Source organism: Triticum urartu, chromosome 5A, assembly GCF_056163025.1.
Source record: "Triticum urartu cultivar PI428250 chromosome 5A, HENAU_Tu73, whole genome shotgun sequence".
Taxonomy (NCBI): Eukaryota; Viridiplantae; Streptophyta; class Magnoliopsida; order Poales; family Poaceae; genus Triticum; species Triticum urartu.
The window spans coordinates 682,733,625-682,877,803 of record NC_141877.1 but is presented as its reverse complement, the minus strand read 5'-3'; the positions used below and the strand labels follow the sequence as shown (position 1 = coordinate 682,877,803).

At 46.5% G+C, this 144,179-nt stretch overlaps 8 protein-coding genes and 5 pseudogenes across 8 annotated transcripts in view; 7 read left to right on the top strand and 6 right to left on the bottom strand.

The window, feature by feature from the left end:
• LOC125511674 (small nuclear ribonucleoprotein SmD3b) overlaps window positions 1-653 on the top strand; it is a 4,558-nt gene extending 3,905 nt beyond the window's left edge. Inside the window, exon 4 of the mRNA XM_048677097.2 lies at window positions 287-653. Within this exon, the coding sequence (XP_048533054.1) occupies window positions 287-358 (72 nt within the window). The 3' untranslated portion in view covers window positions 359-653. The remainder of the gene's footprint in view (window positions 1-286) is intronic.
• Window positions 654-31,320: 30,667 nt separating this feature from the next.
• On the top strand, window positions 31,321-36,501 carry LOC125511675 (folylpolyglutamate synthase). Its single transcript, XM_048677098.2, has 16 exons — window positions 31,321-31,564; window positions 31,688-31,812; window positions 31,896-31,961; window positions 32,297-32,406; window positions 32,786-32,846; window positions 32,996-33,079; window positions 33,357-33,413; window positions 33,714-33,774; window positions 33,863-33,909; window positions 34,130-34,207; window positions 34,330-34,494; window positions 34,573-34,797; window positions 34,907-34,985; window positions 35,185-35,343; window positions 35,615-35,724; window positions 35,985-36,501. The coding sequence occupies exons 1-16, from the start codon at window positions 31,333-31,335 to the stop codon at window positions 36,042-36,044; spliced, it is 1,719 nt and encodes a 572-aa protein (XP_048533055.2). The 5' UTR covers window positions 31,321-31,332; the 3' UTR covers window positions 36,045-36,501.
• A 1,478-nt stretch (window positions 36,502-37,979) lies between these two features.
• LOC147974137 (uncharacterized) lies at window positions 37,980-40,430 on the bottom strand. The gene is made up of 3 exons (XM_087524927.1): window positions 38,325-40,430; window positions 38,112-38,164; window positions 37,980-37,986 (listed from the first exon to the last, which is right to left on the bottom strand). Exons 1-3 carry the CDS (start codon window positions 40,428-40,430, stop codon window positions 37,980-37,982), a joined length of 2,166 nt encoding a protein of 721 aa, XP_087381053.1.
• A 254-nt stretch (window positions 40,431-40,684) lies between these two features.
• Window positions 40,685-63,064, top strand: LOC147974136 (uncharacterized). The gene is made up of 2 exons (XM_087524926.1): window positions 40,685-41,368; window positions 62,901-63,064. Exons 1-2 carry the CDS (start codon window positions 40,685-40,687, stop codon window positions 63,057-63,059), a joined length of 843 nt encoding a protein of 280 aa, XP_087381052.1. The 3' UTR covers window positions 63,060-63,064.
• Window positions 63,065-65,271: 2,207 nt separating this feature from the next.
• LOC147974133 (uncharacterized) lies at window positions 65,272-70,307 on the bottom strand. The gene is made up of 4 exons (XM_087524925.1): window positions 69,986-70,307; window positions 69,690-69,904; window positions 68,159-68,534; window positions 65,272-65,444 (listed from the first exon to the last, which is right to left on the bottom strand). The coding sequence occupies exons 1-4, from the start codon at window positions 70,305-70,307 to the stop codon at window positions 65,272-65,274; spliced, it is 1,086 nt and encodes a 361-aa protein (XP_087381051.1).
• On the top strand, window positions 66,887-67,300 carry LOC147974135 (uncharacterized). Its single transcript, XM_087525185.1, has one exon. It carries the CDS (start codon window positions 66,887-66,889, stop codon window positions 67,298-67,300), a length of 414 nt encoding a protein of 137 aa, XP_087381311.1.
• On the bottom strand, window positions 68,566-69,597 carry LOC147974134 (uncharacterized; annotated as a pseudogene).
• A 13,870-nt stretch (window positions 70,308-84,177) lies between the features above and the next one.
• Window positions 84,178-85,593, bottom strand: LOC125506569 (cytosolic sulfotransferase 7 pseudogene; annotated as a pseudogene).
• A 6,725-nt stretch (window positions 85,594-92,318) lies between these two features.
• LOC125521032 (BTB/POZ and MATH domain-containing protein 2 pseudogene) lies at window positions 92,319-93,401 on the top strand (annotated as a pseudogene).
• A 598-nt stretch (window positions 93,402-93,999) lies between these two features.
• Window positions 94,000-95,342, bottom strand: LOC147974132 (pentatricopeptide repeat-containing protein At5g27110-like; annotated as a pseudogene).
• A 24,142-nt stretch (window positions 95,343-119,484) lies between these two features.
• Window positions 119,485-123,981, top strand: LOC125511676 (L-gulonolactone oxidase 2). Its single transcript, XM_048677099.2, has 2 exons — window positions 119,485-120,172; window positions 122,640-123,981. The coding sequence occupies exons 1-2, from the start codon at window positions 119,519-119,521 to the stop codon at window positions 123,711-123,713; spliced, it is 1,728 nt and encodes a 575-aa protein (XP_048533056.2). The 5' UTR covers window positions 119,485-119,518; the 3' UTR covers window positions 123,714-123,981.
• A 3,169-nt stretch (window positions 123,982-127,150) lies between these two features.
• Window positions 127,151-127,600, bottom strand: LOC147974131 (uncharacterized). Its single transcript, XM_087524924.1, has one exon. It carries the CDS (start codon window positions 127,598-127,600, stop codon window positions 127,151-127,153), a length of 450 nt encoding a protein of 149 aa, XP_087381050.1.
• A 7,386-nt stretch (window positions 127,601-134,986) lies between these two features.
• Window positions 134,987-135,794, top strand: LOC147974130 (uncharacterized; annotated as a pseudogene).
• The last annotated feature ends 8,385 nt before the right edge of the window (window positions 135,795-144,179 follow it).

The following is a 144,179-nucleotide window of genomic DNA, read 5'->3' as shown; positions in this document are numbered from 1 at the left end:
AACTGGGGAACTCGGAATTCTTATCTCTGAAAAACGCCAGCAGTTTAACCAAGATTTGATTTAGGGAATTGGAAATATTAGTGATTCAAACTATTTCACTGATTCTAAACTTACAATCATTATCTATCTAGCATCAATTATTTTATGCGGTAAAATATGAGAATGAACAAATTGTTTGGCTTGTTATTAATCCTTGGATGAACTTTCTGTTTGGCAAACACGCATTATTCAACAGCTGTATGTATAGTCACTAATGTTTGAACTTGCGGAAAATTTTTTGATGCAGGCTGCTGGTGGACGTGGTGGTGGCCCCCCAGTTGGAGGAGGACGAGGTGGTGCGCCTCCCGTGAGGAGGTAGATGATGTGAGCTGAGCCGCTGTCTGAGTCGAGGAAGGAACTCGCTGCTGTCTTTGCTGGCGAAACAAACTGCTGCGGCAGCCATGCTTGTGAGCTTATGATGTGCCTCTAGTTTAGTTTGTCGGTTTCTGCGAACCGATTTTCTCTATGTATGATGATGATGTATTGCTGTTGTTAGCTGTAAACATGAGACTTGATGGTTCGTTTGAGGCTGTCATTGGAATGGATTATCTCTTGTGAAGCTTACTGCTACTAGTTTATATGAGTAAAACTATGAACATTATCTTCCTGATCAATCAGTCAGGGTGTCTCGAGAGCATTTCTGCTACGCCCCCCTCTACCCTAAAGCTTCACTAAAGCTTTGCCCTAATGCTGTTGTAGATGGCAAGAAGTTGCCCTAAAACTTTGTTGCACTAAGTTACGACGGCCTGCCCTCCTCATCTGCTTCGCTGCAACCCAACCGCCATGACAAGCGCAGCCCCCACCAACATGATGGCCGTCGTCCTCCTCCTCCTCCTTTGCTTCGCCGTCGGGACGTCGGCCATCACCTGGCCAGGTGCGTCGTCGGTCATTTTTACCCATCCATCCAGGTTATGCTGAGTGGCATCTTTAGTTACCTCTATCTACTTGTTTTTCATCTACCCAGCTGGTTTTCAACAGATTTTACAACCTCTGTTTTTCATCAAGGTTCCAACTAAAGATCCCAAACTTGCCTGCAACCAGTTTTAATAACGTCTCTAAAATGTGATGATAACCTAACCGAGTTAATTTTTGCACTTGTCCTGCAAGTATGTACGTACTAGTGAATGCCTTTTTTTCTTTCTTTTGGTTCTTGTCTGATCTGTTGCGCGCGTTTATTTATTCTACTCTAAAATAATTGTATATTTCTTATCACAGGCCGAATTGCGTCTGACAAGATCAATTTACCAAATGGGTTGTGCATTCTTGTAGATCAGAAGCAATGCAGCTCCCACGGAGACTGCTTTTGCTGCGTTCCAAAAGATTACTGCTACCCGACCATGAACAGGTGCAAGACGGAGTGTACAAAGTCCTAAATTACCCTATCGACGTTGCTGCCATGCTTGTGAGCTTATGATGTGCCTCTAGTTTAGTTTGTCGATTTCTGCGAATTGGTTTTTCTCTGTGATGTACTCCCTCCGTCCCGTAATATAAGAGCGTTTTTTTTACACTAACGCTCTTATATTATAGGACGGAGGGAGTATGATGTATTGCTGCTGTTTGTTAGCTATAAACATGAGTTGACTTGATGGTTCATTTGAGGCTGTCATTGGAATGGATTATCTCTTGTCAAGCCTACTGCTAGTTAATAGTATGAGGTAAACTACTATGGCCATTATCCTCCTGATCAATCAGTTAGGGTGTCTGGAGAGCAGTTTGTACTCCCTTCGTTCTGATTTACTCGTCGTGGTTTCAGTAAGAAGGCAAGAAGTTGCCGTAAAGCTGCAGGAAGGAGAGCAACTGGGTGAATGCATAACTACCATTTACCCATGTCTGGCCGCCACTTCAATTTATTGGTTAGAAAGTTGGGTTCTGATTTTCGGCCGCTGGTGCTAATTTTTTTTAAATTTTCATAAGGATCTTTGGCGCGCATAAGCAACATGTTGCACCAATATGAAATTTGCTGCTCTTTACAGGTTCAGGATTATAGCTTCTCCACCAGCGACTCTCTGGGTGTCTTTTCCATGCCTTGCACCTGTGCGGCCGCCGATCTGCCTACTCCGTTTTTAGGTCTTCTTTTGAGTTATTATCCTGCCCACTAATGACGGGTCAAGATACTCCCTGTGGCTATATGACGAGCAGAGGTGGTTGGGAGATTGGTGAAGCTACTTGGTAGAGATCGCATGCGCCGTTCCGTTCCGTTCCGTCCGCACCAAGCTCACAAGAGCAGAGCGCAACGCGAACACAACGGCCTGGCCTGGGCAACCTCCTCATCCTCTGCTTCACTATGCACTGATCCTGCCTTCTCTGACCATTACTGTATAAAATCGTAGGATCTACTCCCTCCGTCTCATAATATAAGAGCGTTTTTTACGCTAGTGTACTGCTTGGGGTGTTCTTGGACGTTAGATGGATGAACAACTTTGTTGACCACGTAACGCTCTATGTTACTGAGCTGCTACTCCAGTAACAAAACCGGACATCCGCCGCAAAAATTTGGCCCAAATGGGCTTAAGTCCGTTGTAGCTGACCAGACTATGTGTCCATTTGCACCTGAGGTGTGAGGCCGGATGCGGGAGTGGGGCTTGGAGGTGTCGTGTCGTGACCGTCCATTCGGCATCGGGTGTCAACCCGCATCAATGACCAAGAGGCCTCCAATTTTGTTCTCAGAATGTCAACCCCACAGGAGCAAGACCAGCAATGACCAGGGAGTGCGATCAAACGATCGAAATCAATGGAGGTGTGAGAGGGCTGAAAGTATGCGCATTTTTTTTCTGTTTTTTTTATTTTAGTATGTGCAATTTTAATATTGTTTCAAGCTCACAAAAGGTTTATGTCGCAAAGCAACGGCTATTATGTCCAAAAGTATTGGTGGGTGGGATCACCTGATAAGGGAGGATTACACTCGCAGTCTTGGGAGGGTATGTCAGTTTCCAAATCTAGAGCAGGCACGGGTTTTAGAGACCTACAATTGTTCACTGATGCCATGTTGGCATAACATGCTTGGAGATTGTTAAACAAGCCGGTGAGGCTTTGTGCTAGGGTCCTAAGAGGACGACATTTGCCAACAAGTTAAGAGTGGTAGAGGGGATCCGAGGAAAAATTGCTTGTTGTCACCTCATACACTAGAGTTATTTATTTCACACCAAACAAGGTAGCTCTATACTCTAGAAACCTCTCAGAATCATTTGTAATATTCATAAATCTAACACTTTGAACCAAGTTGTATAGATATTTAAGAACACTATATGCGAGTCACATATAAGTGCACTATAAATACTAGAATCATCAACTAATTTGTGGGGTTAACTTGATCATTTTGACATGCTTAAATATTAATGTGGTGCTAAAACATGTAGGCTATATATGTCAAACTAAATTAATACGATAAAATAATATTTGCTTAATAATTTATGAAAATATGCACTATAATATAACCAGCTTGTAGTGTTGTTCTCATTGAATACACTTCAAAATATTATTTAAAATATTATGTTGAACGTTGTATTACTATGAAGTGGATATATGTTTGGTGAGAATATAAATTATGACGAAGTAAAAATGTTTAGTATAAGAAACGAGAAATGATCCATCCAAGTTCAACAATTTCATCATTGGTGTGGACGACGTAGTGATGAACTAGCATCACGTGGAGATAGAGAGCGGGCTCGGTAGTGAGGAGGAAAGTATTTGACCTCGATTAAAAAGTAAACAGGTGGTTGTGATCGTACATCTCCAAATAGTATAAAGCCTAGTGACGTGAAATAAAACTGAAAAAGTCCAACTTAAAAACAAATTAGATGCTAATCATCTCATGTGTTGCAAATCCAAGTTTATGGTTTCAATCTAGTTTTTATTTTTGAGACTTTAATATGCGCACTCACCCTATCTAACGAACAGAATTCCAATCAAACATCAGACAGATAATACTTAATAATTTGCATTAATGTAGGCCACAGAAAGTTGATCTAATTGGTGACAGCCCGAGACCGCTTCTCTAGATTCTTTTGCATAGTATAATTATTATAGTCATGGTAATTAGTTATTTGTTGCATTCATCATCATCGGCAGTCCGTTCCTGTCGTACCAAAGTTATCCGGGTGTTTTTCTAAAACTTATAGCCGTTCATAGTTGCCGCTTCTCCCATTTCACTACTAGGGAAAAGCCTAGCAGCAGCACGGGTTTTAGGTATATTAGTAGCGCGGGGACAGGCGCTACTAGTAAGGCGCTACAGCTAACCCTTAGCAGCAGCGTGTGCATGCCCGCGCTACTGCTATATAAGTGTAGCAGCAGCGTGCTTCATGCAAGCTCGCTACTGCTATACAAGTGTAGCAGCAGCGTGCTTCGTGCAAGCTCGCTACTGCTATACAAGTGTAGCAGCAGCGTGCTTCGTGCAAGCTCGCTACTGCTATACAAGTGTAGCAGCAGCGTGCTTCATGCAAGCTCGCTACTGCTAATAGCTCTAGCGCGCTTTGGCTGGACGCGCTACTTCTACTGTCACGCTGCTGCTAACTTTTCTCCACTCACTACTGCTAATTTTAGTAGTTTTTGTTTTTTTTCTGTATATTTGTTTTGTATTTGAACATGCTTTATACAAGAATCTTTAGCAGATACAAATGTCATCACGATACACATACAAATGGCTGCAAGGCCACAAATGTAATCATAGCATATACATACAAATAGTCTCATCATAATCATCATCCAACACAAAGTGGTATCTCGTCATCATCTGAAAATAGCGATACATGCAAGTCTCGAATACTTGCAACTACAACATCATCCATCTAAACAATGATATACGCGAGAAGTGGTATCACTATGAGTGATAGTGGAACTATGCAGTACATGAGGCGGCGGTCATGAGTCCTCTCTCGCGCTCGCCTGAACCTCAAGTAACTAGCTTGTGCTTCTTGTCTGCTTTTGAAGCCTTTATGGCTGGCGCCTGAGACCCCCTGCACTTGCACCTGACACTCATGCCACTCGTCATACACTCCCGGAACCTTCCCTTCGTACACGACATAGAACTTCGCCATCAAGAAACTAGGTACCTGTTAGAGATGCATCTTCATCAAGAGGATGTACAATCATATGCAACAAAATATACTAGAGCAACACGAAAAAGAAAGGGTTAGCAACTAGATGCAATATACAGTACGCAAACTAATTAACTAGAGATACGCGGGTCATCGTACCCAAACTAACAAAGTAGCGTTACGCAAGATCGGCAGGGACCGTGGACATCACAAAGTTTCATCGCTACAGAAAGTATACAAGTTCAAGCGACACATATCACCATCGACATCGTAAATCACTAGAAGTTCCATCCTTCCATATCATCGAGGATGGACCCTAGCTTCTTGAACGGCATGAGGTCATGACGTTGCATGCCTATGCGAGTTCGGACGTCAGCTCGCGATATAGGGCCGTGGTGGAACATCCCCTTCTAATCGACGACTTCTTTCATGATGATCGTCGCAATGTCCCTTTGGATGCGAAAGAAGTCATCTCTAAGTTTATAATCCGCTTCTCCATGAGATTCTACCCACTTATGGATATGATCATCATTTCTGCTTGTCATGCGAAGCTTTTGGTGATCCGTGCTGAACTCAATCATAAGATGGAGGATGTAGAATCCATCCTTCTTGCTTGGTTTTGGGACATGGATGCAACAGAAGTTAGTTTTATGCGTGAAACCCATCTTCTTGTTCCTTTGTTTCCTGATCTGCATGTGGCCACCTCTAATGCTGAAGCCTTGGAGAGCATCATCTAGAATATTCATTATGTGGGTGTAGTCCTTTTTCTCGTAGTCTCTGGAAGGGTCGAAATACACGGTGTGGGAGACTCGCGGGTAAAGAACGATAAGGACGGCATGCCCGTTGCTGCGAGGAAAAGACATCTCAAATTATTCTCCATATGAGCGAGAAGGAATCATTGAAATGTACGAAAGGGTTGTCCGGAACTGACTTATTTTGGATGATAAGGCAGGAGGACAATTTCCTGGTCCTTATTCTGTACCATGAAGTTTTGGAGGTAGTCCCTAGCAGTTTCACGCTCAAAGTCGCCGAGACTCAAGAAAGACTCATGCATGTAGTACGGATCCGCCACACAGATTTGCGAGACTTCTTCTCTCTTCATGACGGAGCTCATATGTAGCGCAAAAAGGCGGACGATTGTAAAATCGACCCACCTTGTCAGAAACATCTCAAAGATATGGTCAAACCGCAGGAAGAAAAACTCCGCGGGCCGTGTGTCGACGTAGCACTTCCCCTGAGGCACACGAGCCGCGTGTGTCGGATATCCTGGATCCTTCGAGGCTAGTAGGCTTTTCTCAGTCGACAGCACATGGTCGTGCAGTCTCCTGAGATCCCCTGATAGTGCCTCTAGCGGTTTCGGCGGTAGCATCGGCTCGCCCGTGAGATGGAACATGGCCGCACCTTTCACGGGTACACGCTCTTCAGAATCCATCGTCTGGCTGCTATGTGCTCTGGCTTGTTTGGAGGCAGCTATCTTCCCCGATCTCTTCCTCTCCTTTTTCTTGGGCACACCTTCCAGACCCTTCCTTAACCCCTGCCCCAGTGTTCCCGGGCTAAGCACTGTACGACCTCCGGCTAGTTGAGCCTGTGTTGAGGCAGCTATCTTTTTCATCTTCAGATCATCCCACGGTTGTTCTATGTTATCATCCCGGTCGGGGAACTTGAATCTCTTGTGCAACTTCGTCAGGAGAAACTGCGTCAAATGTTCTTTACTCCTTAAGCCATCGTCGTTGATGCTCGCGCATTCCCGTAGGATGCATCCTACTTGGTTCCCATAGCACTTGCGAGGTTCTTCCGGTTCTAATGGCTCAAACTTGCCAGGTGCCATCTTTGTGATCACTAGTCGTCCAATCCCTAGTTTGTTAGGTTTTCGTATCCTCTGCTTCTTCTGCTTCTTCTTTTCGGTAGCGGCATCGGCGCCGGTACCTTCCCCGCCGGTCTCGGCGCCGCCATCGGTCTTGGCGCCGTCGGTGTCGATGTCGGCGTCAGTACCATCATCGAGGCCGACTTGCAAACCTTGACTTTGAAATTGCTTAGCAGTCAAATAGTCGACGTACTCTTGTTCACCCTCATAATCCATCTCGTCTGCATCTTGGTCAGAAGGCCCAGTTTCTTCGTTGTTCGACATGTTTCCTACGATTAAGTCTCCTCGTTTAATTCTAAAAGTATGAAAAAAATGAGAAATGACATAAAAAAGAAATCTATGTTTGCCGGAATGTAGTTTCCCAGCAACTCCCAGCACTCGATATGCCTACTATCCAGCACAAATCATGCCAAAATTCACGGAAAATTTCGGCATGACCTTTGCTAAAAAAAATGAAGATATCGAGCACCTGAAATTCACCGGAACGGAAATGAATCAACATTCTGGCGTAACATAGGCCACTAGGATCATTTACCCTGAACATAATCATCATTTTCCAAATATGACATGTCCAAATTCCAAATGGCATGTCCAAAACATCACATGTCCACATATCACATGTCCAGTTTAAATTTGCATATAAATTCAGCCTACCTAAATTTGCTTTAACAAGGGATGTTGATTTGGACAATTGCTTAAATGCTGCCTTTTTCTTTTAACTACAATTGCTTAACCCTAAATTTCTGTCCTATTTTAAAACCTACGGTTCATAAAAACCTAGCTAATACGTCTCCAACGTATCTATAATTTTTGATTGCTCCATGCTATATTATCTACTGTTTTGGACTATATTGGGCTTTATTTTCCATTTTTATATTACTTTTGGGACTAACCTATTAACCGGAGGCCCAGCCCAGAATTGCTATTTTTTGTCTATTTCAATGTTTCGAAGAAACGGAATATCAAACGAAGTCCAAACGGAATGAAACCTTCGGAAACGTGATTTTCTCATCAGATAAGATCCGGGAGACTTGAACCCTCCGTCAAGAAAGCTACGAAGCGGTCACGAGGGTTGCATGTTGCACCAATATGAAATTTGCTGCTCTTTACAGGTTCAGGATTATAGCTTCTCCACCAGCGACTCTCTGGGTGTCTTTTCCATGCCTTGCGCCTGTGCGGCCGCCGATCTGCCTACTCCGTTTTTAGGTCTTCTTTTGAGTTATTATCCTGCCCACTAATGACGGGTCAAGATACTCCCTGTGGCTATATGACGAGCAGAGGTGGTTGGGAGATTGGTGAAGCTACTTGGTAGAGATCGCATGCGCCGTTCCGTTCCGTTCCGTCCGCACCAAGCTCACAAGAGCAGAGCGCGACGCGAACACAACGGCCTGGCCTGGGCAACCTCCTCATCCTCTGCTTCACCATGACAAGCGCCCCCACCCAGGCTGGAGCTGCGTGGCATGGTCGAAATTGTTGAGTATGTATTGTATATTGCACGTGTCTTGGATTTATAGCCCACCTCCTAGTATTGTATAATTGAAATAGAGATCTTCCCTTGTATTATATATACGTGCATCAGCATCCCATTAATACACCTCTATTGTATTGCAAATTTTTCCATCTACATGGTATCATTTTTTTCAGTCTAATCCTAGGGTAGACGCCGCCGCCGCCGTGCCTCCCCGCGCCGCTGCCGCCCCCGCACCCCATCACCGCACTCGCCGCCGCCGCGCCTCTCTTCCTACCGTCCCGCGCCGCCGCCGCTAGTGCTGCTTCCGCCCGCGCGTCCCGCGCTGCAGCAGCCCGCGTGCGGTCCGAGCCGCCGCACGGCGCTCCGCGTCCCGCGTACAACTGCGTTGCGCGTCTTGCGTACCGCCACCCCATCCCGCGCATAGCTGCGCCGTGCCCTGCGTACCGCCGCCCCGTACGTCCCGCACCTAGCCAGCTCTGCGTGTCTTCATAGCCAGCAAATCCATCAAATCAAGGCTAGCTAGCTTTGCTAGTCAACTACATCTTGCCTGATCGTTTTTTTTGTGTGCCTCGTTAGCTCTGGCCGACGCCGCTGCCACCTCCTCCACAATACCCCTTGCTCGGCCGCCCGCGCCAAGTCGTCGCCGCACAGCGCCTCCCCGCGTGCGCCGCCACCGCCGCTGCTCCCCACCGCTGCCGCCGTCGCCGCGCAGCGCCTTCTCGCGCGCGCCGCCTCCGCCGCCGCGCAGCGCCTCCTCGCGCGCGCCGCCGCTCCCCACCGCCACCGCGCGCTCTCACGTGCCGCCGCCGCCGCCCCCTTCCTCTTCCTGCCGCTTCTGACGCCTTTCATGGACTCTCGGAGCTACTTCACCATCTGCGGTGGAACCGCTCCACCGGCCATGCCGATCCAGTCGCGTCCTCCCGCACCCGCCGGGTGTTACCCGTTGTCGCCACCACCGCCCCCCTCCCCCCCCACAGCACCCGCAAGGGGGAGGGGGCTGACGCAAACCGGCGTGGCGGCAGTCGCCGCCGCCTGCAGCAGCAGCAGGCCCAGGACACCGGGGGCGCCGCACTATCAGCAGGCTTTCCCCGCTGGCCACCAGACGTTCATCGGCACGCCCTTCCAGCTGACTTGTGCCGGCTACGGCTCCCTCCTTGCTCCGCCGCCTCTCGGTGGTTATGGCCCGCCCGTCCCGGTGCCGCCTTACGAGGGCCTTCCGCTGCCGCCGGTACCTGTGCCATGGGACCCCACCCTCCTCGCCGCCCAGCACTATGCGCCGTCGCCGAGTAGCTCTATCGGTGGAGGCGACTGGTACATGGACTCAGGTGCTACTGCGCACATGGCAGCTCATCCCGGTAACCTAACCTCCTCCACTCCCGTTCACACACCCACTCGTATCACCGTCGGCAACGGCTCCTCTTTACCTATTACTCGTATCGGTAGCACTTTCTTTCCCTCCACTTCCACACCCATCACTATGTCTAATGTTCTTGTTTCACCCGATTTAGTCACGAACCTAGTTTCCGTTCGTCGTCTTACTCGTGAAAACCCACTTACTGTTGAATTTGACAGTGTTGGCTTTTCTGTGAAAGACGCCCGTACCCGGATGGTCCTTCACCGATGTGACAGTCCCGATGAGCTCTACCCCGTGCACGCTGGAGCCTCCACATCCACACCCGTTGCCCTTGCCGCCGGCGTTGACCTTTGGCACGCTCGCTTGGGTCACTTCAACCACACTGTCTTACGTCAAATTCTTAGGAGTTTCTCTTTCTCATGTGATAAGCTCGACGAGCACTCTTGTGAGGCTTGTCTCTTAGGCAAGCACGTTCGTCTTCCTTTTAGTGCGTCTTCTTCAGTTTCCACTTTTTCGTTTCAATTACTTCATAGTGATGTTTGGACATCTCCTGTTGCGAGTAACACGGGCTATCTATACTACTTGGTGATTTTAGATGATTATTCTCATTATGTGTGGACTTTTCCCCTTCGTCGCAAATCTGATGCCTTAGCCACACTCACCGCCTTTTATTCCTATGTCACCACCCAGTTCGGTCGCCCCATACTCGCACTCTAAACTGATAACGGAAAAGAGTTTGACAACGTCGCTTTTCGCACACTTCTCGCCTCTCACGGCACCACCTTCCGTCTGACTTGCCCCTACACTTCCCAGCAGAACGGCCGCGCTGAGCGCATTCTCCGCACTCTTAATGACTGCGTTCGCACGTTACTCTTTCACTCTAACGTGCCCGCTCAGTTTTGGCCCGATGCCCTCGCTACCGCCACTCTCTTAGTTAACATTCGTCCGTGTCGCCCTCGGTGGAACTACGCCCCTCACCACCTTCTCTTCGGCACACCACCGTCCTATGATGGTCTCCACATCTTCGGGTGTCTCTGTTATCCTAGCACCGCGTCCACCATGCCACACAAGCTCGCACCACGATCCGTCCCATGCATCTTACTTGGCTACCCTCCTAACACCAAAGGTTACCGGTGCTATGATCCTGTCACTCATCGTGTGTACACCTCGGGGCATGTGTACTTTGTCGAGACGGTGTTCCCTTTCTTTCAGGTTCCTCCGGCTTCGGCCCCTTCTGCGCTGGCCCCCACGCCCCCTTCATGGAGCGATGCGCGGCGGCAGCCCCCCCGGCACGGCGCCCTCTGCCGCCGCCACCTGGCTTCGTGACTCCCTCCCCCGAGGTCGAGTCTGAGCGGGCCCCCGGGTCCCCGTCTCCCTCATACGAGGTTGAGCCCGGCACCCCGCCCGCCCACCCTGCGACGGGCTCGACGTCACCCTCGCCCGTCGCCTCTTCCGCCGCCGGCTCGACCGACGGTGCTGCCGCCGCGGCCGCCGCCGCCACCGCGGCCTCCACCGCCGCCGCATCGGGTGCCCCTGCCGCCGCGGCACCCGCCGGCCCTGCTGCCCCGTCACTTGGCGTGACTACCCGTGCCCGAGCAGGAGTGCTTCGGCCCAGCACGCGCTACTCCGCCGACGAGTATGTGTGCGCCGCCTCGACGTCGACGCCATCACCCGTCCCCACCTCCGCTCGCGCTGCCCTTCGGGATCCCCACAGGCTAGCTGCGATGCAGGAGGAGTTCGACGCCTTACAGCGCAACCGCACGTGGCAGCTTGTTCCGCGACCCCCTCGTGCCAACATCATCTCTGGCAAGTGGGTGTTTCGCCACAAGACTCGCCCGGATGGTTCTCTCGAGCGCTACAAGGCTCGGTGGGTGGTTCGTGGTTGGTTTTCGGCAGCGCGCGGGCGTGGACTTCACCGACACCTTCGCCCCGGTTGTGAAACCGGGCACGATTCGCGCAGTGCTTCAGTTGGCGGTCTCGCGCGCCTGGCCTGTGCACCAGTTGGATGTCTCCAATGCCTTCTTGCATGGCCATCTCGCCGAGCAGGTGTTCTGTGAGCAGCCCACTGGTTTCGTCGACGCTGAGCACCCCGACTTCGTGTGCTTGCTCTCCCGTTCTCTTTACGGATTGAAGCAGGCACCTCGGGCTTGGTACCAGCGTATCACAGCCTTCCTGCAGTCTCTCGGATTTCGGTCCACTCACTCCGATGCTTCACTCTGCGTGTATCATCAGGGAGTTGACACTGGCATATCTGCTGCTCTATGTCGATGACATCATCCTCACGGCGTCCGCCACCGACCTCCTTCAGCGGCTGACTGCTCGTCTTCGTGATGAGTTTGCCCTCAAGGACTTGGGGGCCCTGCACTACTTCCTCGGCATTGAGGTGATCCGACGGACTGACGGTTTCTTTCTGCATCAGCAGAAGTACGCCCACGAGCTCCTGGAGCGTGCCGGTATGCTTAACTGCAAGTCGGCGCCCACCCCCGTCGACACAAAGGCGAAGGTCTCTGCTCTCGAGGGGTCTCTTGCGTCCGATGGAGCGTTTTATCGCTCTATTGTCGGTGCTTTATAGTACCTGACGCTGAGTCGCCCCGACCTGCAGTACGCTGTCCAGCAGGTGTGCCTCCATATGCACACCCCGCGTGACTCTCACTGGACTCTGGTGAAGCGTATTCTCTGTTACATATGCGGCACCATGTCCTTGGGACTCACCCTGACGGCCTCCGCTTCCACCGACCTCGTGGCCTACTCGGATGCCGAATGGGCTGGCTGCCCCGACACGCGACGCTCTACGTCAGGCTACTGCGTCTACCTTGGGCCCTCGTTGATCTCATGGTCATCGAAGCGGCAGCCCATGGTCTCCCGCTCCAGCGCCGAGGCAGAGTATCCTGCCGTGGCTAATGCCATGGCCGAGTGCTCTTGGATACGTCAGCTACTCCAGGAGTTGCTTTGTGATGTTCACAAGGCCACTCTTGTCTACTGCGATAACGTCAACGCGGTCTACCTCTCTGCCAACCCGGTGCACTATCGACGGACGAAGCATATTGAGCTCGATATTCACTTCGTGCGCGAGCAGGTTGCCCTTGGCCGTGTTCGGGTTCTCCACGTGCCGATGACGCAAAAGTTTGCTGCTGTGATGACTAAGGGATTTCCTACTCCCGTCTTCGAGGAGTTTCGATCCAGTCTCTGTGTCTCCAGCGACGCTTCGACCGCCGGGGGGGGGGGGTTGAGTATGTATTGTGTATTGCACGTGTCTTGGATTTGTGGCCCACCTCCTAGTATTGTATAATTGAGGTAGAGGCCTTCCCTTGTATTATATATACGTGCACCGGCACCCCATCAATACAACGTCTATTGTATTGCAAACTTTCCCGTCTACAGAAATCATTGTAGGTATGAGATGGCCGGAAGTATGCACTGATCCCGCCTTCTCTGACCATTAGTGTATAAAATCGTAGGATCTACTCTCTCCGTCCCATAATATAAGAGCGTTTTTGACGCTAGTGTACTGCTTTGGGTGTTCTTGAACGTTAGATGGATGAACAACTTTGTTGACCACGTAACGCTCTATGTTACTGAGCTGCTACTCCAGTAACAAAACCGGACATCCGCCGCAAAAATTTGGCCCAAATGGGCTAAGTCCGTTGTAGCTGACCAGACTATGTGTCCATTTGCACCTGAGGTGTGAGGCCGGATGCGGGAGTGGGGCTTGGAGGTGTCGTATCGTGACCGTCCGTTCAACATCGGGCGTCAACCCACACCAATGACCAAGAGGCCTCCAATTTTGTTATCAGAATGTCAACCCCACAGGAGCAAGACCAGCAATGACCAGGGAGTGCGATCAAACGATCGAAATCAATGAAGGTGTGAGAGGGCAGAAAGTATGCGCAATTTTTTCTTTTGTTTCTTTTTATTTTAGTATGCACAATTTTAATATTGTTTCAAGCTCACAAAACGTTTATGTCGCAAAGCAACGGCTATTATGTCCAAAAGTATTGGTGGGTGGGATCACCTGATAAGAGAGGATTACATTCGCAGTCTTGGGAGGGTATGTCAGTTTCCAAATCTAGAGGAGGCATGGGTTTTAGAGACCTAGAATTGTTCACTGATGCCATGTTTGCAAAACATGCTTGGAGATTGTTAAACAAGCCGACGAGGCTTTGTGCTAGGGTCCTAAGAGGATGACATCTGCCAACAAGTGAGAGTGGCAGAGGGGGTTCGAGGAAAAATTGCCAACTCATACACTAGAGAGTTATTTATTTCACACCGAAACAAGGTAGTTCTATACTCTAGAAACCTCTCAGAATCATTTGTAATATTCATAAATCTAACACTTTCAACCAAGTTGTATAGATATTTAAGAACACTATGTGCGAGTCACATATAAGTGCACTATAAATACTAGAAGCATCAACTAATTTGTGGGGTTAACTTGATCATTTTGACATGCTTAAATATTAATGTGGTGCTAAAACATGTAGGCTATATATGTCAAACTAAATTAATACGATAAAATAATATTTGCTTAATAATTTATGAAAATATGCACTATAATATAACCAGCCTGTAGTGTTGTTCTCATTGAATACACTTCAAAATATTATTTAAAATATTATGTTGAACGTTATATTACTATGAAGTGGATATATGTTTGGTGACAATATAAATTATGACGAAGTAAAAATGTTTAGTATAAGAAATGAGAAATGATCCATCCAAGTTCAACAATTTCATCATGGGTGTGGAAGAAGTAGGGACGAACTACCATCGCGTGAAGAAGCCGTTGTGTTGTGTGTGCTGCTGCTGCAGCAGGTACTGTGAGGAGCAGGAGAAGAAGCGCATTGCTGTCCTGGCCGCTGCCCGTGCCAAGGCGCACAAGGCCGCAGGTCCGTCCCGTCGCTGTCGCAAGTGAAAGGCGAAGGACATGCCCCCTCAGCAGAGGGGCCATGGCAAGTGTGAGGGCCAGGCTGAGAAGGGCAACAAGAGCAACACCGGCGGCCGCGGGAAGCACGGTGGCGGCGGGGTGAACCAGGGAGGTGGCCGCAGGGCTCGCGGCTGAAGGAACCTAGGTATAATCCCCATTGTATTTCCCTGGCACTCTCGTATTCTAGTTTGAATCCCTTCGCCGTTGCATTAATTCGCCCCCACTCTTCGATTTCTTGTGTTTGCAGCATGGAGCTGCTCATGGAACCAGAAGGAGTCAATGGACCACTGAGCCGTCGTCTACTGCATTTTCATTCTATCGTCGTAGTGTAGCATAGGGATCTTGACCTGGAGCCGATTGGAATGGGTGTGCCAAAGAATCGTTGTCTTCTCAGTTGTTACTGTCGTCCTAGTAGCCGTAGTGTCGGACTTACCTGGAGTAGTTGTTTCTCGTTTCTGCAAGTATGTGGAGCCAGTCAGAGTGGGCGGTGCCCGGGTCATGTTCATGTTTTTTCTGGGTGCAAAGGTTGTATCGCTGCTGGCGGCTAAATTTCGTGTTTTGACCCTTTTGACAAACAAAATCAAGATCTGACCCTGGTTTGAAATTTTTTCGGGATTTGACCCTTTTTCCTACCGCCAGGGGCTCTGGCGGTAGGGTTAGACAGCCTACCGCCAGGGGGGTACTTATACATGTCAGCGTGCGGAGACGGCCGCCGTCCCCCTCCATCGCACCCTACCGCCAGGGCACCTGGCGGTAGGGTCCGGGCAGTTATTTCCCCCGAAACCCCCGCGCCCCTGCCCATCTCCCCACCCCTCCCCCCCCCATCGACAGTTCTTCTTTCACTAGTAGAAAAAAGGGCTATGGTCCAGGCCAGGTCAGCCCATCAGTCCCGGTTCAGTCTAGAACCGGGACCAATGTGGGCATTGGTCCCGGTTCGTGAGCCCAGGGGGCCGGCCGGGCCACGTGGGCCATTGGTCCCGGTTCATCCGGACCTTTTGGTCCCGGTTTGTGGGATGAACCGGGACCAATGGGCCTCGCTCCTGGCCCACCACCATTGGTCCCGGTTGGTGGCTTGAACCGGGACCAAAGGCTACCCTTTAGTCCGGGCTCATGTCACCAACCGGGACCAATGAGGTGCCTATATATACCCCCTCGCGCAAGAGCAGAGCACAGTGCTTTGTTTTTTCTGGCCGAGGGGGAGAGGGCTTTGTGGTGCTCTAGCTCACCTCCTATGCACATGAGGTGTTCGATGGAATGCCCGAGCCACACTACTTAAGCTTTCTCCTCTCGAAGCTCGACCTCCAAGCTCCATTTTCCTCGAGATTTGTCTAGATTTAGCGGTCCATCACGCCCTGTCCCCGTCTTCACCGCCGTCGATCACCCGCGCCGATCTCATCACCGACACCACCGTGGTGAGCCTCTTGTTCTTATCTTCTTTCTGAAAAGAAAAATATTCTTACTTGTATGTTTAGATAGATACTTGTATCATTTTCTTACATTTATTATTGCATCTTATATAGTGCGATGGTTTTGGTATTCGCCCCCGTCGGCCCTCGTCCTGTCTATGATTCGGATGTGGTATGTATATTATCTTTATAACTATTGGTTCATTTATTGTTTATGAAAATTATGCCGACCAACGTGACATAGATTTTATTTATCTAGGATGTATGTGAATCGGAAATGCCAACCGACCCTATTGTCGAGAGGTTAAATTTAGTTGAAGAAGAAAACAATTTGTTGAAGGAAAAAATAAAAAAAAATTGAGGAGGAGAAGATGATATTGGAGTTGCATGTTGCGGATGTCGTCGATGATCACAAGATCAAGATGGATGCAATGCACTTGAAGATTAGAAAGATTAGAAAATATGCCATTCATACCGAGGCTTGGTATCATTATGCCGTTGGATCAATTGTTACCTTGGTTGCGATTATGATCGCATTTGTTTTCGCATTGAAATGTTTTACATAGTTTCAATGTATGGTTTAATTAATTAGATGCTCTGGAGAGCTATATGTTGTTAGATGAGAACTATGTATGCACTTTGGTTTTAATGTGATGATGAACTTCTATTAATTTGGACACTTAATTATATATAATGCACACAGATGAACCGGCAATGGATGTACGGTGACAGACACACCCGCGAGTACATTAAGGGCGTGCATGAGTTTCTCGATGCGGCTGAGGCAAACAAGCAGAATGGTTTTATGTGTTGTCCATGCACTGAATGTGGGAATACGAGGTCTTACTCTAACCGGAAAATCCTTCACTCCCACCTGCTTTACAAGGGTTTCATGCCACACTATAATGTTTGGACGAGGCATGGAGAAATATGGGTTATGATGGAAGACGGCGAAGAAGAAGAGTACGATGACAACTATGTGCCCCCTGAATACGGTGATGCTGCAACGGGGGGAGCTGGTGAAGATCAAGAGGAACCAGACGATGTGCCCAATGATGCTGCAACGGGTGAAGCTGCTGAAGATCAAGAGGAACCAGACGATGTGCCCGATGATGATGATCTCCGCCGGGTCATTGTCGATGCAAGGACGCAATGCATTAGTCAAAAGGAGAAGCTGAAGTTCGATCGCATGTTAGAGGATCACAAAAAAGGGTTATACCCCAATTGCGAAGATGGCAACACAAAGCTCGGTACCGTACTGGAATTGCTGCAGTGGAAGGCAGAGAATGCTGTGGCTGACAAAGGATTTGAGAAGCTACTGAAAATATTGAAGAAGAAGCTTCCAAAGGATAACGAATTGCCCGACAGTACATACGCAGCAAAGAAGGTCGTATGCCCTCTAGGATTGGAGGTGGAGAAGATACATGCATGCCCTAATGACTGCATCCTCTACCGCGGTGCATACAAGGATCTGAACGCATGCCCGGTATGCGGTGCATTGCGGTATAAGATCAGACGAGATGACCCTGGTGATGTTGACGGCGAGCCCCCCAGGAAGAGGGTTCCTGCGAAGGTGATGTGGTATGCTCCTATAATACCACGGTTGAAACGTCTGTTCAAAAACAAAGAGCATGCCAAGTTGATGCGATGGCACAGTGAGAACCGAAAGAAAGATGGGAAGTTGAGAGCACCCGCTGACGGGTCGCAGTGGAGAAAAATCGAGAGAAAGTACTGGGATGATTTTGCAAAGGACCTAAGGAATGTATGGTTTGCTTTAAGCGCGAATGGCATTAATCCTTTCGGGGAGCAGAGCAGCAATCACAGCACCTGGCTTGTGACTCTATGTATGTATAACCTTCCTCCTTGGATGTGCATGAAGCGGAAGTTCATTATGATGCCAGTTCTCATCCAAGGCCCTAAGCAACCCGGCAACGACATTGATGTGTACCTAAGGCCATTAGTTGAAGAACTTTTACAGCTGTGGAATGAAAACGGTGTACGTACATGGGATGAGCACAGACAGGAGGAATTTAACCTTAAGGCGTTGCTGTTCGTGACCATCAACGATTGGCCCGCTCTCAGTAACCTTTCAGGACAGACAAACAAAGGATACCACGCATGCACGCACTGTTTAGATGACACTGAAAGTATATACCTGGACAAATGCAGGAATAATGTGTACCTGGGCCATCATCGATTTCTTCCGACCAACCATCAATGTCGAAAGAAAGGCAAGCATTTCAAAGGCGAGGCAGATCACCGGAAGAAGCCCGCCATGTGCACCGGTGATCACGTGCTTGCTATGGTCAATGATTTACACTATGTAATCTTTGGAAAGGGTCCCGGTGGACTAGCTGTTCCGAATGACGCTGAGGGACACGCACCCATGTGGAAGAAGAAATCTATATTTTGGGACCTACCCTACTGGAAAGACCTAGAGGTCCGCTCCTCAATCGACGTGATGCACATGACGAAGAACCTTTGCGTGAACCTGCTAGGCTTCTTGGGCGTGTATGGGAAGACAAAAGATACACCTGAGGCACGGGAGGACCTGCAACGTTTGCACAAAAAAGACGGCATGCCTCCGAAGCAGTATAAAGGTCCTGCCTGCTACGCTCTTACGAAAGAAGAGAAAGAAATCTTCTTTGAATGCCTGCTCAGTATGAAGGTCACGACTGGCTTCTCGTCGAATATAAAGGGAATAATAAATATGCCAGAGAAAAAGTTTCAGAACCTAAAGTCTCATGACTGCCACGTGATTATGACGCAACTGCTTCCGGTTGCATTGAGGGGGCTTCTACCGGAAAACGTCTGATTAGCCATTGTGAAGCTATGTGCATTCCTCAATGCAATCTCTCAGAAGGTGATCGATCCAGAAATCGTACCAAGGCTAATGTGGCGCAATGTCTTGTCAGTTTCGAGCTGGTGTTCCCACCATCCTTCTTCAATATCATGACGCACGTCCTAATTCATCTAGTCGACGAGATTGTCATCCTGGGGCCCGTATTTCTACACAATATGTTCCCCTTTGAGAGGTTCATGGGAGTCCTAAAGAAATATGTCCGTAATCGCGCTATGCCAGAAGGAAGCATCTCCATGGGCCATCAAACAGAGGATGTTATCGGGTTTTGTGTTGACCTCATTCCTGGCCTTAACAAGATAGGTCTCCCTAAATCGCGGTATGAGGGGAGACTGACTGGAAAAGGCACTCTTGGAAGAGACTCAATAATATGCAGGGACGGATATTCTTGGTCTCAAGCACACTACACAGTTCTACAGAACTCCACCTTGGTGACCCCGTATGTCGATGAACACAAGAACAGTCTGCGCTCCAAACACCCGGAGCAGTGCGACGACTGGATTACATGTGAACACATCAGGACTTTCAGCAGTTGGTTGGAAACACGTCTCAGAGGTGACAACACTGTTTGTGATGAGTTGTACTTGTTGTCCAGGGGACCATCTTTGACTGTATTGACTTACAAAGGATACGAGATAAATGGAAATACATTTTACACGATCGCCCAAGATCAAAAGAGCACCAACCAAAACAGCGGTGTCCGCTTTGATGCAGCAACCGAGAGCGGAAAGGATACATATTGTGGTTACATAGTGGACATATGGAAACTTGACTACGGACCTGATTTTAAGGTCCCTTTGTTTAAGTGCAAATGGGTCAATCTGTTAGGCGGGGGGGTACAGGTAGACCCACAGTACGGAATGACAACAGTGGATCTGAAAAATCTTGGGTACACTGACGAACCGTTCGTCCTAGCCAATGATGTGGCACAGGTTATCTATGTGAAGGACATGTCTACCAAACCGAGAAAAAGAAAAGATAAGGAAGCGAATACATCATACGATGATCCAAAGCGCCACATAGTTCTTTTAGTAAAAAGGGACATCCTGGGAATGGACGGCAAGACAGACATGTCTGAAGATTATGAAAAGTTTCATGAAATTCCTCCCTTCAATGTCAAGGCTGAACCAAGCATCCTGATAAACAATGAAGATTATCCATGGTTACGGCGCAATAAGCAAATGACACAAGCGAAGAAGAAGTGAAGACTTTCTCCCGCAACTATTATGATGATACCATGCCAACTTTGTAACACACGAACATGCTACCATTGTCCATTTTGTACATGCACATGCTATGTGGGTGAAATTATGATACCATCCCAACTTTCAACTTTTTCAGAGTTCATTTTAAATGCTTTCCAATTTCAGGGTCATTTAGCTCAAAGAATGAATTAATAGCAAACAGAATGAACTACAAAACTTTTATGAAAATAAAAACAATCAATTAAAATATTATGTTATGATCAACTCAAATAAAACTATAATATTCTTCAATAGCAAAAAGAATATAATTTTTGTGACCTAAAATCAAACTATAAGTATTTAATTGTAAGTATAAATAAAAAATAAATAGCAAAAAAGAAAAAAAATTATATTTTTATAGTAAAGTTATTCATAAACTAGTGATTCACACAAATTTTAAAAAATACAAATTTAAACTATTCAAAATTTTAAAACTAATGGCACTAACAGAAAGTTTATAATTTTTGTGACCTAAAATCAAAAAGAAATCACTAAAAAACTATAAGTATTTAGTTGTAAGTATAAATAAAAAATAAATAGAAAAAAAATTCTATTTTTATAGTAAAGTTATTCATAAACTAGTGATTAACACAAATTTTTAAAAACTCAAATTTAAACTATTCAAAATTTAAAACTAATGGCACTAACAGAAAGTTTATAATTTTTGTGACCTAAAAGCAAAAAGAAATCACTAAAAAACTGTAAGTATTTAGTTTTAAGTAGAAATAAAAAATAAAAAACCAAAAAATGTAGAAATAAAAAAGAAAAAACAAAAAAAATGCCACCTACTGGGCCTGAATACGACTAGAAACCCTACATGGGCCAGGATTCAAGCCCGCAGAAGGCCCAATAGGCCCACAGGCAATAGCAAGTTTAGGCCCGAAAGCCTGCATAAGAGAGGAGCTCGAATGGGGAGGCACACCAGCGCTTATAAACAAGTGCCCGCGCCCTTCAGCTAGCGAGGTGGGACTAAATTTTTGGGCGCGGGGCAGCATAAGGCCATTGGTCCCGGTTGGTGGCACCAACCGGGACTAAAGGGGGCATTGGTCCCAGTTCGTGGCACCAACCGTGACCAATGCCCCCCTTTAGTCCCGGTTGGTGCCACCAACCGGGACCAAAGGCCGCCGCTTCCCGCCCTTTGGGCTGCTGAAAATTGGCCTTTGGTCCCGGTTGGTGGCACCAACCGGGACTAAAGGGGGCATTGGTCCCGGTTTGTGCCACGAACCGAGACCAATGCTCTTGCTATATATACAACACTTGTCAAAAATTTCATTCAGTTCCTCATCGTCGTCGCCCGCGCACGTCGCCGCAGCCCCCGTCGTCGCCCGCGTCCCGCGCCACCCCGTCGTCGCCCGCACCGCCCCGACGTCGTCGCCGTCCCCGCCGTCGCCCGCGACCCGCGCTGCCCCGAGCCCGCCGTCCTCGTCACCCCTGCCCCGTCGCCGCCAGGCGCTGCCCCGCGCCGCCCCGACGTCGTCGCCGCCCGCGCCGTCGCCCGCGCCCCGCGCCGCCCCGAGCCCGCCGCCGCCGTCGCCCTCACCGGCCGCCCCCGTTGTGAGCCGCCGCCGTCGAGGTTTTTTTATATATATGTTTTTTCATATATGTATTAATTTTTTTGTTTATAGCTATATGATGAATGGGTGTGGCTATATATGTATGTATGAATATAATGTTCATAGAATTTTTTGTTTATATATGTTTTTTCATATATTTATTAATTTTTTATTTAGTTTGTTAGTAGATATCGATTTTAGGTTAGTGCATTTTAATTAGGTTAGTGTAGAGGAAAAAGTAAAATAAGGAAAAGGAAGAAAAGAGGAAGAAGGAAGAAGGAAGAAGAAGAAGAAGAAAAGGAAGGAGTGGAAAAGGGAAAATAAGAAGAGGAAGACTTCTTTTTTTTCTTCGATCTTCTCCTCTATTTTGTTCATGGATATATGCTAAAGAAAGCGAGGGGGTGATAGATGAGGATGAGGGATCGAGAGTGGGACGAGAGGTCGAGAGGTGTCGAGGGGAGAAAAAAAATGTTATCAGGGACGAGGGTCGTCGAGGGGTCGAGAGAGGGACGAGGGATCGAGGGAACTAAATAAAAAGAAGAAGAGGAGAGGAAGAAGAGGAGAAATAAATAAGAAGAAGAAGAAAAAAGAAGAAAAAGAAGAGGAGAAGAAGAAAGGAATAGTGGAGAAGAAGAAAAAATAGAATATTATTCCTTTCTTCTTCTCCTATTTTTTTCTTCTTTTTTTTCTTCGATCTTCTCCTCTAGCTATTCCTTTCTTCTTCTCCTCTTTTCTTCTTCTTCTTCTTCTTCTTCTTCTTCTTCTTCTTCTTCTTCTTCTTCTTCTTCTTCTTCTTCTTCTTCTTCTTCTTCTTCTTCTTCTTCTTCTTCTTAATTTTTATCGGGAACGAGGGTGTCGAGGATCGCCGAGGGGTCGAGGGTCGGGAACTAGGGTAGAGGGTCGAGGGTCGTTAAGGGGTCAAGGGTCGAGGGTTTCAGGGTCGAGGGTTCGAGGGTTCTATAGGGTCGAGGGTCGAGGGTTCCAGGGTCGTCTAGGGGTCGAGGGTTCCAGGGTCGTCGAGGGTTCGAGGGGTCGAGGATCGCCGAGGGGTCGAGAGAGGTTTCCTAGTGTCAAGGTATTGAAGAAATCCATGCCTTCATCATTAGCCGGAAGTAACCAGGGCATGTTGGTACGAAGTTCTGCAAAGTTGTTCTGGAATGGAGTCCTGGATAGAATAATCCGCCTTTTGGTACGAATTCAGCAAAGGCCTTCCAAATAGCGATATTCGGAAGGCTCTTGCTGAACTTTGTACCAAAAAGCGAATTACCCTATCTGGGACTCCGTTCGAGAACAACTTTGAAGAGCTTCGTACCATCATGCACATGTTACTTTCGCCTAATGATGAAGACATGGTTTTGTTGAATCCTTTGACACTACGCAACCTCCCGACCCCTCGGCGATCCTCTCGAACATGAGAGGAAGAAGAGGATCGCCGAGGGGTCGAGGGTTCCAGGGTTGTCGAGGGTTCGAGGGGTCGAGGATCGCCGAGGGGTCAAGAGAGGTTTCCTAGTGTCAAAGTATTGAAGAAATCCATGCCTTCATCATTAGCCGGAAGTAACCAGGGCATGTTGGTACGAAGTTCTGCAAAGTTGTTCTGGAATGGAGTCCCAGATAGAATAATCCACCTTTTGGTACGAATTCAGCAAAGGCCTTCCAAATAGCGATATTCGGAAGGCTCTTGCTGAACTTTGTACCAAAAAGCGAATTATCCTATCTGGGACTCCGTTCCAGAACAACTTTGAAGAGCTTCGTACCATCATGCACATGTTACTTTCGCCTAATGATGAAGACATGGTTTTGTTGAATCCTTTGACACTACGCAACCTCCCGACCCCTCGGCGATCCTCTCGAACATGAGAGGAAGAAGAGGATCGCCGAGGGGTCGAGGGTTCTAGGGTCGTCAAGGGTTCGAGGGGTCGAGGATCGCCGAGGGGTCGAGAGAGGTTCCCTAGTGTCAAAGTATTGAAGAAATCCATGCCTTCATCATTAGCCGGAAGTAACCAGGGCATGTTGGTACAAAGTTCTGCAAAGTTGTTCTAGAATGGAGTCCCGGATAGAATAATCCGCCTTTTGGTACGAATTCAACAAAGGCCTTCCAAATAGCGATATTCGGAAGGCTCTTGCTGAACTTTGTACCAAAAAGCGAATTATCCTATCTGGGACTCTGTTCCAGAACAACTTTGAAGAGCATCGTACCATCATGCACATGTTACTTTTGCCTAATGATGAAGACATGGTTTTGTTGAATCCTTTGACACTACACAACCTCCCGACCCCTCGGCGATCCTCTCGAACATGAGAGGAAGAAGAGGATAAGAAAAGAAGAGGAAGAAGAAAAAAAGAGGAGAAGAAAGAATAGAGGAGTTCTTCTCCTCTATTCTTTCTTCTCCTCTTTTTTTTCTTCTTCTTCCTCTTTTTTTTATCGGGAACGAGGGTCGTCGAGGGACATAGATGTAGTGTCGTCGTTGTCGATATATACCCCCTCCCGATAGCTTACTATGATTAGGTAGCTAGTTCTACGTTTGGCACTAATATATCCATCTGTCATGTTTGAATAATAATTGCCATGTTGTAAATATTTGTAGAAACTATGGACACCGCCCTAGACGAAGCAAAAGAAGTGTTGTTGAGGGACATAATCGCAGAAGGAAGTGATGCCATCTCGTTGTTTCTCAACGAAACCGATGGTCTGGAAGGAGAGGGTGAACAAGCTGGCTACAGTAACCTAATGCCGGTGCAAGAAGAAGAACATGAGGACGGCTCCGGTGACCCAATGCCGGTGCAAGAAGGAGACCGTGATGACGGCTCCGGTGATCGAACCGAGTCCGGCCAGGTATATATATTAGTTAAGCCTGTGCTGACTAGCTGATTGATGCATTCATTGTTTTGGTATGTACACATATTAATTAAGTCTTTGTTCTTTTTTCTACCCCTCCGGATCGAGCACAACTTCGGTAAAGAGACGAGGCCCGAAGAAAAAGTTGAGCTCGGATGAAAAGTTTGAGATCATAGCAATCGCGCCCGACAGCCAACCGATTGAACCCCTCCGGACAAAGAGCGCATTTGTTGGTCAGTGCGGGGTTCTGGTTAGGGACAAGATCCCGATAAGCATCCAGCAATGGTTTAAGCCGGCTACAAAAGACCCTGAGGTGTCTTATGTCAATGATATGCAGAAAAATGATCTTTGGACTGAGCTGAAGTCAAATTTCACCCTACCGCCAGAGGATAATCCAGAGAACCCAGTTAAAGAGAAATTAATCAAGTCTTTTGCTCTTAAGAGGATGGCAGAACTATTCAGGAGGTGGAAGAAAGAGCTGAATAAGTTTGTCGAAAATAATGAGACACCAGAATTCAAGGGCAGATATGAGAAGATCAGAGATCACTGGCCCGCATTTGTGGCCCACAAGACATCGGAAAAGAGTAAGAAGATGTCGGCGACAAACAAGCAAAATGCTGCGAAGAAGAAGCTTCACCATCACACGGGGTCAGGTGGCTACCTCGTAGCCCGGCCTAAGTGGTCCAAGACTGAGAATGATCTGGTTGATAAAGGGATCGAACCAGAGACAATTAACTGGCCAGACCATTGCCGGACTTGGTTCTTCGGGGCTGGCGGAACCTTGGACCCTGTAACAGGGAAGTGCATTTGGACGAACGATCAAATGGACATACCAGTCAGGAAGCTTAAGCAGTATATCGAAGCAGCGTAGGAAGGGACGTTCTTTCCAGACAGAGAGAACGACGAGCTCACAATGGCCCTTGGGAATCCTGAGCACCCTGGACGGACACGAGGCACGCCAGGCTCCATTCCGTGGAAGGTTGGGTTTCCGGACCCAGGCGGTTATAAATCCCATGAGAGGAGGAAAAAAGTGCAGCAGACCCAAATGCAGGCGCTGCAAGCAAGGGTAGACGTGATAGAGGAACGAGAAGCAAATCGCAGCAAACGTACTGCCGAAGCCTCCCCCGAAGCTACCCCGCCATCTCAGCGCAGAAGCAGCGTGGCTTCCACCGAGCTGCTTCAGCCGGAGCATGCCTTGACGGCTCCTGCCAGCTATCCCGTGGATGCTATCACGGAGTCTCAAAATTGCCACCTTATGACACAATGGATGAATTTGAAGGTCAAGGCAGCTGTTGGCTCTGTTTATCCTACTGAACCCGGCGCAACTTTTCACTGCCGGCCGATTCCAGAAGGATATGCTAGGGTGATGGTGGATGAAATAATAGAGGGATTTGAGGACCTCCAGCTTGACCACCCTACCGGTGAAGGGGAGACTCGGCTGGGGTCTGCTCTGAAGACTCCATGCCTATGGCGGAAGGAGCTCATCAACCTTCCGAACTGGACACCTCCGCCTCCTCCTCCTCCTCCGGCGAGTCAGGGCACTCCGCCTCCTCCACCGCCTCCTCCTCCGGCGAGTGACGATCAGGGCCCTCGGCCGACTCCTTCTCCGGCGCGTGGCGGCACTCCGCCTCCTTCTCCGCCTGCGCCGACGCGCCCGAGCAGCCAGTCTCCTCCTTCTCCGCCTCATCAGCAAGGGCGGAAGAGACCTGCCGCTGCTCCGGCGCGTCGTAGTCCTTCTCCTCCGCCTCATAAGCAAGTAAAGAAGACAACCGCTCCGTCTACTCGGTCGGCGTCTAGCAGTACAACCAGAGGCGGGAGTACATACAGATTCGGTCCTTCTCTGAAGACTCCAGAGAAGTTACCATACGAGAGGACCCCGGAGGAGAACGCGAAGATCGCGCGAACCGAAGTGGATGACTGGTTTCAAGGGTTGAAAGCAAAGAGACATCCACCTCCGGAGGAGAAGGTAGATCCGGTGAAAGTGAAGCGCACTCTGGTTGCCCTGGCAAAACCACCCAAGTCTCCGCCGAAAGGCAACTATGAGCGCATTATTGCAAAGACATGGGCCGAAGTGGAGCGGTCGGAAAGTACAGTCAGTGATCAAAGGCTGAAAGAACGACGAGCAGCTGGGAAACAAATTGCCCAGCTCGGCGAACAAGCGAAGCAATCGTGCCCCCCCCTCAAGGTGCCTAGCGACATCGTCGATCCGAGGATGGTGCCCGGTTATGGCAATGTTGACGATTACCTGCCCGACGATGTACATTATGATCCCATGGAGGTGCAGATACACAGATACGAGTATGGGAAGCCTCTCGTCAAAGATGGAAAATCTTTAACAACGATGATGCGAAAATTACATGATTGGTACTTGAAAATCTGCAGAGAGTCTGGGGGGAGGAGTACTTTGTATGCGAGAGTTAAACCGGAGCATGACCTCGTTGGAATTGAACTGTTGCCTATTCCATTTGAGGAGTTCTATCAGTTTTTCAATCAATTGGCCCTCGATAAAACAACGATCACCTGCTACTGTCTGTAAGTACTACTACTTCTGTCATTAAGTCTCTCTATATAGCTCATCTCTTTCATTGCATGTATTTATAATTATCCTCACTATATTATGCAGAATGAAGATCGCCGAATTGAAGAAAAGACAAATCGGTGATATTGGGTTCGTTAACACATATCTCATAGATGCAACTCAGGTTGAACATCGTCCCGGAGATACCGAGGCCAACTTGCTACGATCATTCAAAAAAAATGAAAACAAAGATATAATACTCTTTCCTTACAACTTCAAGTGAGTGTTACTGTCTTGTGCATATTCGGTTTCCCTTATATATTAGTCCAGGTTATAGTAATGTAATTGATGAGTTATGCATGCGTGTGCAGTTTCCACTATATTCTCCTAGAGATTAGGCTTGAGCAGGGAGTAGTAACCGTCTTGGACTCTAAATGAAAATATCCCCAAGAGTATGCGGACATGACTGAAATTCTCAAGAAGTAAGTTAAATCGATCATTATCCACCATATCAACAACTTTGTTCATTTCCTGATATCAAGTAATTGTTTTCTTTGTCCGGCAGGGTTTGGAGAAAATTCACCAGAAAAGTTCCGGGACTGCCGAAGGAGCTGGAATTTAGACACCCGAAAGTAAGTACTATAGTAGCATGTTCCGCGCATCTCCTAGTGATTCAAGCGCTAGTTTCATCAATACCATTTAGCATTCTTGCTTATCAGTTTGATTGACCTCTATTTCTTGTAAAGTGGTTGTGGCAGGAACAAGGGATTGATTTCTGTGGATACTACGTCTGCGAGTCCATCCGCCACACGACCTGTGAGCGGGGCGGGTACTCTGACGAACAATATGAAGTACGTAAATAACAACATTCACAATTTTATTTTATTACTATCATTTGTATTGAGTTTCATTCATTCATATATATATGTATTGACCCCCTTCTTCAAATTAGATGTTTCGGAAGTGGGATGAACTCCTAGCACCAGCTCGCATGCGAGCAATTCAAGAGGAATTGGCGGCATTCTTTCTTGACCAAGTGATCGCTGAAGACGGAGAATACTATGTGGACCATGAGTCCGTATGATTATATTTGTAAGAGATAATTATTGTATATATATAGCCGGTAGTGTCGGATAGATATATGAGAACTTGTTGTTCGACCAATCTCTCGGAGAGAAGGAGAGGTGGTCGATATCACTTCTCTCTGTATGCATATATGTTCATGACAATCTTCTGTTTCCTTCGTTTGCTTACTAGCTAACTAGCGTGTCTAGTCCTCTCTATACGTATGTATAGTACGTAGCGTCGACCAAGCACGAACGTAAGAGAGGAAACTTCTCTCTATTAATTATAGCTAGCTAACACAATATATGAAACACCTAAATTAACCCCCCAAAACCCCCAAACCCCCCCCTTCAAAAAAAACAAAAACTCCAGCCACAGAAATGTTGACGCGTGGATGCCTATTGGTCCCGGTTGGTGCCACCAACCGGGACCAAAGGGTCTCCTTCCTGGGCTCTGCGCACTGCCCACGTGGAGGCCCATCAGTCCCGGTTCTGGATTGAACCGGGACTAAAGGGTCGGGGCATTAGTACCGACACTTTAGACCCGGTTCAGGAACCGGGACTAAAGGCCCTTACGAACCGGGACTATAGGCCCTTTTTCTACCAGTGTTTTTCTCCCCCAAGTCGCCCCTCTCTCCCTCTCTCATCTCCTCCACTCCCCCCCTCAGATCTTCACCGTTTGTTGACCGTTTTTGCGGATCGAGATGGCCCCGAAGAGAGAAACGTAAGCTCCTTCAATCCCTCCAATTAGTTTTTGCAAACTTGCTTCCGATTCGACGCATTATTTGCTTGAAATCCCTTATGTTTTTGAATTTAGATTGGATTTTTTTCACCTAAGATTGTTTTAGCTTGATTGTAGTTGTAGTTCTTAGTTCTTTAGTAAAATAGTGGTATTGAATATGAACTCTAATCAATAGTTCATATGTTAGTGTGAAGATGAACCCTAGTTCATATTATTTTTTTGTTAAAAAATTATGATGTAATGCATGTGGGAGGACTTGATAGTAGTTTTATGATGCATGTTGATATGATGATATGAAGATGTTGTTTGGAGATAATACATTCAAGATGAATGTTGGAGGATTTTTTTATGATATGATGCATATTGTAGTAAACAAAATATATATGATGCAAGTAGTGGAGTTGGTTGGTATGATATGGTATGATTTTGCATTTGACACATCTTGATATATGTATTTTATTTATTTGATCCATATGTTTAGGTCTGCAACAGTGGCGCAACCATCGCCCATTCATCTCCAACACGACCCGTCCGGCTTGCCACTTCCGTACGTGTATGAGCCCTTCCCCGAGCTTCTGCAGCCGGTGACCGCTTTTTCAGACGAGTTCCTACAGGAGACGAGGGCAGTGCGGTGGCACGAGAGGGTAGAACGGATCGCCGACGATGTGAAGTGTTGGTCGCTAAGTGTGAAGGAGTGGAATAGAGTAAAGGCAGAGAGGGAGGGAGATCCAACTATCTCCCGTGAACGCCGGGAAGCGACCATTGAAGTTGCCAAGCAGCACTTCAACTGGGAGCTGCGCAATTTGGGCCGGAGGATCTACTTCGAGAGCAATGCAGAGGAGAGAGCCAGGATGCCGCCCCCAAGTGCATCGGCGTTCGATATCATCAGCTGGGGAAGGGCGGAGGTGAAAACTCCAGCTGGCAAGGCAAGGTGGGAGTGCTTGAACGGTCGGATACCGACCAACGTTCCGCCTCCACCTGAACCGGTGGATCCGCTGCCGTATCTGTCTCCACGGCCAGGCCTAACATACGAGGGGGGGAGGTTTATCCAACCTATAAACATGTCTATTGGATATGCATCTATGTTTTAGTAGGGGTTGTCAAACTATGTGGACAAGTTTGCTATTTGCTATTTCCTACTTATGAATCTATGTGTAAACTGTTTGATATTTGCTATGTGAAACCTTTATTAATATGTGAGCTCATATATTGCTGTTATATTTGTGAAACTTGCTGTGATATTGATGTTATTGAATTTGAAAATAAGCAACCAAATGAATTTGAAAAAACAAAACAGAGGACCCTACCGCCAGGCACCCTGGTGGTAGGGTTAGACATCCTACCGCCAGCCCCTATGGCGGTAGGGTGAACCTACCGCCAGGGTCCTTACATATTTCGTTACATAAAGTTTGTACGGCAAAACCCTGCCACACCTTACTGCCAGTGGCTCTGACGGTAGGTTTAGACCGCCTACCGCCAAGGCCCCTGGCGGTAAGGTACTATCCACGTCAGCACAGGCAAACGGCCGCCGTCCCCCTCCGTCACACGATACCGCCAGGGGCTCAGGCGGTATGTTGTGTAACCCTACCGCCAATGGCCCTGGCAGTAGTAAAAGGGTCAAATCCCGAAAATATTCCAAACCGGGGTCAGATCCTGATTTTATATCGCAAAAGGGTCAAAACACGAAATTTTGCCGCTGCTGACTAGCTGTGATGTGAAAGCCGAAAGTCTTGAGAAGTTGCCATAATTTGTCCCCTCTATTAATTACTCTTCAAAAATGCATGTTCCGTGTTTTTACTTGTGTTGTTCTTTTACCTGCGCTGTGCTGTTCAATTCTTGCCGGTTAAGCCGGTTTCAATTCTTGCCCCTATATTTTTTAGAACCCTGCATATGGTTTCAAGTAGATATACACAAACTCATGCAGATGACCAAAAAGTGCATCATCTCCGAGCGAAGGCGTCGTCTCACGTAAAATGCTCTGGAGTACGCCTTCCTAAGAGCAAGTATAATAGATCCTACTCAGCAGGCTATAAGCTGCGCCACATCAGCAAAATCATAGCTGGAGGAGAGAGGAAGCAGGAGAGAGACGAGAGCTGGCGCTCCATCTAGCGCCCGGCTGCAGCACAATATACGAGCAGATGTAGCCTGCATGCAAGCCTGTGTGAAGGCTAAAAGCCAGGGTTTCTTCCCACCAACGAATCATGTGAGTGTTTTTTCCTCAGTCCACATGTAAGGATTGAGTGCTATAGCCAGCCTAGCAATTAATATACTAAGTCGAAAGCCCCGCAAAAAAAAAAGCTCTAAGTCGAAAGCGGTATCAAAGGTGCGGTAGATCGTCGCGCGGAATCGGGCCCGCTCGTCAGCGAGGCAGGCAGAGTCCACGGGGTCAAAGCGAACTCTGTCTGTCTGTCTGACGACCAGCGAATGATGCGGGGCCCAGCACGGTGGCACCACCACCACCACCACCTACCCACCCACCCCCACATCGGCCGCGCGCCGCCCATGCCTCACCCCCCTCTCGCCGCCGCCGCCACCCTCCGCCGCCGCCTCCTCCTCTCCTCGCCGCTCGCCTGCTTCTCCTCCCCCCGCACCCGCCGCATCTTCTCTCGCGCCATGGAGTCCTCCTCCACCACCGCCGCCGCCGCGCAGCACGCAGGTGAGCAGCCCTGCCCTTCGATCGCGTAGTCGTGGGGTGCTTGCTTGCTGGGTGGGATGCACCTGTCAACTGTACTCTACTGATGGCTGCTACGTGGGGGTGTGGTGGGGATTGGGGCTGCAGGTGGCGTGGCGGAGCGGGAGTACGAGGAGGTGCTGGGCCGCCTCTCGTCGCTCATCACGCAGAAGGTGCGCGCGGACACCGGCAACCGCGGCAACCAGTGGGACCTCATGGGCCGCTACCTCCAGGTACTCCCTCCTCCTGCTCCTCCTGAATCGCGATGTGGGTGGGGATGTCTTGTCTGATCTATAGGGCGGATTTGGTTCTTCAGATTCTGGAGCTGGAGGAGCCCATCGCGCGGATGAAGGTCATCCATGTCGCCGGCACCAAAGGAAAGGTAAATCACCTGATAAGAGCAACTCCCCAGCTCCATTTAGAGTGTCAGGTTCTGTAGTATGTGCTTTCATTTCCATTGTGATTCAGAAACTTCATAAGTAATGATCGGGGCATTCCAATTTGGTGCTGAAATTTGAGCAACTAATGTGCAACATTCAAGTTTTACCCAACCAATAGTTTACTGCTAATTATTTGGTACCGTGGTGCGGTGTGTAACCAGTTACAGACCTCTCCTGGTTGGTTGAAAATTGCTGAATGCCACATGACGCGATTAATCAAGTCCTTGGCTTCCCTGTGATGGTAGTATGTGACGACACAATGGAACGTTTTCTGTAGGGTTCAACATGCACATTCACGGAGTCAATCCTGCGATCCTGTGGCTTCCGTACCGGGCTCTTCACCTCACCGCATTTGATGGATGTCCGGGAGCGGTTCCGGCTAGATGGGTAATTTCTTCGTCAATTGTTCTTGCTCTTATTTTTTCTTAATATGGTGCTGATAAGTGATAATGACAGCTCCTTGTTATTATTCGCAATAATTTCTTACATGCGAATGTGCTGCACAGCCCTTTTACTTTTGTCTTTTTTTAATGAGAACTGTAGTGGAACACCCGACAGTGAACTTTGTTTAAATTTAGCTTGTCCTATGCTTAGGTACCATGCATGTGCTAACCTGGTGTTGATAAGTGATAACGATAGCTCCTCGTAATTATTCACAATATCTTTTTGTATGCAAATGTGCTGCACCACTCTTTACATTTAGCTTATCACTATGCCTAGGTATTATGCGTGCACTAACCTGGACCCTAACTTGTGATGCAACCAGGGTGGATATTTCTGAAGAGAAGTTTCTGAAGTACTTCTGGTGCTGCTGGAATAAACTGAAGGTACATGTCCAAATTTGTTGTCTTTCATGTGATGGAACTCTGTGCCAGGTGCATAGGAGTGATGAAACATAGATGTCTTGTCTTTTCGTGCTGCTTTAATTATGTAACTGGTGGATAATGAGACAAATGTGCGTATCTTCACTCTCCAGGAGAAGACTGATGATGATATTCCCATGCCAGCCTATTTTAGGTTCATGGCCTTGCTCGCATTCAAGATATTTTCTGCTGAGCAGGTAGAATAGACAGAAAATACTCCATACTCTGTCCCTACTGGTTTGTTTTCAGTCATTACATAAATCTAGCCTGAATAAGATTACTCCATGCAATGTTCCCTTTTCTTCACTATTTTATTTGCATAGCATTGTGCTACAATCTATGATTTTAAGGTACAAAACCTATGTGATGATCAGCTATCACATATTCATTTTGAGATTTCTAAATCAGGCTCCGCGTATGCATTTTTAGAAGAACATTATTGATCTACTCACACCTTTTTCTTGCCTCAAACAGGTAGATGTAGCTCTTCTCGAGGTTGGTCTTGGAGGGAAGTTCGATGCAACTAATGTGGTATGTGACTCTTCTCCAGTAATGTGCTCATTTTGTCTAGAAAACAAAAGAAGAATCTTGAACTATGCCATTTAAGTCTCTTGCCGGTCTTGTTCACCTTAATCTGCACCCTGAGTTCCAAACTATAATAGGAGTGTGGGATATATTCATTTAGGTCCATCTAAGTTCTTGATTCTTGTTAGTATTCAAGCATTCAAGTTTAGCTTCTATTTCTTCTGAACCCTTCTCAGCTCGGCAGAATTATACACTAAAAACAGTCAAATTAGAGCATGACCGTTGTCTGAATTTGGATCTCTGCAGGTTAAATCTCCTGTAGTCTGTGGAATATCCTCTCTTGGATATGATCATATGGAAATTCTTGGTTAGTCATGAAACTGACAATTGAAGTAACCCTTTTATTAGGAAAATTAGTCCCATGCTAACATGTTTGTTGTTTTGCGGATGAGCAGGAAATACGCTTGGTGAAATTGCTGGGGAGAAGGCTGGAATTTTCAAGGTTTTCTTATGACTACTTTCCCAAGAAGTTGTTCTACAACATGTTACATATATTGCCCCCTTTTTTTGTAACTGATGGTGTTTGTAGTTCAGAAAATACAATATATTACTTTCCCAAGAAGTTGTTCTATACCATGTTAACATTGTTATTCACAGAAATTTCCTATTATGTTTGGTATCTTGGTGGCGTCTTTTGTTAACATTAACATTGTTGTTTACAGAAAGGAGTTCCAGCTTATACTGCTCCACAGCCAGAAGAGGCAATGGTTGTTCTCAAACGAAGAGCTTCAGAATTGGGCGTATGTTTTTTCTATCCGTTTTCATTTCCTTTTTGGTTGCTGCCCTGCTTGTTGTTTGTAACCACAATACTAGAAACAATGGAATACAGTTTTTGAAATACTATACTCTGTGCTTTTTGAAGATTTCACTCCAAGTCGTTGATCCTTTGAAGCCACATCAGTTGAAAGATCAACATCTTGGACTGCAAGGTGAACACCAATATGAAAATGCTGGCCTTGCAGTCGCACTCGCTAGTACATGGCTTGAGAAGCAGGGACATGTGGACAGAATGCCACTCAACCACACTGTAAGTCTTGTCAATTCATGTTGCTTCTCCGAAAAACAAAGACGGTATCATAATTAGTTCATCTATGGTGGAGTTCAGGATCCCTTACCAGATCAGTTCATTAGAGGGCTGTCAAGTGCTTCTTTGCAAGGCCGAGCGCAAATTGTTCCAGATTCACAAGTAAATTCAGAAGAGAAGGATCGGGATAGTTCTTTGGTATTCTATTTGGATGGGGCACACAGCCCTGAAAGTATGGAAATATGTGCGAGGTGGTTTTCCCATGCTACCAAGGAGCAGTCTCAGACTTGCAGCAAATCTCGGAAGGTATTTCTCACAGCCTGTCTAGTATTATCATGTTTGAGTGGACTTGCTTTTGCATGTATCATTTCAGTCTTCTCCCTCATACCGGTATCTTCTTTGGGACACATTGCAGATTCTTCTATTCAACTGCATGTCTGTGAGAGATCCTATGAGATTGCTTCCACATCTCGTTGATACTGCAACTCAAAATGGTAAGTTGAAACACTTTCTGTTGAAAATGCTCATGTGCGCTCATTTATGATTTTTTTTGCATGATATTGTACTTCTCTTGGCAACTTCAGTTCAAACCAAACTTACTGCATTGCTTACTGCTTAGCCCTCTTTCAAGTTTGCTGTTTGTTCCAGTTTTCAGCTAACTGAACATATGTATTGCTATCTCATTTTGTTCAGGGGTGCACTTTGATCTGGCCCTATTTGTGCCAAATCAGTCACAACACAATAAGCTTGGTTCTAAGGCATCAGCACCTGCTGGGCCTGAGCAAATTGATTTGTCATGGCAGCTATCTCTCCAAGCAGTGTGGGAGAAATTACTTAATGATGATAATAAAGGTTCGCCTGAACTTGGTTGCTTATACATTATGTTACAAGCTTTAGTCACTTGTGTTATGAAATGAGCTTCTATTCCACGGGGCCAGCAGTACATATACATGCGAGGGAAATATGCAAAGAAGCCCCTATACATTATGAGAACTACAAAAAGCACAACCCTGTTTTAACAATTTGTACCACTTCTACTACTGCGTTGTGGTTTTCTAATTGTAACAATGCATGGTCAGGCTGAAGATGATGCCCTATATTAAATTGTGAGTAAATGATGCAGGTTCAAACAGCACGGATTCTGGCGAGACTAGCCTAGTGTTTGAATCACTGCCACTAGCAATTGAGTGGCTAAGGAAAAATGCTGTAGAGGATCCATCCACTTCTTATCAGGTGAAAGCTTCTCTCAGACTAACTTTTCTAAAATTTATAGTACAAAACATCCATAACTAGCTAGCATTTTTGCATTGCTTTGTGCTTCTAGAGCACGATTAATGCCTCATAATATGTTTAATTTTCTATCCTTTCGACATGGCACCACACATATTTATAGCTCTATCTCTTGTACGTAATCAGGAAGACATGTATCTTGCCCTTGTTATGTTTGCAAGCTAATATGTCACACATGACGCTGATGATATGCTTGTGTGTAGGTCCTTGTTACTGGCTCCCTGCATCTCATCGGCGATGTACTGAGGTTGCTCAAGAAGTGACATTTTTTGGGAACATTATACAGTTGGAAGCTGACACTGAAGTAGCTATACCGATAGTGTGACCCCAAGCCGGGGCTCTTGATTGGTTTCGAGATCTTCCCAGGGCAAGCACATGGTTTACAGAAATGCTGCAAGCAGTTTGGAAGTGCTTCGCCTGCGATGCGAATCGGGCAGCAAGGTGAAATGTGTTGTATTTCTTTTTGCGAGAGGAGGGGAGCTTGTTTGTATTTCTCGTTTAATGCTTTTCTGGCCATTGTTGCCACTGTATTCCTCCTCATGTATCCCGGAAAGACGAGACGCCGAAAACTCAGACGGACGTCAGGGCGCAAGCAAAGCATGAATAAGCCAACAAGATGGCAGTTGTTATTATCTAAAAAAGTTGTTATGGCATTGATCTCATTTTGACCATGTAATGCGTACTTTAGAGCTTCTGGTGAAGATGGATGTGATCAGTTAACGCTTGCTGTCTGACCATGGGACTGACGTCTGATGATGATACTACAGTGACAGGTGACACTTCATGCATGTAAATAGTGTGTTGCTTGCTTGCATTTATAATAATCGGTGCGTTGTCATCCTACATGCTACTTATTTTTATCATATATTCTATATGTAACTAAAAAGATGATCTTCATTAGCCTATTTCTCTTAAGATGCAAATATACCATTTTAGCATGGCAACCAACTGCGTGAAAATGACTCATCTGAACGTACAATCATGCATGTAAATTTTCATTGTATTATGCTACTTATATTCAGTAAATATATTACAACTACAAAATAATTAAATACAATTCGGAAAGGAGGTTGAACCCCCGGCCTTTGCATCATTGTGATGCACATAACCAATTTTAATAAAGTTTATGCAAGACAAGAGGCCGAAGACCTCAATAAGCAAAGTACTAACTTTGTTCCTACATATGAGATGTTTTGGCATTTTGATTTGAATTTAGAAACATAGTATGTACATAACAGGCGCAACTACGATAGGCCCATAACAAGCACAATTATGTTAAAGTTGTACTGCCAAAACGTATTATATTTAGGAACATAAGATGTATGTATATGACAAGCACAATTACGATAGACCCATTATAAGATACGAAGCACGATTACATTAAAGTTGAACTGCCAAAACGTCTTATATTTAGAAATATAAGGTGTACATGACAAGCAAGCACAATTACGATAGACCCATTACAAGATATGAATTTAATACCTATGACTAAGTTGACTTCTTCAACAACACCACTTTCAAGAAAGGATATACGCCGGATACGACAAAAACAAGGATTTATCCTAGTTGCCGAGACTACCAATTATGGTTAACACATCAGCAAGGGGACAGCACCTTCAACAAGGTAACGACTCAATTTTGTCGTTGATGAGCCCAACCAATGAAGGCGAGAACATGAGTTTTCACCACATAAATGAAGTGGTGCTCTAAACGCCATCTTGAAAAATGATAATGGATCTTCCGAAAGTCATGCCAACTAGTACTCCATGCTACGCCGAATGGCGCTCCCTGCCTTGGAATGGCGGATACTACCACCCCACCAATGGAGGGGAGCGGCGACGCGCCTCACCTTGTGTGACTTGTGCCGGTTCACTCACAGATAGCAATCGGCAACTGCCATAGTTGTCTACATCGTCGGAACTATGGTCTGACTACCTAGATCGGAATTGAAGTAAGCGGGATAGGGAAATCGTTCTCCACCGCTCCCCCCACCACAATCACATCATCGTCCATAACACGGCATCACTAGCTATAGTAGAAAATGTCACGCTCCATCATGGTGGCGAGATTTGCGTGCTTCCGGTCTCACTCTCGCTCATGCTCTCGGTCGCTTACCAGTCACCATTCAATGCTAATGAAAATAACTAGAACCACACATTTATTTTGTAGGTTGGCGAAGAAATGAATTACTAACATTGTTACTCCCTGGCCAAAAAAAGAAGCTTATAACTTATTAATAAAGGAACTACCCTATGCAATTTGTCCGTCACTCCAGCAACAGGCAAAGCTCTAAATTCATGTAGAACATTGATATTATTATTTTTGCTTACAATCCTGAATGTAGCCTCCTGACATGGAGGAGCAGAAGACTTACACTGACAACCTGGCGAAGAACAGCTAATTCCAAACAAAACAGTGAACAAAAATACAAATACGTGAGATCATAACACATGAGTAGCCAATTCAAAAAGGTAAAGAGAAGGGAGATAGGGACACAAGGCAAATGATTGGAACATACCAACGAGCTTTACTAATTAACATACCCCGTTATTTTCCTCTTGGATGCCAAATATGTTGGCATGTATTGTCATGATCCACACGATGGTTACGAGGTCACCGCCACAGCCGAGCTGCTTGGCATGGGAATACCTGCTAGACCATTTGGATGCATTCATGAGCAAAAGCACCCATGCATCAAAGATGAGATTCAACAGTTCTTGATCGGTGACCAACTCAGAGTAAGAACACAATCTCGGCATCAACTTCTGAAATCTTCGGCGGGACTTTTCCCCCATCTTCTCAACTAGGTCGATATACCCCCCTTTGGCAAAACATCTTCGTAGCACACGGGCATATTGATAACCATCCGACAGGACAATGCTACTAGTACTATTTCTGCCATCTCCATTGCCGTTCAAAACTAGCTTCTCCATTTGTTCCAGGATAAAGGCAAGCTTCTGCTTTCTTGTTTTGCAACTAGCAGGCCTGTTTTCAAGACTCAACAATTCCTTCAACTCTTTGCTGGTTTCTTTGTACTTGCTTGGCAGCTTACGGACCGGTAGCATGCTGGGGTGTAAAACCACGAGGAACACCAGGTAATCAGACAGCTTGCTGATCAACTTCACATATTTTTGAGATTCTTCATCTGCAAAGGTGGCCTTTTGAAGGAAAATGTCCGTGGCCATGTGCCAGATAAGAATGACCTCTTGCAACTCATCGGAATCGAACTGCACAACTTCTTCTCCCTCTTCTTCCTCCTCCTCAACATTGCGGGGCCGTGTGTATGATAATTTCAACTTTTCCCATATGCGTTCAAACAACAGACCCTTCAAATCTTGTGGAATCTTAAAGCCATGGATGTCATGGTATTCGTGCTGCATCATGCTCTCCTCTTGTTGGAGGAGCAACAGGCCCATCACACTACTTACACTTATTGGATAGTCCTTGTGACGAGTGCACTCATGCAACAAGTTGTACTGGCCCATGATTCCTCGCCACAACCTGTAGTTACTTGGCGGTTTCATGTTGAACAAGGTGCTCAGTGGCTCACGGTAGTAACCAGAAAACAAGGGCAGTCGGGACAAATCCATAAACACTACAATGGTACGGATCCAGTGCCATTTTCCATCACAGACAACTGCATGCTTTAGCCGCTGCCATCTCGAGTCTTTGAAGACTGTATATGCCCAGGTCGACCCTAGTGCTCCCAGCAGCCATCTTACATCCAGTAGTAAGGTGAAGACCACCAACAAGTAAGTGATAACAATATCTTCTACTGATTGGAATTCACTGTTATAAGCATTTAACAGAAATAGCACGGTGCAGATGATTAGCGGGGAGACGATGCGGGTGATGTAGCCAGTCCAGGTGTGGATGACGACTGCCTTGGTGTATATGAGGTCGTACATGAGGGAGAGCTCCATCTCCACCACCTTGCACATACTCTCCCATCCACAAGATATTATCTTTCTGCCGGTTTCACGATCGAGAGGATCCATATCCACTGAGCAGTCACAAAACGCACATTTGGTGATATGAAGCATGCTGTGAGCAACAAGCAGGGCTTGATCATTATCCAGGGGCCCATGGACACCAGTGTGATGGAAACTGAATCTCTTTGGCTGGTTATTCTTGATTAAGCTCTTGATGCTGCTCAAGTTGCCTCTCCCTTGTGCAACTGCCCTCTCCAGGTACTTGAAAATAGCCAATGCGAACATGAGGAAGGACGCCAGCACCAAGGTCCCGACATTGGGACGGGAGAGAGTTACATTGACGTACAGGACATTAGTGGCTCCCAAGATCACAGCATAAGCACTCAACACCTTGCCATGCGAAAACACGTTCTCCTCAATGGAAAAACCGCTGATGTTGTTCGGCCGACTGATGTGAATTAGGAGGAACGGCAACCAGAATGCAGAGAGTTGCTGCTCCCGCGACGTTTTGTCGCCAGTAAACAATAGGGCGATCACGAATTTGTCGATAATGTCCGCCAACACGGTAGCCCACCACGGTACCATGGCGAAGGCCTGATGCCGGCGTCTCTCGGCCGTCAGGACGAGGGCAAGGTGGCCGTATAAGCTGTAAAGGACCCCCCCCACGGATGATCCAGTGTGCACAGACGGCGGAAACTCTTTGATCCATCCATCCATTGCTCCTGCATGGCAATCAAGATTACATTGATATCACTTGTAGGTTAATGCGTGTTGCCTGTGTATACTACAAACAATTTCTTTTTTGCGGGGAAGTATGCTACGTACTGACAATTAACCAATGTTCAAAAAAGCTGAAAGCGTAAGCAAAGGTGAAGGCCAAAGCTTAGAGCAAGCTGCGCTCGCATAAGCGTTTTTTAAATTGGCTAGAATTGACAGATTTTTGTATTATATACACAGGAAAGATAAGAAACATGGCACAGGGGAAATTCACGCAATGGCGTGTTCATTTCTGCGCCGAGACGGTTCCTGGGATCTGGATTGAAGGCCGCATCCGTTTTACTCCTCATTCGCGTTGGCTGGTTCTCTTCGATTTGGAGAATGACATCCTTGCCGGCGACTTCTGGCCGGACGGCGACTCGATCGAGGTAGGGCATCGTTTCAAGATTGATGGATTTAACGTGCTGGTTGGTGATTATATGCAGGTGGATCTTCGTCCGAAGAGACCGGAGCTGATTGACCTGACGGATACGAGGCTTCATGGAACACCGAGAGGGATGGATGGCGACAAGGCGGGATACCCCGCGGGATGCGGTGCGGCGATCACCGGAACTCGGTCCTTGGGGCCGGTGGCTCATCAACGGGTTGGTGGCCGGTTCTGGGCGCTGGCCGTATCGGAAGACGACGAGGCGGACGAGGATGGGGATGAGCCGGCGTCCTCTCCGCCAACGCCGACGCCATCTGATCTATTCTGTGAGTTATTTCATTCAGGCTATGATGAGGATGAGGTTGCCTCTACGGTGGACAGGATCCTGCCGGTGGACGATCCGGCGAGGGTTGGGCTACACGCGGACGATAGAAAGGAGATGGTGCGTCGCGTCGTACATCGGAGAACGGCGGCGACGGCTGTCCGGCCATGGAAAGGACCCCTTCCGAAGGTTAGCCTTCCAAACCTCACCGTTTTTGACTTGATTCGGCCGGATTCATGGATAAAAGTTGAGAGGAAGAAGAGATCGAGTCATTCTGGTGCTGCATCCCGGAGATCGGCGACGGCCACGGTGCAGCCGCCGGCGGGGCGGCCGGTTGGGATCACAAGCATGCGGGAGGCGTGTTTGAACGCGCTCTTGGGCCGCGATTTCGGTTTGCATGGGGGTGGGCCGGTTCTGAGTGAACCGGGCCCGACCGTTGCTGGGCCTATGGTAGTCGGGTATGAGGCCCGGTGTGACCAGGCGCATACGTCTACACCCCCATGCATCGACGTTTCTCCTGTGTGGATTCGATCGGAAAGACCTAGGGTTTGCAGTGCTGGGCGTCGACCGAGTTTCTCTGATCGTGGTGCGGGGCGTGCCAGGCGCATCCCCCCTCTCCGCGGCATGGCCGGTCGAGGAGTCCCCCTTGCCATGCCTGCCGCTCCGGGCGCTAACAGTCGTGGAGGGCCAACGTTGCCGGCCGGAGGTGGCCGCGGCGGCGGTGGTATGCCTGCGGGGACGGGTCGCGGCGGCGCGGGTTGGCCACTCGGGGCTGGCCGGGGCGGTGCGCCATCGCTTCCGGGCGCTGGAACCGGTCGTGCGGCGCCGGACGTAGGCGGCCCAAGACCGCCTCTAGTTGGTGCCGCGCGTGGGGCTGGCTCTGCTGGCCGCGGGTTTGGTGCTGCCGGTGCACGGCCAACCACGCCGGTGTTGCCACAGCCTGCTGTGGGTCGGGGTGGACCTCGGCCGCCGGTGCCGAACCCTGTGGCTGTCGCGGGCCGCGGTGTGCCGACCCCAAGGCCGCCCCCTCCGGCCTCTAATGGCCAGCGATCGTTGGCGATTTAGGCCGGGGCTAGACCGCCGCACTTCGTGGCGAAGCAGGCGCACAACTCGACAGGGCCGGTTTTGCAGCAGGCACAGGCGCCACAGGTTTCTGCTAGTGGAGATGTTCAATCGACGCCTCGTGGACAGTGGGGTGATGATGGGTATAATGCGTATGGAGAGGGACAACACCGGGGATCCTCGCCTACGGGTGGTGGACGGGGGTATGCCGGGCAGAGCGATGGCTCGGTTGAGAGGCCCTTCCTGGGACCAACGGGCGGCTTCGTCGAAGGGGCGTCTGGACCGGCTCATCGTAACCGCGGTGGTTTCCGTGGTAACCGTGGCGGCCGAGGTGGCCGTGGTGGCCGCTACCGTCCACGACAACATCCTGTTACTGTGGACCAGCCACCTGTTGGCGAGGTTACTGCGGAACCTGAGTTGTCTTGCCAGGCTATGGAGGTGGTGACGGCACTGGCTGACGTGGTGGTCCCTGCTAATGGAGATATTGGGTCTATGTCCGTAGAAGACAGAGCGGCCAAGTATGCGCGCAAGAAAGAAAGGATGTTATGTTACCGTTGTGGAGATAAGGGCCATTTCATTGCTGAGTGTGTGGCTGTTTTATGCGATACGTGTGGCAAGCCAGCCCATCAGTCGGGGGTTTGTCCGCTTATGAGGGAGCAGGTACCGAACCTTATGATGTATGGAGTGTACTGTGCTGAGCTCACATTCTTTGAGTCTCCGACCGAGAGGGAGGTTACTGATGAGGTTCAGTGCGTGACAACTGGGATTGTTAAAGTAACTAAAGGAGAAGTATCTGAGACCCAGATTGTGCAGCGGCTCCGGGAGCTAGCCCTAGGGGATTTCCACTGGGAGCTTGCCAGTCTAGAGGCGAACTTGTTCAGGGTTGAGTTCCCGACAGTGGAGGATTTACAGAGGCTCTTGAGTTTCGGGATGTGCAAAGTGCCAGGTACTGAGGGCATTCTTGAGTTCCATGAGTGGAAGTTGATTGAACCTTAGGGTACACCTCTTACCCAGGCTTGGTTACAGTTTTCGGGAGCTCCTTCCAAACCTATGCAGGATGCTAGGGTAGTTGCGAGTTTGGGCATCATGGTGGGAAAGCCTGACCGTGTGGATATGGCCTTTACTAGAGCTCATGGGGTTGCTCGCTTACTGGTCAGTATTTTAGACATTGAGTTTGTGCCTGATGTGGTCAAGTGGGCTTATCGAGGCCAGGTTTACAACCTTAAGATTGAGTTTGAGGATGACAACTTGTTTGCTGAGGCACCTACTGCCACTGATGTTGATATGCACGAGGATGATGAGAGTGCAGGAGCTAAGGAGACTCCGGCCGCTGATCCTGGACGAGAGTTGTCCAAGGGACCGGGGTCTGTTGCTCAGACGACCGTAAATGGGACGGTGCCTTCTGCTTCAGTGCCGTCAACCACTCTGAGGTTTGGATCTATTGAGCCTGCTACTGCACCTCCCAGGCTTTGGAGCGAGCGAGTGGAGTCTTTTGATGATTTTGAGCACTCTCTACCCGCTTTGGACTTTGAGGGCCCGGGCGTGGAGGAGTCTAGCGCGGAGGAGATTCCAGAGATAGAGATTTCGCCGGATTGTGTTCAAACAGCGGAACTTCAGGTGGTGGTTCCGAGCTATGCAGGGGGGTCGAGGCGGGTGGTCTCGGCGCCCCCTTCTCCTCTCGCCCAGGTCGGTGAGACCGTGAGGGTGGAGATACCTTCGGGAGGGGGGTCAGGGCGGGTGGCCTCGGCGCCCTCTTCACCGGTCGTTGGGCCGATTCTGCAGGTGGCCGGACCGGCCTATGGAGGGAGCTTGGGGCGGGTGGCCTCGGGATCCTCTTTACCCTCACCTTCCGCGCCCAGGGGGACCGCCCCACCGTTGGCGCCGGCGATTACTCCTGACCGAAGGTCTGGGGTGGATGGGGAGCGGGGGCAGGTGGCCTCTGGTTCCCCATCAGCTCACTCGGCGCCCTCCCACAACCGTGGGGAACAGCTGCTTGTTCGGGGGGTGACAGGCGGTCAATCCCCGGGCAACTTCACTCGGGAGGAGGTTATACAGTTCGGCGGGATTCCGGACCAGGCATCCGAGGGCCAACGGGTGAGCTGCCGTCTTCAGGGCCGTCCGGAGGTGGACGACATGCAGCAACGGTGCGCCGTGAGGGCGGCCAAGCTTCGTGACGTCCAGGTCACTACTGGTATGTCGGTCAATACTTCTAATTCCATATTGCATTTTTCGAATGATGAGATTGTTGATAATGCGAACCAACTAGGGATTTCACTAGGTAATAATGAGGGTGAAATTTCTAACTCCATCAATGATTTGCTAGATCTAGAAGCCGAGAGGGCTTTAGATATGATTCGAAACTTAGCTGCCGTCAAACCCATGGATGATTCCGAGATTGATGCCTTGGGAGTTCGGGTGCTCGATGATTTTTGTGCCGATCTCGCACCTCCCCTCCCGGAGCAGGAGGAGGAGAATGAGAGTGTAGAGATGGATGTTGGTGGTCCCCCCGAAGCGGGGAGTGAGGACCGGGTAGATGCGAGGACCGGCCCTAAGCGCACATGGAAGCGCAAGATTTACCCAACGTCCGCTGTGCGTAGGAGTGCTAGGATCCGCACCGCTAAAAAAATTCCATGACGAGATATGAGAGGAATCTTTTGGAATAGCAGAGGTCTTAAGGACTTGGCTAAAAGACGATTTCTTGCAGATGCATCCGTCGAGCATCGATTGGATTTTATTGCGTTGTCGGAAACTGGTAGAGCAAATTTCTCACCACACTTTCTTAACACTCTATCGGGGGGTATTGAGTTTGACTGGCATTGTCTGCCGCCGCGAGGGAGATCGGGAGGGATCTTACTTGGTGTTCGATGCGAGTCTCTCGAAGTTTGAAGTGTGGTCATGGGAGATTTTGCTGTAAAATTCAGGGTGCGATCCAAGGTCGACGGTTTTGACTGGGCTCTGGTGGCGGTGTATGGCGCCGCGCAGGCAGAATTCAAACCGGACTTCCTGGCCGACCTAGTTAGAGTTTGTGGTTCTGAGCAGCTCCCCATTCTCGTTGGGGGTGATTTCAACATTATTAGGAGGCGTGATGAGAAGAACAATGATAATTTTGACGGGAGATGGTCGTTTATGTTCAACACTATCATTGAAAGCTTGGACCTGAGAGAGATTGAGCTTTCAGGTAGGAAGTTTACTTGGGCCAATGCCATGCCAAATCCAACGTTTGAGAAGCTGGATAGGGTACTCGCAAGTGTCGCATGGGAACAGAAGTTTCCCTTAGTAACTGTTCAGGCTCTCTCTCGCGGGATTTCTGATCACACGCCTCTTTTTCTTGACTCTGGTGGGGCTACCTACTCGGGCAACAAGAATTTGTTCTCATTCGAGCTTGCCTGATTTGAAAGAGAAGGCTTCCTGGATCTCGTAGCCAGAGAGTGGGCTAAGGAAGCAGGCGGTAGGAATGCGCTTGAGCGCTGGCAGAATAAGATTAGGCATCTGAGAAGTTTCCTACGTGGATGGGCTAAACATTTAAGTGGGATATATAGGGTTGAAAAGGAACGGCTCCTTGCCCTCATTCAGTCCTTAGATGTAAAAGCAGAAACCACGGTGTTGCCAGCCACCGAGCTTCATACTAAGCTTGACGCTGAGAAGAGGTTGAAAGAACTACTTCGGGAAGAAGAGCTAAAGTGGGCTCTGCGGGCCAAGGTTTGAAGAGTGGTCGAGGGGGACGCGAACACTCAATTCTTCCATACGATTGCAAATGGCAAACATAGGAAGAAGAGAATCTTCCAGCTAGAACAAGATGAGGGTACGATTATCGGGCAGGATAATTTGAAGCTTTACATTACCGAATACTACAAACGATTGTTCGGACCACCAGAGGAGAACTATGTGTCTCTGGATGAGTCTAGAATCGAAGATGTACCTCAACTCACGGCGGTGGAGAACGATATATTAACCGACCCTTTTTCGGAAAAGGAGGTTTTTGAGGCCGTTTCCCAGATGAAAAATAATAAGGCACCCGGTCCGGATGGTTTCCCGGCTGAGTTTTATAAGAAATGCTGGCATATTATTAAAGGGGACCTGTTGCCGATGTTCCATGATTTGTTCTCGGGACATTTGCAGCTTTTCCAGCTTCATTTTGGAACAATAACCCTGCTTCCTAAGAAAACAGAGGCCGTGAGAATTGTAAGTGCATCTAGTGCCACCCCTAGTTGGTTTTGGAGTATTGACGACAAACCTAGTTGAGGGACTAATGTGTTTGTGAGAATTGCAGAATAACACAGGTGGAAGTCCCTCATTGATTTGGTTTTACTACCAGAGATGACCCCTAAAAATGTATGAAGACATTGAAGACAAAGGTGGTATATGAAGATATTCATATTGAAGACTATGACAAAAGAAGACACGTTATGAAGCCTATGGAGCTCGAAGACTTAGATCTTTCGTAGTTCCTTTTCTTTTGTGTTGAGTCATAGGAACCACCGTACTGTTAAGTGGGGTCCAGGAGAACCAGTCAGAATGACTGAAGTGATGCCTAAATCAAAAACCCATGTCTTCGAGTGAAGACAATGAGAGCGAATCTTGTCCAGAGCCGGACAAGTCAGCTTTGCTTGTAGCCCAAGTAAAGTTGCCATGAGAGTTTGAAATCTGACCGTTGAGACACGTGTCAGTTCCTTAGTGACCCAGGGTCATTTCGGACAAATCAGGTTGGGTTGCCAAGTGGCTATAAATAGCCCACCCCCTACAACCATAAATGGTTGGTTGCTCAGATTTCAGTGCACGGCTTTTGTCGTTTGAGAGCAACCCACCTCGAAGCCTTTGAGAGAAAATTCCTAGCGAGGAGAAAAGCCCTAACCACCCAGAGCCAGAGTAAATTGGACATCACTTAAGCCTTCTTGTCTGTGTGATCTGAAGACTTATTACACTTGAGGACTGTGAATCCTCCAGACGGTTAGGCGTCGTGTTCAGAGCATCCAAGAGACATTGTGGATTGCCAGTGAACGAAGTTTGTGAAGGTTTGGGAGTCTACCTTGAAGACTTACCAGAGTGAATGGGCGAGGACTAAGTGACCTTAGCTCAAGGAGAATACGGTGAGGACTTGGTGTCCTGAACTATGTGTTCATGACTGGGTGTCCGGGACTGTGTGTCCTAAGGTTTAAATACCTAGCCGCTCCAACCAGACATACAGTTGTCACAGCAACTGGAACTGGTCCAACATATCATTGTCTTCAACGAGTCACTGGTTTCATCTTCACTTCCTTTTCTTACCGTTACTCATTGTGAAGACGCATGCTTGCTTTATCTTTTGTCTTCACAACATGAATGTATGATCTGTTTGGCTTCATAACTTCTTCCTACCTGATCCTTATTACACTGCAGCTGTTTGTCGTTGTGCTTTCACTCTATTGAATACTTGACCATGGCTGGCCTAGTGTAATCTAACTTCCGCTGCATAGTAATAGGCATAATCTTCGCTGTTTGTCTTCATAACTCCCATGTTTTGAAGACTTTCATAAAAATCACCTATTCACCCCCCTCTAGTCGATATAACGCACTTTCAATTGGTATCAGAGCTAGCTGCTCCCTTGTTCTGTGTGATTCGGTTTAACTACCTGGAGTTTTAGCTATGTCGACTGCAGGGATAATCAAAGTCTCCGCTGCGTGCCCCGTCTTCGATGGAACTGAATATCCCTATTGGAAGAATAAGATGCACATGCATCTTGAAGCCATTGACGTCGACCTATGGTATGTCATCGAGAACGGCGTTCCCAAGGCTGGAGAAGGTGTCACTGCTGCTGATGTCAAGAAGTTCACTCAACTGGACTCTATTGCCAAAAATATCATCTGTGGTCATCTGACAAAAGGACAGTATGGCCGTGTGAGTGCCTTGAAGACATCCAAGCTGGTCTGGGACTGGCTCTCCAAGGTCAATGAAGGCATATCAACCCAGAGGGATCAGAGAATCAGTGTTCTTCGCAACCTCTTCAACCGCTTCAAGCGAAATGACAATGAGAATGTCCAGCACACATTTGACCGGCTCACTGACATCACAAATGAGCTTCAAGCCCTCGGCGCCACTGAGATCACCAAACATGAAATCGTCAAGACGCTGCTGAGATCACTTGATAGTTCGTTTGACATCCTAGCTCTGATGATTCAAGAACGTCCTGATTTCAAGACACTCGATCCGTCTGACATACTTGAGAGGCTCAACACACATGAGTTTCAGCTTTCTGAGAAAAGAGATATCTACGGTCCAAACTATGGGCGAACTCGTGCTTTGAAGGCAAAAGCTGTTTCCTCATCTGAAGAAGAATCTGACAGCAGTTCTGATGATCCTGAAGACATTGGAAGGGAACTTGCAATGCTAGTGAAGAAGTTCCAAAAATTCACCAAGAAGAAAGGCTTCAGAAAATCTTCACGATCAAGCTCAAGGAATGATGAAGCTTCTGCTCATGACTACAAGAAGAAAACATGTCACAAGTGCAAGAAAACTGGACACTTCATCTCTGAGTGTCCACAGTGGGACAATGAGAACAGAAGGAAGAAGAAGAGCAAGGAATATGATTCTGACGACAAAAAGAAGAAGAAATACTCAAAGTCTTCTTCCAAGTCTTCCTCAAAGTCTTCATCACACAAGAAGAGCTCATCTGGCAAGGCACGTGCGTTTGTTGGCAAGGAAATGGATTCAGAGGAGGAGTCCGCTTCTGAGGAGGCAGAGGTGGAGTCTGAGGAGGAGTCTGATTCTGGCATTGCGAGTCTGGCTACAGCATACGTTGCCAAGTCCATCTTCAACACTGAAGACAATGACTTCATCACCGACACCGATGCAAATGACAAGAACGACTCCACTCCTACCTACTGCTTCATGGCACGCGGTGCCAAGGTAAACACACGCACTACTCGCTATCAAACATCTAGTGACGATGACTCTGACTGTGATTCAAAACCCAGCTACAAAACACTTGCTAAAATTGCAACTGAACAACAGAAAGCTATGGAACATATTCAAAAACTGTTAGACAGAAGCGATGATCTGTTGGGTGCTGAAATGACTCGATCTGAATCCTTAGTTGAAGACATAAAAAATCTTCACGTTAAGTATCAGGAACTTGAAGATCGTCTTGATACTCTCTCAACAACTCATGAAAAGCTTTCCTATGATTATCTTCAAAGGAAGCAAGAACTTGAGAAATTGAGAGCGGCTCATGAAGATCTTCAAAAGGAAAACGAGTCACTTCGCGCCAAACAGATCAGTTCCGCTCAGGAAGGATTTGAACCACCATGTCTTAAATGCATTGGGCGTGATAATGCTACTTCTGTTGCTGAATGTTCCACTGCTACTGCTGTTGCAATATCTTCAACTGTTGATGTGGTAACTAACCCCTCTGCTGAGGATACCACTGCTATTGCTGATGAGAATGCTAGGTTGAAGACATTGCTTGAAACAGGGATGTACAAAAGTCTTAAAGGACATCAGACATTATGTGATGTCCTCAAGAAGCAGATTCTGAACCGAAACCCTAGGAAAGAGGGTGTTGGGTTCGTGAGGAAAATAAATGCAGATGGCTCTTACTGGAAACCTGAGCAGTACCCCAAAACCACATGGGTTGCTGCAAAGGAACTTTCAGCAGATCCATCCAATTTATCTGGCTTCACTTGTGCTAACCCCATTATCATTGATGAATCCTTTGATGCAAACTATAAACTGTTTAAGAATCAGAATGGTGAAGTGTTTGCCAGGTACATTGGTACTAACTGCAGGAATGCACCGCCTATGAAGAAGATCTGGGTTCCGAAAAAGTGTCTGGAAAATCTTCCTATGAATGTCTTCATGACACCTCACTTGAAGAAGACAAACCTCAGACCAAAGGCTTCATACGGTCCAATGGCTTCATACAAACAGAGGACTCACCTAAGTCACACTAACGCAAATGTTTTGCAGGGAAACCATACTCAGGCATATGAATATGAGAGCGGTTCATCGAATCGTCATGTTCATATGACCAAAAATTATTCTGCTTATTCGTATGAGTATTATTGTCCACCTGCTAGACTGTTTGCTAAGGCTTCAAAGCCAAAATTCTCAGATGCTGCACTTAGACTTATTGCTTCTAAGCCACCCTTGAAGATGTGGGTGGTTAACAAAGCTTAACTCTCTTTTGCAGGGAAAGGTCTCCAGCAGAAAAACAAAATCTTCTGACGCTATTGCTGGGAACCTTAAAAATCTTGTAGGGCGCAAGATAAAATGCCCAAATGGCATCATTATGTACCTCGTTCCTGAATCGCATGCTACTCTCCCTATTAGTCCTAATCTGGATCTAAGTTTTCATAACCCACTGGTTCGTCAAATGTTTTTGCTTCACAATTCTCTTCGTGAAGCCTATCCCCCTAACTGCACTGTAGGGTACGACACCAGCGACTTCAAAGTCTTCAGAATGGATTATTGACAGTGGGTGTACAAATCACATGACTGGCAAAAGAAGCCTTCTTATGGACTCAACCTTACGTCCATCCGACAAGAGCCACATCACATTTGCTGACACTGGTAAAAGTAAGGTATTGGGTCTAGGTAGAGTTGCAATCTCAAAGGATCAACACATGGATAAAGTCATGCTTGTTGAATCCCTTGGCTTCAACTTAATGTCTGTCTCAATGCTTTGCGATTTGAACATGATCGTAATGTTTGGAAAATATCATTGCCTAGTACTAATGGAATCTGACAAGTCTCTAGTGTTTGAAGGGTATCGAAAAGATGATTTGTATGTGGTAGATTTCTCAGCAGGACCACAACTTGCAGTATGTCTTCTTGCAAAAGCTTCAGAATGCTGGCTTTGGCATCGGAGGCTTGGGCATGCTGGCATGAGGAACCTCCACACTCTTGCGAAGAAGAAGCATGTCATAGGCATCGAGGGCGTCAAGTTCAAGAAAGATCACTTATGCGGTGTCTGTGAAGCAGGGAAGATGACAAGGGCAAAACATCCTTCGAAGACAATCATGACTACTACACAACCCTTCGAACTGCTTCACATGGATCTTTTCGGTCCCACTCACTACTCAACTTTTACTACTTCTGCTTGCCTCTATGGCTTCGTCATTGTTGATGATTACTCTAGATATACTTGGGTGCACATAATCCTTTACAAGACTGAAGTGCAGGATGTCTTCAGACGCTTCGCCAATCGAGCTATGAACAATTTTGGCGCCAAGATAAAGCACATCAGAAGTGACAATGGCACTGAATTCAAGAACACTGGCCTTGATACATATCTTGATACCTTGGGCATCACACATGAATTCTCAGCTCCGTACACGCCACAGCAGAATGGCGTCGTCGAACGCAAGAACAGAACACTCATTGAGATGGCCAGAACAATGCTAGATGAATACAAGACTCCAAGAAAATTCTGGACTGAAGCTATTGACACTGCATGCCATACAATCAATTGTGTTTATCTTTAGAAGCTTCTGAACAAGACATCTTATGAACTCCTAACTGGCAAGAAGCCAAATGTCAGTTACTTCAGAGTATTTGGCGCAAGGTGCTGGATCAAGGACCCACACCACACCTCAAAGTTTGCACCAAAAGCACATGAGGGCTTTATGCTTGGATATGGAAAAGATTCGCACTCCTACAGAGTCTTCAATCTCTTTCATTACAAAGTGGTTGAAACAGTGGATGTGCGGTTCGATGAGACAAATGGTTCACAAAGAGAACAACTGCCAAATGTGCTAGATGAAGTTCCAGCTAGTGAATCAATCAAGCTTATGGGAACTGGAGAGATTATACCTTCTGAAGCTCATCATGAAGAAGAACTTATCATCTCAGCACCTGATCAACATGAAGACAATGCTCAGCCTGAAGACATTCCTCCCAACAACAACACAGATCAGCAAGAGCAAAGTCTTCGCCCTGTACATCCTCGTGTTGCCAATGAAGTGCAAATTGACAGAATAATTGACAGCATCAATGCACCTGGTCCACTCACTCGTTCAAGGGCAACTCAGCTAACAAATTTCTGTGGGCACTTTGCATTCGTATCAATAACAGAACCCAAGAAAGTTGAAGAAGCCTTCATGGAACCTGAATGGATTCAAGCTATGCAAGAAGAGCTTCAACAGTTTGAACTGAATAATGTATGGGAACTGGTCAAGCGTCCTGATCCACGGAAGCACAACATAATAGGCACCAAATGGATATACCGCAACAAGCAAGATGAGCATGGTCAAGTTGTCAGAAACAAAGCTCGTCTCGTTGCTCAAGGATATACTCAAGTGGAGGCCATTGACTTCGATGAAACATTTGCTCCCGTGGCTAGGCTTGAAGCCATACGCATTCTGCTGGCTTATGCAAATCATCATAACATACTTCTATATCAAATGGATGTGAAAGTGCCTTTCTCAATGGCAAGATTGAAGAAGAAGTGTATGTTGCACAACCGCCTGGCTTTGAAAATCCAAAACATCCTGACATGGTATACAAGCTCAACAAGGCACTGTATGGCCTCAAACAAGCCCCTAGGGCCTGGTATGACACACTCAAATACTTCCTGAAGAGCAAAGGCTTCATACCTGGTTCCCTGGATCCCACTCTTTTCACAAAGACGTATGATGGTGAACTGTTTGTGTGCCAAATATATGTGGATGACATTATCTTCGGCTGCACCAATCAGAAGTACAGTGAAGAGTTTGGATATATGATGCAAGAGCAATATTAGATGTCCATGATGGGGGAGCTGAAGTTCTTCCTTGGTCTTCAAATACGACAACAACGCAATGGCATCTTCATATCTCAAGAGAAGTATCTCAATGATTGCCTGAAGAAGTTCGGTATGCAAGACTGCAAAGGCTTCACAACACCAATGCCAGCCAAACATCATCTAGGTCCTGACGACAATGGTAAAGAGTTCGATCAAAAGGTATACCGCTCCATGATTGGTTCTTTGCTTTATTTATGTGCATCTAGGCCAGATATTATGCTTAGTGTTTGCATGTGTGCTCGATTTCAAGCGGCACCAAAGGAGTCGCATCACTTAGCTGTGAAGCGAATTCTTCGATATTTGGCTCACACCCCAACTCTAGGATTATGGTATCCAAAGGGCTCAGAGTTTGATTTGGTTGGATTTTCGGATGCTGATTATGCTGGTGACGAAGTTGATCGCAAGTCTACATCAGGCACATGTCACTTTCTGGGACGATCACTTGTATGTTGGTCTTCAAAGAAGCAGAACTATGTATCTCTCTCCACTGCTGAATCTGAATACATTGCTGCTGGATCTTGCTGCGCTCAGCTTCTGTGGATGAAGCAAACACTCAAGGACTATGGCATTCATCTGAAGCAAGTGCCACTTTACTGCGACAATGAAAGCGCCATCAAGATTGCCAACAACCCAGTTCAGCACTCGAAGACAAAGCACATTGAAATTCGTCATCACTTTCTCAGAGATCATGTTGTGAAGGAAGACATTGATATCATACACGTCAACACTGAAGAACAATTGGCAGATATCTTCACCAAGCCCTTGGATGAGAAGAGATTTTGCAAGTTACGGTGTGAGCTAAATATCCTGGAATCCTCAAATGTCCTGTGATCAGGCACACATAATAACACTTATGCATATGATGACTTAGATGTGCAACACACAAAGTAAAGTATATCTTCAATCAATGAAGACATACATTCTAAGTGTGAATACATTAATGTGGAATTTGACTTCGGAGCGCCACGATAATTGTACGCCGTGTCTGGGTCTAATACTTCCTATACGGTGGGTAAAGCCACCACCAAACGTTCCATTTTCAAGTGTTTTACTCATGGCGTTACCTTGCAATATCTTCACATTTGGTTTGGCTTCGAACTCAACATGTCTTCATGATTATCTTCACTACGTTGATTATATAGATATATATATATACTAGTGTTCTATCCTCTACAACATTCACTTATAGCTATGTCTTCTTGGTTGAATCTTTTGAACTAAGTGAATGTGATCGGACCCTAATCTCTCTATGCTTACTATCTCAAATTCTATCTCTCCAAGTCATATGCATTCTATTGAAACTGTCGAATGTCTTCACTGCGTCCTTGTCAGCAGAAGATACAGAGACAACCATAAAGTCCGTTTTCAATGCTCATTCCTCCACATAAAATCCGGAGAAGCAGGAACGACCGCCCGACAATCCAGGCGTGCGTGGGACGTGGAACAAACCCCAAACTTCCGCAAACTGGCCACGCGTTCCTCAGATGCGAACCGCCAGGGGCACCTGTGTAATAGCACAGTGCCGCCCCTGAGCCTATAAATTCACACTTACCGCGGTCATTATCTCCTTCTTCCACCCTCGCACGAACCCTAGCGCCACCGCTAGCACTCGACGACGCCGGCGACGAAGCGCTTCGCTGCCGCAACTTCTCCGACGCCGTCTTCACGCCGATCGCGGACATCGTTCTCTCCGCCGTCGTCGTAGGTGTCTTCCGTCGCCAAGTTAGGGCACGGAGGACTGAACTGCTCGGCATCATCTCCCACTTCCATCTAGTAGTTCCAAGTGTGGTAAATAAAACTTCTTTTTACAGCCCCGTTTGATCTCATGGTTCTGTCACTTTCTACCATAAGAAGTTTATCTTCACACTAGTTAGATCTCTCAATCTGCATCTCATAACATGCCTAGTATATTCACTTGTGCTTCATAAAGTAGTTAGATTCCTCACTTGTACTGATCTGTGGGTTCGTACAAATCTGGAACCAACTTCTTATCTATGAGTGAATGTCTTCGCACGATGAGGTCAATGTCTTCTAAACTGATTAATCTTCAAAACCTTCTGAGAATGCATATGACCTCTTCCCCTTCCCTCGCACCTTAATGCTGTCACAGGTACATGTCCGTGGGAGAATCCTTCGGTTCTCATAGTCTGCATTCATTTGCAGAATTCCTACAGCATCACATAAACTCTCCTGAAGCCAGTTCCTATTGGTCCAGCAAAAGAAAGCCTTTGAAGCATTTGAAAGTTTTGAAGCCTTTCAAGTTAAAGTTTATGGCTTCAGAAGCAGCAGCAAGGAAGGGGGGCAGACAGAGACGTGAAGGAACTTCCAAAGATCTGCCTGAAGACTTGGCAGAATTGTATAAAATAGATCCTGAAGAGAGCTATGGGCAGCGCAAGACCCGAATCCAATGGATTCGACGCTATTGGGCAGAACAATGGTTCAAATACCGCTTCGTCACCCAGGAGTATGCTGAGAAATGTGCCATCAAGAAACCATGGGGGGACATCCTTTACAAGAATCTCATACCCAAGACCAGAGATGAAGCCATTGCTCAAGGCTTCTACCCGTGCATGGTCCGAGGACCACAGCCTGATGATGCGCATCCATCGTCACTCCTCTGGTGTCGTGACGACAATCTCTTCAAGCGCAACTTTCAATTTTCCCAACAATCAGCGAAGCTGAACAAGAAGAAATTTGGGTTAGACTTCAACCCTGGTCCCTCAGCACCAAGGGCAGATGGCACACGCTACGCAGAACCCAATGTCATCGGTCCGTTTGCCAATCTTGAGGGCCTCATCACCCACATTTTAGTCCAAGGAACTGCCGTGAATGACCCTCCAGCTGACTCTGAGTCTGATGAAGCTCCTGCTGTACCGAAGCCAAAGCAGTCCAAGAAGCCAAAAGCTTCAAAGCCGGCCCCTTCGTCAAAAATCTCAAGGGTGAAGCCATTGAAAACTGCACCTCCTGAAGTCAGTGTGCAGTCTGAAGACGTATCCCGCGTCTCCAAGCCCCAGAAGGAAAAGGTGCCCCAGCAACACACTGGCAAAGAGCTCACTGCTGCTGCCATTCTGCGCAGCAAAGCCATTGATCTATCAAGCGATGAAGATCTTGGAGATGACGCTCTAGAGCAGCTTATCAAAAGCAAAGAAGAAGATGAAATCTTCAACAATTTGCCTCTCTTTGATGTCGCCATCATCCACAACTTCATCGACGAATGGTTTGCCTCACTAGACATCAGCTTCGAAGATCTGCAGCTGCCCGTTGGCCTCAGCGTCGCCTTCCAAGGCGCAATTGCTTCAGAACTTGTCATTTCCCAGCGCATTGTTGAACTGAAGCAGAAAATTGATCATGAAAAGGCTCAGTTCAAGAAGCACATGGCCAGGCTCAGCGTGCAGGAAGTGAAGAGCTTCAAAACCATGTTGCATGAGCTCAAGGAAAATTTTCTGAAAAAGCATGCAGAAGCTCAGGGCTCACGTGAGAGGATGAAGTCTTTGGCTGAACGATGCGTGCAAGCCTACAATGAGGCCGAAAAGCGCAAGGCACTTGGGCATCCTGGCATCGACCCCAAGATGGCCGCAAAGAAAAAGAAGAAGATTGTTCCAGCTGAACCAGAGGCACCAAGGCAAGAAGCTGTTCCGATTGTCTTCCCAACCGCCACGACTGGCTCGAAGCCAAAGAGCCGGTCAACCGCTTCAGAGCTCAAAAAGACACGGAATGCAGAGGCTGAAGCTAGGAAGAGGAAACACTCTGAAGCCTCTCCTTCTGACCCCAGCAAGAAGAAGCGCAAGATCAAGAAAGCTAGGGCTGCTCCCACAGAGCCCTTGGTGGTTGAACCCCTCTCTATGGTTCACCCCAATGCAGAAAGACAACTGATAGTTCATGAGCCTGCTCCCACAGAGGCTCCTGAAGCTGAAGATATTCCAGCAGCCGACCCCATAGCTACTGAAGACATTGGTCACCAGGACAATGTGCAAGATAATGCAACCCTTCCTCAGCTTGACACAAGCGAACTCATCAGCATTGGTCGTTCTCTGACGCCAATTGCACAAGATGCGTCATGGGCGGATCGCCCTCAAGAGGAAGAAGACATTGAGGCCCAGCCCACTCCAACCCCACAGGCGTCGTCTGCATTCCGCAGGCTTCGCAAAGGTCCAAGGCCTCAAGTCTATACTGAAGAAATTCTGGCTGCATCAGCCGAAGACAATGAAGAAGCACCACCAGAACCCACTTCCCCGCTCCACCAAGAAGCAGTTCTCCAGGAGAACGTGCTTGTGACTGACCCTCCAGCTAGTCAAGCGGAGGCGGCAAATGTTGAGGCTGCCACAACCAACACTGAAGCCAATGTGGAGCCCTCCCCACCAAAAGCTTCAGCAGACAGCGAAGCTACTGATCAAGACACTTCTATTCCTGAGTCTGCTGCAGGTCCTCAATTTGATTACCATATTGAGCACATGCCTCATGTCCAGAAGCCAGTCCCAAGGCTGCCAAGGTTCCCAGGTCTTGCATCAGCACCTGGCTCCTTTGACATCAATAGCTTCAAGGCAGATAACGCGTTCTTCAACAGCTCCAAGAACCCCTATTCAAGGGAAAGGATTGTATCAGATGTGTTCTAGAGCCATCCTCAGCGCAGCTACTATTCATGCATCCTATACAACCAAGGTCGCATCTTCCCGCACAAGAGCCTTGATGTTGAAGCCATTGCTGGTCTGCCCTGTCTAGAGGAAGCTTTGGATTGCTTTAAGCAAGTGGGTCTGCTGCAGTTTGTCACAGATGAAGTGCACTGGAATGAAGAGCTTCTGCTTCAGTTCTATGCCACCCTCCATATTAAAGGATACAACAGAGATCCGAAGACTTGGGTCCTGGAGTGGATGACCGGCAATGTCCATCATGAAGCCAATGCATTTGACATCATTGAGCTCACCGGCCTGCCCACTCCTGGCGAATTCTTCGAGGAAGGCTGTCAACTACATGCTGAAGCAATTGAGAGCATATTCCAGAGGCCTGAACCAAATATGAGTCAGATGCTCTCAATGATGAAGCCATTGCCCCTTGATGCACCCTATCCAACTGAGTTCTTCATTGAAGACCTTGAGTACCTGCCCAGGACCATATATCACATCATCCGGCGGACTCTCTGGCCCATTAAGGGACACTCTCCACATGCCAAGATTGAGGGTGCAATGAAGACTCTCATATTCTATATCCTTCATGGCAAATGCTTCAACGCATAGGATTTCTTCATACGCCAACTTGCAGCGTCAGGCTCAGATTTATTTGGTTTGAAGTTCTATGCTCCTTGGGTGATGAGGCTGATCAAACTGCACTCTGCGATCTCGTATCAGCCCTCAGCCCGAAACCATCGGATATTCTTGCCCGATGTGGATACCTCTGCTGAAGCTATATATCCTGAGCCTGCCAAGCAACCTTTAAGTCTTCAGAATGCAGAACACCAGAGCTTCACTCAGAATGATGAAGGTGTTGAAGCCATATCCAGGGTGTATCCATTGGCTGGCACAACACGTGCACCACGCCCAGCATCTACTGAAGCCACAGACAGCAGAAATGCTCAAAGACCCAAGAAGCGCGCTCGTGCCCTCAATGACCAAGAGCTTCTTGTGGCCCTTCACCAAAAGCAAGATAGGCATCATGACTGGCTAAAGCGTCAGATGAAAAGCCTCTTGGTGGATGTCAATCGTCTTCGAAACCTTGCCACCAAGAACGCTTTCCTTACACATGAAACCTGCCGTCGTACATGGAAAGGGCTCTCAATGATGTGTACTGAAGCTGAACTTGAAGAGGATGGCTTCACTGAGCGCTTCAAGTTTGACACCACACCTCCTAGAAGGGCTGTGATGCGAAACACATCATCACTTGAAGACTCTGAGTTTTCTTCATTTGCTGCCACAGTCACTGCCAGAATAATTGATGAAGAAGACGATGCTACATCACCGCCACCTGCTTCAGCACCTCCAAGCTCTTCTGCACCGCCAAACAACTCCAACGACCCTGCTGCTCCTGGAAACGAGTAGACACTCTATGTCTTTAAACCTTTTTAGTCCTTGTTGACAAAAGGGGGAGAAGCATATGGGTTGATAGTCTTCAAGCGGGTCCATGTGGGCGGATGCTATATTTTGCTTCGTGCTTACAACTCTCGTTTTTACTTCATTTGGTTCCTTGAGTTGTAACACTAAGACTCGATGGTCGTCTGCTACTTGTTTGCCACCCTGTTTTGCGAAGATAAATTCCGCATGTGCGACGATAAATTCCGCACTTATCTCATTCTGCAGACGTCCATTTTCCATTATGCATGTCATCATCTTCATACTTTCATATGCATAGTGGATTGTCATCATAAGCTGAAGTGGATCTCCACAAGTACAACCTGCCATGTGCATTTGCATTCCAAAAGCAACTTAACTTATATGCACATCTTCAGGGGAGCCCTTGAAGCTTATGAAGACAATTCCTTATCCTTTACAATTTCACACACTATATTCCCCGTTGAAAACTTCAACTAGTTTGTCATCAATCACCAAAAAGGGGGAGATTGTAAGTGCATCTAGTGCCACCCCTAGTTGGTTTTGGAGTATTGACGACAAACCTAGTTGAGGGACTAATGTGTTTGTGAGAATTGCAGAATAACACAGGTGGAAGTCCCTCATTGATTCGGTTTTACTAACAGAGATGACCCCTAAAAATGTATGAAGACATTGAAGACAAATGTGGTATATGAAGATATTCATATTGCAGACTATGACAAAAGAAGACACGTTATGAAGCCTATGGAGCTCGAAGACTTAGATCTTTCGTAGTTCTTTTTCTTTTGTGTTGAGTCATAGGAACCACCGTACTGTTAAGTGGGGTCCAGGAGAACCAGTCAGAATGACTGAAGTGATGCCTAAATCAAAAACCCATGTCTTCGAGTGAAGACAATGTGAGAGCGAATTTTGTCCAGAGCCGGACAAGTCAGCTTTGCTTGTAGCCCAAGTAAAGTTGCCATGAGAGTTTGAAATCTGACCGTTGAGACATGTGTCAGTTCCTTAGTGACCCAGGGTCATTTCGGACAAATCAGGTCGGGTTGCCAAGTGGCTATAAATAGCCCACCCCCTACAACCATAAACGGTTGGCTGCTCAGATTTCAGTGCACGGCTTTTGTCGTTTGAGAGCAACCCACCTCGAAGCCTTTGAGAGAAAATTCCTAGCGAGGAGAAAAGCCCTAACCACCCAGAGCCAGAGTAAATTGGGCATCACTTAAGTCTTCTTGTCTGTGTGATCTGAAGACTTATTACACTTGAGGACTGTGAATCCTCCAGACGGTTAGGCGTCGTGTTCAGAGCATCCAAGAGACATTGTGGATTGCCAGTGAACGAAGTTTGTGAAGGTTTGGGAGTCTACCTTGAAGACTTACCAGAGTGAATGGGCGAGGACTAAGTGACCTTAGCTCAAGGAGAATACGGTGAGGACTTGGTGTCCTGAACTATGTGTTCATGACTGGGTGTCCGGGACTGTGTGTCCTAAGGTTTAAATACCTAGCCGCTCCAACCAGACATACAGTTGTCACAGCAACTGGAACTGGTCCAACATATCATTGTCTTCAACGAGTCACTGGTTTCATCTTCACTTCCTTTTCTTACTATTACTCATTATGAAGACGCATGCTTGCTTTATCTTTTGTCTTCACAACATGAATGTATGATCTGTTTGGCTTCATAACTTCTTCCTACCTGATCCTTATTACACTGCAGCTGTTTGTCGTTGTGCTTTCACTCTATTGAATACTTGACCATGGCTGGCCTAGTGTAATCTAACTTCCGCTGCATAGTAATAGGCATAATCTTCGCTGTTTGTCTTCATAACTCCCATGTTTTAAAGACTTTCATAAAAATCGCCTATTCACCCCCCCTCTAGTCGATATAACTTTCAAGAATCGAGCAATTTCGGCCTATATGCCTTCTGAATGTCAGTTTCAAAATTTTTACCAAGGTTGGGACGAATAGGCTAACACAGATTGCGCAAGCCGTGGTACAGCCTACTCAAACGGCTTTCATGCCGGACAGAAACATCCTGGAAGGGGTTGTGATCCTTCATGAAACGCTCCATGAGATCCACACGAAAAAAGTTGATGGGGTTATTTCCAAAGTGGATTTCGAGAAGGCATATGATAAAGTCAAATGGCCGTTCCTTCAACAGGCCTTACGCATGAAGGGCTTTGATGAAGCTTGGTGACGCCAGGTGGAAGCATTCACGCAAAAAGGGAGTTTTGGAATCAAAGTGAATGATGATATAGGTCATTATTTCCAAACGCATAAGGGATTGAGACAAGGCGATCCTATGTCTCCAATATTATTCAATATTGTGGTGGACATGTTGGCGATCCTGATAGGAAAGGTAAAAGAGGCCGGTTAGGTGGGTGGCTTGGTGCCTCATTTGGTAGATGGTGGTGTGTCCATCCTGCAGTACGCTGATGATACTATCATCTTTATGGAACACGATTTGGCCAAAGCGAGAAACATGAAGTTAGTGTTATGCTTATTCGAACAATTGACGGGGCTTAAGATTAATTTTCATAAAAGCGAGCTGTTCTGCTTTGGTAGAGCCAAAGATGAACAAGAGGCATATAGACAATTGTTTGGTTGTGAAGTTGGGGCTCTACCTTTTACGTATCTAGGTATTCCCATTCACCATCGTAAGCTAACAAACAGCGAGTGGAAGTGCATAGAGGATCGGTTTGAGAAGAAACTGAGTTGCTGGAAAGGAAAACTGCTGTCGTATGGAGGACGGTTGATCCTTATTAACTCGGTGCTCACGAGTTTACCTATGTTCCTCTTATCCTTCTTTGAGGTCCCAGTTGGGGTTAGGAAACGGCTGGACTTCTATCGATCCCGATTCTTTTGGCAGAGTGATGAACTTAAGAGAAAATACCGACTGGCCAAATGGGATATTATCTGTCGACCAAAGGACCAGGGGGGCTTGGTATTGAAAATCTAGAAGTCAAGAATAGATGCTTGCTCAGTAAGTGGCTGTATAAGTTGGCACTTGAGACGGAGGCAACATGGGCACAGATCTTACGCAGTAAATATTTGCAGTCCAAGACCCTGTCCCAGGTCACTATGAGACCAAATGATTCGCCGTTCTGGAAGGGGCTCATGAGAATCAAAGCTACCTTCTTCAACAGAACTAGGCGTATTGTCGGGAATGGTAATGACACTCGATTTTGGGAGGATACGTTGCTTGGCGATGAGCCTTTGGCGACCCAGTATCCGTCCCTGTATCGTATTGTTCAGCGCCGTGAGGCTCTTGTTGCCACGGTTCTGCAGTCCATTCCGCTCAACATTCAGTTTAGGAGGGTGCTTGTGGGGGACCGATGGGAAGCATGGCTTCACTTGGTTCAGAGATTGATGGGGGTTCAGTTAAATCCTCAGCCCGACCAGTTGTGCTGGAAGCTTACTAGATCTGGGGAGTTCACAGTTAAATCAATGTATATTGATATCATTAACTCAAGTGTGATTCCTAGTTCCAAAGAGGTTTGGAAAGTTAAGGTCCCCTTAAAGATTAAAGTGTTTATGTGATTTGTACATAAACAAGTAATTTTAACAAAGGACAATCTAGTTAAGCGTAACTGGACAGGTTCTACTAGGTGTAGTTTCTGTGATCGGGAGGAGACCATTAAGCACCTCTTCTTTGACTGCCCGTTGGCACGAGGCTTGTGGCGCTCTGTGCAAATTGCCTTTAACATTACTCCCCCGAATTCGATCAACACGTTATTCGGGACGTGGCTTGCTGGGATAGACTCCGAAACAGCTAGACACATTCGTGTAGGAGTTTGTGCTTTGTTATGGGCAATTTGGAACTGCAGAAATGATTTGGCTTTTAACAGAACAACAACTATTCATTTTTTGCAGGTTTTATTCCGGGCTACTGCGCTGATCCGTATGTGGTCCTTACTCACTCCGACGGAGGCCAGAGAGCGCTTGGTTACTGGATCTGTCCGGTGGGAGATGGTAGCGCGGGATATCTTCAACCGGTTTGGATGGCGGTCATGTAATAGGATAGGCGATTAGTTTACCTATCTGTTAATTTGCCAGCTGGTTGTGGCTTGTTAGACTTTCTGTTTTGGCATGGAGGCTCTGTGTGAGCTTGCCGCTCCTTTTGTCTGCAGACTTTAAGACCTTGTTAAACCTTATTGACTATTTTTAATAAATGTGGCCGTATGCATCGTTCTGATGCAGAGGCCGGGGAATCCCCCCTTTTCGAAAAAAAAGAAACATGGCACATGGCTAATTAAATTAGCATTTAAAATAGAGTTCACACCATAGCACATATACATCAGGTTCACATAGCAAGCAAAATAACAACTAAAATGGAGTTTAGTTCAAATAGATATAACCTAATAGAGATCACGTGACCAAAATTTTGCTCCTGAACAGAGCCTAATTATAAGATAAATAGCATATTGCTGTTATTGTGCAAGCAGACAAGCAGAACAGTAAAAAACAGCCAAATTCTGGCCAAATTTAAGAAAAAAGTCTTAATCAACCGCTTAGGACAAAAGCAAAGCGTTTTGGCATCGCTCAACACCGTTGCTTAAAAACGCTTTCTTGAACACTACAACAATTAACTGCAGAAAAACATTTAGGATGAAGTAGTCCAATAATTAACTGCAGATCGACGTGCAGGGGAGCGAAATCAATGAATTGGTTTGGAGGACGCCCCAGCTCAAAGACCCGGAGTGGAGATTTGAGACGGTGGATCTATAGGCTGACTGTCATGGGTGTATCCGACTCGCTGGTGACTAGAGGAGCTAGTAGCGCATTCTAGGTTGAACTACCTTGTCAGAGTGTTTGTTTAGTCTAGTCGTTTAGAGGTGCTACGTTTCACGCTGCTTCAAGATTCCTGTAAGTAACTAATCCCCCAATAAAGTACTATGTATGGACTGGCTGTTTGGATCAAGGAAGTTGATTATGGATGGGCAGTTCGGATCCAGCCGCTCGTTTTGTCCTATCCAGCTAGCCGGCTAACATGGAGCTTCCCAGCCAGCCAGGCTTCCAAATATGTGCTGGATATTTGCTGGATGTGTTCATTAAGGAATCGTTTCATGAAGAGTGTCAGGAGACTACTTATACACTGGTCGAACAAATCACTTGTACGGAGTAGTTAATTGATGCAAGAGAGGGAATCATGGATGCAAAAGCAAAGCAGAGGTAGAACATGCGAGCAAGCAAGCAAGTTGGGGTAGATGTGATGCTGGTCTTTTCTTTTCGTTGCACTGGGATGCTGTTAATTTGTGTTCCCTTGTCTCTGATGATAGTGGAGCCCAGCCAATCATTGGGAAGAACAATCACAACCATGCTCTCGAGACACTGTATCATGTCCTCCTCAGGAGACCTCCTCCCGGTCGGGGCCCGCCCCTCGTCCTCTCCAGCATGTGTGTGGCTTTGGTAGGAGCCGCTCCTAGCCATTGGGCAGATTCATCCGCGGAAACTCTGAGCCTGTTGTCGTAGCCCGACTGTGGCACAACTCATGCCCAGCAACCGTGTCACTTAGTTTGCCATGCATGTCCTTGGACTCAGCTACATTCTTCATGTTTAGTTGCTCGCGAGGAAAGCGTTTAGGGCCTCCACGAATGGTCTAGGCTTCTCTGGTGGTGGATTAAAAAGGCGTGTGTTGTAATATGCAACAGACTCATGTTGGGCTCTCAGTGAAAAAAATGTAGACCCGAGACTATATTAGGATGAATATATTGAATGGAAGAAGCATTGCTATTCCGTGACGTCCGGAATGGCAATTTTTTTCTAAAAAAAATCAAGGGGGTTCCCCACCAGAATTTTCATTGCATGAGATAGTTTTGGGAACAATCGCGTGTTACCCTGAAAAAAGTGAAATCACGCCACACAGACCGCCATGGCCTCTAAGCTCGGGTGTTTTTACTCTATATTGGACCACAGAGTGAGGTCGTCAAGAATGTTAGAGATTATAATGTTTACCAGCAGCCAAACCTGCCTGAATACCCTCAAATTTTGTGCATCCCGGATCATGCATAAGATCAACATCATCATGAAGGCGATGACCGAGGGAGGCAGAGCTGCATGCGGCGTAGAGGACCAAATTTTGGAGAGCGTAACCATAGTAGGATCGACACCGGTGGCTTACCAAATTGCCCTTGCAAACCGGTAGTGGAAGAAGAGATTGGCTCGTGTCTCGGTGCACTTGGCATGTAGGGCGCATGTCGTTGTAAAGGACCGTTTTCATATGGAGATTCTCTTGCGTGTTGAGTCAATCATTATGGAACAGCCAGTCAAAGATTGTCACCTTGTTTGGAGCCCGATTGGTCCAAATGAGCTTTAGGTCCGAAGCAGTTGTGCTGTTGTAGATGGTCGTGTATGCGACGGACATGTCTGGAGAACATGAAATAATGATGCCCTGCAGTAAAGCACAAAGCACAGAAAGTTCATCGGCAACATCACGGTTAGCCTATCATACAGGACAGAACTGATTTCTTCATGCATGATTGAATGCACCATGACATGCTGCTTTAGGTGGTGGGAACAGATTGTTGGGAAGGCGGTGGTGAGCGTCTCAGAAGCAACCATTTATCTAACCAGAAGAATGTTGGCTTTCCGTTTGCTACCATGCTATGAGGAGTGAATTGTAAAAAACATCGACACTTCAGGCTAGGTTTGCAGGAACCACACATATACGGAATTGTGCCAAAAAGCACTAATTTTTTTCATAATTTTTTGCAAAAAACACTAGTTGCTTGTTTGGACCGTTTTAAGTGTGTTTATGACAAGGGGGGCCCGCATCCGTCGACGTGGCAACACTGTTCACACGGCAACGCCGTTAGACGGCGTTACACGGCGCTGGCGCATCAGTTCGAGCCGGGCGGGTCAAACAGCCCGAAGCGGTGCAGGCCCCACTCCCAGCCCTCACTCTCTCCCGTCCTTCTCCCTCTCTCTGCTCCCGCTCGTTCGCCGCCGCCGCCCCCTCCCACGTCTCCGGCCGCCGTCGCCGCCGCGTCGCCATGGTTTCCTGGTGTGAAGACGACAACAGCGAGAACTCTCACCGGTACGCCGACTCAGCTTCAGACGAGGGCATCATCAAGGTGAGTTGCTCGAGCTCAAGCTAGGGTTAGGGTTGCGATTTGGGGATTTTTTTTGTTGAGCTTGATCTGAAGTTTTGTTTCCTTTCCTTTCAACCTCCAGATCCCTGAGACCATCGATGACTCCGATTTCGAGGGCACTGAACCTGATGTTTTGTGCAATGACCACTCCCTGCCAGCAGAGAGGCGTGTTGCTTTCCAGGGCATCCATACTGGCAGGAGGTTCTTTGCTTGTGCTGTGAAGGTATGTGCCAAATTTATGCTAATCTGGTCACTGTTTAGTACTGATTTTATAGTTAGCAGATCTGGTGTGCTAGTTGCTCAGTGAGGTCATTGTTTATATGTGAGCATGTGCAGAGTGTTGTCAGCAGATCTGGCCTGTTAGTTAGGTTGCTAATTAGTTATGTATTTTCTGTGATAGTAGTGGGTTAGGGAGGTCATTGTTTATATGTCAGTATGTGCATAGGGTTGGGAGCACTGATTGAGACTTCTTACTTTATAGCATGTGGATTAGTGAGCACTGTAATTGTTTAACTCATTGTGTCATATAGCTAGCTCATACATGTTTGTTTAACTCATTTTGTCATATAGCTAGCTCATACATGTTTGTTTAACTCATTCTGTTACTTTATAACTGTTTGTTACTTTATAGCATGTGGATTAGTGAGCACTTTACACCATTTGTTACTTTGTAGCATTGTGTTACTTTATACCTGTTTAACACTAAAATTACAGGAGGGAAGAAACTGTGGGCTAGTTGAATGGGTTGATCCATTTTGGCCAGCTACAATGGAGAATGCATTGACCAAGTTGTGGGATAAGTATGAAGAGTGTAGGAGGAGCAAGATTGAGGACAATCTGGAAAGCTCATTTGCTGTTCACAATCTGACACAACAGAAGATCAAGCTGCAGGCAAGTTATGAGAGGTTGGTTGAAGATGTCAACGGCCTTCTGGATGCCCAGGAGCAGAGGGCTCAGTTGGAGAGAGGTAAGATGCAGAACAAACCTGATGAGAGCAAGCTGCAGGAGAAGTATGACATGCTCAAGAACCTGACAGTTGCTCAAGCCAATGTCATTAGGAACATGAAGTTGAAGCTTGGTGAAGAGAAGATTAAGTTGCAGGCCCACATTGATGAGCTTGAGAAGGTTGCCGAGCAGACCAAGCTGAAGCTGAATGGGATCAAGGCTATCTTAGATGAATGAGCAGTATAATGTAATATGTTGCTTATTAGTACCACCAGCATGGTTATGGGATGATGAGTACTATAATTATGGTTATGTAATGACTACTATTAGATGAATGGTTATGTAATGTACCTATTTAGCATTAAGCACTATCGTGTAATATGGTACTTATTAGTTATGATTATCTATGAATCTTCCAGTTATGCTGAATCTGATGCTGTTGGTTGGTTGGTTTTGTCAATGCCTACAGACCCTAGACTCACTTGCTAGTTTTGTCGACGCCGAGTGACCCTAGACTCACTTGGTTGGCTTTGTCGATGACGAGTGACCCTAGACTCACTTGGTGGGTTTTTCGACGCCGAGTGACCCTAGACTCACTTGGTGGGTTTTTCGACGCCGAGTGACCCACTTGGTGAGTTTTTCGACGCCGGGTGACCCTAGACTCACTTGGTGGGTTTTTCGACGCCGAGTGACCCTAGACTCACTTGGTGGGTTTTTCGACGCCGAGTGACCCTAGACTCACTTGGCGGGTTTTTCGACGCCGAGTGACCCTAGACTCACTTGGTGGGTTTTTCGACGCCGAGTGACCCTAGACTCACTTGGTGGGTTTTTCGACGCCGAGTGACCCTAAGCATCATCATCATCCATCTAAGCCAACATCATCACCAGAATCACCAGCATCATAGCCAACATTTTCAAGTTCTCACATCCATCTAAGCCAACATTTAAGATAAACATCCAAGTTCTCACAACCAACAATGGTTCAAAGCCAACATAGGCATCATAGGTTCTGAAAGCCAACAAAGGCATAATCTAGTTTACAGCCAACATAGGCATCATAGGGCCTGAAAGCCAACAAAGGCATCTAGTTCCCAGAAGCATAGAAGTACTCTTTCAACTTGTATGAAGAAGTCCTTTTTCTTCCACTCTGTCTTGGAGCTTGAAAAGTTGACATGTTTCCTGCAGCAGAGGTAGAGGTTGTACCAGCATTGGTAGCTTTCTTCCTGGGAGACCTCCTTGGAGGAGCAGCAGGTGTAGTGGCAGCAGGTGTAGCTTTCTTCCTAGGAGACCTCCTTGGAGGAGCAACAGGTGTAGTGGCAGCAGGTGTAGGAGCAGCAGTTGATGGAGATGGCTTCTTCCTTGGTGGTGCAACAACTGTAGGTGCAGTAGTAGATGAAGATGGCCTCTTCCTTGGTGGTGCAGCAGCTGTAGATGCATTTGTTGTTGAAGTAGAAGCCTGTGACCTGTTTGGCTGCATTTCAAAAACAGTTAAGGCTTGTGAGTTACAATGGAGACAAAATAAAGAGAATTGAGGTGCTACTATAACTAACCTGATGCTGGTTCATTCTCATAGCAAGAGCTGGCTTGAGGGGCTTGGAGCAAACATTGTATCTATGCCCTACAAGTTTGCAGTTGCTGCAAGTAATAGATGCCATCCTAGATGTATCTCTTGGTGCTGGCTTCTCAAATTGGTTTTTCCTCCTCTTTGTCTATTGCTTCCCAACCTTGTCTTTGAATACTGGAGGCTCTATGTCCTGAGTTCTTGTCCTTGGCCACAGGTTTGGACCAGGCACAGGAAATATGATATGTGCAAATGCTTTTTTATACATTTCCTTTTTGAAGAAATCAGCAACAAAGTCCTCTGGCTGCAACTTAGCTTTCACTATTGTAGAAACTGCATGATGGCAAGGCATAGAAGTCATATCCCATTTCCTACATCCACATGTTCTGTCCAGCAAGTTCACTGAGTAGGTGTTTTCTCCACTAGTCACTTGGTAGATGTTAGGACCAGCCATCAAAGTCTGGCACCACCTTGAGTTGTACTTTGTCTCCTCTAACATTTCAGCATAGGTAGGGCAAATCTCCCAATTTGCTGTCTCTGTCTTTGTTCTATTCTTGTTAAATTTGACCATCTATTTTGTCCTAATTCCTTCTATCATGGTCACTATTGGCTTGCCTCTGACATCTAATATCATTTTATTAAACACCTCACTGATGTTGTTCACTACCAGGTCAGTTTTGCAATTAAAATCCATAGCATGCCTAGCCCAAGTACGAACAGGGATTTTGTGAAGCCATGTCCAAGCAGCCTTACACTCTCTTTTCAAAGCATTCATTGCATCAAGGTGTTCATTCTCAGTATAAGAGTAGCTAGCTGCATCCATGTGTTTCTTTAATTCATCACCTCTAAAACCAGCAGTTTGGAAATTCTGATAGATATGTCTAAGGCAGAATCTTTGTGGACAATTGGGGAAAACATGGTTTATTGCATTTAAAAGCCTCTGTTTGAAACAATGGGAAATAAAGCTAAGCATTGGTCATATAAACAATAAAACAATGAAGCTATAGCAATGTGCATATGAAACCATGAAACCTAGTGCAATATTGTATGAGAAGCGAAGTTTACCTTCTGCCTATCAGAGATGATGGTATAATAGCCAAACTTCCCACTTTCTCCACCAAGTGCATCTTTAAGCTGTGTTAAGAACCAGGTCCAGCTGTCTTTGTCCTCTTTGTCAACAACTCCAAATGCTATAGGGTAGATATTATTGTTCCCATCCCTTCCTGTTGCAGCAAGGATCTGTTGACCTGTTGACAGCTTGATAAAACAACCATCTACCCCTGCAAAGCTGACAATTGTGAGAACATAGTGTATGTAATGTGAGCACATAAACAATTCACAACTTAGTAAATGAAATGTACCTATGAATGGTCTGCATCCATTCAAAAACCCTTCTTTGCAAGCACTTAGACAGAAAAAGAGGCCATGAAACCTAGGGTTTTTGCTTGGGTGCTCTGGTACATGCCTAGTAGTAACAATACATCTAGAGCCTGGGTTTGTATCCAACACAGCCTGCAAATAATCTCTTATTCTAGTGTATTGTCCTCTCTGATCTCCTTGGAAAACCTTCAATGCTTGCTTCCTAGCCCTGTAGGCCATATGGGTGGACATCTCTATTCCATATTTCTTCTTCAGTGTCTGCATTATTGTGGTGACTGGTGTGCCAATATCAACTCTCATCATTGCCTCACACTGGTGTGCAACCCATTTTGCAGTGACCTTGGTGTTCTCTCCTACTGCTGGGCATGTGTGCACAAAATTTGCCTTCCTTATGCAAAAAGTAGTCTCATTTGCAACAACAGAAGCTGCAATAAAGAAAGGGCATTTTGCATTTGTGCACACAACTATGATGCTGTCATTGCAGTTTCTGTGGAACTCATAATTCCTATTCTGAGTTATGTGCAATGTCTGAATTGCTCTCCTAAACTGATACACATTGAGGAAACAAAGTTTTCTGCAAAACTGCTCCTCTGGGTTCTCTCTCTCCTCACTGTACCAGATCCTTGGCAAAGATCTCACTGATCTGCTCTTCCTTCCATTGGGCAGAACAAATTGTACTTCCTCAGCTCCATCATCATATTCCTGCTTCAAAACACCAAGATCTGGCTCCTCATCTGATGATGGTACCCAAACATCCTCAAATCTCTGTTCCAAGCTAGAATGTGACCTCTCTGTTGGTCCTTTCCTAGCTTTCTTCTTCTTTGTAGGCACCTCTTGCTACTGAGGCTGCTCCACCTGCTCCTCTTGGTGCACCTGCTCCTCTTGCTCCACCTCCACATGTTGCCCTTCCTCATCATCCTCATATAGTTCATCCACATCAGTGTCTCCATCAAAATGAATGAGTGGATCCTCTCTTTGCTTCCTCATCTCATTAAGCCTCTGAAGATAGTCCTCATCTGCATCCAGATCTAAATCATCTTCAGTTAGAAGAATTGGTAGCTTCTGCTTAACCTTATTTACATGCTCAGCTGCAATCTTATGTTTCCTAAATTTGGCAATCTTTGTTCTCCTCTTCAACTCCATTAATGTCTCCAGTTCATCCTGATGTGCTGCATTGGATTGGTCCATGGCAGCATTTGTATCCAGATCATGGTTTGTGCTCTGCTGTGTAGTGTAGAACTGCAATGGCTCTGGCTGACTCTGTATTATACTTTTTGGTGGTGATCTTAAGAGAACACCAGAAGGATTTACTACATACACAGGGTTCTCTCCTATATGGCTCAAAGGAACCTGCTCCTCAACCAGATAGCCTGAGTTCAAATCTGCAGGTCTTGGATCAGTGCCCCTAACCACTGTCAAGTTCACTACATGCTGATCATTGTTAGCAATATGGTCAAGCATTTCATCCACCTTATCATCATCACAAATTTCATCCATTCCTGCAATCCCCACACCAGGATCCCTCACAAAATACATGAAATCATTAAGCCCATATCCCTCTATCTCTATTAGGGCAACCAAATTATAATATGTTATGTCTGAGATGCAAACTGATCTCTCCAAATTGTCTCTGTCATGGAAGTGCATTCTAACTTCCCAAACATCATCGTTCAAACTACACACGAATAATTAAAATAGCTTAATTTATAGAGCACTAAAACAGAGCACCAGTGTACTGTAAAAAATGCATAATTCTTAAAACAGAGCACTAAAACAGAGTAATCAACATTATAATTGCTACAATACAGTACCCTGGCTACATCATCTTCACCGTCAAAGCAATGCAAATTGATCTCTCCAAGTACAGTACCCTGCTAACTACTCTGCTGACTACATCATCAATTAACAGTGCCAAAAAACCTAACCCTAACCCTAGAATCGATCTACAGGAAGAGGGAAGAGAAAACTCACTAGACGCCGCCGAATGATGAGGCAATCCGGTGACTCTCCGACGGATTCTCCTTCACTGCCCTGGCCCAAGATCTTGCCGCCGCATATTCGAGACAGTGCTGGGGGCTCTGGCTGGGGCTGCTCATATCCGACGGCCAGCTAGGGTTTGAGCTCCCGCATATATCTCCCACAGGTGGACCACCGTCTCCAACGCCGGCAGAGCCGCCGCAGTCGCCGCCTGCGCCGCCAGCCGTCGCCATGACTGAGAGGAGAGAGTGCGGGGGAGGAAAAGAGAGTGAGAGGAGCGGACCGGGCGGGGTACGGCTCGAAGACTAAGCGGCCCGGCTCGAACAGGTGCGCCAGCGCCGTGTAACGCCGTCTAACGGCGTTGCCGTGTGAACAGTGTTGCCACGTCGACGGATGCGGGCCCCCCTTGTCATAAACGCACTTAAAACGGTCCAAACAAGCAACTAGTGTTTTTTGCAAAAAATTATGAAAAAAATTAGTGCTTTTTGGCACAATTCCGTATATGTGTGGTTCCTGCAAACCTAGCCTGAAGTGTCGATGTTTTTTTTGCAATTCACTCTGCTATGAGTGATTTCCCTGAAAGAATCTAGGTGTTTGTGGAAAATCTTAGCTAAGTAAGAAGCACTCTGGCCTAAAGAGACTGGGAAAGGAGAGTGATGCATCATCCATTGCTTCCAAGGTAGGTCTTTGGAATGCAAGAATGTCTCAGAAAATTTCAACGTTGAGGGTGAGGCAAATATTTTTTGCATGAATGGATTTATCCTCTAGTCGCCCTTTTGATCTGGGAGTACAAATTTTGTCCCATGCTACAAGGCATTGTGGCCCAGAGCAAATGTCCTTGTCTGGGCAGAGAAGGCAACACCATCTTTTATCAAGCCTTTCAATGAGAATTTTGGGAAACATGAAAGATTCCATGAAATAAGTAGGGAGAGAGTCAAGGACAACATAGAACAATATCAGTCGTCCGCCTTTGGTGAGAAGTAAGACTTGCCAGCCAGATAGGAATCAATCGAAGTGTCAATGATCGGTTGGAACGCCGAGATTGGTAGCTTGATTGGTGAGAGCGGTAGGCCTAGGTAAGTTTGGGTGGAAGCAAGAGTTCTGGCAAGATCGGCATTGAGGGTACAAAACGTTGTTTCGTGGAAATTGATTTGCAACCCAGTCTCACTAGCACAAAATTGTCAGGATTTTTTCATTGTTTTAGCTAGAGAGGGGCAACGTTTTTAGCTAGGGAGGGCATTGCACGGAGCAGAATAAGTGTGTCGGCAGCATATATTGAAGAACGGGACAAGGTAAGTTGTCGCTTAATGGGCTGAGAACTTGTTGTTCATTTGATGCCTGTCAATCAAACGTTTGAGGAGATCAACAACAATGATGAGAAAGTATGGAAAGAGAGGGTCAAGGGTCACCTTGGCGAAGCCCTTGTTTGCAGTCAATCCACGATAGCAGTGGCGGAGCTACGCAAGCAAAGTTGGACAACCGGTATAAAGGAAGACCAACTATTTCACCCGCATGACTCAGTCAACTCGCAATCGTACATTGTATTGCTATTTACTGGGCGGGTCATGGCCCATTTTCCTAACACATAGCTCCGCCAGCGTAGGACAACCATTTAGATGGACAACATTTTTGCTTGTGGTGAGCAGATTTTTCAACCCAGCTACACCGTCTTGTAAGGAAACCGCGGTGGCTAGTATGTGTAGCAGGGATTCCCAGCAAACGGAATCAAAGGCTATTCAAAAGTCCAGTTGATGATGAGGGTTGGGACTTTGGCTTTGCAGCAGCAGTTTAGGAGATGAGCACGTAAAGGATGTTTTTTGAGATAGATTTTCCCACAAGAAAGCAGCCAGTTGGACGATGGGCGAGAATCTACAATAGAATCCCGGCCCAAAATCATCCAGGGCAGGACTTTGTGGGAGTGTTCATCGCAAGAAACGCGTCTGTAATTTCCTGATTGTTGAAGGTGGCATCAAGATTTCAAAGCTAGCGTGGACTGTGCGCAAATACTATTTCTCGGCCCGGGTCCTAATAGGTCTCGAATAAACCGCAGCACTACTGACGGCCCAATACTGTAGCTGCACACGAGGATTTTTTCTGTGGATTTTTAATCATGGGTTTTCACTTTTTTGCAGCTATTTTCTTCGGGTTTTCTTTTGTGTTTACTTTTCCTCTTTTTTTTCCGGTTTTCACCGGTTTTCTTTCCTTCTTCTTTTTTCAGAAATGTCTAATTTTTCATACACATTGTATATTTTTCGTATACATCTGGAACAATTTGTCAATTTGTTTATACATGTTTTAATATTTTCACATACATCATTAACATTTTTAATACATCATTAACATTTTTTTCAAATACATCATTAACATTTTTTTGCAACTATATTATTTGATGTCAACTTTTTCATACTTATTGTACACACACACACACACACACACACACATATATATATAGGTAAATTGTTTGATAGCTCGCATGTCCACCCACTTGTATTTATTGATTTGAATAGAATTAAAACACACATTAATTGATGGAGAGAGAATGGCAGAATAAAAAGGAAACAGATATAGTATGTACGCACAATGTAACTCGTCGGCCTGTGCATTTTTTCTACGCACAGATGAATAAATGTATACATAAAAGTTGATACCATTCTGAGATATTCATGACAAAATATTTTTATTATCTATATCAACAAATTGTGCGCCGACTCCAAATAATATAAATATACCCATGGTATATATACCTACTAATGAAATTATGTATATACACGGGTACATATATATCCAATGATTTATTCTAGGTTTTTAGGTATTAAAGAAATTATATATGTAGCGGATATGTACATACCTACTAACAAAATTATGTACATACGTGGGTATACATATACCTACGAACAAAATTATATACATACCCCTGCAAAAAAAGAAATTATATACATACGCGGGTATGTGTATACCTACCAAAGAAATTATGTACATATGCGGGTATGCATATACCCGTAATGAAATTATGTACATACGCGGGTATGCATATATCAACTAACAAAATTATGTATATATGTGCCTGTCTTGAAAAAAGGTACATGTACGGGTATGTGTATGTGTATACCCAATTAGATGGTGGGTATGTGTATACCTACTGCTGAAGTTACGTAACATACATGTGTATTTTACATACATAGTGATTTATTCTACGAATCAATAAGTGATATTTAAGGAGGTAATAAATGTTGATTTTTATTCACTATGATATTTTAATCACCTCCTATGATGTGACATGCATGCATGGGACAGTTAAAGAATTAAAGCCTGCAAAATTAACTAGTAATTAAATCATTTACATTGGTTTCCAAATCTGTCGCTAAACACGATCTGTCCCAAACTGGCGTTCATTTATTTATTTTTTCTTCAAAACAGGATAAACATTTTTTTCAAATGCGTTTTGATTTTTTAAATATGTATAAATTTTTTCCAATACATATTGAAACATTTTTTTAACTTTTTATAAAAAAATTAAATGTCACAATTTTTTTGTGAAATACGTGAATATTTTAAAATGTGATGTAATTTTTTTGGAATTAAACTTTCTTGATTTACACGAACATTTTTTTACATTTTTTAAAAATATCACTTACAATATTTTTTTGAAACACATGAACATTTTTTAAATGTCACATTCGTTTTTTTGACTGGTACAAATATTTTCTAAATGTTGAGCCAATATTTTTTACACTGCATGAACATTTTTTAATGTGCAATGAACACTTAAAAATAACTTTTTTTTCATGATAAATGTATTTACTATTTTCAAAATGCAAGCAAAAGTGAAAAAGAAAAATATGCATGCATGATGTCAGCATTATGAAACTACATGGCTACTGGGCTGGCCCACGCCCGGCTCCCTGTAGGCGATCTCGGCTTCCATCTTGCTAATGATCAAAAAGCGAAAGAACTTGTGGCATCTTAACTTTTCTGTACCGATGTGAAGCAGATGCATGAAAGAATTTGTGCCATCTTCTGTTACCGTCAACATTGTTGTTTCTAGAAAGGAATTCCAGTTTATACTGCTCCACCGCCAGAAAGAGGCAATGGTTGCTCTCATACAAAAAGCTTCAGAATTGGGCGTATGTTTTTTCTTATCTAATTTTGATCTTGTTTTTAGTTTACCCCCTGCTTGTTTGTTCGATTTATAACAACGATAACAACAATACTAGATACAACGGAACAGAGTTTTTGAAATATAAGATACCGTGTACTTTTTGAAGATTTCACTCCAAGTCGTTGTTCCTTTGAAGCCACATCAGTGAAAAGATCAATATCTTGGACTACATGATGAACACCAATATGTAAATGCTGGCCTTGCAGTTGCACTGGCTAGTACTCCTGCATGTCTTGAGATTGAGAAGCAGGGACACATGGACAGAATGGCACAATTCATGTTGCTTCTCTCAAAATTCACGTTGCACTGCTACTCGTGGTGGTTGGCAACATCATCACCACACTGGAGCCGACGGGTGCACTGGCACCGACAGCTAATGCTGCCATGGCAACGGTTTTGGCACATTCGAGGGCCAATCCGACTTCCATCGCAGTAAGTTCATGTCACGGCACGAGCTCCATTGGAAGAGAATTCCTTATTTGACCTTTTCTTAAAATTTGGTTCCCTTTTTGGTCCAGTAAACTTTTTCTTTCCCTATTTGACACTTAATCTTCATTTTGCGTCTTATATGACACTTTCATCCATTTTCCATCCAAAGATTTTACCTAGCATGTGCAAAGACAATTTTGCCCCTAATGATAGTATGTCACAAAAATGATAGAGAAGGGGTGTTTCGATGGAGAGTAAATAGCATAAAACTACTATAATTCGGGTTAGGGTTTCAAAAAACTACCAAATTTATTTTTTCGCTGATAACTACCAAATCTGGGGTTGGCTCAAAAAGTCCAAATCACAGTGTGCTTAAAATTTAAATCGTTTTCTGACAGATATGGCCCACACGTCAGGTTCCACGTGGCACAAAAGTCAACGTGGTTAACTGAACAGTTAAGTTAGACTGTTATGACTGGTGGGCCTATATGTCATTCTCAATAAAATTTACATGACAAAAAACAATGAATTTTTATCCCTGACCGGTGCCGTCATCCACCAACCTAACGCGCGGACGAGCGCGCAGCAGGAGCGCGACCTACCGCCGCCGCCCGTCGATCCCGCTTCCTGGTGCCCTCCGCCGCCGCCGGCGAGGTTGCCGCCGACCGCCGCACTCCATCCGCCACCCGCTGCGGCCATTGATGTGCCGTCCGAGCTCGGCCCGTCACCGCGCCGCCGCGCCCCGCCGGCAGCAGGACCGCACCACCTCCGCCTACCTCTCCCCACGCCGGCAGCCGCGTTGCCCAGCCGGCTCCCCCTCCTGCAGGAGCGAACGCACGCGCAGGCCGCGCGTGCTCTCCCGGAATCCGGGCGGTGACCGCTCCCGCCGAGCGCAGGCCCGATGCGCGAGAGGGTGGCCAGGTCGGGGGAGCTGCAGTAGCCACCGGAATCGAGCCGTAGGCGTTGGCCGGCGACAGCTGCGCCCCGCCGCCTGCAGCGTACGGGCCAGTAAATCTGCCCGCCGTGCGGCCATGGACGGCGCCGGCCTGCCTTCCACCTCGACCTGCGCCGCCCGACCTGCCATGGTCACACCTGAGGTCGCGCGCCGGATGCAGCAAGCTCTCCTCGCCGACGAGCCAGCTAGCTCTCCTCCCCTGCGAGCCACCAATCTCTTCTCCCCGACGAGCTGCACGCACATAAGGTGCTCGACGAAATGGGGCATAGAGAAAATGATTCAAAAGAGAAGGTTGAGGCTGACAGATGGACCCCACGTGTTAGCTAACGGTCAAACAAACAGTCAGACAAACGGTTTGTTTAAGTGCGGGCCCGATCTGTCATAATCTGGATTGATTTTAAATCACACAGTGATTTGGGTTTTCTGAAACAGCCAACCCCAGACTTGGTAATTATCAGTGAAAAAATAAATTCGGTAGTTTTTTAGAACCCTAGCCCGAATTGTAGTAGTTTTATACTATTTACTCTTCGGTGGATGGCGGTATTTCATCATGTTATTATTATTAGTTATATGAATACTTTTAGTTAGAATTAACCACGATAAGAAGACCTCGTCCGGCTTGGACTGGTGCAATCACCAAATAGATCAATTAGGACTCGCATAACTAGCTTTTACTGCTAAATATATGCGTGTAATCTACTCAGATTAATACAAAGACATTCAATCGCACCTATCGCCACTAAATCTCGGCGTCTCGTGTTGTTCTATCTCGCCCGAGTTAGTACTGGCGAGTTGATCGCTAGCTTATAGCCTATTTAAGTTAGCTACCCATGCGTGAGGTTCCGGCTGAAATCCGCCTGCCTGCTTCATGTTGTATTACGTGCGTGTACAGCACGAGAGAATCAATCCAGCTGCCTGTCTACTTGTTTGTTGCTTGTTGTGTACTAGCATGTTTACGCTTGATTGGCCGGAAAGCAATCGGCTGCAGTAGCTCGTACGGGCGCGTCTCGCCAAATAATACACATCGTTTGCAGCCTCGAGGTCAGGCTTGTGCCAACATTTATTTATTTATTTATTCAAACAGGACAAAATATATCACATTACCGTTGTCTTTGTATGTAAATAATATGTTCACATACTACACAGGGGATAAAACGGTCTTTTCAGGTTAGATTTAACACTGTTACTAGACAAAACCGACAAAAGTGTCACATAGGGAACAAAATGAAATTTGCAGGCCAAAAAGGGAAGAAAATAAAAAGTTGGGCCAAATAGGGAACCAAACTTTAAGAAAGGGCCAAATAAGGAATTCTCTCCCTTATTGATGGCAAAACCTCTGACATTACAGAGTTTCTAGTGAGTCTGGCAACCAAAACGGCTACCATGGCAGCACTTCCAGCTGAGGCCATAATAAGCGATACAAAGGAGTGTGTGTGTTCCTGAGCCAAAAATGTGTCGACCCCCGTGGTGTCCTTGGACGACCGCTTGTTCCTCGATACAGAGGCTGGCAACCACATGAAGGGGTCGCGATTCATGTTCACCTTCCTCACTGAATTCGTGAAAGGTACAATAAAATTGTGAGATGGCTTTGTAATTGATGAGATCCAGGGTCTTGGATCCATGTTGTTAGAGTGGAAGAACGGCGCCCACAGGGTGCTGTCTGAGGTGTACTTCGTACCTCGGCTTCAGAGCAACATTAGGCAGCTAGATGAAATTGGCCTGAAGATGGTGGTCGAGGACGACGTCATGAGCCTATTCGACTGGCAAAGATTCGTGCTGGCACGCGTGAGGCGGATGCAAATCCGTCTCTACTAGGTGTCCCTCAACCCGATGACGCTGATCTGTCTACTTGCAAAACAACGAAGAAGCGGTTTGAGCTCACGTACGGTAATCTCCAATGACTCCAAGAGGTAACAAGTATTTACTTCTCATTGTTGACGGTCATAGTCAATACTTGTGGTTGGAAGTTCTCGTAACAAAGCACGAAGCCCTGGAATTCTTCAAGAAAATGAGGGCACTCGGAGAGAATGAAGTGAACATGAAAATGATGGTGTGCCAATCAGACTGCAGTGGTGAGTTCAATTCACTGGAGTTTGCGGAGTTCTGCAACGAGGACGGGGATAGGCGGATAGCAGCCACTGAGCCACACCAGAACACCGCACTCACCACAACAGAATGATGTGGTGGAGCGGTGGAATCAGAACGTCATGGAAATGGCATGAAGATTGCTGAAAAGCATGAGTGCTCCGGTCATGTTGTGGGATGAGCGGTAAAGACGGCGGTGCACATCCTGAACTGCTTGCCTACATGCAGCTGGAGTGGCATCACTTAGAGCGAAGCATGACATAGGTGGAAACCGAACATGAGCTACCCGTGCACACTCGGGTGCGTGGCTCATGCTTAGAATGTCGGCCCAGGGGTGAAAAGGCTGACAGGACCATGTTGTTGGTCTCTGTCGGGTATGAGGACCGTCGTTGGCACCGAGACGCCGGTGACATCACAAGAGAAGGCGGTGAAACCTTCATGGTACTCCGTCGATACGGCAACCATGGCAGAGCCTTCGAGTGGGGTGGTAGAGAAATCAGCTGCCATGGCACGGAATCCTGGCATGGTAGGGTTTTAAGCTAATGGGGCGGGGAATTAATATTGTAGGGATCACATCATAGAAGTACGATTGACGTCCGTAATACTAGAAGAAGAAAGTCTACTCTTCGTCCTCGGGCTTTCATGACTTCGCTTCCTTATCTAAAAAAAATAGATCTCTTTTTGGGTCGAAAATTTATAATGGTTCACACACCCGAACCGGCCCCAACATAATCGAGCCGAACCCGGTCCCCATCCGAACAAACTATGTGGAGGCTGTGAAAATGCATCATGTTATACCAATATATCAGTAACAATTATGGCTGGAGACATAGTTGTAGCATATCGGTTCAGTTCAATGGTCAAAGCACACACACATATTTCAGCTCAGTTGAGTTGAGTTCTGGAAGCCAAAGAAAGGTAAGCACACATGGACGGACAGTACGTGGACAATATGCATTGCATGCGCGCACACACACCAGTCCAGCGCATCTCCTCCGAGACAGGGAGAGAGATAGCATCACCGGACTCAAAAACAAGGACACAAAGATGCATTATTGAAACAAAAGAAAACCATCATGTCGACGAGCCTGGTCGGCCAAGAACTAGTTGGTGCCGGGGACGATATGGGTTCGCTTCAACTCATCATTTTTATTTGGGCAAAGTTGAGGGTTGGCCAAAAAAAAAATCAGTGTGCTTCTTTTTTCACCTTCGTCTGCGAGAGAGGGAGGGAGAGAGAGAGAGAGAGAGAGAGAGAGCTGTGATTTGGGGTATGTCCAAGTATCACGAGTTTGGTTGTCTTGGGCATCGTTCCCCTTGCCAGAGGCGTGCCCGCGGTGGCGGCGTTCGCCGGCGGCTGCGCGATTAAGCTCCGGGCCATGTGTCGGTCTAAAGAGATGTTCGGTGCTACGATCGTCAACGACAAATCACATATGTTGCCGGAACCAAAAGAGATGACGTATGTCGTCAGAATGTCAGGCGTGTGTCGCTGGTGAAGAAATAGCTCGGCGTGTCTCATCGAGGAAGAGGATGGATGCTGCGTGGAGGCAGAGGCCCTACTGACATGGTGCGACGGCCATGGTATGGCGACATGCAGGCGCGGCCACGTGTAGAGGCGCACGGTGGCATTAGACGGAGGCGTTCAAGGCGACGGTCAACGGTAAACCGTGTCAAAATTAAAGGGGAATTGTTAGCGCTCGTGGCCAGGTCGTGCAGAGCTGGCCGTGTGACGTTGGAGGTTGCCCAAGTGCTGGTGCATGCATGTAGGTTGCACAAGCATCCATGAGTTTGTTAGCATCAAGTCCTGCGGCCGTTGTGGAGAGGTTGCATGGGTGGTGTACGTGCGCCTACATGTAGTTAGATTAGTTGGTTTTTTTAACACAGTACAGACGTAAGCGTTTATATACACGCGCATACACTCACCTATATGAGCGCATACATGCACACCTTCTCTCTATGAGCACCTTCAAAAGACTAAGCCGGCATATCATCTTGAAATTTACGAAGTAACCGTAGGCACCTCGCCGTCGACGAAAACGTCTTCACCCACTGAATGCGCATCACTGAAAATTTTAAAATAAAAATTCAGAAATAAATGCGAGCACCAGACTTAAACCCCATAGTCCCTCTAACTATCCAACCATAGGTTGGTTCACACTAGATTAGTTGGGTCAATGGCCGAGCATGGTGGCTGGCTAGTGCGTGCGTAGAGACTCATGTACTTGGCTATTTAAGTGTGAGTCCAGTGCAAGTGTATGGGTGTAGCTCGGAGAAAGAATGTAGTCTCGAGTGGTCTCTCGCGTGCGTGCGCTCATCATGAAGAGTTGTGGGCATATGGACCACATCCATGTGAGCGTCCGACACACCGGTCTCACCCAAAAAACATCTCCCTCGCCCGCACGCACTCCTGTGTGCCCGCACCTCCTCTCCTCGCGCCACATTCATGTTGGCCAGAGCGGACGGCTATCTAGTGCATTCAAACCGGCTGCCGTCCAATCGCTTGCCGGCAATAAGCAGGCGGCACGGCGGAGAAACCCACTTAGGCGCTCGCATTGACATAACCCGCCACTTGGCCTGGACGGCAGTCGGCTATTTAAACCCGGCCACGCCCGCACGATCGGCACCATGTCCACTTTCGATCCTCCTCAGTGCACCACCTGCGCCATGACCACAAACTTTAGAGTGTTGTGGCCGGCGTTGCGGACGGCTGGCAGACCCGCGGATACAGGCCGGCTAGAGATACTTGAGAGATGCCACAGGAACAGTTGGTTGGAGATCTGATCTCCACACATGAGTAGTTTGGAGGAGTGGTCCTCTGCAAAAAGGAGCAACAAAATGTAGTAGTAGGTAGGTGGTAGCCCGTGCAATCAAATCTCGCCAACCAACAGCCTGGCCTGGCGATTGCTCCGGCCGTATAGGCGTACCTATATGCCCTTGGTCGGTCACGTCGGTGTCGGGGGTCAGGAATTCGCAGCTCGTTGCTAGGTGAAAATTGGTGTACACTATTCATGTGCATATGGGGCACCGATCATTTGTCCGTCAAAAGAGATGTGTGCCCAGCGAGATCCTCTACGTTTGTTGCATGGATCATTCATGCATGGGCATTTTCCACACAAACATAGATCATATATACTGTAGGACATAGTTCATGCATGAGAAAAACTTCATCACACGGACATACATAAACCTAGAATACGATATAGTTCGATCATCACACAAACAAACCTCGTTCATCACATAATGCAAAGGTGCGCGTTCCACCGGAAGTAGTAGGACGTCAGTGGCTCGCCGGAGTCGACTCGGCAAAGCTAAAACCAGACCCGCGGAGCCCGTCCTCCACAGCCTGGTCCACCATCTTCCCCATCTCCGGCGTCATGTGGCTGCTCCAGTCCCCGGCCACCCCCTGCTGGAAGAAGGCGTCGGCCTTGACGCCCGAACCCGTCTGCCCCTTCCGGTTGGCATCCATGTTCTTGAGCTTCTTCATGCTGCATAGCTCCGTGATGGCGCGGTCCACCCTTTGCTCCTCCTCCTCCTCCGGGGAGAAGGTGCACCCAATGAACTCCGCCATCGTCCTCAGGGTCCCCACAGGGTCACGGAGCATCTCCTCGTACGCGAGGAACATTCCTCGCGTTCTGAATCCACATGAACTAGGGTTCATCTACTCGATGAAATAGGGTTCTATCATGTTCAACCACATCAAACATCATATTACTCCTAACTAAACAAACCTAAAAACAACAAAAATCATAATCTACTAGACAAAATAGGGTTCATCTTGTGCCAAATAATGCATCGAATCAAAAGCGTTTTAACTGAAACGAATTGCAGGGTTTGAGAGAGCTTACTTTTCTTGTTTCGGAGCCATCTCGATCTACAAAAATGGTGGAGAAACAAAGAAGATGGAAGGGTGGGAGTGGAGGGGATGAGAGAGGAGTTCCTCTCTGTTGTGTGCGGCGCGACGCGGCGCAGGGGAGAAGATGGGGGCTAGGGTTCTTGGGTGGGCCCCGCGCCCGGCCCTCGCGGGTTTATAACTGTTGAGCACCTACCGCCGGGGTCTCTGGCGGTAGGTTGCACAGCCTACCACCTAGGCCTCTGGCGGTAGGATGGACGGCAGGAGACAGTTGCCGTTTGAAGCTGACGTGGATGAGTGGGCTATCACCGAGCCCTCCAGCGGTAGCCTGTTCTACCCTACCGACAGTCTCCCTGGCGGTAGGAAAAATGGCCAAATCTCGAAATATTTTTAAACCGGGGTCAGATCCGGCTAAACTTTGCGCAAAGGGTCAAAATAGCAAAATCTACCAGTCCAGGCAGGTTTGGGTGAATGCTCTGCCAGCTGCTGTACGCATGAGTTTGAGGCTTTGGGCAGCACATTTGGATGTTTGGTGACCGGCCCAGAAAGTTAACAAAATGTTTTTTTGTCTATCCTAAGAAAAATTGACCGACCCAAATTATAATTTTTTAGTCGACTGACTGTTAGTCGCTCCCTGCTGTAACTCTTTATGTAAAACTTGGCTCCATGTTCCTTCGGGGTGTATTCGTTCGGAGGTAACGGTCGAGAGAGCCGCGAACTATGAATAAATTGGCAATGTTTTCCCCTAAAAAAAAGCAAGCGCATCACACTTGCATCACCGGACTCAACATAAAAGGACACAAGCATTATTGAACACAAACACAAGGACACGAGCATTATTGAACCAAAAAGGAAAAGAAAAAAAAAGCACACACCAGGAGTCATTGCCGCCGACGAGGCTAGTCGCCAAGAGCTGGTGCCGGCCGGGGAGGATCTGGGATTGTTGGCCTCGACTCGTCATTTTTCATGCATCTGGACAAAATTCAGGGTTGGCCGGAGTTGAGTCGGTGAAGCTAAAACCAGACCCTTGGAGCCCGTCCTCCACGGCCTCGTCCACCATCTTCCCCATCTCCGGCGTCATGTGGCTGCTCCAATCCCCGGCCACCCCCTTCCGGAAGTAGGCGTCGGCCTTGATGCCTGCTGCCGTCCGCCCCTTCCTGTTGGCCTCCACTTTCTTGAGCTTGTCCAGGCTACACAGCTCCACTATGGCTCGCGCGACCCCGCGCTCCTCCTCCTCCGGGGAGAAGGCGCACCCCATGAACTCCGCCATCGTCCTCAGGCTCCCCACGGGGTCGCGGAGCATCTCCTCGTACCTGAGGAACAGCACCTCACCAGCGGCCCGGCGACTCGCCTCCCAGTACTCGGCGACGTGCAGCCATTGCGGGCCGTACATGCAGCGTCCCGCACAGAAGAGCTCCATGGCCTCCCGGAGCGAGAAGGACTCCGCGTCGACGCCGACGCTCTCTGACACCTTCCTAGTGAAGAGCCAGCAGGAGACAAGCACGTCCTTGGGGTCCCGGCAGACGTACACGACCCGGCTCCGACCAGTGGGGAGGAGGGAGAAGGGCAGGTGCGTGGCGAGCACGCGCGGGGAAGGGAGCGCCTCCAGCTCGGCCGCCACGGTGTCGACGTCCTTGTCAAGGGCGAAGCCGATGCCGAGGAACGGGACGCAGTCGTGCGGGTTGCGCTGCCGCAGCGGGTGGTCGTGGGCGGACGGTGGGTGCGCGGCGCGGCGCGCGGTGGCGAAGGCGAGGGCCTTGAGCCAGGTGGTGCCGGACTTGGGGAAGCTGGCGAGGAGCACGTCGTCCGGCCTCGGCGCGAACCGGTCGCGTGCCGCCGGGAGGCCGCGCGCCAGCGTCCGCTCCGGCAGCCAGAAGCCAGCGTACTGGCGCAGCGCGAAGGGCGGGTACCGCGTCTCCAGCGGCAGCTCCGCCATCTCCGACGCAAAGCCGTCGTCATGAGGAGAATCCATGGCACCGAGAGCTTGAGAGAGCGCGGGTCGATGGCATGGCAGATACATCTCATCTCGTCATGCATGTGCGCTTGCTTGTTGTGATTATGGAGATCTCATGCGCACACATTAATTTGGAGCAAAAGCAGCAAGAAAATATTGGTGGCGTGCGTGTGGTACCACACGTTCATCAAAGTGCCAGCGTATCTTGTATTCTTGTCTCGTGTGATCATGATCAGAGCATCTCCTAGGGCATTTGCGTAATCTGAGCCCCCATATGTCGGGGAACATATCACAAACTCACGAGTGACTAGAACATGTCAAGTTGTCTTTAACGTATAATGATTTTCAAGCTCTAAGCCTCTGAACACTGAAGCACACATTCTTCCATTGATTGATTAATTAGAGTTTTCATCATCTTTTACTTCATTTACCCCACAAGACCGCATGTCACATTGCTACATGAACTCTTTTATAGCCAAGTGATTTGACCTAACCCGACATACCAAAGCGAATGGTAACAGATCTTGACAAAAGTTCTAGTTGGAGCACAGTGCTCCATGCATCAAATCATTTGGGTATGAATATACTCCCTCCCTTTCTTTTTACTCCGCATATAAGATTTGGTCAAAGTCAAACTGCACAAAGTTTGACCAAATTTATATAAAAAAATATGAACATCTACAATACTAAAACTATATAGTATGAACATACGTTTCATGGTGCATCTGATAATATTGATTTCATATTGTGAATGTTTATATTTTTTAATATAAAGTTAGTCAAACTCGCTTGACTTTGAGCAAACCTTATATGCAAACTAAAAAAAAAACGGAGGGAGTAGATCAGAGAGTATTATCATTGCAGCACTCCTCTAAGAATGCAATATAAAACATCACTTGCCCTGTTTGATAACAAAGTATTTTCTATGTATTTTGTGAATACTATAGTTTTTTAGATTACCACAGTATTAATTACAGCGAGCTGTTTGGCCACCTTTAAAAACTGTGATTTCAGTACTGTAGTATTTGCAAAACCGTAGTTTTTTCTTTGTTTTAAAAAAGGAACCCCAGACCTCTTTTGAAAAAACTGAGCGCGCTAAAAAAACGACTCCATGCACAATCATGTGCCTTGTCTCTCGATGTGCATCTAACGACGCGGAAGACCACCCAGCGTTGCAGGCCGCATGCAGTGGCACTTCGGACTAGTTCAGCTGCCTCCTCTTATACTAAGTTGTAAGCTAGCTTTGTGCATAAATGTGTAGTGCATGGCCGTTCGCGAGGGAAGGATCACTCCACTTAAAATAGCCAGAGGAAGCCCGGGTATCTCGAATTTGCTGTTTGCCGATGATAGTCTGCTCTTCTTCAAGGTTTGCAGTGAGGAGGCGGAGTGCATCCTGCAGATTCTGAACACCTTCCAGAAGGGTTCGGGCCAACTGTTGAGTAACAATAAATGTTCAATTCTATTTAGTAATGTATGTCCGGAGGCAACCCAACATGCTGTTAAAAAGGCCCTTCAGATTTCTACTGCCACCTTCGAGAGTAAATACCTGGGTCTTCCGACCCCGGAAGGACGTATGAAGAATTCTTCATTCCAACCGATCATGGAGAGATTCGTCAAGAGATGCTCGGATTGGTCTGAAAGGTTTATGTCCTTTGCTGCGAAAGAAGCTTTAGTAAAATCAGTTTTGCAAGCTCTCCCCACCTTTTGCATGGGCGTGTTTAAGATGTCACAGGGATTCTACGACACATATGAGGAATTGATTCGGGAATTTTGGTGGGGAGAGGAAAACGGACATCGGAAAGTGCACTGGATGGCGTGGGATCGAATGGTCCAGCCGAAGAGAGGAGGCGGCATAGGCTTCAAAGATATGAATCATTTCAACCAGGCCTTGCTCGCCAAACAGGCTTGGAGATTGCTGCAAAGGCCGGGGAGCCTGTGTGCACGAGTCCTAAAGTCTAAGTACTACCCACATGGTGAGTTGATTGACACTGTATTTGCCTCAAAAGTATCCCCGGTTTGGCATGGGATCGAACATGGACTGGAACTCTTAAAAGCGGGGCTTGTCTGGAGAATTGGAAATGGAAAGAAGGTTCAGATTCAAAAAGACAATTGGATCCCAAGGAAGGAGGGGCTTAAGCCTGCAAAATTCATCCGGCGTTCTAGGCTGAGATGGGTTAACCAACTAATGTTGGCTGATGGCAGGGGATGGAACACAGACCTGATACATCAACTGTTTCAACGTTTTGATGCTGAGGCCATCTGTAACATCAAGCTTCCCAGGACGGATGCTCAAGATACTCTAGCTTGGCACTTTGAAAAATCAGGCTCCTTCACTGTCAGGAGTGCGTATAGATTGGCGGCCTCACTCCAAAACCAAGCGAGGTACCCATCCTCAAGCTCCACAAATGATGCAGACGACCGCAGTATCTGGGATTTGATATGGAAGGCAAAAGTACCAGAGAAGGTCAAGATTTTCAGTTGGAGAGTCGCCACTAACACTTTAGCTACAAAGAAGAACAAATGCAGACGCTCTTTGGAGGTGGACAACACGTGCACCATTTGCGGCAATGGAGAGGAAGATGAATACCATGCAGTTGTGTCCTGCACAAAAAGCAGGGCACTAAGAGAAAAACTGAGAGACGACTGAGCCCTGCCAAGTGAGGTGCAGTTCAGGTACACCGGGTCAGAACCTTCTCAGTCCTTGTTGCACGGAGACAAGAGCAAAAATACTCCTCCTACTTTGGCGGTGCTGGTTCCTCCGGGATGACTGTGTGCATAATACAGGGAAGGAGCTCATTACCCGATCGGCGATCTTCCTGAAACATTACGAGGAGGAAATCAGGGGCGTCGGTACTATGGAAAAGGAAGGACCAAATCTCAAACAGAAACCGGTGTATGCAGGGAACGCTTTGGCCGATCGGATTCCCCTGCACCAACAGACTGACGGCTTCTTTGTCGAGGGGATCGACAAAACCACTGCAAATTAGTGGTGTCCTTCAGAGGTGGGCACTATCAGACTGAATTCAGACGCAGCTTTCCGGGCAGACAGCGGAATTTCCCACGCAGGTGTGATCGCACGAGACCACAGAGGGGTCGTCCTTTTCTCACTGTCCAAACAGATCAGCTGCTGTGGAGCAGTAGAGGAAGCCGAGGCTCTAGCTCTCCTTGCTGGACTACAGACCCTGTCCGATCTACATAAGGGACCAATCGTAGCTGACACTGCATGTTTCTGTCAAATGAGCTGCGACCAGGGGCTAGCAACTTATCTGCCTGGTACCCCGTGATCGCTGACATAAAGAAGGAACTGGTGAAGTTCAGTAATGCCCAGGTCAACTATACAAGCAGGAAACAAAATAAGATAGCTCACCTTCTAGCTGCTCGGGCTAGAAGTGAGGAAGACATGTATATGTTGGCGGGCATCCCAGAAGACCTGGCTGCAGCTTTAGCTGCCGACCCTGTGTTGGCTCAGGAGTAGTTTGTACTCCTTGTTTCTTCCTCAAAAAAAAAGTTTGTGGATGTAGCTGGTTGCTCAGTATGCTGTATGCAACGGTCAGCGAGTTGCGTACGCACGTGTTTGCGACTTGTTAACAAACAGCTAACTGCGAATTTACATTACATATAAGTTCTAGCCAAACAGGTCTACAGTATTCCAAATACTCCAAAATACTACAATATATTATTACTGTGGTATCATGCGCCTATAGAAAAAAATACTGTAATTTTTAAATACTTTGGTTTTACAATACTTTGCTATCAAACATAGCCCGGGCCGGCCCTAGCATCTCGGAGGCCCTTGTGCGAACATGGTACAATGGGCCCTACAGTCACACCTTACGTCTCCATGTTCGCTGCTGCACGTCGCAGCCGCAAGTCCGTTCAAACTATCCATATGACACAACAGTAATTTTAAACAAATATTTTATGATCTATCTAGAAGTAGCAATTTGAAATTCGAACAAAAATACAAACACCTTCCATACAAGAACAGTAGAGAAATGTCACAAGATAAGGCCCCAGCAACATCTAATCGTCATGTGGTAATGTGGTGATGGTCGATCATCTTTAACATGAAACAATTACTTGTGTGAGAATTTTATGCAAGAGAATCGTCACATAATTCGCAATAAACAAGAAAAGACGGACAATCCATAGGATGAACAATTTACCTGTGGACCGGTGCTGGTGTCAACGCCTTAGCGACAAGCCGAATGTGGTGCATCTTCAGCTCATCGCCGGTGCCAAGGAGGTCACCACCAGGGCCTTGTCGCCTTGGGTACTTACAAAAGAACCTATCTACTATTCAATCTACTACTAGTACAAAACTCATTGGAAAATAAATTAAGGAGATGATACAACTGAAAATCTATTCATGAGCGTCGCTTGGGGCCCAGCCCCTGGGGACTTGGTGCAATTAATTGGGAGAGGGAGAAGATTGGACGGGAAGAAGAACGAACCGGCGGCGCTGTCTCACACAAAACGAAGCAATTAGGATTTAATCTCATGGCTGGCTCCACCGTCCTTAATGTGCTGCGAGTGCTATCTTAATTTATCTTTTTCCTTCAAATGTATCAATACATGTGCACAGAGAGTATGGTGGGCCCCTGGACATGCTGGGCCCTAGGCGGCTGCACTCCTCGCCATGGCTTAGGGCCGGCCCTGTAGTCAGTCACATCAAAGCACTACAAAACCGACAGAAAACTGCAAAACATTGTTCAGAAGGGTCGACAATATAAAGAAAAACTAAAGCATCTAACAATAACAATCTAGAGAAACAAAAATTGACTTTACGGTTCATGGTCAGCGTCCGATTAATGAAGGTAGAGTCCCTGTCAGAAACTTGTCTTTTGTGGGGAGAGCTTAACTTTGGGACCTACAAATCCCAGAAAGATCTTACACGCTTTTTGTTCGTTTTAAGCCTCTATCTACTGCATACAACACTGTACAGAGGCACGGCACAATCAACCAGTTAAATTCACTACCAAGAGTTTTCTCAAAAAAGAAAAGAATCACTACCAAGAGACAGAAATCAGCAGTTCTGCCAGCTGGGCATTGGCTAGAGAGGTGGATCAGTTCATCATCAGAAAATCACCAGTAACTAGGACATGCAAAATATTAGAGCGAGGAGTGCACGTGAAGGAGATGAATTATTCTAGGGGAGGATGGAGGTGTTTGTATCTAGGGCAACGATCTGCGCCGGCGCGCAGGCCCAACTGTTGGGCCGGTCGCACCGCAACCATTGGATCTGAGCGCATGGGCCGTTGGATCCGGCTGAAGAAAACGGTTCGCCCTATCATCTTCTACCTCGCGCCGCGCCTCCTGCCGTCCCCGCTGCTCCAAGCGTTGCGCAGCCCCTCCTCCCTCCTCTCCCCCCGCCCCCGGTCGTCCCTGTCTCCGTGCTCGTCGCCGGTCACCGTAGCCGCTCGTCGTCACTGCTGCAGCAAAAAAAAGCTCCGGATGCATCAAAAAAATGGTGGTCGTCGGTTCCAGCAATGGCAGGGGCGCTTCTAGCACACAAAAAATGCATTCCTCGCCATTGCCACGGTATTGTGCTTGTAGCATCACCAGTAGTCACCAGTTGCAAACAAAAAATAGCACCGATTTCCAGCATCTAATGGCCGGTTCCAGCAAAAATTCTGCGGATGTCACCGTTTGAAGCAAAAAAATCCGCCGGTTCCAGCAAAAAATGAAGCCACACTTCCAACAAAAAATGTAGCATTTTTTGTTGTTGGTCGTAGCAAAATGGAGACACGGTTGCAGCAAAAAAAAAACATCGCCGTTGTCACTGGTTGTAGCTCGACGTTGCAGGTAGCAACATTTGCATTCTAAAAAATGAACGAATGTAACAAAACCCGTTGCCAGACGTAGCAAATACCTATGACGGTTGCAACAAAAAGCCGTCATCGCCAGGTATCATGGTCCTCGTATATATAATATATATATTCATCTCAAACACTGAAAGTGTTGATGTTTCAGTCACGCCCAACGCTGCTACTAGATATTACTTTTGTTTTTTAGGGAATATACCTTTTTAGGCAATTTTAGGGAAATATAGTAGTAGATCTTAATTTTTTTTAGGCAAATTAAGAAAAGATGGATGCTAACCTCTAAGAGCCCAACGTGGAGGCCAAGAAAAGCCCAAAACAACAAGCCCGCCATGATGAACGATGATGCCACGAGAGAATTAGATGTCCAATTAGTAGGATGATGATGTATTGGCGGCGCATTGACCTAGCTAGCTAGCTAGAGCGACAGCTTTGTGTCCGGCCGCTCCTTTTTCGTCTCCAACAACAACAACTCGTCCATCGCTACGCTAGGGCTTCTTCTTCCGGCCGTCGCATGCTGTCATCGCTGACCACCATCGACATCTCCAACCCTACGCCGCCACGGCTCCCGACGAACCTGAGCCCTGAAAGGTAGACCATACTATATACATGGTTCGACATTGCAGTTAGAGTAACAATTTATTTTGTTAGATCCACGATGCCCACATAGCTGGCTGAGTAGAACCCCTCGAAAAAAAAGCTGGCTAAGTAGCATGCATTAGGGTCCTGGGAGCACAAAAAATTGCAAATTCTATTCCAGTTACTAGGATTAGGGATCCAGTTACGGTCCCAAGAAGAAACAGTTAAGGTCTCATCTATGCTGTGTATATATATATGCAGAAACTATGAGATGTCTTAATTTTGATGCAAATGCCTTCATTATGTGATGCATATATATCTCCATCATATGTCCACATATATACTTTTTTTAAGGGTTCCATATATATACTTATCATTTGATCTCCCTTCACTATGTGATGTGAATCCCTTCATCATTATGTAATGCAGATCCATTGATTCTGTAAACCCTCTGACATCCCGAAAGTTTTTGCAGCTTCCTTTTGATTCCTCTCCAGCTTCCGCAACATGGGTAACCTATTAACGTCTTCAGTTAACAAGCCCATACCTGAGACCTCATCAAGATGCCTGACCGAGTGCACCACCGCCGCCCACAACTTTGAGGTGATTAAGTACTCGCTGCTCAAGGGCATGGGTGCCGGTAAGTTCGTTAGCTCGAGCACTTTCAGAGTCAGTGGCTACGACTGGAAAATCAGGATCTATCCTGATGGGAACAGGGAGGCAGACAAAGCTGCCTACATGTCCGCCTTCTTGTGTTTCTGCAGTGGTGCAACAATGGATGTGAAGGTCAAGTTCACTTTGAGTTTACTGGAGAAAGATGGGAAAATTAGTAATCCAAATAGCAAAACAACAACAGCTAAATTTAAACCTGTAGGTTATACTTGGGGCTGGGACAAATTCATTGACAAGTCCAAGCTGCAAGAACTGCTATCCCGCAATGACGACTGCTTCACAATCAAGTGCGTCTTGACCGTCATAAAAGATCACCACACGGAAGATGTAAGCACAGTCGTAGTCCCAGTCCCACAGTCAGACCTGCCCGCACACTTTGTAAACATGTTGAAGGATGGACAAGGCATGGATGTGACATTCAGTGTTGGCGACCAACTGTTCAGGGCACACAGATACGTGTTAGCTGCACGATCACCAGTCTTCAAGGCTGAGCTCTTCGGTCAAATGAAGGAGACCACCATGGAATGTATCAAGATCGAGGACATGGAGCCTGCCATCTTCGAGCCACTTCTTCACTTCATATACACAGATAACCTGCCAAACAATTGTGATGTTGATCCAAATGTAGCATTGCAGCACTTGTTGGTCGCTGCAGATCGGTATGGACTGGACAGGCTAAAGGCTATTTGTGAAGAGAAGCTATGCCAGAAAATTGACGTGCAAACAGTTGCAACCACCCTAGCTTTAGCGGAGCAGCACCACACCGTGCAACTCAAGAATGCTTGCCTTCGATACCTGTCTTTGCAGGATGTGCTCCGAGCAGTCAAGAAGACAGACGGATTCAAGCACCTCACAACAAGCTGTCCATCAATTATGATGGACATTTTAGACAAGGTCGCCCCTTCGTCAGAAGTATGAGAAGGGTAGCTCAGAATTTAAATTGAAGTGTGGAATTCTAGACTTATTTCATCAATTTTTATCATCTCTCTTGTGTGTCCATTGAAAGGCTGAACTTCTCTTTAAAAATGTTTGCTCTTTGCTCTGTGCTCTGAACTATTTGGTGCTAGAAATTCTAAGGAAATTCACATGATCCTTTAATTTCTTTCTTTATTTCTGTTGTTCTCTTTCTCCCTTAGGCCTCCTTTGGTTTTGAGGAATTTTATAGGAATTCTAGAGGATAGGATTCTCATAGGATTTTTTTTCTTTAGAGCCCTTTGGTTCATAGGAATGGATTCCTATTCCTACATAGGATTGGTTCCTATCCTCCACATTTCATAGGAAAATAAAAATGAGCCTAGACTCAATGAAAAAATTCCTTTGGTGTCAACCAAATGACATCTTGTTTCCTATTCCTACTCATAGGATTTGAGATACATGTCATCTTATTTCCTACAAGATTCCTATTCCTACGATAATCCTATCCTATGAACCAAAAGAGGCCTTAGTTTTTGGCAGTGAATTTTCCTAAACACCAGATTCCTCTTTGAACCTTACCTTCATGGAGAACTAGGTTTACCTATTCTGATATGGATGTATACTTGGATGGAGCTTTGAACCTTACCTTCTTTGCAGTCCCGGTCCCGTACTCCCTTCCAAGTCCAGATATTTCATGTGGAACTCCTGTTTCCGATGGACAAACAGTTATTATTGCTGGGATATGACAAGAACAACAGTTAGCGTCTATTTCAGCTCAGCTAAATAAGGCACAGCCACAGCTAAATATGAAGCGCCGATGGCATTCAATCTCACAACTGATCACTGATCCAAAAACGAAGGTGACCTGTCATGGATATTCAGTAGTTTAATGCAGGCAAAAATCAACAAGAAGCTCGCTAAAATATAGCAAAGCACTTGAAGCAAATTCTTTCCGACTCTTTCCACTTCTTTTTCCAACAACTTAGCGGTTTCATACATCCCGTGTGCAATATATGCTTGAATCATGGTGGTGTAAATTACCTTGCCAGGCTTACATTTCGTTTCTTTCATATAAACTGTAGCATTTCCTCCATTATTTTGATATCTCCAGACTTGGCATATGCACTAAAAGGACAGTTGAAAAATGGAGTTTCTAAGACAACATCGGTGTTCTCCGTCTGTCGAATAATTACAGGAACCATACCAAGGAGCCCAGCTTTACTGTATCCATTAACCAGCGAGCAGTAAGTGATGGGGTTGGGTTTGATGCCCTGAATTTATGTCAGCCTGAAATAGTACTCCATCTTCTCAATGTTGCCAGCCCTTTCAAAACATTCTACGATTATGTTGACTGTAGCAGCAGAGGGCGAGAAGAAACACCGCAGCCGCATCATGGTATTGAACGTCCACGTATCTGGATCGATGCCCATCAACTGAAACTCACCGTACCACCTGTCCATGTCATCCACCCCTGCCACGGTTGCCATAAGCCCAAATGATGTAGTTCATCGTGTATATGTCTGGTATACTGTCCGACCCCCGAGCATGTTAGGCAGCGCTTCGTCCATCTCCTCTAGCATTGTTATCCCATTGTGGATGACAATGATTGCATCTGAGCCCCAGGTTGTCGAGGGCCGTGGGGTTGAGATGGAAGCGGCCTGACTTGCAGCAGCAGTTGATGAGGACGGAGAAGGTGTACTCATCCGTCTTCACCACCTTTCATCCGATTGACGGTGGTCAGCGCCTCATCAGCGCGAGCCGCTCCTCTGAGAGCATCACCTTGAAGAGGTCTGTGGCCGGGCCGGGCTGCCGGCACCTGCTACCGCTGCCTCTGCACAAGCTCGAAGATAGGTGAAGATCAATTCGTGCACGATGAACATCAGTCGAACAGGTGGCATCTTCATCAATAGCAACATGCTCAGAGGCACCGCCCGAGGAGCGCATCGCTCCCACTGTCGGCGGGTCAGCGACCGCCTTAGTGGGAAATTGGACCGGGTACATAGGTTCACTAATCGTATTTCTCACTAAGCGGAGACATAACTGTCTATTTGACAGTCGATTGAAATCCAATTGGATTACAATCAAATTTTGCACCAAATAGGCAGCCGACACGTGTATGCCCTTTATTTCCTCCTTTGGCTATATGTATGTCAACGAACAGCAAAAGCAGCGCATTTATGCATCAGGACTGAAACGGCCCAGCCTAAAATCCCATCTGGACGACGACGGGTTTGATGCTCTAGATCCGGTTTCTTAAAACTAGACCACAATTACGCCTGGACAGTAAAAAGGTCAGGGGAGGGGTCCCAATTTTCTCGGTTCTCAAGATTCCCCAATTCCAATCCCTACTTTGATGCCTAGTGAATTTTCTAAGCTCTGAAGATCAAGAGAGAAATTTTGCCAGGACATGTGAAAACAACAGATGTACTGCATAAATCAAGAGACGAAACATGAACTGGACAGTTCAGTAACATTGTAAAACACAAATAAAGCCAGAACAAACTATATAGTGGAAGAAAAAAGCACACACTGTATAAGAAACCCACATGAATCAGGCAAGGGATAACTAGATAGTTTAGTAGCATGTGTGCCCACATGCTCACATCCCCAAACAGAATATCCTAATGAACATACACACTGAGTAATTACATTGAAAATCCCAGTCAAAAAGCACAGCACTTGCTCTATAAAAAACAGTGTAATCACAGTTCAATTTAACTGCAAAGATACACTGGAAATACAGTTTAATAACTCTGAAATTCCACTTAAATGCCCATTGTAATTACATTGAAAATTCACAGTAATTACATACAGTGTGTTACTCTGAATATCCACTGAAAAAATTACATACACTATAATTACTCTGAATATACACTGTAATTACACTGAAAATCATTGTACTTACACTGTAATTACACTGAAAAACATTGTACTTACATTGTAAAAGACAATGTAATTGCAGTTCAATTTGACTGCAAAAAATACAACGGAATACACTATTAAATACAGTATAATATCTCTGAAAATCCTCTTAAATGCCCACTGTAGTTAGACTAAAAATTCACCGTAATTACATTGTAACGTAAACTGCGATTCCTCTAGAAAATCCACTAAAATCCCCACTGTAATTGCACTGAAAGTCCATTCTTTTTACAAATAAAAAGCACGGTGACTCTACTGAAATGCAATGTAATTACACAACTAGAAAAAAATACACATTATTTGAGTACTTGATATGTCAACACTCAACAGTAGCTTAACTTTCAGCTCCTAATTAATTGCACATCTCTGATATGCAAGCACCTGCAAAATCACCAGACAATTTGCAGAGATCACATAATCTATCTATTCCACGGCACAAAACTGGTCAGTTTGCATAAAAGCACTAGGGACATAGCATAACCACAATATTTAGCATGTACAGTGGCAAAAAAAAGAGCATTTCCAAAGTAGTAAATTATAGTAGCTATAAGCCCCAAAACACTGAAAATACAGTTACCAAGCTGCTGAAATTACATATACTAGAAAATCATGTGCACAACTAAGGTTTCTTACACAAATGGGCAGAAATAAAGTACGAGTATACAAATAACCCTAACAAAAGAAAATAAATGGTTCTAAAGTGAATGCACCAACAATGACAAAACCCAAAACATCTAGAGAGGTAAATTAACTAAAAATATAATGTGATTACTCTAAAATCCTCACTGTAATTACACTGAAATCCTCACTGTGATTACAATTCAAAAGCAGTATAATTCCACTGAAAATGCACACAATAATTGCACTGAAATTTCACTAAAAATGCACACAATAATTGCACTGAAATTTCACTGAAACATACATTGTGCTCAGTACAAATTTCAGTAAAATTACACTGTATTTCTAATAAAAACACATGCGTTTAAGAGACTAGAACATTGTGATTACACTTTAGTTTTAGGAATTTCCATTTAGACTTTCAAATGGTAAAATGGATTCAATACAAATCCAACAAAGAGAAACCCAAAATGTTAGGTTCTAAAAGTGCAAGCGAGCATTGCAAAACTAGGAAACTTCCACGACTTGCCTATGGAACTTGCAGTACCAAAAAACTAGGAAACTCACTAGTGTGATACAAATTCAAAAACGTTGCAAACTAATGGAATTCAAATGGAAGTTACACTACTTACTTATGGAACTTACACTACTGATTAGGGAACTCAAACCTATGACTACTATTGGATGAATGGCAACTGCATTCTCAAGAGGGCCAGAGGCCAATACATGTACATGTGTGGTAAAGTGCAAAAGGCCCCTTATACAATGGGGACAAAACCGAAAAGGGCTATACACATCTAACCCCCCCCCCCCCCCACCACCACCACCACCTCAAACTCATGGTGGATCGACAACACTGAGTTTGGAGAGAAGAAAACTATGTTGTGCTCGAGTCTGTGCCTTCATGAAGAAATCTGCCAACTGTAACTCAGAGGGCACATAGTGAAGAGCGAGAGTCTGATCCTGCACAGCAGCACGCACAAAGTGGGCATCCACACCGATGTGCTTGGTGAGCTCATGCTTCACCGGGTCACGCGCAATACTGATAGCACCAGTACTGTCTGACAATAAGGGAGTCGAGGTAGCAGCAGACACACCAAAATCCTCAAGTAGCCACCGTAACCAGATCACCTCAGCCGTCAGCATAGCCATGGCTCGCAACTCAGCCTCTATACTCGAGCGAGAAACTGCAGTCTGTTTCTTGGTCTTCCAAGCAATAAGAGAGCCACCAAGAAAGACACAGTAAGCAGACAGTGAGCGTTGATCAGAGGGATCACTAGCCCAGGTAGCATCAGAGTAGGCCTGGAGCTCAAGAGAGCTGGAGCGGGGAAAGAAAAGGCGCTGAGAGATCGTGCCACGAAGATATCGTAGAACACGGAGGAGATGACTATAGTGGACAGAGGTGGGGGCTGAAACGAACTAACTCAGAATGTGGACAGGATAGGAGATGTCAGGACGCGTAACAGCAAGATAGACAAAACTGCCAACAAGGTGACGATAGCGAGTGGGATTAGGGAGAGGGTCACCATCAGAGGCACGAAGCTGAACGTTGAGCTCCATGGGAGTTACAACAGTGCGCTCATCACCAAGAGCAGCGCGAGCAAGAAGATCCTAAATATATTTTTCTTGGGAGATGTAGAAGCCATCAGAGGTCGAGGAGATCTCAATCCCAAGAAAATAGCGAAGGGGACCAAGATCAGTCATGAGAAACTGGTTGCGAAGGCGAGCCTTAACGAAGGCAATGTATTCAGAGTCGTTGCAAGTGATGATCATGTCATCAACATAGAGAAGGAGAAGAGTCCGACCACGAGGAGACGTGTGAACAAACAACGTGGGATCATGATCACTGGGCAAGAACCCAGCGGCAGTCACCACAGAGGCAAAGCACTCAAACTAGGCGTGAGGGGCCTGTTTGAGACCATAGAGGGAGCGGCGGAGTCTACAGACCATACCATCAGGAGCATAGTACCCCGGGGGTGGCTGCATATAAACCTCCTCACGCAACTCGCCATTGAGAAAAGCGTTCTGAACATCAAGTTGAGAGATAGACCATTGATGAACAGAGGCCACAGCAAGAAGAGTGCGGACAGTGGTCATGTGGGCCACAGGAGCGAATGTCTCATCATAATCGCGCCCCTGCTCCTGCTGAAAACCACGGGCCACAAGGCGAGCTTTGTAGCGCTCAAGAGAACCATCGGACCGAGTCTTAATCTTGTAGACCCACTTGCAGGTGATGGGACGGACATCGGAAGGAAGGGGAACCAGATCCCAGGTGCCAGAGCGCTCCAGAGCAGCAAGCTCTTCGGCCATCGCAAGCTGCCATTCAGGCTGAGTCATGGCAGTCTGATAGGAAGTGGGCTCAGCAATAACAGAGAGACCATACCGATCAGGGGAGTAGCGATCAGGCGGGGGGCGAGGCCGAGCACGGAGGTTGTGAACCGGGGGAGGCGTGAGAGGTGAACCAGAGGTGGAAGGCTCGTCAGAGGAGACATCCTCAGGACGAGAGCGACGAGTATAGTGAAGAGGAAACGGTGAGAGAGGGCGACGGACGGGAGATGATGGCAGAGAGGTGGAGGAGGAGGATGAAGAGGATGGTGTCGGTGGTGAGTGAGAAGGAATGGGAGGTGCCAGAGGAGGAGGTGACACATGAGGCACATAGCAGGGTGTATTGGGAAGAAGAAGGAAAGAAAGGTCGTCCACAGAGAAACTCGAGGAAGAAGGACGTGGGTGCTAAGAACGAGACTCATCAAATGTCACTTCACGCAAGATGCGCAAGCGACGACCCACTGGATCCCAACATCGATAGCCCTTGTGCTCGTCACTGTAGCCAAGGTAAACACACTCAACCGACTGAGCAGTCAGTTTGGTGCGTTCTCGGGGGGCAAGAAGAACATAGCACACACATCCAAACATACGAAGAGCTAAGTAGTCAGGAGAGCGACCAGTGAGACACTCCAGAGGAATACCACCCTGCAGAGCAGTCGATGGCTGAATGTTGATAAGAAAGGTGGATGCGGAAACAGCCTCAGCCCAAAAATGGGGTGGAAGGGAAGCAGCAATCATCAGCCCACGAGCCGTCTCAAGCAAATGACGATTCTTTCATTCGGCAACACCATTTTGAGCATGAGCGCCAGGACATGAGAACTGGGCAAGAGTACCCTGTTCCGCGAGAAAACCACGCAACAGCTGAGAGATATACTCTCCAGCGGAGTCAGCACGAAAACTACGAATGGGCGTGGCAAACTGGGTGTGAACCATGGCAGCAAAATGTTTGTATATAGGGAGAACCTCGCTACGAGATTTCATGAAGTAGAGCCAAGTGCAGCGAGAGAAATCATCAATAAACAAAACATAGTAGCGATGACCATCCTTCGAATCAAAGGGAGCAGGACCCCAGACATCAGAATGAACTAAGTCAAAAGGACGCTGAGATACAGACTCACTAGTAGGGTAAGGTAACTGAGTCTGTTTGCCAAGTCTGCAACAATTACAATGTAAGGAGACATCTCCAGATACAGACCCTAAGAGGCCCTGACGAACTAAAGAAGACAAGCGAGAGCCACAGATGTGACCAAGGAGATGATGCCACTGCTGGAAGGACGCAGATAAAGAGGCAACAAGAGCATGGGAGCTGGCAGAAGTAGTGGCAGCGGAAGGAACACAAAGCCAGTAAACCTCCCAAAGGCCCTCGGACTCACGGTGCCGGGGGCCAGCACCAACCAAAGTCTTGGTGCGACGATCCTGAATGGAGCAAGAGTCGGTATCAAGAATGACACGACAACCAGAATCAGTAAGTTGGGCAGCAGAAAAAAGACTCATGGTAAGGCGAGGAACATGTGAAACGCTAGGAACAGAGAAAGATGGAGTGGAAAGAAGACCACGACTAGTAATAGGAAGAGGTGTGCCATCGGCAGTAAGAACATTAATAGGCGAATCAAGAGGTCGAAGGGAAGACATCACAAAAGAATCAGAAGACATATGAAAGGAGGCTCCAGAATCCAGAACCCACGAAGATGTACCTGACTGAGTAGATGCCTGCGGTGATGGAGAGGTGGATGCAGTTACAGCAGCAGCAGAACCAGTCGACGAAGAGCCTGAGGAAGCCAAGAGACGCTTGAGCCTCACAATGTCCTGGTCGGTGAGTGACGGAGTCGAGGAAGAATCAGGAGTCCCACTGGAAGAGGAGCGCCTCTGGTCTCGCTTCTTCTCACGGCAATCAGACTCGGGATGACCTGGCCGAGAGCAGTAGCCACAGAAGGTGTCACGTTGTGACCGACCCTTCTCAGCATAAGCAGGGCGACCCACCCCCCTGAAGGCGTGGGTAGGAGCGGGGGAGCAGTGAGCCGAGCGGACGACACTGGAGCCCGAGCAGCCAATACAAACAGGACCACCAGCAAACCGGCAGAGCGAAGGCGGGTCTCCTCAGCATGAAGCTCGGCAAGCACCTCCGAGATAGGAACACGACCACGAGCAAGCAAGTGAGCACGTCTGGGCTCAAACTCAGAGCGGAGACGAGATAGAAACTCATGGACCCGCTGAAACTCCAAGTCAGACCGCTTAGTCTGACAGCAACGGCAGGTTCCACAAACAACTGTCCTCAGTGAGTCAAGCTGATGCCAGATGGAAGAACACTGCGAGTAGAACTCATCAACAGACGAATCACCTTGATGGAGAGCATGCTCCTGACGCACCACAGAGAGGTATAGAGCATCGCCAGAGGGCTGATAGCGCTGACAGAGGTAGGACCACATCGCTGCAACAGTACCGAGGCCCATGAACTCGGAAGCAAACTGAGGAAGGACACTCGCAGTGAGAACGACAGCAGCTCGAGCATCATCATTGCACCACTGAGTGTAAGCAGACAGATCATCCCGATAGACAGAAAGAGCATCAGAATATGCAGATACCTGCTGATCATAAGCATCAACTGCAGCGTCATCAAGGGCCTTGGCTGCATCACGATCAGCCTGAGAAGCATCAGCAGCAAGCACCGGTGGAACCGGCGGAACAGGAGCCACCGAAGCAACGGGATGTTGGGGAACGTAGTAATTTCAAAAAATTTCCTACGCACACGCAAGATCATGGTGATGCATAGCAACGAGAGGGGAGAGTGTGATCTACGTACCCTTGTAGATCGACAACGGAAGCGTTTGGTTGATGTAGTCGTACGTCTCCACGGCCCGACCGATCAAGCACCGAAATTACGGCACCTCCGAGTTCTAGCACACGTTCAGCTCGATGACGATCCCCGGACTCCGATCCAGCAAAGTGTCGGGGAAGAGTTCCGTCAGCACGAAGGCGTGGTGACGATCTTGATGTACTACTGTCGCAGGGCTTCGCCTAAGCACCGCTACAATATTATCGAGGACTATGGTGGCAGGGGGCGCCGCACACGGCTAAGAATATGATCACGTGGATCAACTTGTGTGTCTCCGGGGTGCCCCTGCCTCCATATATAAAGGTTCAAGAGAGGAGGAGGCCGGCCGGCCCCTATGGCGCGCCAAGGAGGAGTCCTCCTCCTAGTAGGAGTAGGACTCCTACTAGGAGGGGGAAAGAAGTGGGGAGGGAGAAGGAAAGGGGGGCGCCGCCCCCCCTCTCTCCTACTCCAATTCGGACCAGGGGGGAGGAGGCACGTGGCCCACCTTTGGCTGCCCCTCTCTCTCACCACTAAGGCCCATATGGCCCATTACTTCTCCCGGGGGGGGGGGGTGTTCCGGTAACCCTCCGGCTCTCCGGTTTTCTCCGAAATCATCCGGAACACTTCCGGTGTCCGAATATAGCCGTCCAATATATCAATATTTATGTCTCGACCATTTCGAGACTCCTCGTCATGTCCCTCATCACATCTAGGACTCCGAACAACCTTCGGTACATCAAAACATATAAACTCATAATATAACTGTCATCGAAACCTTAAGCGTGTGGACCCTACGGGTTCGAGAACAATGTAGACATGACCGAGACACGTCTCCGGTCAATAACCAATAGCGGAACCTGGATGCTCATATTGGCTCCTACATATTCTACGAAGTTCTTTATCGGTCAGACCGCATAACAACATACGTTGTTCCCTTTGTCATCGGTATGTTACTTGCCCGAGATTCGATCGTCGGTATCCAATACCTAGTTCAATCTCGTTACCGGCAAGTCTCTTTACTCGTTCCGTAATACATCATCTCGCAACTAACTCATTAGCTGCAATGCTTGCAAGGCTTAAGTGATGTGCATTACCGAGAGGGCCCAGAGATACCTCTCCGACAATTGGAGTGAAAAATCCTAATCTCGAAATACGCCAACCCAACATGTACCTTTGGAGACACATGTAGAGCTCCTTTATAATCACCTAGTTACATTGTGACGTTTGGTAGCACACAAAGTGTTCCTCCGGCAAACGGGAGTTGCATAATCTCATAGTCATAGGAACATGTATAAGTCATGAAGAAAGCAATAGCAACATACTAAACGATCGGGTGCTAAGCTAATGGAATGGGTCATGTCAATCAGATCATTCATCTAATGATGTGATCCCGTTAATCAAATAACAACTCTTTGTCCATGGTTAGGAAACATAACCATCTTTGATTAACGAGCTAGTCAAGTAGAGGCATACTAGTGACACTCTGTTTGTCTATGTATTCACACATGTATTATGTTTTCGATTAATACAATTCTAGCATGAATAATAAACATTTATCATGAAATAAGGAAATAAATAATAACATTATTATTGCCTCTAGGGCATATTTCCTTCAGTCTCCCACTTGCACTAGAGTCAATAATCTAGTTCACATCGCTATGTGATTAACATCAATAGTTCACATCTTTATGTGATTGGTTCACATCTCCATGTGAATAACACCCAAAGGGTTTACTAGATTCAATAATCTAGTTCACATCGCTATGTGATTAACACCCAAAGAGTGATCATGTTTTGCTTGTGAGAGAAATTTAGTCAACGGGCCTGCCATATTCAGATCCGTATGTATTTTGCAAAATTCTATGTCTACAATGCTCTGCACGGAGCTACTCTAGCTAATTGCTCCCACTTTCAATATGTATCTAGATTGAGACTTAGAATCATCTGGATCAGTGTCAAAAACTTGCATCGACGTAACCCTTTACGATGAACCTTTTTGTCACGTCCATAATCGAGAAACATATCCTTATTTCACTAAGGATAATTCTGACCACTGTCCAGTGATCTACTCCTAGATCACTATTGTACTCCCTTGCCAAATCAGTGCAGGGTATACAATAGATCTGGTACACAGCATGACATACTTTATAGAACCTATGGCCAAGGCATAGGGAATGACTTTCATTCTCTTTCTATCTTCTGCCATGGTCGGGCTTTGAGTCTTACTGAACTTCACACCTTGTAATACAGGCAAGAACTCTTTCTTTGACTGCTCCATTTTGAACTACTTCAAAATCTTGTCAAGGTATGTACTCATTGAAAAAACTTATCAAGCGTCTTGATCTATCTCTATAGATCTTGAAGCTCAATATGTAAGCAGCTTCACCGAAGTCTTTCTTTGAAAAACTCCTTTCAAACACTCCTTTATGCTTTACAGAATAATTTTACATTATTTCTGATCAACAATATGTCATTCACATTAACTTATCAGAAATGTTGTAGTGCTCCCACTCACTTTCTTGTAAATACAGACTTCACCGCAAGTCTGTATAAAACTATATGCTTTGATCAACTCATCAAAGCGTATATTCCAACTCCGAGATGCTTGCACCAGTTCACAGATGGATCGCTGGAGCTTGCACATTTTGTTAGCACCTTTCGGATTGACAAAACCTTCTGGTTGCATCATATACAACTCTCCTTCAATAAATCCATTAAGGAATGCAGTTTTGTTTATCCATTTGCCAGATTTCATAAAATGCGGTAATTACTAACATGATTCGGACAGACTCAAGCATAGATACGAGTGAGAAACTCTCATCGTAGTCAACACCTTGAACTTGTCGAAAACCTTTTGCGACAATTCTAGCTTTGTAGATAGTAACACTACTATCAGCGTCCGTCTTCCTCTTGAAGATCCATTTATTCTCAATTGCTTGCCGATCATCGGGCAAGTCAACCAAAGTCCAAACTTTGTTCTCATACATGGATCATATCTCAGATTTCATGGCCTCAAACCATTTCACGGAATCTGGGCTCATCATCGCTTCCTCATAGTTCGCAAGTTCGTCATGGTCTAGTAACATGACTTCCAGAACAGGATTACCGTACCACTCTGGTGCTGATCTCACTCTGGTTTACCTAGGAGATTCGGTAGTAACTTGATCTGAAGTTACATGATCATCATCATTAGCTTCCTCACTAATTGGTGTAGTAGTCACAAGAACAGATTTTTGTGATGAACTACTTTCCAATAAGGGAGAAGGTACAATTACCTTATCAAGTTTTCTACTTTCCTCCCACTCACTTCTTTCGAGAGAAACTCCTTCTCTGGAAAGGATCCATTCTTAGCAACAAATGTCTTGCCTTTGGATCTGTGATAGAAGGTGTACCCAACAGTTTCCTTTGGGTATCCTATGAAGACATATTTCTCCGATTTGGTTTTGAGCTTATCAGGATGAAACCTTTTCATATAAGCATCACAATCCCAAACTTTAAGAAACGACAGCTTAGGTTTCTTGTCAAACCATAGTTCATACAGTGTCGTCTCAACGGATTTAGATGGTGCCCTTTTTTCATGAATGCAACTGTCTCTAATGCATAACCCCAAAACTATAGTGGTAAATCGGTAAGAAACATCATAGATTGCACTATATCCAATAAAGTACGGTTATGATGTTCGAACACACTATTATGCTGTGGTGTTCCAGGTGGCATGAATTTGTGAAACTATTCCACATAGTTTTAATTGAAGACCAAACTCGTAACTCAAATATTTGTCTCCTGCGATCAGATCGTAGAAACCTTATTTTTCTTGTTACGATGATTTTCCACTTCACTCTGAAATTCTTTGAACTTTTCAAATGTTTCAGACTTATGTTTCATCAAGCAGATATACCCATATCTGCTCAAATCATATGTGAAGGTCGGAAAATAACGATACCCGCCGCGAGCTTCAACACTCATCGGATCGCATACATCAGTATGTATTATTTCCAATAAGTCAGTTGCTCGCTCCATTGTTCCGGAGAACGGAGTCTTTAGTCATCTTGCCCATAAGGCATGGTTCGCAAGCACCAAGTGATTCGTAATCAAGTGATTCCAAAATCCCATCAGCATGGAGTTTCTTCATGTGCTTTACACCAATATGACCTAAATGGCAGTCCCACAAATAAGTTGCACTATCATTATTAACTTCGCATCTTTTGGTTTCAATATTATGAATATGTGTATCACTACGATCGAGATCCAATGAACTATTTTCATTGGGTGTGTAACCATATAAGGTTTTATTCATGTAAACAGAACAACAATTTATTCTTTTATTTAAATGAATAACCGTATTACAATAAACATGACCAAATCATACTCATGCTCAACGCAAACACCAAATAACACTTATTTAGGTTGAACACTAATCCCAAAAGTATAGGGAGTGTGCGATGATGATCATATCAATCTTGGAACCACTTCCAACACACATCGTCACTTCACCCTTAGCCAATCTTCGCTTAATCCGTAGTCCCTGTTTCGAGTTGCAAATATTAGCAACAGAACCAGTATCAAATACCCAGGTGCTACTGCGAGCATTAGTAAGGTACACATCAATAACATGTATATCACATATACCTTTGTTCACCTTGCCATCCTTCTTATCCCCAAATACTTGGGGTAGTTCCGCTTCCAGTGACCAGTCCCTTTGCAGTAGAAGCACTTTGTCTCAGGCTTAGGACCAGACTTGGGCTTCTTCACATGAGCATCAACTTGCTTGCTCTTTTTCTTGAAGTTCCCCTTTTTTCCTTTGCCCTTTTCTTGAAACTAGTGATCTTGTCAACCATCAACACTTGATGCTCTTTCTTGATTTCTACCTTCATCGATTTCATCATCATGAAAAGCTCGGGATTCGTTTTCGTCATCCCTTGCATACTATAGTTCATCACGAAGTTCTACTAACTTGGTGATGGTGACTAGAGAATTCTGTCAATCACTATCTTATCTGGAAGATTAACTCCCACTTGATTCAAGCGATTGTAGTACCCAGACAATCTGAGCACATGCTCACTAGTTGAGCAATTCTCCTACATCTTTTAGCTATAGAACTTGTTGGAGACTTCATATCTCTCAACTCGGGTATTTGCTTGAAATATTAACTTCAACTCCTGGAACATCTCATATGGTCCATGACGTTCAAAACGTCTTTGAAGTCCCGATTCTAAGCCGTTAAGCATGGTGCACTAAACTATCAAGTAGTCATCATATTTAGCTAGCCAAACGTTCATAACGTCAGCATCTGCTCCTGCAATAGGTCTGTCACCTAGCGGTGCATCAAGGACATAATTCCTCTGTGCAGCAACGAGGATAAACCTTAGATCATAGATCCAATCCACATCATTGCTACTAACATCTTTCAACACAATTTTCTCTAGGAACATGTCAAAATAAACATAGGGAAGCAACAACGCGAGCTCTTGATGTACAACATAATTTGCAAAATACTACCAGGACTAAGTTCATGATAAATTTAAGTTCAATTAATCATATTACTTAAGAACTCCCACTTAGATAGACATCCCTCTAATCCTCTAAGTGATCACGTGATCCAAATCAACTAAACCATGTCCTATCATCACGTGAGATGGAGCAGTTTCATTGGTGAACATCACTATGTTGATCATATCTACTATATGATTCACGCTCGACCTTTCGGTCTCCGTGTTCCGAGGCCATATCTGTATATGCTTGGCTCGTCAAGTATAACCTGAGTATTCCGCGTGTGCAACTGTTTTGCACCCGTTGTATTTGAACATAGAGCCTATCACACCCGATCATCACGTGGTGTCTCAGCACGAAGAACTTTCGCAACGGTGCATACTCAGGAAGAACACTTCTTGATAATTTAGTGAGAGATCATCTTATAATGCTACCGTCAATCAAAGCAAGATAAGATGCATAAAAGATAAACCTCACATGCAATCAATATAAGTGATATGATATGGCCATCATCATCTTGTGCTTGTGATCTCCATCTCCGAAGCACCGCCATGATCACCATCGTCACCGGCGCGACACCTTGATCTCCATCGTAGCATCCTTGTCGTCTCGCCAATATTATGCTTCCACGACTATCGCTACCGCTTAGTGATAAAGTAAAGCATTACAGTGTGATTGCATTGCATACAATAAAGCGACAACCATATGGCTCCTGCCAGTTGCCGATAACTCGGTTACAAAACATGATCATCTCATACAATAAAATTTAGCATCATGTCTTGACCATATCACATCACAACATGCCCTGCAAAAACAAGTTAGACGTCCTCTACTTTGTTGTTGCATGTTTTACGTGGCTGCTACGGGCTTAAGCAAGAACCAATCTTACCTACGCATCAAAACCACAACGATAGTTTGTCAAGTTGGTGCTGTTTTAACCTTCGCAAGGACCGGGCGTAGCCACACTCGGCTCAACTAAAGTTGGAGAAACTGTCACCCGCAAGCCACCTATGTGCAAAGCACGTCCGAAGAACCGGTCTCGCATAAGCGTACGCGTAATGTCGGTCCGGGCCGCTTCGTCCAACAATACCGCCGAACCAAAGTATGACATGCTGGTAAGCAGTATGACTTATATCGCCCACAACTCACTTGTGTTCTACTCGTGCATATAACATCAACACATAAAACCGAGGCTCGGATGCCACTGTTTGGGGAACGTAGTAATTTCAAAAAAATTCCTACGCACACGCAAGATCATGGTGATGTATAGCAACGAGAGGGAAGAGTGTGATCTACGCACCCTTGTAGATCGACAACGGAAGCGTTTGGTTGATGTAGTCGTACGTTTCCACGGACCGACCGATCAAGCACCGAAATTACGGCACCTCCGAGTTCTAGCACACGTTCAGCTCGATGACGATCCCCGGACTCCGATCCAGCAAAGTGTCGGGGAAGAGTTCCGTCAGCACGAAGGCGTGGTGACGATCTTGATGTACTACTGTCGCAGGGCTTCGCCTAAGCACCGCTACAATATTATCGAGGACTATGGTGGCAGGGGGCGCCGCACACGGCTAAGAATATGATCACGTGGATCAACTTGTGTGTCTCCGGGGTGCCCCTGCCTCCATATATAAAGGTTCAAGAGAGGAGGAGGCCGGCCGGCCCCTATGGCGCGCCAAGGAGGAGTCCTCCTCCTAGTAGGAGTAGGACTCCTACTAGGAGGGGGAAAGAAGTGGGGAGGGAGAAGGAAAGGGGGGCGCCGCCCCCCCTCTCCTACTCCAATTCGGACCAGGGGGGAGGAGGCACGCGGCCCACCTTTGGCTGCCCCTCTCTCTCACCACTAAGGCCCATATATCTCCCGGGGGGGTTCCGGCAACCTCCTGGTACTCCGGTAAAATCCCGATTTCACTCGAAACACTTCTGATATCCAAACATAGGCTTCCAATATATCAATCTTTATGTCTCGACCATTTCGAGACTCCTCGTCATGTCCGTGATCACATCCGGGACTCCGAACAACCTTCGGTAAATCAAAACGTATAAACTCATAATATAACTGTCATCGAAACCTTAAGCGTGCGGACCCTACGGGTTCGAGAACAATGTAGACATGACCGAGACACGTCTCCGGTCAATAACCAATAGCGGGACCTGGATGCCCATATTGGCTCCTACATATTCTACGAAGATCATTATCGGTCAGACCGCATAACAACATACGTTGTTCCCTTTGTCATCGGTATGTTACTTGCCCGAGATTCGATCGTCGGTATCCAATACCTAGTTCAATCTCGTTACCGGCAAGTCTCTTTACTCGTTCCGTAATACATCATCTCGCAACTAACTCATTAGCTGCAATGCTTGCAAGGCTGAAGTGATGTGCATTACCGAGAGGGTCGAGAGATACCTCTCCGACAATCGGAGTGACAAATCCTAATCTCGAAATACGCCAACCCAACATCTACCTTTGGAGACACATGTAGAGCTCCTTTATAATCAACCAGTTACGTTGTGACGTTTGGTAGCACACAAAGTGTTCCTCTGGCAAACGGGAGTTGCATAATCTCATAGTCATAGGAACATGTATAAGTCATGAAAAAAGCAATAGCAACATACTAAACGATCGGGTGCTAAGCTAATGGAATGGGTCATGTCAATCAGATCATTCATCTAATGATGTGATCCCGTTAATCAAATAACAACTCTTTGTCCATGGTTAGGAAACATAACCATCTTTGATTAACGAGCTAGTCAAGTAGAGGCATACTAGTGACACTCTGTTTGTCTATGTATTCACACATGTATTATGTTTTCGATTAATACAATTCTAGCATGAATAATAAACATTTATCATGAAATAAGGAAATAAATAATAACTTTATTATTGCCAGGCTTCACCGCAAGTCTGTATAAAACTATATGCTTTGATCAACCTATCAAAGCGTATATTCCAACTCCGAGAGGCTTGCACCAGTCCATAAATGGATCGCTGGAGCTTGCACACTTTGTTAGCTCCCTTTGGATCGACAAAACGTTCCGGTTGCATCATATACAACTCTTCTTCCAGAAATCCATTCAGGAATGAAGTTTTTGTTTATCCGTTTGCCAGATTTCATAAAATGCGGCAATTGCTAACATGATTCGGACAGACTCATGCATAGATACGAGTGAGAAACTCTCATCGTAGTCAACACCTTGAACTTGTCAAAAACCTTTTGCGACAATTCTAGCTTTGCAGATAGTAACAATACTATCAGCGTCCGTCTTCCTCTTGAAGATCCATTTATTCTCAATTGCTTGCCGATCATCGGGCAAGTCAACCAAAGTCCACACTTTGTTCTCATACATGGATCCTATCTCAGATTTCATGGCCTCAAGCCATTTATCAGAATCTGGGCTCATCATCGCTTCCTCATAGTTCGTAGGTTCGTCATGGTCAAGTAACATGACCTCCAGAATAGTATTACCATACCACTGTGGTGCGGATCTCACTCTGATTGACCTACGAGGTTTGGTAGTAACTTGATCCGAAGTTACATGATCATCATCATTATCTTCCTCACTAATTGGTGCAGGAGTCACAGGAACAGATTTCTGTGATGAACTACTTTCCAATTATGGAGCAGGTACAGTTACCTCATCAAGTTCTACTTTCCTCCCACTCACATCTTTCGAGAGAAACTCCATCTCCAGAAAGTTTCCGAATTTAGCAACAAAAGTCTTGCCTTCGGATCTGTGATAGAAGGTGTACCCAACAGTAACTTTTTGGGTATCCTATGAAGACACACTTTTCCGATTTGGGTTTGAGCTTATCAAGATGAAACTTTTTCGCATAAGCATTGCAACCCCAAACTTTGAGAAACGACAACTTTGGTTTCTTGCCAAACCACAGTTCATACGGTGTCGTCTCAACAGATTTAGATGGTGCCCTTTTAACGTGAATGCAGCTGTCTCTAATGCATAACCCCAAAATGATAGTGGTAGATCGGTAAGAGACATCATAGATTGCACTATATCCAATAAAGTACGGTTATGACGTTCGGACACGCCATTATGCTGTGGTGTTCCATGTGGCATGAGTTTGTGAAACTATTCCACATTGTTTTAATTGAAGACCAAACTCGTAACTCAAATATTTGTCTCCGCGATCAGATCGTAGAAACTTTATTTTCTTGTCACGATGATTTTCCACTTCACTCTGAAATTCTTTGAACTTTTCAAATGTTTCAGACTTATGTTTCATCAAGTAGATATACCCATATCTGCTCAAATCATGTGTGAAGTTCAGAAAATAATGATACTTGTCGTGAGCCTTAACACTCATTGGACCGTACATCAGTATGTATTATTTCCAATAAGTCGGTTGCTCGCTCCGGAGAACGGAGTCTTAGTCATCTTGCCCATGAGGCATGGTTCGCAAGCATCAAGTGATTCATAATCAAGTGATTCCAAAATCCCATCAGCATGGAGTTTCTTCATGCGCTTTACACCAATATGACCTAAACGGAAGTGCCACAAATAAGTTGCACTATCATTATTAACTTTGCATCTATTGGTTTCAATATTATGATTATGTGTATCACTACGATTGAGATCCAACGAACTATTTTCATTGGGTGTGTAACCATATAAGGTTTTATTCATGTAAACAGAACAACAATTTATTCTCTTACTTAAATGAATAACCTATTACAATAAACATGATCAAATCATATTCATGCTCAACGCAAACACCAAATAACACTTATTCAGGTTCAACACTAATCCCGAAAGTATAGGGAGTGTGCGATGATGATCATATCAATCTTGGAACCACTTCCAATACACATCGTCACTTCACCCTTAACTAGTCTTTATTCGGCAACTCCCGTTTCGAGTTACTAATCTTAGCAACTGAACTAGTATCAAATACTGAGGGGTTGCTATAAACACTAGTAAAGTACATATCAATAACATGTATATCAAATATACTTATGTTCACTTTGCCATCCTTCTTATCTGCCAATCACTTGGGGTAGTTCCGCTTCCAGTGACCAGTCCCTTTGCAGTAGAAGCACTTAGTCTCAGGCTTAGGATCAGACTTGGGCTTCTTCACTTGAGCAGCAAATTGCTTGTTGTTCTTTTTGAAGTTCCCCTTCTTCCCTCTGCCCTTTTCTTGAAACTAGTGGTCTTGTCTACCATCAACACTTGATGTTTTTCTCGATTTCTACCTTCATCAATTTCCGCATTACGAAGAGCTTGGGAATCGTTTCCGTTATCCCTTGCATATCATAGTTCATCACGAAGTTCTACTAACTTGGTGATGGTGACTAGAGAATTATGTCAATCACTATCTTATCTGGAAGATTAACTCCCACTTGATTCAAGCGATTGTAGTACTCAGACAATCTGGGCACATGCTCACTAGTTGAGCGATTCTCCTCCATCTTTTAGCTATAGAACTTGTTGGAGACTTCATATCTCTCAACTCGGGTATTTGCTTGAAATATTAACTTCAACTCCTGGAACATCTCATATGGTCCATGACGTTCAAAACGTCTTTGAAGTCCCGATTCTAAGCTGTTAAGCATGGTGCACTAAACTATCAAGTAGTGATCATATTGAGCTAGCCAAACGTTCATAATGTCTGCATATGCTCCTGTAATAGGTCTGTCACCCAGCGGTGCATCAAGGACATAATTCTTCTGTGCAGCAATGAGGATAAACCTCAGATCACGGATCCAATCCGCACCGTTGCTACTAACATCTTTCAACACAATTTTCTCTAGGAACATATCAAAATAAACACAGGGAAGCAACAATGCGAGCTATTGATCTACAACATGATTTGCAAAATACTACCAGGACTAAGTTCATGATAAATTTAAGTTCAATTAATTATATTACTTAAGAACTCCCACTTAGATAGACATCCCTCTAATCTTCTAAGTGAACACGTGATCCAAATCAACTAAACCATAACCGATCATCACGTGAAATGGAGTAGTTTTCAATGGTGAACATCACAATGTTGATCATATCTACTATATGACTCACGCTCGATCTTTCGATCTCAGTGTTCCGAGGCCATATCTGCATATGCTAGGCTCGTCAAGTTTAACCTGAGTATTCTGCGTGTGCAAAACTGGCTTGCACCCGTTGTAGATGGACGTAGAGCTTATCACACCCGATCATCACGTGGTGTCTGGGCACGACGAACTTTGGCAACGGTGCATACTCAGGAAGAACACTTTTATCTTGATAATTTAGTGAGAGATCATCTTATAATGCTACCGTCAGTCAAAGCAAGATAAGATGCATAAAAGATAAACCTCACATGCAATCAATATAAGTGATATGATATGGCCATCATCATCTTGTGCTTGTGATCTCCATCTCCGAAGCACCGTCATGATCACCATCGTCACCGGCGCGACACCTTGATCTCCATCGTAGCATCGTTGTCGTCTCTCCAATCTTATGCTTCCACGACTATCGCTACCGCTTAGTGATAAAGTAAAGCATTACAGCGCGATTGCATTGCATACAACAAAGCAACAACCATATGGCTCCTGCCAGTTGTCGATAACTCGGTTACAAAACATGATCATCTCATACAATAAAATTTAGCATCATGTCTTGACCATATCACATCACAACATGCCCTGCAAAAAAAAGTTGGACGTCCTCTACTTTGTTGTTGCAAGTTTTACGTGGCTACTACGGGCTTAAGCAAGAACCAATCTTACCTACACATCAAAACCACAACGATAGTTTGTCAAGTTGGTGCTGTTTTAACCTTCGCAAGGACCGGGCGTAGCCACACTCGGTTCAACTAAAGTTGGAGAAACTGTCACCCGCAAGCCACCTATGTGCAAAGCACGTCGGGAGAACCAGTCTCGCGTAAGCGTACGCGTAATGTCGGTCCGGGTCGCTTCATCCAACAATACCGCCGAACCAAAGTATGACATGCTGGTAAGCAGTATGACTTATATCGCCCACAACTCACTTGTGTTCTACTCGTGCATATAACATCAACACATAAAACCTAGGCTCGGATGCCACTGTTGGGGAACGTAGTAATTTCAAAAAAATTCTTACGCACACGCAAGATCATGGTGATGCATAGCAACGAGAGGGGAGAGTGTGATCTACGTACCCTTGTAGATCGACAACGGAAGCGTTTGGTTGATGTAGTCGTACGTCTCCACGGCCCGACCGATCAAGCACCGAAACTACGGCACCTCCGAGTTCTAGCACACGTTCAGCTCGATGACGATCCCCGGACTCCGATCCAGCAAAGTGTCGGGGAAGAGTTCCGTCAGCACGACAGCGTGGTGACGATCTTGATGTACTACTGTCGCAGGGCTTCGCCTAAGCACCGCTACAATATTATCGAGGACTATGGTGGCAGGGGGCGCCGCACACGGCTAAGAATATGATCACGTGGATCAACTTGTGTTCCTCTAGGGTGCCCCTGCCTCCGTATATAAAGGCTCAAGGGGGGGGCGGGGGTGCGGCCGGCCTAGGAGAGGCGCGCCAGGAGGAGTCCTACTCCCTCCGGGAGTAGGATTCCCCCCCCCCCCAATCCTAGTTGGAATAGGATTCGCGGAGGGGGGGAAAAGAGGAAGGGGGCCGACCCCCTCTCCTTGTCCTATTCGGACCAAGGGAGGGGAGGGGCGCGCGGCCCATCTCTGGCTGCCTCTTCTCTTTTCCACTAAGGCCCACTAAGGCCCATATATCTCCCGGGGGGTTCCGGTAACCTCCCGATACTCCGGTAAAATCCCGATTTCACCCGGAACACTTCCGATATCCAAACATAGGCTTCCAATATATCAATCTTTATGTCTCGACCATTTTGAGACTCCTCGTCATGTCCGTGATCACATCCAGGACTCCGAACAACCTTCGGTACATCAAAACATATAAACTCATAATATAACTGTCATCGCAACCTTAAGCGTGCGGACCCTACGGGTTCGAGAACAATGTAGACATGACCGAGACACATCTCCGATCAATAACCAATAGCGGGACCTGGATGCCCATATTGGCTCCTACATATTCTACGAAGATCTTTATCGGTCAGACCGCATAACAACATACGTTGTTCCCTTTGTCATCGGTATGTTACTTGCCCGAGATTCGATCGTCGGTATCCAATACCTAGTTCAATCTCGTTACCGGCAAGTCTCTTTACTCGTTCCGTAATACATCATCCCACAACTAACTCATTAGTTGCAATGCTTGCAAGGCTTAAGTGATGTGCATTACCGAGAGGGCCCAGAGATACCTCTCCGGCGATCGGAGTGACAAATCCTAATCTCGAAATACGTCAACCCAACATGTACCTTTGGAGACACCTGTAGAGCCCCTTTATAATCACCCAGTTACGTTGTGACGTTTGGTAGCACACAAAGTGTTCCTCCGGCACACGGGAGTTACATAATCTCATAGTCATAGGAACATGTATAAGTCATGAAGAAAGCAATAGCAACATACTAAACGATCGGGTGCTAAGCTAATGGAATGGGTCATGTCAATCAGATCATTCAACTAATGATGTGATCCCGTTAATCAAATGACAACTCTTTGTCCATGGTTAGGAAACATAACCATCTTTGATTAACGAGCTAGTCAAGTAGAGGCATACTAGTGACACTCCGTTTGTCTATGTATTCACACATGTATTATGTTTCCGGTTAATACAATTCTAGCATGAATAATAAACCTTTATCATGATATAAGGAAATAAATAATAACTTTATTATTGCCTCTAGGGCATATTTCCTTCACGGGACAGGGCGGACAAGCTACCTCGCCAGAGAGCACGCCCTACAGCAGAAGACCGCGCATATGGATACGCATGAAGCCCACAAACTCAGCATAGTTGGTGCCATCAAAGATCACCGAGCAGCGAGGAACATCCACATAGCCCGAAGAGGACATACTGAGATATCTCGCTGTTGTTGTTTTTTTGCAGTCAACGGATCTGGATTGGGGATGAGGCTCACTTGCTCGAACCAGAACCCCCAAGTCTGGATCGAGAGAGACAGGGCAGCGCTAAGGAGTAGTGGAGGCGCAAGGGGGGGGGGGGCTCGATCCAAACCGGATCGAGAGCCAGCAGCCCCGCAGCACCTATCCTTAGCGCTGGAGAAGAGCCAGCAGAGCAGCACACGGGCAGCAGCCGGCTGGGAGCAACGCCGGGGCCAGTAGCGGCTGCAGCACCCGCGGCAGCCGGACAGGGCAGCGGGTGCTTCTGGGCAAGATGGGACGAGGGGGAGGCCGGACGGAGCAGCGGGCGAGCGAAACGGCGCCCGGACAGGGCGGCGAGACGGGACAGCGGCTGGACGGAGCGGCGGCCGGACGAGGTGGGGCACGGAGATGGGACAGTGGCCGAACGGAGAGACACCAGCCGGACGGCCGGAGAGGAGCAGGCTAGGAACGAGGCGCACGAAGTTGCATCGTGCGGGAGAGAGGGGCTAGCCTGGCATCTGATGCCATGTTGGATGAATGGCAACTGCATTCTCAGGAGGGCCAGAGGCCAATACATGTACATGTGTGGTAAAGTGCAAAAGACCCCTTATACAATGGAGATAAACCGAAAAGGGCTATACACATCTACCCCCCCCCCCCCACCACCACCTCAAACTCATGGTGGATCGACAACACTGAGTTTGGAGAGAAGAAAACTATGTTGTGCTCGAGTCTGTGCCTTCGTGAAGAAATCTGCCAACTGTAACTCAGAGGGCACATAGTGAAGAGCGAGAGTCTGATCCTGCACAGCAGCACGCACAAAGTGGGCATCCACACCGATGTGCCTGGTGAGCTCATGCTTCACCGGGTCACGCGCAATACTGATAGCACCAGTACTGTCTGACAATAAGGGAGTCGAGGTAGCAGCAGACACACCAAAATCCTCAAGTAGCCACCGTAACACACGCCAAACCCTAAGCATCAAATAAATGAGGATACAACAACACTGACATGACCATATCGATACTACAGAATGAATGAAAAACTTAAATTGCATAACACCAAAACTGAAAATTACACAACCTAATAAGGAGATAGCATCTAAAGTACCAACACCTTATTACAGAAGTACCAGGGCAGAGAAATTCATGACCAAAAAAATAGCTGAAGATACAACACAGACCACCAAACACATACAAATCCAAAACAGAATGAATAAGAACATTCACATGAGTAAGAACCTGACTTCAGACGAGGGAGGTTTTCCTAAATTACTACTACATCTCTACATCACTTGAACCTAAATTCAGATCAAGGATTGGCAATTAGGACCTGGATCTACATCACAAGGGCCATTAGAATAAAAAATGACTGGTGAACCAAATTCAGAGCAAGGAGCAAGGATTGACCATTAGCGCCTACTTCTACATCACGCAGATGAGCAAAAATCAACTGACCAGGGCAAAGGAAATTTAGAGCAAGGACTGAAATAAGCAACTGCATCTACATCACACGAACATACAGAAACAAACGACCAGGGAACCTACATCTAACCCCCCAAAAACACCATCGGAATCAAACTCCCAGGCTAGCAGATATCAAATCAACGAGGAAAGAGTAAGGACCTACATCTACATAACAAGAACGATCAGGAATAAAACTACCAATACCACTAGATCCAGCAGATCAGACGCCTAGGGCAGCACATAGAAAATCGATAGGGGAAACAAATCCACCACTACATCCATGAACCTACCACTACAAGAACAACAAAAATCGCTAGAGAAAATCCACCGCTACGAGTACACGTACACATACATCTATATCAAACACCAGGGGAAAGCAGTAGATCTAGAAGAAATCCAGTGGGGAAAGAGAGCAGACAAGAACAACCAACCGAAACCCCAAGGAACTGGATCGAAAATCAAGTTGCAGTAGAGAAGGAGCTCGGAATCGCCATGGTCGACAAGGAAATCGCCAAGGAATCGAAATGACAGAAATGAAAAAAGAAGGAGACAAAGCGGGCTAGGGCCTAGGGGATGGGCACTTGGGCAGTAACGGGTTTGCCCGGAAACTATTACGTGACCGGTAAGGAACATAAAAGGAAAACGCCCGAAAAAAGGCACCTCCCAGCGTGAATCTCTGTGCAAGATTGAACGGCCACAAAATTGAATGATGCCCAATTGTAAAACACTCGTATGTGAAATAGCAAAACCGTAAATATAAGTATAGACATGTGTAATTGATCAGTCAATACACCGTGACAAATCAGGACATAGGTTGAGATCATGTTATATAGGCATGCCATACATTTGGGGGCTTTAACAGTATGAATCTGCACTATGGAGACGGTCCTAAGGAATCTAGTAACTTTATTTCTATGAAACAAAAACCGAACGTAAGAAAAAAAAATAAGTGGATGGAAATCCCGTAGGAATTCTTCAAAAAAGTTTCAAATCTGATGAGGTCATAGATGAAGTTTTACATCTTCGGTCAAAAGTTTTTGATAAAAACTAGTTGGAGGCTTTCTGTATTTCGGTGACAACGAATGTTAAAGAAAGGAGGTTTTTAATCCACACTTGGTGACGACAACCCAACTATTCAAGCAAGAATTGATGTTATAGCCGCCTGCAAGTTGACTTGTGGGCACATTCTTTTGGTAAGTCATCACATTATTGCTCGTGAAACGCTAAAGAATAATTGGTCTAAAGGTATAAACAAGGGGGGAGTTCATAAAATTTTCGCCACTGTTACTATACTCCGTGCATGGGCGGCTTGCTTTTGTATTCAAAGAAGCTCGTGTAGTCTTCGCGTCTGTAATGTTTTTTACGTCTTGTAATGTACGCACCCACCGTAGATACATTGACTTTGCATGCATTGACTTTGAACGAGCGTGTCTAGCTAGTTTAACAAGTGACGAATATGCTGCACAGCGTGCCGTGAGCTTGACCAAGCTATATAGCTAGCATTGAATGCCTTGGTTAGTTACCTTAGCATAATGGTGCTTACGGTTCTCCTCCTGGTGCTCCTGGCCGGCCTCGCTGGCTCGAGCCCTCCGCCGGAGCCTGTGGTCTGTGCCCGCGGCACGTCCGACTGCACTGTCTCCAACGCGTTCGGCTCCTTCCTGGACCGCACCGTCTGCCGCGCGGCCAGCGCCACCTTCCCGCGCACCGAGAAGGAGCTGGTCGCGGCCGTGGCAGCCGCGGCGGCGGCCAAGGGCAAGGTGAAGGTGGCCACCAAGCACTCCCACAGCTTCCCCAAGCTGGCCTGCCCCGGCGGCAGCGATGGCACCATCATAAGCACGGAGCGGCTCAACCGGGTGGTAAGCGTCGACCTCGCCAAGAGGCTTATGACGGTGGAGAGCGGCATGGTGCTCCGGGACCTCATCCAGGCGGCCTCAGCAAAAGGGCTCGCGCTGCCGCACTCGCCGTACTGGTCGGGGCTCACCATAGGAGGCCTGCTGGCCACGGGCGCGCACGGCAGCTCGCTGTGGGGAAAGGGCGGCGCCGTGCACGAGTACGTGGTCGGGATGAGGATCGTCACGCCGGCGCCGGCCAGCCAAGGGTTCGCGGTGGTACGGGAGCTCTGCGCGGACCATCCTGACCTCAACGCCGCCAAGGTCTCCCTTGGCGTCCTAGGCGTCGTTTCCCAGGTACGTGAAAAGTCCAACTTGTGTGCATAACTAGGGGGAAATTTCACTTATGCATAAGGGATAAATAGTACTCTAGTACTTCGCACCCCTATACGAACAATTTGTTAAAAAAATATCAAGAAATTTGAAAAAAAATCTAGAATTTTGGGATATCAAACGTGGGTTCCCGATGTACTTCCATCTGAAATTTTGTGAAAAAATATCAGAAAACGTATTCGTGGCAAGAACGACAAAAACTTCCTATGTATAGCAAAACATTGTTTAGGTGGATTTTTGTTCGGACAGTAATTCCTTCGCCACGGATACATTTTTTAGTATTTTTTTCCATGAAATTTCACACAAAATAGATTGGGAAACCAGGTTTGATATCTCAAAATTTTAGATATTTTTTAATTTTTTAGGTATTTTTTATAATTATTTTTCGTATAGGGGTGTGGAGCACCCATGTGTTTCTGTGTATTTTTCGTGCATTCCGCCGCCTTCTACAATTAACACGTGTCCTATGCGAAAGGAACCAAGAAACATACGTGTCCTTATCCTTGCCTACTCTTTAAGGCTTCTCATCCATACGTTATCTTCTCCTTCCCGCTTCAGGACTGCCACCGCCAGTGAACATTGGAGGATGCCGCAGGCCATCCTTTCTCCTCTCCTCCTTTTTCTCTCCAGCCCCCTCCTCTCCCAGCCTTCGTATGCCCGCTCGCAGCCATGGCCGCCGCTCGAGCGCGCATGCCTGAGCTCCACTCTGGCCACTGTCGGCCCAGCTATGCGGCTTCAGCCTCCCCTCTCGTCCTCTGTTCGTCGTTTTGGCCGGTGATATTTTTGTATACTTGCCGCAACAAGTGCCTTGTTGCAAAAGTCTTCCCGCAATATTATCTCTGTTGCAGAAAATTCTCGATTCACACCGCATATGACATCATCATTTTCAGTGAAAAAATTTCTGCAACTTTATTCATGTTGCAAAACTCCTCCCACAACATCATCTATGCTGCAGAAAAGATGAAGGCATAAAAAATTGCACAGCACCTTTGTTGTTAAAGTCCTCCGGCAACATCATCTATGTTGCAAAAAAAGTTAAAGATAAAAATAATTAAAAAAATCAGCAAAAATAATGCCACGGTGGTTTTGCCACAAAGCAACTGTTGCTGAGGGAGCTGTGAAACATCTACCTTGTTGCAATTCATGACACACCTCATTAAGAAGATCTGACAGTTATTTGTGTCTCAATCCAACGGCGCAGGAGATGGCGGATGTTTTCAGTTAATCCACCGGTGGACGCGTAGCGTCGCCCATTTGGTTAACAATCCGGTAGCACTTTTTAAATAAAGTAATCACACATTTTTAGGAAAAAAGTGCAACTTTAGCATTACAAAAATTTACATCAACCAGGTTGCACATTTGAATGTGTAACCAATTGCCCATTTCATTAGTGTCCAGATTTAATATTACAAAAGTGCAAATAGCATAAAAAATAGCAAATTAAATTCCCATGTGATATATTTAAAATATAACTAGAACAAAAAAAATCAATATTAGTTGGAAATAATGTTGGAGGATTCTTCAATGGAACTAAGCAAAACAAATATGTGCAACTCTAGTGTATCAAAAAAGTGGAAACATGAAGAAAAAAACAAGAGCAAAGAAGAACATGCAATAGCAATTAAATTTTCATAGAAATGGAGCTTTAATGTTCTCCAAATGTGCAAGTTAGTAATAATAACAACAAAAACAAAAACAAAAGGTATTAAAAAGCAAGCAACAAAATAGAAATATGAAGGTGAAAAAGCAACATCACCTTTTTAGGATACGAACATCTTATATATAAACTCCCTACCCAATGTAGAAAACTGAAAAGGCTCAGAACATGAAGAAAAGGCTGGATACAGTCCGTTCTGTCTCACATGCGTTGTAACATGGAGACCAGAGAGTCCTCACGTCTCCTGAGAATTAACTATTTCTCAGGCCACTGGGAATTAGCAAATCCATTTTTCCTGAGAGATATCAGGGATTATACATTTTTGGCGAAAAGGATCAGACCTATTATAAAATTACATTGGAAGTATAAAGCATTTCAAACATAATAAATATTATATCAAGACTTCCAGACCACCGAACGACCACTATTGTCGCATAAAACGAGCTGTCACGTGCCGAAAGAATGGATGGGGCTGTGATCTCGTCGGAGAGTAGGTAGATCAACACCATGGATCTAGCTCCTAGTGTTTCACGCGAAGGAGGAAGGAGGAATAGAAAGTTTTCCGATTAGCCCACTCTCAAGGTCCCACTCATCTCAGCTTGAGTTATTAGGATTTAGGTGTTGATGCGCCTAATGGCCCAAGGTTAACTCTTGAAGTACAACTAAAGAAATTAGAAGTCCAATTAACTACTTGTGCTAATTTATGGAGTATATCTAGCAAATTAATTAATCAACTATTTATCCTAGATTTTTCTTAACAATGCATATATCCAGGTTACACTGGCATTGCAGCCGATGTTCAAGCGGTCGGTGACATTTGTGACACGCGATGACTCAGACATGGCGGAAAAGGCGGCCAGGTGGGGCGACCTCCACGAATTCGGCGACATGGCGTGGCTACCACAGCTCCGCAAGGTCATTTACCGCGAGGACGACCGTGTGGCCATCAAGACGGTGGGCCACGGCCTCAATGACCACCTAGGATTCCGCTCCAACCCGACGGCCTCACTCATCAGAGGCAGAGTCACAATGGAGCTTCTCGAGAAGAACATCAATGCCATCGCCCGGTGCAAGGCGGCAAATGCGACGGTATCGCTATTCGAGACAGCAGCATATGGGTTCACCAACAACGGCAGCATGTTCAATGGGTACCCAGTGGTGGGCTTCCAGCACCAGATCCAAGCGTCCGGCGCATGTCTCGGTAGCCAAGAAGATGCACTCCTCACCTCATGCGCATGGGACCCACGCATCCGGGGAACCTTCTTCTACACCAATGGCTATAGCATCGCGCTCTCTAGGGTGCCAGCGTTCATCGCCGACATGCAACAGCTACGTGACCGTAGCCCGCTATCCTTTTGTGGAATCGACGCCAGTATGGGAATGCTCCTCCGCTACGTCAAGGCATCCTCTGCCTACCTTGGCAAACCAGAGGACTCAATCGACTTCGATATATCCTACTACCGGAGTTACAGCAAGGGTGAGCCCAACCCGCACTATGACGTGCTCGATGAGCTCCAGCAGATGGCGCTGCACAAGTACAACGCCATCCCGCACTGGGGCAAGAACCGCAACTTTGCCTTTGAAGGCACAATGGCCAAGCACCCCAAGGCAGACAAGTTCCTGGAGGTGAAGCAGAGGTATGACCCTGATGGGATCTTCTCCAGTGAGTGGAGCGACCAGGTTCTCGGTATCAATGGGAGCCCGGCCATCTTCGAGAAGCGTTGCGCCATCGAGGGGCTGTGCATCTGCTCAGATGACTCACACTGTGCACCAGAGGAGGGCTACTACTGCCTCCCAGGGAAGGTGTACACGGACGCAAGGGTCTGCTGGTTCCAACCCGCTTTCTGATGTGTTTAGAAGGATATTTTTGTGAACATGATGTTTTCCCTTTCCTGGTTCATTGTGGCATGTGGTGACAAAAATAAATCTCGTCCAATGTGAAGTTGCTTCTTCACCAGGACGGATGTTGGTTGGTTTGATATAATAGTGTTTTCCATTTTGGTTTATGTTTTGTTGTAATTCTGTTATGTTATCCTCCGATGCAATCCTGATCCCAAGTTAATTAGGATGCTCGTATGGAAAATAACTTTGAAATTTTGACATGTTGATCTGGTTTTCTTGCAAGTAGTTTTACTTCGGCCAATCAATTTTCCCGGTTTCTTGCAGGTAGTTTATGTTTTGCCGGAGTAGCAAGGGCTCATCTTGTACCTTTTTCTTGAAAGTCCAGTCACGCCCTGTGAAACCGATCCCACATAAGACGCATACATCGACCACCTCACGAAACCCCATATCATCGCTGATGAATTTTAGCAAGTCACAATGGGATAAATTTATGAAGTCCCGCATTGTTGGGGATATCCCCACAGTTTGACCCGGCCAGGAGGTATAACCCGGCCCATCACTTGGCGGCTCAAGAGTCACCTCGCTTACTGGGTCGACCTGGACGACAATGACTAAGGCTCAGTGTGCAACCCGGTAGAAGGCCGGCTCACGAAGAGGCCTGGAGGGCTGGCCCGCAGAGAAGTGTTCGACGAGGTTTTGTACCAAAAAGGAGAGTTGTCTCAAAAAAACAAAAAGGAGAGGTTAAATACTTTTTTTATCAGAGAGGTTAAATACTTTTGATAGTATTAAAAAAATACAGATCGACGCCTCTCTCTCCTACATGACTAACCGTCATCTAATTAATTTTGGAATAAGAAAAGAATTTTCGTGAGTGCAGCATACACAGGGGAGAGTATAAACATGATGGACTAGGTTTTTTTTTTAAAAAAGAGGCTTACCCCCGCCTCTGCATCCGAAAGATGCATGCAGTCATATTATTAAGAAAAGCGAACAAAAACATAGTCTTAGATCCAATACAGCTCGCAAACGGAGCAAAAAAGGAAATACAAACTCATTGCCACAACCGGCGGGATAATAGGACAAGATCGCTAAATACCTATCATATTATGAGACCGCCATTCAAACCGGTTGAAGATATCCCGTGCTACCATCTCCCACCGGTTGCACCCAGTAACCAAAGGCTCCCTGGAGTCCGTAGGAGTGAGTAATAACCACGTACGGATCCATGCCGTAGCTCTGAAGATAACCTGCAAGAAAGGTAAAATGTGTTGTCTGTTAAAGAACATATCATTCCTGAAGTTCCACATAGCCCAAAGAAGCGCGCATATTCCAATCCGAATACGGGCCGCAGTAATATGATCCAGTCCAGTTAGCCACGTCCCAAATAACGCATCAATACTAGCTGCAGGCATAATGTTAAAGGCTATATGGATGGTTCGCCAAAGTAATTTCACGAGAGGACAATCTATGAAGAGGTGTTGTATTGTTTCATCTTGATCACAAAAACAACATCATGCACTACCTACCCACCGTTGCTTTAATAAATTATTTTTGGTAAGGATTACTTGCTTGTGGACAAACCACATGAAAATCTTGATACACAAGAGAATCTTAACTTTTCAAATATGTATCGATCTTGGAATTATGTCAGAATTAATTAGATTTATATACATTGATTTGACTGTAAACACTCAAACTTCTAGTTAACTTCCAGAGTAAGGAGTCTGGCTGATTGGAGAGTTGAACATCCTTCAACCTCCGCACCAAGTGTAACTAGGAATTCCAATGCTCCCCAACTAAAGACCTTCTAAATTGGATATTTAAGGGTACTGCATGTAATATTGTAGCTATGTAATTCTTTTATGTTGTACAATATTATACAAGGTGGTACGTACTAGCTAATCTATTAATTGACCCTGTAGAGGTGCATGGCCATTTTGCCTACGTACTAATTAAAATGCAGGTGGCCTTACGTGGTGCATGGCAATTTTGCCTACGTACACAGATGCATGCGTCAGGGCAGCACTAGTGCAGCAATACTATGTATATCCCAGGGTTACGCGGCGGCCGCGACGGCTGGCGAATCCCCGTGCGCCGGCCGGCCTGTACGTGTACACGTACTCAATTTTCTGTGTACCTGGCTAGCCACGCCTTCGGTCTGTGGGTCTGTGCCACGGAGCCTGGCTCCCCCCCCCCCCCCCCCCCCCCCCCCGCGTCCTCCCCAGGCCCAGGGCGGCGACCCCTCCCCCGGCCGAACGCCCCCTCCCACTACTCCCTCTGCCTCCGCCCCCGCCAAAAGCTCCTGCCGGGGAAAGCTCGTGCGGATCTGGCGGTGGCGGGCCGTCGTTCTTCGTGCAGAGTGCTCACGAGCCGGGGGAGCTCTGTGTGGCAGCGGGCGACGGCGAGTGGAGGGTGGGCGACAGGGCGCCGGCGGCTAGGGTTCCTCCGAGTCGCCTGGCTCGGGCGACGCGGGGGTCAGGAGGGTCTGGATGGAACTCAGTGGGAGTTGTTGTTGTAGCTTGAGTTGGAGTTGTATCCTCGACAAATAATTATCCCCACTGAATTTTGTAGAAAATGAATTTCTAGCCAAATTCACAAAAAGATCATTGTGAGAACAAAAAAGTTACTGGTACATAAATCTCCAGGCCGTGCTAGCTTTCGTGACACCATTGGCACTGAACCATACATATCTTGGGCATTACTAACATCTTAGCTAGTACTGTGAACTGGCATACCATACAACAAACAAACAAACTAGCTCTCGAAAGTGTCAGGTGGTAAATGCAGAGGGATTCATTCACTGGCATAGTTCCTCAAGAGGCCATTAAGAGGCGTAACCGCGCACATCATCCGTGTCAGTTCCACCAACAATTGCTTAAAACCGCGTACATCATCTGTGTCATAACGATCATAGACAGGGCTACGGCTCCTACCGTACGGTGCTCGATCGCGGCGATCGTACCCAGAGTTACATGGACTCGTTTGGGACTGCCGTATCGTCACCGCCTCGTCTGGGACTGTCATATCTGTCACCGCCTCGTCTGGGACTGCCGTATCTGTCGCCGCCTCGTCTGGGACTGCCATGTCTGTCATCTCTTTCATTGTCATCAACCCTGAAGGCATATTCAACTGTCACTACCCTGTCCAATATCTTGCTGCACAGAAACCGGAAGGGATGACACCCAACAAAGAGAAATGTGATGTAAAATTCTGCAGGAGTCAAACAAGATAGCAAGGACGATATTATAGTTTGTAGATACATCAGACTTTTTTTTAATTTCAACCGTGAGGGCAGAGAACAAAGGAGGGGGGCACACCAGACAGAGCCAACGATTAGGCGATTGAACCTGGCTCGCCAGAGGATCACATCGTCTCGGTAGCATTTGAGGGTCGCAGCAAGGGATGGCGAGCCATCCTTGGACAGGCAAAACGGTCCCATGCGATCAGGAACTGCACACCGGAGGCCCGGTCGGCGACATTCCAAAGAAGACGCGTCGGATCTTAGCAAGAAATGCGAACACCGCCGGGGGGAGCCGTATGGCCGCCATGGCGTAGTTTGGGATGGAGTCGAGGACCGCATTGATCAACATGAGGCGCCCCGCCCAGAATAGTAGGCGCGCCCACCACCCCGCAAGATAACGGTCCACCTTAGCGATCACGGGCGCAAAGTCGTCGAGCTTGAGCTTGTCGCGGGAAAGGGGCAGCCCGAGATAGGACTCGGGGAAGGAGCCGACACTGCATTGGAATGTGGCTACGATCACAACTAGGGCATCCGCTAGGACATCCATGGCGACGAGGGTGCCTTTGGTGAAGTTGATCACGAGGCCCACAGTCGAGGCGGACAAATCTAGAATGACCCGCAACCGAGCCGACGCCGCCAGTTCCGCCCGCATGATGATCAGCGTGTCGTTGGCATACTGGAGCACCACCAGGGGCGCCCCATCGACTAGGGGTGGTGGAGAGCCTCGTCCCCCAGATCATCTGTTGGAGCACGTCGGCAATGAGGAGGAACGGGTAGCCGGGTAGGGGAAAAGAGGATCGCGCTAGAGCAGCCCTTTCAATACCGTGAACCACCTTCCCAGCACACCATTAAGTAGCATGGCCGCCCTCGAGGAATGGAAGATGAGGTTCATCCAGTCGCACCAGGTGGGGGGAACCCTCACATCTCTATGATCAGGCGCAAGCTGGGCCAAGCGATGGAGTCGAGGGCATTTGCGAAGTCAAGCTTGAAGGCGAGGGTGGTCGCGCCACGCTTATGACAACATTGCACAAGCTCGGCCGCATACATGAAGTTTTCCCAGATGCTTCGCCTGGACAGGAAGTCGGACTGGTCCTCATTGATGAGCTCGACAATCTACTTCCGGAGCCTCATCATGATCCCACGGCATAGGATTTTGACGTCCCTGTTCTTGAGAGAAATGGAACGGAAATCCCGCGGAGTCGAGACTCCTTCCTTTTTGGGCAGCAAGGTGATGAGAGCTTTGTTGATCTCGTCGAGGCGCGCCATGCCCAAGTGGATGTCGTCGAAGAGCCGCTGAAAATCATCAGCGACCGCGGGCCAGGCGGCCTGGCAGAAAGTCCGCACAAGCTCGTCTGGTCCCGGTGCACGGACGCAGATTTTTCAGGCATATGCTTCGGAGCCCTGCTATCTTGACCATTCATCACTGTAGTGTGTCTCGAGATGCGAGGAGAACCTATCTCTTGATCAGGAGGAGTAGTTCTATATGATAGTACGTGTGCTTCGTAGGTCCTCCACAAGAATAGTGGCCGGCTGTAGACCTGTGGGGTTTTGTTCTCTTCCTCACAGTGCCCAGCATCTCCCAGGCTCCCAGCACAAAAAGCATTATTGTATGAGGTCCATGTCTCTCCTTCAAAGCTCTGTCACATGCATGCTCAATCTCTCTCACACAAGCTATCTCTTTCCTCACGCTCTCATATGCTGCACAAGCTCTTTTTTACCTACGAAAAATAAAAGGCTTTCTCTTAGACTCGCACACTCATGTTCTCTCTAAAATAGCACTTTCAGAATGACACTGTTCTCTCTCTCTCTCTCTTTCACTCCTCTCACAGGTTCTCTCTCCAGTTTCTCAAAGCAAGTTGTTCTCTAACCCTGCAAGTTCTCTCTCATTCAAAGTCCACATTTTTTCTCAACGAAGAAATAGCCAGCCCTCCAATGACGGCCGTGGCACGATGATCCACTCTGCGGCGTCCTTCTTTCTCTGCAACACAATCCAAATGGTAGCAAGGACATCAGAGATAAAGAGAGAGAACTCTTCTGCGCATGCTGTACAGGGACTTTTTGCGAGTTCCCTTGTCCTTGTCCGCTTCCTGATGTCTTTTGTCTAGGCAGCAGGGTCAGGGACAGGGGAGCAGTGGCCTACCACTTCGTAGGGTGATCACAGTGGACATCCTGTGTGAACGTGGTTAAGAACTGCAAAACCTGAAGATGAGCTTTGGCCGTGCCATGACCTCGTCTATCCCGAGGAATACATGCGGCCAGGATAGCAGCGCTCCGAAGCATATGCCTTCTCAAATATTATTGCCCGGTGCACTGGTCCGGTCCAACGCCAGGACAGCCGTATGGATCTCTGCCCAAGAGATTGGTGCCACGAGAGGGACCCTGTCGACCTTGGGGGCGCCGGCATAGAGGGCTACCAGGTCGAACCCACAAGAGGTCAGGGCGCCCGACCCAGCAGGTTGGAGTAGAACTGACGCATCGCGGCTGCCTTTGCATTGTGGGCGACGAGCTCCATGCCATCGATGCAGAGCACATGGATGGTGTTCCCGCGGCGGCGCTGAGACGCCTAGGTGTGGGAGTAGCCGGTGTTCTCATTGCCAGCAGCTACAACGCGACACTTGCCACGCTGCGCAAGTACACCGCCTGCCTCGCGACGGATGCGGTGAGCGCCAAGCGAGCGTCCCGCCTCAAGTCCCGCTCGTCAGAAGAGAGCCTACGGTGTTCCTCCAAAATATCAAATAGATCAACAACAAACTTGCAATCATTATCGAAAGTGGGGATGAATTTATGTTGTCATTTGCAAACCTTGGCAACAAACCTAAGGGCTTTTTTGCGAGCAAGGCGGCCAGCAGCACAGGGGGGCTCTGTTAGAGTTGTGTCGAATATAGTGTACAAAGTAGGTTATAGTTGGACTTGTAGTTGTGTTGTGTTTAGATAGAATATGGAGTCGTGTCCAAGCAGGACATTTGTATCCTAGGCCTCTCATATATAGCGGGGGTAGACACACAATGTAACCTATGCCAACATAATAGCATCGGAACGCAGGGAAAGCCGGCGGCATGTGCCGGTGTCCAGAGCGACCGGGTGCGGTATTGTAGCGGTGTCATGGGGAGGAGCGCCCATAGTCAGGCCCCGGGGATGTAGCCATATCGGTGAACCTCGTTAACAAATCTCAGTGTCATGCTCATGTGATTGCTTGGTCCTCGGATGATCAACGGTATACCTCGAATTTATTTTAACAAGTGGTATCATGAGTTAGGTTGTTCGGAGGCTGCGGATCATGTTGATTTAGAGGAAGGGTTGATTTTCTAGATCGGTATCGTCTACACAGAAGTTGTCGTAATACAATATGTGTTGCGCGGTTGAGATTGATCGGAAGAAATCAGGCAAACAGCAGTCTGGACGAGTTGCGGTCAGAATCAGATCATATGGCTCGGCAGCGGCGCTTGGCTCGGCGCTTGGAAGCCGCCTGGAAGGAGCGCGTGGCTGGCCGAGCCCTGTGCGAGGTGCGTGCTGGGGCGGCAGGCTTGGAGCGTGGAGTGCTAGCGATGCTAGCCCGCGTTGGAAGCGCGAGCGCGTGGAGGCGCGACTGCCAAGCTAGGCTGCTCGGGAACACGTACAACGTTGAGGCTGTAGTGAGATTTGTTTGGACCAAAAGTGGACCGAGTCCATGTATGACACGGAGATTGGCAGGTAAATCAATTGGCGAAAGAAATCTATCAAGGCATATGGATCCATCGAAATTAGCAGGAGGCGTTGACAAGGCAATTGCTAGCATCGAGGAGTTGAGCCAAGGGAGCAGATCACGTGAAGGCCAAGTTTTTTTCCTGGTCGAGGCAACCACGCTGGGTTTGCTCGTGTACTTCGGCTGGGACAGCTCGGCTATTTTTCACACAGTCAGTCATACAAAGAACTATGGCACCAACGGTACCTGGTTTGAGGTAAAGTTTGTGGAACTGAAAACCTTGGGTTATGGCAGATACGGATGAAAGATTTGTTGGCATAACATGGATGCTTCAAGGCATTGCTGGAAGTCATGTTAGCTAATATGAAATTATCATGTGATGGATGGAAATTCGCGGAAGACGATTTGGGAGCCTAGAGCGTGTCGTTGCAGTCGAACAAGTTCGGCTGGGTTGGACTGGACAATCTGACGGATCGACGCGAGTCGGTTGATACAGAAGACGATGGTGGAATCAGCGACAACGACACAGGAGCGTGATGCTGATGGTGACCGACTTCTGGGTGTGGAAACACGTGGCACAGGCCCCGAGGGTTTGTGTGGCTTCGACAAGACTATGGCGTGGGGTTGATTCAAGATGGTGCACATGAGAGCTTGAAGTCGACGGGGCGCGGGATGGCACGTACAACCACCATGAAGACATGTTGAAGGTGGAGCTGGATTGAGGGGCTACGATGTAAGGATCCAGGGAATCGAAGCCTATTTAGCAAGGAGGAAAAAAGCGAGTGACATGCAGTTTGGACTGGAGCCCAGTGGTCTGATGGAAGCGTGAAACTCATCATCGGTCGGTGATGATCGGTGGTACTCTACAGTGGGGGTTGAGTGATGTGGGTTCGCGACCCTTGAGACTCGACCGGGACAGCGGAGGCTCGACGCGGTAATAGCAGAGAGGCGTGCGGTATGCACGGGGCATGAAGACGGGCCAGGGCTCTGGTGGTCATACATGTGGTGAGTCAACTGCGAATTTGACTCGGGGTGACTACAAGCAATGGTGAAATTCCTTCAAGTTTCAGACAGGCGGTCAAGAAAGGAGCGGTGATGTTGAGTTCAGGTAACACTTATGTGTGGCATTCAATATGTGAGTTGTTCACTTTCACGCAGGTCAGTGATCAGTGTATAATGACGTTGGACGGATACTCTGGAAGTTGGAAGCACAAACAAAAGTAACAAGGAACTTAATCTTGCTCGAGTATTGATTGTGATCAAGAAAAGAAGGGACTACAAGTTGCAGGTGGAGTCACATGGAGCCTTTGGAGTAGCAGCGGTACTCATGGGATAAGCTCAAGTCCAATGTACATGGAAGTTTGACGCATTGACGAACTCAAGGTGGTGGAGAATATTCGCCAAGATGGAGTTTATTAGAGTTGTGTCGAATATAGTGTACAAAGTAGGTTACAGTTGGACTTGTAGTTGTATTGTGTTTAGATAGGATATGGAGTCGTGTCCAAGTAGGACACTTGTATTCTAGGCCTCTCATATATAGCGGGGGTAGACACACAATGTAACATATGCCAACATAATAGAATCGGAACGCAGGGGAAGCCGGCGGCATGTGCCGATGTCCAGGGCGACCGGGTGCGGTATTGTAGCAGTGTCATGGGGAGGAGCGCCCATAGTCAAGCCCCAGGAATGTAGCCATATCGGTGAGCCTCGTTAACAAATCTCGGTGTCATGCTCGTGTGATTGTTTGGTCCTCGAATGATCAACAGTATACCTCGGATTTATTCTTATAGTCTCGGGGTTGTTGGCCCAACATGGCAGAATGGAGGGCCATGCAGAATCCAAAAGCCGAAGGTGCCGGATCCACCTCTGTGTCCAACCTGATGGAGTCGTGGATGGCATGCTGCTCCACCGCCTCCTCCACTTAGTCAACCTCGAACTCCGCTTGCACGTTGTCCAACCAGAATCCGGCAGCCGGAGGTTCTGGATCCACCTCATCTTCCTCCTCTTCCTTCTACTCCTTCTCCATGTCCATGTCCGACGCCTACTCCTCCTCCTCATGCTCTGGAGAGTCCGGAGGCAGGCTAGCTGCAATCCAAGCGGCGCGTCTGGCTTGGATCTCCTCTAGGAGCTGCAACCGGCCGACGCTCTTGAGTGAGCATTCGTAGATGGTGATCCGATGTCGTGCCATGCCTAGCAGTGTATGGCAAGGTCTGATATGCAATCGGATGGGAGTGGTGGCATTGAGGGGTGGGAAATGGGACACTGACTCCTACTGGACAATCTTTTGCAGTTTTCTGCTGGTTCGTTAGTGCTTTGATGTGGGTGACTAAATGATGTTTTATATTGCATTCTTAGATGAGAGCTGCAATGGTCATACTCTCTGATCTATATTCATACCCAAAGGGGTTTGATGCATGGAGCACTCTGCTCTAAATAGAACTTCCGTGAAGGTCTATTAGCATTCACATTGGTACGTCGGGTTAGGTCAGATGACTTGGCGACAAAAGAGTTCGTCCTACACCTACCTGAACTTCTGTGAAAATGTAGCAATGTGACACGCGGTCTTGTGGGGTAAATAAGTAAAAATGATGGCATCTATAATTAATCAATGAAGAGTGTGTTGTTTACCAACAAGAGTGTATTGCAGGTATTTACTGCTCAAGGAAAAGTGCAAATATCCTAGGTTTGTAAACTTATGGCTGTTAGGTTGATCTCTCCACCGAGTGGGCCCAACGGCTCATCGGGCCCTGATCTATTCGCGCCCTGATCGGGGGTGCCCAACCCTCTTATGGTTGGTGGGCCCCTGTGACCTGCGATATATAGAGAGGTGGGGGCCGGGGCACACGGTACGAGGTTCACCGCGCCGCCAGTCTCCCCACCGAAATCCCCTTCCGATCTAGGGCAATCGCAGTGCTCACGGGAAGCACCACTGTCATCTCTCCATCTCGATCTCTCTGCCATCACCGGCCCCTACTTCACCATGACCGGCGCTGGATCGAGCTCATCCGCACCCAAAGAAGGTAGGTTCACCGGAATCACTAGCCTACATCGATCCAGAGGATCTAACAATGGTATCAGGCCATGCTAGGCTATGATTTTCGGTGCAAAGTATAAACAGAGAAAGAAATAGATCCCTTCCCCCAAAGAACCCTAACCCTAAAAGAACAATAGGGGCAAAGGGCAAAGAAATCACGCCGCCGCAAGGCCGCGCCGTTCCTCTCGATCCGGACGCACATCGGCAAGCCGAGGCGTCGGACGAAGAACCACCGGAGCTAGCTCAACGGCTTGCCGGAAAAGAAAAGTAAAAGAAAAACACAAAAAAGGGGGAGGGTCAGCACCGCGGCCAAGTCCCTCGACGGCGGCGCGCTCACCGCTGAGGGAGGACGCGCGACCGGCGAGGAGGATGGCCACTGCGCGATCTGGCTGCGCTCCTCTTGCTCTCACTGAAAAAGAAAGAGGGAACCCCGTTGCGTCTCTTTGTCTCTCTCTCTCTCTCTCTTGGGAACGGAGAGAGGAGGAGAAGGGGAAGTGGTTGGCTGGTCGAGCCGCCTCCCTGGCTCGCCGCTCCACCCTAGCTCGCAGCACCGGCGTGCCTCGAGAAGCCTGGACCGAGCGGGCGGGCGAGAGAGGAGCGGGCAATGGGGAGAGACGAAGAGAGACTGAATCGGGGCTAGGGTTCGAGATCGGCTCGGTTGGCTGGTTTTGATCCAGTAAGGAGAGCGGGGTACCGTCGGATCAAACCAAACGGCTGGGATTGAAACCCTAGTGCCAGACTGGGCCAGCGGGCCGAAAGGAGAAGGGGGCTCTGGGCCTTTTTAGGCCGGCGCCGTTGCTGCTCCTTTTACTTTCGTTTTTTGTTTTCTGTCCAGTTTTGGGCAGATTTTAAATAGTCCTTTCTGTGCATTATTTTTCCAACGAAAAATTATGTTCAGAAAATAGGAAAGAAAAATTTGCAAAGTTTCTGAAAAAGAAAAATAGAAAAGTCTCTGAAAATAAAATTGAAATTTTCAGAAAAGAATTAAAAATTCATGAATTTATTTTCATGTTTGCCGCTGCGTAAATATTTAATAGTGTGCTTTTATAAAGATATAAAGTTTAGAGAGAATTATTTTTATAGAGCACATTAAAGTGATTATTCGAATTAATATGATTATGTTATTTTTATAACCAACATTGTTAATAACATGATCATGTTTTATTATTGAAATTGAAAGGTGCATTTATTTCTAATTTTTGCCCAACGGTAATATTGATTTGATTGCATAGACAATTATATGTTTAATTTGACCAACGTTAGATTAATGCATATGATTGTTATATTGATGTCACTTAAATTGTGATTTCAGGAGGCTTTCACTTGATAAGTTGCCTAAAAGATGTTCCGACACTCAGAGGTGACAATCACTGAGTGGAGGAAGAAAGTTGAACTGGCATTTGTTTGTGCTGATCTGGACTAGGTTTTGGATGAACCACAGCCGGTCAAACCTACAGAGCCAGTAAGAGAGACTACTGATGATGATGCTGCATGGGCTAAAAAGAGGGGGGGTTATGCTCCTTTGGAGATGTCCTACATCATAGACAACCAAAAGTGGGTCAATGCAAACAAAAAATGCATGGCCTTTATAAAGAATACAATTGAGAGCACCATTGTGGGCTCCATTGCAGAGTGCACTTCCGCAGAGGAGTTGCTGACAAAGATAAAGAGCCAGTTCACTGGCTCTTCAAAGATATACGCCACCCAGGTGTTAAAACAACTTGTGACTGAACAATACACAGGTGGTGGAATAAGAGAGCACATCCTCAGGATGAGCAATATGGCAGCAAAGCTAAAGCCCATGGATGAGGATCTGGAGATCAAACCAAAGCTCCTGGTCCACCTGGTCATGGCTTCACTGCCAAAGGAGTTTGAAACTTTTGTTGTGAACTACAATATGTCACCTGGAACATGGGACATTGAAAAGACAATTGCAATGTCTGTCCAAGAAGAGGACAGACTAAAAGCCTCACATGGTGGTACACTCAACTATGTGAAGGATCACAAGAAAAAGAACTAAAATCAAAACAACAAAAGTTCTCCTTCAAAGCCACAAGGAAAAGCTCCCTATCAACATCAGCGTCAGCAACGGTCTTTCCCAGTGGACAAAGACACTTGTCTCCACTGTAAGCAGACCGGGCATTACAAGAAAGACTGCCCTGTTTGGCTGAAGTCCTTAATGGCAAAGCAAGGTAACAACATTGTTTCCTTAGTTAATGAATCCTTGTACATACAGTTTTCGAAATCTACTTGGTGGATTGACTCAGGGGCAACTGTTCATGTTGCAAATTGTTTACAGGGATTCCATTCGACCCGGACTACACTAAGAAGAGAAGGAGGCATTGAAGTAGCCAATGGAATAAGCGGAAGTTGAAGTTGTCGGCGACATCTCCTTGGAGTTAGCTGATGGATTCAAGCTTCTACTTAGAGATGTTCTTTATGTTCCTTCATGTAATAGAAACTTAATTAGCGTTTCATGTTTCGACAAAGAAAATTATGAGTGTTATTTTGGACATGGCAAGTGTGCCATATGGTGCTTTACTGCATGAAGAGCTTTATTTGTTATCACTTCGTGAAAAAGTGCATTCTGTATGCAATGTGAATGAACATGTTTCCGCGTCGAATAAAGAACAAAAGAAATGAAAGAGAACATTCGACTCATCGAAATTATGGCATTGTCGCTTGGGCCATATTTTGAAGGGGAGAATAGAAAGATTAGTCAAAAGTGAAATTCTTACACAGTTAGAATTCTCAGACTTAGAACAATGTGTAGATTCCATTAAAGGAAAGTATATAAAACAAATCAAAAAAGGTGCAATCCATAGCATAAGCACACTAGAAATCATCCACACTGACATGTGTGGGCCATTTCCGGTGAAAAGTGTGGATGGATATGACTCGTTCATAACATTCACAGATGATTACTCTCGTTATGGTTATATTTATCCAATCAAAGAAAGATCTGAAGCGTTAGATAAATTTAAAATATTCAAAGCTGAAGTTGAAAATCAGCATGATAAAAGAATAAAGATAGTAAGGTCCGACCGTGGGGGAGAGTACTACGGTCGGCACACTCCATATGGCCAAGTCCCTTGACCTTTTGCAAAGTTCTTACAGGAGACTGGCATAGTTGCCCAGTATTCAATGCCGGGTGAACCTCAGCAAAATGGAGTAGCTGAAAGACGCAACCGTACACTTATGGATATGGTGCGCAGCATGATGAGTTATTCCAACTTGCCATTGGGATTATAGATGGAGGCGCGTAAAACCGTCATTCACATTCTCAATAGAGTACCAAGAAAGTCGGTGCCCAAAACACTGTACGAGCTATGGACAGGAAGGGTGCCCTCCCTACATCACTTCAGGGTGTGGGGGTGTCCTGCTGAGGCCAAAATGTTTAATCCAAACATTGCAAAGTTAGATCCCAAAACAGTAAGTTGCCACTTCATTGGCTATCCAGACAGATCAAAAGGTTTTCGTTTCTACTGCCCAGACAGATATACCAAGTTTGTAGAAACAAGACATGCAGTCTTCTTTGAGGACGAAATGATGAGGGGGAGCTTGGTAGCTAGGAAAATTGATCTTGAGGAGAAGAGGGTGCATGCACCTAATCCGATGATTCAGGAGCCATTTTTCTCACTACCAGTTGCAACTCCACCCATGACAACTATGGGGGTAGACTCGGAACCTGTCCGTCAGGAGTCGACTGAACCCGTTGTTGTGCATGAAAGGCAGGTGCAACAACAAATTTTAGAAGAAGTACAAGAAACTGAGGCCCTTAGAAGGTCTACAAGACCAAGAAAGTCAGCTATTCTACTGACTTTAAAGTTTATAACACATAAATGGTTCATATGGAAAAAGATCCCACCTCATATGAAGAAGCCATGAGAAGCTCTCATTCATCGAAGTGGATCAAGGCAATAGAAGAAGAGATGAAATCGATGAGTTCCAAAGATGTTTGGTACTTAGAGGAAATTCCTAAAGGAGCCAAAACAGTAGGCTGTAAATGGGTCTATAAAATTAAGTATGACTCTAAAGGGAATATAGAAAAGTATAAAGCACGACTCGTGGCAAAAGGATTTACACAAAGAAAAGGGATAAATTACAATGAGACATTTTCTCCCATCTCATGTAAGGATTCCTTCAGAATCATAATGGCATTGGTTGCTCATTTTGATTTAGAGTTACATCAAATGGATGTTAAGACGACATTTCTGAATGGTGATTTAAAAGAAAAGTTCTACATGAAACAACCCAAGGGTTTTATCATGGAAGGCAAGGAAAATATGGGATGCCGCCTGAAGAAATCCATTTATGGATTAAGACAAGCCTCTCGGCAGTGGTATCTAAAGTTAAACGAAATGATTAAAAGTTTTGGATTTAAAGAAAATATTGAGGATAATTGCATTTATGCAAAGTTTAAAAATGGGAAATATATTTCCTAATCTTGTATGTGAATGATATCCTGCTTGCTAGCAGTGATGTTAGTCTACTACAAGAAACAAAGAAATACTTATCCTCAAATTTTGACATAACAGATCTTGGTGAAGCATCATATGTTTTGGGCATAGAAATTCACTGAGATAGGAACAATGGAGTCTTAGGACTATCGCAGAAAGCATATTTAGAAAAGGTTCTTAAGAAGTATAATATGCATGCGAGTAAAGCCACACCTGCTCCTATAGTTAAGGGCGATAGTTTTGGGAAATTCCAATGTCCCAAGAGCCAGTACGAGATCGATCAAATAAAAGCAGTACCATATGCTTCGGCAGTTGGCAGCTTACAGTATGCACAAGTGTGCACTCACCCTGACTTAGCTTTTATCACCGGGGTACTCGGCAGATATCAAGAGAATCCAGGCATGGAGCACTGGAAGATGGTAAAGAAAGCATTGCGTTATGTGCAAGGCACGAAGGACTACATGCTAATATACAGGAGAAGTGATTCCCTAGAGATAAAAGGGTATTCAGACGCAGATTTTGCGGGGGACAGAGATGATAGAAAATCCACGTCAGGATACGTCTTTACTCTCGCTGGGGGAGCTATTTCGTGGAAAAGCTCGAAACAGTCGATAGTTGCATCATCCACGATGTATGCAGAATTCATAGCATGCTTCGAAGCCACGAGGCAGGCGATATGGCTAAAGAAATTTGTACCCGACTTGAAAGTGGTAGATTGTATTCACAAATCACTAAAGATGTACTGCGACAACCAACCCGCAGTATTTTACGCTCACAACAACAAGTCGAGTAATGCTGCCAAAACAGTAGAGATAAGGTATTATGTTGTGAAAGATAAAATCCAGGATCAAACTATAAGTCTCGATCATATAAGGACAAAGGATATGCTTGCGGATCCGCTAATGAAAGGCTTACCACCCAATGTGTTCAAGGAACACTTAGCCGGCATGGGTTTAAGGGAAAGCCTTATGATTCCTGGATAGGCCCAAAAGGAACGGAATTTGTTTCTGAACAAAACGTATGTTGTAGCTGTATGATTCTATCGGCATTTAAGCTGTGACGATGCAACATGCTCTATGTACCAATATGTGACGAAACAAATATACTAGAAAGTATAAGGTTAAAAAGAAAAAAGTTGAGATCAAGGTGGAGAATGTTAGGTTGGTCTCTCCACCGAGTGGGCCCAACTGCCCATCGGGCCCTGATCTATTCGCGCCCTGATCGGGGGCACCCAACCCTCTTATGGTTGGTGGTCCCCTGTGACCTGCGATATATAGAGAGGGGGGCACACGGTACGAGGTTCACCGTGCCGCCAGTATCCCCATCGAAATCCCCTTCCGATCTAGGGCAATCGCAGTGCTCATGGGAAGCACCACTGTCACCTCTCCATCTCGATGTCTCTGCCATCACCGACCCCTACTTCACCATGGCCAGCGCTGGAACGAGCTCATCCGCACCCAAAGAAGGTAGGTTCACCGGAATCACTAGCCTACATCGATCCAGAGGATCTAACAATGGCCTGGTGCTTTTCATGTGGAAGATCATTCAATATATGCTTGTATGTAGCCTACTGAAATCGTCCGTCATTATGCATGCTTCAGATGCCAATGCCTCGGACGGCGAGTCGCTTTCGGTCGCAATCCGGTGCTGCTCTCTCTGCAAAAGGCACAAGGATCGTTTACAAATATTACTAACGTGTGCAGTCGAATTGATCAGAAACTAAAATTACCAGCAGTCTCATGAACTCCGTAATGACCGGTGTTTTCTCGTAAACCTTGTTCAATGGGTCCCAACGGTGCCGGGCCCTGAGGACGTCACGCTCCTGCGGGACGGTGAAATCCGCCAAGGGGCCTGGGATGCCAAGACTCGCGGCTTCCGCATCCTCCTTGGCCCATTTGGACCTCTTTCCGCTGTAACCACAGCTTCCGAGGTGCTGGCTCCCAATGTTCCTCTCCTGAATCCCCTTCATGTACTGAGACTTTTTTTTGGCAGCTTCGGCCTCGCAAGCCTCCTTGAATATTTGAAAGTGCTCTTCCGTGATTGTCGGGTTATCCTTTACAATCTCGGTGTAGGGTTCCTTCTTTTTGATGATCTTTGCTTTCACTCGATTTTTCCAAGCGGCCAACGCGTTGCTAAACTTGGTCATGGCGTGTTTGTTTATCTTCTTCATTGCCGGGTCCTCATCTGGATCTTCATAATCCTTCTCATTCCGGCCTAGGAACAAGAATATCTGGTGAAACTTCTTTAGGAGGGAGCTCCTCATATTTTCTATCTTCGGTAGTTTCTCATCGTTGATGGTGGCGGTTGTCCATACGATGTAGCCTATTTGATTGCCGTAGCATCGACGCGCTTCCTCGGGCGCCTTTGGCTCAAAATTGCTGTCGTCCACCTCCGTGACCACCAGTCTAGTAGTCTTGAGTTTGTTAGGAAGCCGTTGCCTCTTTGCTTTCTGTTCTACACCGGCTCCGCTCCCCGAGGCAGCGCCGGTCTCAGTATCAGCGCCGGTCTCGATGCCGGTCTGAGTCTCAGCGCCGGTCTCAGCATCGGTCTCAGTCTCAGCGCTGGTCTCGATGCCGGTCTGAGTCTCAGCGCCGGTCTCAGTCTCAGCATCGGTCTGCGTGTCAGTCTCAGTCCCCGATGCCACCGGTTGATCGTCGGCATGGCTAAAAAATTCGCCTGCCGCCCAGTAGACGTCGTCGCAATCACCAGAACCCTGTCCTTCATCGTTGCTAGCCATGTTTCCTACGATTAAATCTAGTAAATTAATTCTAGACCTAATAAAATGAATAATGACATACAAAAGGCCTATGTTTTGTAGGAACGTCGACTCCTTCCTGGTGCAGCAAATCCCGGGCACTCGATATGTCCTAGTTTGTAGCACAAGTCATGCCAAAATTCACGGAAAATTTCGGCATGACCTTTGCTAAAAAGTGGACAAATCGAGAACCTGAAATTTGCCAGAACGGAAATGAATCAACATTCCGGCAAAACATATATAGGCCACTCAGCTTCATTCAAACAACAAAGCCACTTGGGCACAAACAACATGACCACTTCAATGAAAAGATATAATCAACAATAAAAGTCTAGGAAGAGATCATCTTTAAAATAAAAATTGCCTAAATAATGTAGATAATTAACCTAATTAAACTAGTTAACCTGACTAGTTCTCTGTCAAAGCCCTAACTAAATTTTTGCACTAACCTAGGTAATTAACCTAATTAAACTAGTTAACCTAACTACTTCTCTGTCAAAGCCCTAACTAAATTTTTGCCCTAACCTAGATAATTAACATAATTAAACTAGCTAACCTATGCATGAGAGAGAGAGGAGGGGTGGGGGCTTACAGAGGATGGCTCCGGTGGTGGCGAGGGAGGCAAGGGCGTCTCCGGTGACGGCGAGGGAGGCAGTTGTGGCGAGGGAGGATCCGGTGGCGTCGACGGCGGCTCCAGTGGCGTTGATGAGGCCGCGTGGCTCCGTGGCATTGGGGGCAACTCCGGTGGCGTCGAAGGCGCACGGCTCTGGTGGCTCCGGGGGCGTCGACGTCGGCAGGAGACGGCGGCGAAGTGGGGCGACGGCGAATCGGGGAGACGGCGGCGGGGTGGGTCGAGAGATTTGGGGGGCAAGTGGTGGCCGGGGGAAAACGGTTTTTTGGTTAAGTCAAAACTAGCGGTAGCGCGTTTCGCAGAACACGCTATAGCTAAGGTAGCTATAGCGCTTTTTCCAAAACGCACTACTGCTATACATATGTAATTTTTCTCTCTTTTTTATTTCCTTTTCTGTTTCTATAGCGGGGGTCCTGGAAACGCGCTGCAGCTGCGTTAGCTACAACGCCTCTTACTAACACACGCTACAGCTAAGCCTTTCTCTGTTTTTTTGCTTTTTCATTTATTTTGCTTTAAATTTTATTTTTTTTCTTTCTCCTTTTTCTGTTTCTTTCATTTTCATTTACTTTTCTATTTGTTTTTCATTTTATTTTATTTCCATTAGCAGTAGCGCTGTTACAGGGAAACGCGCTGCTACTCATGCCCTAGCGGTAGCGCGCTTCGTGCAAGGCCGCTACTGCTATACGTAGCCCATCGTTTCAGCAATGGGAATATTAGTAGTAGCGCTTTTACGGGCACACGCGCTACTGCTAGGATCGTATATGCTGTGCGGTTTATTCTGAACCGCTACTGCTATCTAGCACTAGCGCCCTTTTTTAACCCGCGCTATTGCTAAATTTCTGTGTATAAGGTTTTCCCTAGTAGTGAGATGTCATTTTATTTAGTTTTGCTTGTTGTTTAAATAAAGTATCAAGGTCTGAAATTATTGAATGGGAGAGTCTTCACAAAGTCGCACAATTATTCGACTACTCATTGATCTTCACTTATATCTTTTGGAGTAGTTTGTCATTTGCTCTAGTGCTTCACTTATATCTTTTAGAGCATGGTGGTAGTTTTATTTTGAAGAAATAGATGAACTCTTATGCTTCACTTAGATTATTTTGAGAGTCTTAAATAGCATGGTAATTTGCTTAAAATCCTAATATGCTAGGTATACAAGATTAATAATAAAATTCTCTTATGAGTGTGTTGAATACTAAGAGAAGTTTGATACTTGATGATTGTTTTGAGATATGAGGATGGTAATATTAGAGTCATGCTAGTTGAGTAGTTGTGAATTTGAAAGAATACTTGTGTTGAAGTTTGTGATTCCCGTAGCATGCACGCATGCTGAACCGTTATGTGATGAAGTCGGAGCATGATTTATTTATTGATTGCCTTCCTTATGAGTGGCGGTCGGGGACGAGCGATGATATTTTCCTACCAATCTATCCCCCTAGGAGCATGCGCGTAGTACTTTGTTTTGATAACTAATAGATTTTTGCAATAAGTATATGAGTTCTTTATGACTAATGTTGAGTCCATGGATTATACGCACTCTCACCCTTCCACCTTTGCTAGCCTCTCTAATATCGCGCACTTTTCGCCAGTATCATACACCCACCATATACCTTCATCAAAACAGCCACCATACCTACCTATTATGGCACTTCCATAGCCATTCCGAGATATATTGCCATGAAACCCTCCATTCCGTTTATTATGACACGCTCCATCATTGTCATATTGCTTTGCATGATCATGTAGTTGACATCGTATTTGTAGCCACCATTCATAATTCTTTCATACATGTCACTCATGCATCATTGCACATCCCGGTACACCACCGGAGGCATTCATATAGAGTCATATCTTGTTCTAAGTATCGAGTTGTAATTCTTGAGTTGTAAGTAAATAAAAGTGTGATGATCATCATTATTAGAGCATTGTCCCAGTGGGGAAAGGATGATGGAGACTATGATTCCCCCATAAGTCGGGATGAGACTCCAGACGAAAATAAATAAATAAAAAGAAAGGCCATAAAAAGAAGAGAAGGCCCCAAAAAACGAGAGAAAGGCCATAAAAAAGAGAAGGCCCAAAAAAAGAGAAAGGTCATAAAAAGAAGAAAAGGCCCAAAAAATGAGAGAAAAAGAGAGAAGGGGCAATGCTACTATCCTTTTACCACACTTGTGCTTCAAAGTAGCACCATGATCTTCATGATAGAGAGTCTCCTATGCTGTCACTTTCATATACTAGTGGGAATCTTTCATTATAGAACTTGGCTTGTATATTCCAATGATGGGCTTCCTCAAAATGCCCTAGGTCTTCGTGAGCAAGCGAGTTGGATGCACACCCACTAGTTTCTTTTGTTGAGCTTTCATACATTTATAGCTCTAGTGCATCCGTTGCATGGCAATCCCTACTCACTCACATTGATATCTATTGATGGGCATCTCCATAGCCCGTTGATACGCCTAGTCGATGTGAGACTATCTTCGCCCTTTTTGTCTTCTCCACAACCACCATTCTATTCCACCAATAGTGCTATGTCCATGGCTCACGCTCATGTATTATGTGAAGATTGAAAAAGTTTGAGAACATCAAAAGTATGAAACAATTGCTTGGCTTGTCATCGGGGTTGTGCATGATTTAAATATGTTGTGTGGTGAAGATGGAGCATAGCCAGACTA

Coding starts and splice junctions, on each gene's coding strand:
- LOC125511675 (XM_048677098.2), top strand. CDS start 31,333: ATGATGCGGGGCCCAGCACGGTGGCACCACCACCACCACCACCTACCC. Junction 32,407..32,785: donor GAGCGGTTCCGGCTAGATGG/GTAATTTCTTCG, acceptor TGATGCAACCAG/GGTGGATATTTCTGAAGAGA. Junction 35,344..35,614: donor ACTTAATGATGATAATAAAG/GTTCGCCTGAAC, acceptor TAAATGATGCAG/GTTCAAACAGCACGGATTCT.
- LOC147974137 (XM_087524927.1), bottom strand. CDS start 40,430: ATGGATGGATGGATCAAAGAGTTTCCGCCGTCTGTGCACACTGGATCA. Junction 38,165..38,324: donor TCCAAGAGGAAAATAACGGG/GTATGTTAATTA, acceptor GTTCTTCGCCAG/GTTGTCAGTGTAAGTCTTCT.
- LOC147974136 (XM_087524926.1), top strand. CDS start 40,685: ATGGCACAGGGGAAATTCACGCAATGGCGTGTTCATTTCTGCGCCGAG. Junction 41,369..62,900: donor GGAAAGGACCCCTTCCGAAG/GTTAGCCTTCCA, acceptor CATTTTTTGCAG/GTTTTATTCCGGGCTACTGC.
- LOC147974135 (XM_087525185.1), top strand. CDS start 66,887: ATGGAGAATGCATTGACCAAGTTGTGGGATAAGTATGAAGAGTGTAGG.
- LOC147974133 (XM_087524925.1), bottom strand. CDS start 70,307: ATGATGAGAGTTGATATTGGCACACCAGTCACCACAATAATGCAGACA. Junction 69,905..69,985: donor TGGATGCAGACCATTCATAG/GTACATTTCATT, acceptor TCAGCTTTGCAG/GGGTAGATGGTTGTTTTATC. Junction 68,535..69,689: donor TCATCTCTGATAGGCAGAAG/GTAAACTTCGCT, acceptor TTTGAAATGCAG/CCAAACAGGTCACAGGCTTC.
- LOC125511676 (XM_048677099.2), top strand. CDS start 119,519: ATGGTGCTTACGGTTCTCCTCCTGGTGCTCCTGGCCGGCCTCGCTGGC. Junction 120,173..122,639: donor TCCTAGGCGTCGTTTCCCAG/GTACGTGAAAAG, acceptor GCATATATCCAG/GTTACACTGGCATTGCAGCC.
- LOC147974131 (XM_087524924.1), bottom strand. CDS start 127,600: ATGCGGGCGGAACTGGCGGCGTCGGCTCGGTTGCGGGTCATTCTAGAT.